The following is a 113,652-nucleotide window of genomic DNA, read 5'->3' as shown; positions in this document are numbered from 1 at the left end:
CCTGAGTATTCATTGCCGTCTCTTATTAACTCACAAGATGAAGAATTTGCTTACCACGTGCTTTTGTGACTTTTCTGAACTACACGCGTGCACGTTCCGTTGGGCGGCTTTGGCGAGACAGACAGACACACACACACACACACACACACACACACACACACACACACACACACACACACACACACACACACACACACATTGAGACCTGGAAAGACTTATTACCTCCACCACCAAGTGTGGATGGAGGTTATGGTTTCACCCTGTCTGTCTGTCTGTCTGTGAACAAAATATCTCAAAACGTTGTGGACGGATTCAAACGAAATTTCGCAGAGATGTGGTGTATGTGACAAGGACGAAATGATTAGATTTGGTGAAGATCCGGATTCGGATCCGGCTACTAGAATTTTTATTGGGAGATCGGGCCAAAAACGATACACAGCAGGATATCTCAAAAGGTTATGGACGGATTTGGACGAAATTTGGTGGACCGGGTGGGTGTCTGACAAGGACGAATCAATTCGATTTTGGTGAAGATCTGAATATGGATACGAGATTTATTTAATTCTAAAGTGATTCTTCACCATTGAGAGATCGGGCGAAAAGCGATGTATAACATGATATTTAAACGACCGAAAGTCTAACAGCAGCGTAGCCGAGCTTGTAAAATATTACAAACAGAACACACATGATTCGCTTTTTTAACAGTCGCTAATGCTGTTTATAACATTAAACAAATAAATTTAGAGGAATCCAGACATCCTGAGGTAAGTTTTACTTGCAGAACTGAGGGAAGATCTACAAGCATTATTTAATTTTATTAATTAAGTAATCTATATTATACCCCACAATGGTTGGGTACGTACCGTTTTGTTGGAAGAGACGTAACGCCGATGCTTTCGATATTTGATGGTCATTTTAACAATCGGCTTGTTTGTGTTTCACACTGAATGAAAGACGTAAAGGTAGAGCATGGCGATTGTGATATATGACAGGTTCGACGATAAGTCCAGCATGAACGGCATATAAATCAAAATGGCGGAGTGTGGAGAGTCAGCCGCCGTACCACCGTAATGACATCAGACGTAATGACATCACCCTGTCATGTGACCAGATCCTCAGCTCTGATTGGTATATGTTTGAGTGGACATATAAACATACATACATACATACATACATACATGCATACATACAGACGGACAAACACTGTTCTCGACGGCTTTGCCCTATGGGCTATGCCGTAAAAAGTTGTGCATGAGTTATGACTAAACTTGGTGGACAAGTTGGTTTGGTGACGAGAACAAGCCGATTACATGTTGGTTCAGGTCCGAATCCAGATCCAGCCTATCATTGGGATACAAATCATAAACTGTTCAGCCTGGTGGGGTACGCGCTCTACCGAGTGACGTTCTAGTTTAAATTTGTCACATTCCCGGGGGTGAACACCCCTGGGGACGGATAGCCGAGCAGGCTTAACACTCCAAGGAGTTCAATTCAACTATTGCGGAGTTAATACGCGCGGGGGAATGAGGCAGTGAAGGGTAACGAAGCTCTTACCTTCACGGACCCCACTGGATGATTTTGCACCTGGATAATCAACTCAAACCCGACACAGAATTAAAATGTACAAATAAACAGGTTTAATAAAAATAATGCCAGGGAAGAAAGAATGCACAGTAAAATATTCCTACGTTGAGGATCCTCCAACGGACTCAAATACACACAAGGGGAAAATAAATGAAAGTAATTGTTGTGTCTGTGTGGTGCGTTTGCCTGCACTCCGTGGGCTCATCTAGTGGTTCCCACACCCTGGCGGCCATCGACGGCGAAACGAACAAGCCCGCGCTCCTTCCTGCTTGGCCGCACTGAGCCCTGTCATCCGCTTAGTCCACACACGGCACCAGTGTGACCGCCATGAGCAAACACCAACAAGGAGAGAGTTCGTCTGCCTTTTTTCCAGCCCGGAACACCAGGACCCGAGAAAGCACGATTTTGACCGCTAACGATGATTGTCTGAACCAAGCGAGCTGCAAGGATGTCGATCGCTGGTGTTCAATCTCGGGACCAATAACACGAACTGCAACCACACGCGATGAAAGCCAGGGTCAAGAGGAAGATGCGCCTGCTTCTCAATGAATGTCCCAGGTGTAAGAGATAAAACTGCGTCTGCTCGCTATGATTGTCCCAGGTGTATGAGAACAAAATGTCGGGAACACAGTCTTTTGGTTTTCAGAGCTCTTATGTCACCCGACGATGTCCGTCCAATCAACGGCCACCACCACATCACTCTATCGCCATCCTGACCAATTGTTATTTTGGGCGTGGCCTCATCAGCACTTGCCGGCCTTTGTGATGGCTCGGCTGGCAGAACCCACGGTAAATTTCAATGTACTGCTTCCGGTTGTTTTATTTGGTGTTATTAATCATGGTGTCGGTTGCTTGGCTTGGCTATGGTGTGTAGTGCGATGTCATAAGGAACACAGGAAAAGCTACAGAGGCAATTACATACAGGGGATTAATTACCCTAAATCCCTCATGAATTAATTTAACCCCACTCCTCGTCATGGGGACAAAGATGCACTCTCACATGACATCTGGTCTAAACGGATCCCAACTAATGGCACATGGGGGTTCTTCTTCTTCACGACAGTCAAAGCAAACTACCTATACAATTCTACCTGGAATAGGTATTGCATTGCCTACCCCCCATAAACGTTACAAATTGTAATCCTCAAAACATAGTTTCCCTCCCTTAAGTATAAACCTTAACCTGTAAGCAATTGACAAGTTTCCCGACCACACAGATCATCAGCTGGGCACCGTTCTTTCTCGAGGTTTTGATCCTTTCAACCCAGGACCTCTCCAAACGGCAGATCCACAACCTCAGCCATGGATCCACATCAGTAGATTATCTACATCGGTAGATCCCCAACCTCCATCATGGATTCACATCAGTAAATTACATACATCAGTAGATTCCCAACCTCGGTCATGGATCCACATCAGTAGATTACCCACATCAGTCAATCCACAACCAAGGTCATGGAACCACATCAGTAGGTTACCGACATCAGTGGATCCCCAACCTCGGTCATGGATCCACATCAGTAGGTTACCGACATCAATAGATCCCCAACTTCAGTCATTAATCCACATCAGTAGATTACCCACATCAGTCGATCCACAACCTCGGTCATGGATCCACATCAGTAGGTTACCGACATCAGTGGATCCCCAACCTCGGTCATGGATCCACATAAGTAGACTATCTACATCAGTACATCCACATCAGTCGATTACCTACACCAGTAGATTACCTACATCAGTAGATTACCTAAATCAGTAGATTACCTAAATCAGTAGATTACCTAAATGAGCAGATTACCTAAATCAGTAGATTACCGACATCAGTAGATCCATAACCTCGGTCATGGAACCACATCAGTAGATTACCTACATTGCTAGATTACCTACATCGGTAGATTACCTACATCGGGAGGTTACCTACATCGGGAGATTACCTACATCGGGAGATTACCTATATCGGGAGATTGCCTACATCGGGAGATTACGTACATCAGTAGATTACCTACATCAGTACATTATCTACATCAGTACATTACCCACATCAGTAGATTACATACTCCAAACCAACGCAACCGCCAAGCGAACACATCCGCCAAGCCAACACATCCGCCAAGCCAACACATGCGCCAAACCAACTCATGCACCAAACCAACGCATGCGCCAAACCAACGCATGCGCCAAACCAACGCATGCGCCAAACCAACGCATGCGCCAAACCAACGCATGCGCCAAAACAACGCATGCGCCAAACCAACACATCCGACAAACCAACACATGCGACAAACCAACACATGCACCAAACCAACTCATCCGCCAAGCCAACACATCCGCCAAGCCAAAACATCCACCAAGCCAACGCATCCGCCAAGCCGACGCATCCACCAAGCCGACGCATCCGCCAAGCCGACGCATCCGCCAAGCCGACGCATCCGCCAAGCCGACGCATCCGCCAAGCCGACGCATCCGCCAAGCCGACGCATCCGCCAAGCCGACGCATCCGCCAAGCCGACGCATCCGCCAAGCCGACGCATCCGCCAAGCCGACGCATCCGCCAAGCCGACGCATGCGCCAAACCGACGCATGCGCCAAACCGACGCATGCGCCAAACCGACGCATGCGCCAAACCGACGCATGCGCCAAACCGACGCATGCGCCAAACCGACGCATGCGCCAAACCGACGCATGCGCCAAACCGACGCATGCGCCAAGCCGACGCATGCGCCAAGCCGACGCATGCGCCAAGCCGACGCATGCGCCAAGCCGACGCATGCGCCAAGCCGACGCATGCGCCAAGCCGACGCATGCGCCAAGCCGACGCACGCGCCAAGCCGACACACGCGCCAAACCGACACACGCGCCAAACCGACACACGCGCCAAACCGACACACGCGCCAAACCGACACACGCGCCAAACCGACACACGCGCCAAACCGACACACGCGCCAAACCGACACACGCGCCAAACCGACACACGCGCCAAACCGACACACGCGCCAAACCGACACACGCGCCAAACCGACACACGCGCCAAACAGACACACGCGCCAAACCGACACACGCGCCAAACCGACACACGCGCCAAACCGACACACGCGCCAAACCGACACACGCGCCAAACCGACACACGCGCCAAACCGACACACGCGCCAAACCGACACACGCGCCAAACCGACACACGCGCCAAACCGACACACGCGCCAAACCGACACACGCGCCAAACCGACACACGCGCCAAGCCGACACACCCGCCAAGCCGACACATCCGCCAAGCCGACACATCCGCCAAGCCGACACATCCGCCAAGCCGACACATCCGCCAAGCCGACACATCCGCCAAGCCGACACATCCGCCAAGCCGACACATGCGCCAAACCAACACATGCGCCACATCAGTTGATTACTTACATCAGTAGATCCACAACCTCGGTCATGGGTCCACAACAGTAGATTACCTCCATCAGTACATCCACAATCTCATTCATGGATCCACATCAGTAGGTTACCGACATCGGTAGATCAACCGCCTCGGTCACGGATCCACATCAGTAGATTACCTACATCAGTAGACCCACAACCTCGGTCATGGACCCACACCAGTCGATTCCCTGCATCAGTAGATCCACAACCTCAGTGCCGTACAGACAGTTAATCAACCCATCAATGCAACATCACTAATCAAACTTTACCCGCTGGAGGATTTAGTGTATTATGACCTTAACTCCCATTACACATTGCATTATATGATAACACATTAGATCATGCACATCTTACCTTAAATATCACATGTCCACCAACCAGCACAACCACCCCACTTACCATTACATGAAACTTATTGAAATATGCAAACAGGTAGTTATAAACAGCTTTTTTACATGCTGCCTTGACCTTGTCTCCTAGCAACCATTGAAAATGGTTTTAAAATTTCAACAAAGTAATTGAATAAATATCTTGTTAAGAATATTTTTATATTCATATTGTATTTCATCACCGTAATTATATTTGGTGTCGTTTTATGATCTTAAAAGAAAACTTGTTTCAATCTGCTAACTGTAGCAAACACTCGCACTCACACACCATTTCAATATTTCAAGAAAACTATGGGGACTGACCAACTCCTGTTGCTGGTGAAAGCTAATGTGTATCTGCATTGGCAGACAGGTAGAATAATGGATGAAATCGACAGGAATTTGACTGATGTATGTATATGTTAACTGCTATGGTTAGCATCATACCTCCATTTGCTTTCCACAACGGTTAACACACCTCAATCAACTTCCTCTTGATTTCATCTATTATGGATAAAGCCACCTTCATGACGAGTCGTTTTGATTTCCAGCAGAGATTCCCCAACTACACCTTTGAGCTTCCGTTCCTTAGTCAATCTCGACTCTTTTTGGTGATTCCAGCATCTTTCTAAATGAAAAAATGTTCTTGATCAAAAATTGTATTCCTCTTTTTTTAAATCGGAAACACCCACCTTTATTCGTGTTCCTTCAATGTAGATATTGAAAAGCAAAATTCTCAACCGTGACAGTTTTTTATATTTTTTTTGTTTAGAATATCAAGGCTTGTGTAAGAGCTAACATTGATCACAAAAAGACAAACTGTCACATAAAACATAAAACATATGATAAAGGGAGTGGGTGAACAAGATGGAAAGCAGGGAGATCTGTGGGAGGGAGAGGTCTTGGGAGGAGGAGGCATGGGAAGGGGGGGGGGAGGAGGGGGAGAGGTGGGGGACGTAAAAAAAAAACACATGGACATTGCTAGGACTTTCAGGAAAGAAGTTGGTATTTCAAAAAAGTGGATCTGGGGTGAATTAACAGGGGTAGAAAAGATCACGGTTTTGCATGGGGAAAGATAAGAGATGGTGGTGAACAGCTGTTTTAAAGATCTGGAGGGAGGAGTGGGATTGAAGAGAGTGGGGGAGTTTGTTCCAGAGGCGGGAGAAAAGAGGAATGAAAGAGTGAAGGTGAGCAGAGAGTCTTGATTTTGGCAGTTTAAACATCAGAGGGTTGCTGGCAGATCTTGTGCGACTGTAGGAATATTTGGGGGACAGAGCCCAGAGAGAGCTGGGGGTGCAAGGCTGGAGCGGAGTCGGTAGAAGACAGAAAGACCACCAACCTGCCTGTGGTGAGTGAGTGAAAGGCCCTCAGAGTTAGCTTCATCGCGGGAGATTCCAATGATTCTGAAAGCTTTGGTTTCAACAGCGTGAAGCCGAGCTAGGTGTGAGGCAGGAGCACCAGCCCATAGGGGAGAACAGTATTCCATTGAGCTGCGGATGAAAGCTTTGTATGTGGTGAGGAGCTCAGGTGTGCCAAGGAAGGACTTCGCACGACGGAGGATGCCCAGTCGGCGACTGGCTTTGGAGGCCAGCTTGGAAATGTGGTTTTCCTCGTTTCTCGACTTAATGTTGAAAACGCTTGTCTGTGAGGTATCATTGTTATGGGAGTAGATGTATCCCAGCTCAAAGCAGTAAAAGACAAAATTGTTTTTATCAGAACTATTATTGGGTTGTCTATTACTGGTAAATTCTTGTTTCATTCAAAAAATAAGTTAGTTTTCTCTTAATCTCTTTGTGTATTTTTTTAATTCCGACACTGCTTCTACAAATGGGAAAAAATCTGATATTTTTGAAGTATTTAGTAAGATTTGTTTCGATAAAGATTCTAACAATATTGAGCCTGCCCACTTTAACACATCTCCTGGATTAGCCTGGAGTTCTTCTCTGAAGAGGACAGGAGTGAATTTAGAACTTTACTAATAGACACAGATACAGTATATTGTTGATGTTTCAGTCTCCTAAAAGAGGAGGATTGTCTCAAATCTGTTCGAAGAATTATAATTACTAGGACGTGCCCGTACGTGGGTGCCCGTTCCTTGCCAAAAAAAAAAAAAAAAATGTCTTCGCCCATGCATGCATGGGCATGCCCATGGGCCCATGGGCGTGCCCGTAAGTGCGTGATGTGACCGTACAATGAATGTATCGTCCCGGCGCCGCAGCTCGGATGGCGCTGCAGTTAATCGGGCCTGTATCGGCAGAGTTATTATAAACGTGTACTACAATCGATCGTACCTTACAACAATCAACACAGATTGCAACGTCAAATAAATGAATACGCTCTCAAATGTGCCGTCCGAGGCAGCGTCTGCTCGCCACGTTCAGCATCAGTACGTCGTCACTATGACTATCCGTAAGTCCGGAAGTGACGTCCGGAAGGTCGCATATCGCAGTTACGATGAATCGCAAATTAGTTTTAATTAGTTTTAAAACATAGTTTAACGCCAACATAGCGCCAACATAGTTTGCCAACGTGAAATAAATGAATACGCTCTCAAATGTGCCGTCCGAGGCAGAGTCTGTTCGCCACGTTCGGCACACGTGATAGCTCGCTGCTCTCTGATTGGTTGAATCGTTTTTTGGACATAGCTCGGTAACTACTTCTCCGATTAATATGAAACCTTGAAAAGGCACATCCTCAGGTCCCCAGCAATATACCTGGCAAGTTTCAAGTATATCGGACCCGTGGTTGTCGAGAAACAGCGGTCACAGACACACAGACATACACACAGAGATTACTGGAATTATAGATAGATGCAAAAGCAAATAATAACTATAACGCCACTCAGTAGAGCGCATACTCCCGCCGTGGGTCAAGTTGGAATAGTATGATTTCACAAAAGTTTGAGGGAGTAGTTCAGTGACAACACAAGACAACACAAGACAGACACTGCACAGATATATATTTAGAATATATAAAAAATAATGTTAAAAACAAACAAGGCAATTTCACTTACATTTTCGGATTCAGTGTTCAATTCTATATGAGTGAGTGTATTTTGAGGCATGTGTGACTTCAAATAAAATTGTAAGCCAGGAAAAACGTTCGTTTCATTCCTTAGGGATACAACATGTAAAACTGGCCCAAACGTCAAAACAAAACTCGCTCATTTTAAGTCGTACAAGCTAATGCGACCACTCATTCTTCTGGGAAGAATCCCGTGCACATGCTTGTCACACTTATAACTCACCTAAGTCTTTATAAGTTCATCAAATACTGACACTGCGATTGACATTCCCTGAGGTAAATGTTGTTGTCTATTCTGAGGTAAAAAAAAAAAAGAAGAAGAAAAAAAGAACGTTTTAAAGCATTATACGTATCAAACGATACATTTTATGAAACAGGGAAACCTAATACACACTTTGGTGGTTTTAAAATGACAGAATATGTCTTTATTAGAAAATAAAGAACCTTGAAGACGACGCTGCTAACAAAATACACCGCTCTAACGTATAATCACGAATTTAAACTACATTTACAACAAATATGAAAACTATTTTCATATCACAATGTTAAATATAGAATATATAGAAGATAATGTTAAAAAAAAAATGAGCCCTATCTTCCAATGGTAAACAATCCTTCAAAAAATTCCTGGATCCGGAATAATATCCTGAGCTTCACCAAAAACTAATCAATTCTTCCTTATCACAAGGGCAATCATCCCACCAACTTTCATCCAAATCCGTTCAGAACTTTTCCAGATATCTTGTTCACAAACACACAAACACACACACACACACACGGACACGAACGAATGCATTACTCCCTGGCGGGAGTAAATATCTTTTCAAACATTATGATAAAAATAAAGAATCCACTTGTTTAATATTGTAACTAGAACGGGCACTCGGTAGAGCGCATACCTTCGCCGCAGCTACTGTTCTGTACTTGGCATGGGAGTGTAGGGAACAGAACAGTGAACATTTGACCTTTTCGTGACCTTGACCTTGACCTTTGACCCGATTGCTCCCAAAATCTAATCAAATGTGTCCCGTATAATAACCAATCATCCCACCAAATTTCATGCAATTCGGTTGAATACTTTTTGAGTTATGCGAATAACATACACACACACACACACACACACACACACAGACATACAAATAAATACACAGCGATCAAAACATAACCTTCCGCTTTTGCGAAGGTAATGAAACGAGTCTTGCACCGGGGGACCAGAAGCGGTGTCACTGGAGATTAAAATCCAGGATGAGGAAGGGATGAGGAAGGGGGAGAGAAGGGGGAGTTGAGGGGAGACGGAGGGGAAAGATATACTACATATGTTGTGAAATTCAATCAAGTCCACAACTTTGTCCCATAGGTAGGTTTGATAACAATCAGATCTCTGGCATCATCCTGTAAAATACAATCATGCAATATATGTATCAGGATCTTGGCATCATATAGAAAGGATCGATATCAGTCAATGCAAGCAAGCCTAGAATATGAGCGGGTACGCACCATCCAAGTCTACATGTCATAGTATAATGTCGCAGGAGTGGCCCAGAGTCGCGGACGTCCGAGGTCTTATAGACGCCTCTCAGCGGTTTAAGTGAGCATCACACCTGGGTTCAACTTTGATACATTTTCACTACATTCTCCCCGCCGTTAGAACTACACTGCCGCTAGGCAGGAATCAAGCGTGCGTCAGCATTAATTGATTGGGGATGTCATTCCATGTCAGTCGGTCCATCCGTAGCGGTCAGGGTGGCGAATTACCCTGCCAGCACGGGTCCGGAAACTACCGGGTACGACATCCCCAAGCCCGGAGTCCCCTGCATCGGAGTAGCCGCTGGAGGCAGGTGTCGGAGGGGCACCTCAGTGCCTTCAGGTATGGGTGTATCCGGCGAAGGGAGGGACGGCAGATGCTCCATAGGGGAAGCTTCGGGAGAGTCCATCGACTCATAGATCGGTTCGTCGATATCCCTATAAGGGTCGATGACCCCACAAGGGGCGAGATGGCGTACAGAGACAGTGGACTCACGTCCATCTGCCGTCATCACACAAGCATGCTCGGGATTAGCCTGGAGTACCTGCACCTTATCCACTAAGGGATCGTACTTGCTTGTGCGAACCGCACGTTTGAGATAGGCCGTCCCCGGCTCAGCGAGCCAACTGGGTAAAGATCGGATACTACCCGAGCTTCTAGGGTGGTGGAACAGTCTTTCGTGAGGAGTCTGGTTGGTGGCCGTACATAGTAGAGCCCTGATCGAGTTCAGCGCCGTAGGTAGCGACCAAGCCCATTTATCTAGGCCCCGGCCGAGGGTCCTGAGGCTTAGCATGATGGCCCTCCATATAATCCCATTGAAGCGTTCGACCTGCCCATTCGCCTGGGGTCTGTACGGAGTGGTGTAACTCGAAGCGACATTATTTTGGAGCAAGAAACACCTCACTTCCTGGTACAGGAACACCGCACCCCGATCGGTATGCACGTAGGCCGGATACCCAAACATAGAAAACAAATTCTGCAGGCACCGTATGACTGTGGCAGCCGTCATATCCGCGCACGTATAAGTGAAAGGGAATCGCGAGTACTCATCAACGACAGTGAGCAGATAACGAGAGTTACTCGACACCGGCAGCGGTCCTTTGAAATCCACCGCCAATCTCTCCCACCCTAACCAGCGTCCCCATGGGAGGGTTGTAAAAACGCGGTTTGAGTTCCGCGCATACAGCGCAGTCGCGGCAGACCCGGCGGATGTCCTCAACCGAGTACGGCAGATTACCACAACACACAAAATGAGCGAAACGCGTCACCCCAGGATGACACATAGTGTCGTGCAAAGCGCGCAGACCCTCCAAAGTTATGATACCCGCGCACGTAGCCGGCCTCGATAAGGCGTCGGCGACCAGGTTATCCTTCCCTGGGCGATATTTGATGGTGTAGCAGAAGTTGGCGAGTTTGATACGCCAGCGAGTGATTTTCTCATTCTTAATGTGTTGAGCATGTAAGGTGTCGAACATGAACGCCACGCTTTGTTGGTCCGTGATGATTTGGAAGCATCGCCCGAGCAAGTACGGTCGCCATCGCCGAATCGACTCGACGATCGCGTACGCTTCCTTTTCGACAGACGAATGCCTCCGCTCAGCGGAGGTGAGAGTCCGCAAAAAGAAAGCCACAGGGCGCCCCCCCTGGGAGAGAGTCGCCGCTATCGCATGATCCGAGGCATCACTTTCTAAGACTAAAGATTTGCTCTCGTCGATCGTCACCACAGCGGCGCCAGCGATGTCGGACTTAAGGCCGCAAAAGGCAGCCAAGGCGGCTGGGCTCATGGGGAATGTGTCGCAGGCCACAAGGGGGCGGAGCTTCACGGAGAAATTTTGCACCCACTTAGAATAATGGGCGAACAGCCCGAGAGCACGCTTCAGCGAAGCTCGATCGCAGGGCGGAGCCATATCGAGCAAAGGTCGCAGACGCTCCTTATCTGGATCAACAGAGCCGTGGGTCACGGTGTACCCCAGAAGATCTATCGTGCGCAGGAAGTAACGACACTTAGCCTCATTCATGGTTAGGCGATACCTCTGCGCGACCTCGAGGAAGCGCTTCAGATTAGCATCATGATGCCCCTGGTCATGCCCACAAACCGTAAGATTGTCCAGATATACAAAGACATCTGTCAAGTTCTCCTTAGTAATGAGGTCGTCCATAGCCCTCTGAAAACAGGCGACCCCGTTCGTCACCCCAAAAGGTAGTCGGGTGAACTGGTATAACCTTTGACCGGATTCAAAGGCGGTATAGATGTGATCGGCCCTAGAGATGGGGATCTGATGATACGCACTATGCAGATCGAGAGTGCTATAGACTGAGTACTGGGCCACCTGTCGAACCAGTGCGTCCATCCCCGGTAGGGGATAGGCATCCAGCTGTGTAAAGCGATTAATCGTCTGTGAATAGTCGATTATCATGCGTCTGCGATGCACTTCACTTCGCACCACTAAGACCTGGGCCCGCCACGGCGACCGGCTAGGTTCTAGGATACCTTCCTTTAAGAGCTGGGCCGTTTCCTCCGCAATGAATTGCGCGTCTGCTCGTGAGTAGCGCCGTGATTTTACCGCTACAGGTGTGCAGTCAGTGGTCATGTTGGGGAACAGCGAAAGAGGCTCAATTTCCATTCCTGCGCGTGCACACACAGCAAGCGTGTCAGTCCCACCAAATTCCATTTCCAAATGTCCATGTCGCTTAAGAAAATCATGTCCTAACAGAATGTCAGCACATAAAGCAGGTAAGACCATGAGATGTACATCTGGAAACATGCGTCCCTTTATCACAAGCTTCAATCGACATTCCCCTTTTGTGCTGAGCCTAAGCCCTTGGGAGGTCATAAAGATCCGTCGTGTTGTCCCAAGGACCGGCCATCCTTGTTTTCGCACCAGTCGATGATCAATAAAACTATCCGTGGACCCCGTATCGATTAAAGCCCACGCAAAAATGCCTTCGATCATAAGTGGAATAATGGCCTGAGCAAGGCCGGGAGGTCCGGCAGGTATTGAGCCATCCGAGCAAGATGATCGCGCCTCGCGTGTAGATCCAACGCCGGCTACAGTTTTCCGGTCGTTCGAGCAGCCTCCGGAGGGCGCTCGTGTCAAGCGCATAGTTTGCCGTGCCAAAGCAGGAGCTTGTAGTTCATACGAGCAGCCAGCGGATGGCGCTCGTGTCACGCGAGAAGGGTCAAAGCCAACTGTAGTTTCACGTGCTGAAGCAAGAGCTTGTAGTTCGTACGAGCAGCCTTCGGATGGCGTTCGTGTCACGCGGTTAGTCTCAAAGCCATCATGAGACGTTCGGATACCAGTCAAGGACGGTCGCTCCGCGTTCGGTCGTGTTAGCGCCACTTGTTTTGGTGGCCCGATGTATCTCACCAAGGTCGAGCGCGCAGCCAGGGGCCCACGAGGAGGAGCGCCGCTCATCAAAGCCGGGTGAGGCGCCCCGCTCTGTGCTCGGCCCGTTGGCTCGGCGATAAGCCCATTCAAGGTTGTGCGAGTTCGTGTGCCCCGCGCAGTCTTTCGGCAAACTTTTGCAAAATGTCCTTTTGTCAAACACAAATGGCATATCGCTTCCCGAGCCGGACATGCAGACCTGGGATGTTGTCGATTCCCGCAGAAGTAACACGTAGCGTTTCGTACAGGCTTTGGTCTAGCCGCCGCAGCTGCCGCCAAGCCTGAATCCAGGTCCTCCTCGGGAGCGGCTGGGGGTTTCGCTAGTGTGGTCGAGTCCGCTGCCGTATCCTCGGCGGTAGCTCTCTCCGGGCGCGCGTGTTGAGAAGTCCTCGCAACGACCCGTGTGTGGTCATAGGCGTTAGATTGCTCCCGGGCCTCAGCGTATACGTGTGCCAGCCGTAGAGCTTCCGTGAACGTCAGGTCCGCTGTCTCCAAAAGTCTTAGTCTGAGAGTCGAAGAGCTGATCCCAGAGACAAAAGAATCTCGGACAAGATCATCTTGGACTTGCTCATGCATGCATACCTCTTGAGTACTGTCTGCAAGTAGACGTCGCAGCTCTTGGGCGAAGTGATTCATCGACTCAGTGGGCTGTTGACACCGCGTTGCGAGCAGATGCCTGGAATACACCACACTCCGTTTCTTAATGTAAATTCGTTTTAGCTCTGTCACAGCGGCATTGTACGTCGTACACTGTTCGATGCTCCTGTAGACGTTATGGTGTACTTTAGTCTGCAGCACATCCAGTTTCATTTCATCAGTGACAACGGCATCCTGGGCTTCTTTTTTTTTTCTTTTTTTTTTCTTTTTTGTATACAGAGTCGAGGTTCGTGAAAGAGCTAACATTTATCAAACAAACAAATCAAACAAACAAGCAAATGAAGTATATAAAAAGGGGAGCGGTCGACAAGATGGGGAGAGAAGGGGAGGAAACACACAAACACAACATTTGAGAGCAGGGACATGAGATGTTTTTGGAGGGAGAGGGCCTGGGGGGAGGCAGGATAGGTATAAAACGCAAGGACACCAAGGACTTCCAGGAAAGAAGTCAAAAGTCACCTCAAAAAAGTGGATTTGGGGTGAAAATTAGCGGGGGTAGAAAAGATCAAGGTTTTGGATTGGGGAAGATAAGAGATGGTGGTGAACAGCCGTTTTAAAGACCTGGAGGGAGGAGTGGGATTGAAGAGAGTGAGGGAGTTTGTTCCAGAGGTGGGAGAAAAGAGGAATGAAGGAGTGAAGGTGAACAGAGAGTCTTGATTTTGGCAGTTTAACCATAAGAAGGTTGCAGGCAGATCTTGTGCGACCTGCAGGAATATTTGGGGGACAGAGCCCAGAGAGAGCTGGGGGACCAAGGCCGGAGAGGAGTCGGTAGAAGACGGAAAGACCACCAACCTGCCTGCGGTGATTAAGTGAAAGGCCCTCGGAGATAGCGTCATCGCGGGAGATTCCAATGATTCTGAACGCTTTGGTTTCAACAGCGTGAAGACGAGCTAGGTGTGAGGCAGGAGCACCAGCCCAGAGGGGAGAGCAGTACTCCATTGAGCTGCGGATGAAAGCCTTCTATGTGGTGAGGAGCTCAGGTGTGCCAAGGAAGGACTTCGCACGACGGAGGATGCCCAGTCGGCGACTGGCTTTGGAGGCCAGCTGGAGGCCTTGGAGGCCACTGGAGGCCACTTTGAACTTTTGTGGCTTTGGAGGCCACTTTGAACTGATTATCCAGTGTCTTGAGCCAATGAGTTAGCTCCGAGCCCGAATCCACTGCTTGTGGGTCGGCGCCGAATGTCGGTACCTGGATCATCTTGTGTCCCGCCATTTCCGCCTCTTGTCCTCGAGTGGACGGCAAGATTGATTGTTATTAAGTGTTGTGAAATTCAATCAAGTCCACAACTTTGTCCCATAGGTAGGTTTAATAACAATCAGATCTCTGGCATCATCCTGTAAAATACAATCATGCAATATATGTATCAGGATCTTGGCATCATATAGAAAGGATCGATATCAGTCAATGCAAGCAAGCCTAGAATATGAGCGGGTACGTACCATCCAAGTCTACATGTCATAGTATAATGTCGCAGGAGTGGCCCAGAGTCGCGGACGTCCGAGGTCTTATAGACGCCTCTCAGCGGTTTAAGTGAGCATCACACCTGGGTTCAACTTTGATACATTTTCACTACAACATATACATCTTTTTGAGGGGAGGAAGGGGAGGAAGGGAGGGAGGAAACATTGACCCGTGCAGTCTTGTAGTGTGGATGCTTGCCAAAATTTTGGTGCTCTTATTCCTCAAAAGGTTATTCCATTAGACTGAACTCGATCACGACTCAAAATCCACAGTTGTTGTTTCGTATGCAGCCTATGGCTGCTCGTTGCATAATTTCTCTGGAAGCGGCTTTGTGCCGCTGATGAAGTGTCCCAATTACCAGTGAGGTGGTACTCAATTTACCAACCTCGGAAAGATAACCGGCTGAATCAACCCCCCTGGTGTTAATTCAACGATTGACCAGGATTTGAACTCAGGATTGTAGGATCCCAAGCCTGCACCCTAACCGCTAAGCCAACACTAGGCTCAAAATCCACAGTGACTTGAATTTATAAAAAGACCAATAAGGATTTATTGACAGGTTAATACGAGTTGGAGATATACTTTCGTCTGTTGAACAAGTTGATGTAAAATTACCAAAAAGATGTAATGGATGTATATGTCATTCTTCTAAATAAATGATTCAAGTTAATTATTTTTTAAAGATTTGTAAAGAATACAACATCTAATAGAGAACTTGATTAAAGAAAGGCCAATTCTAAAGCTTTCAAAATGCAGATATCTTGTGTTGTTCATTTACTTCCTGGGTGAAAATCTTATCTCCCCACAGACCAGAGGTAGAGTTTGTTTTATTCACCTGCGTGTGCTGCCACTGGCCCAGACTTATCTGCACGGCAGCTGGTGGGCATGATCCGCCCTGACAAGCAAAGCCACTGCTGCTGTGCTCTGCTTTTAGCACGATGTCTTGTCTACCGTTGCACAAAATTTACCGTCGTACTTGTAAAATCACGATCAAATCATGGTTTGTTGTTGTGCTGTTGATTGGAAGAATGGTAGCTATATTCTGGCAAGGAATTTTATCGTTTCCCGGAAGACAAAGATCTTCGACAGGAGTGGGTAGCTCGCGTTGAACACGAATTATCGAGTCCAAGTCAGGTAAGGATCCTAGAGTATACAAGATGTTGGCCTAGGCCTCCACTGAAATATCTCCACATGTTGAATCTGTTCTCTTGGCATGATTTTTGACGTTATTGCCAAACCTTTTGCACCGACTCCTGAAAAAAGCCAGAAGCCTCAGGCAATTGAATGTTCTGCATCAGCAATCTTTGTAGGTGGAAATAAAGCACATCTCTGCAACCCTCAGCTCAAAATAAGAGTGTGCATCTCTCCATGAGCCCACACATACATCTTGAAGACATATTATTGAGTGCTGCTCTGAAAATACGAGCTCTCAGTATTTTCAGAGCGGCATTCTGCACTGTCCTCATTTCTGAATTTTACACGGTCTTTGTTCCTGATTTTGCTGAAAACTACATCTTCCCTTTGGCTGGGTATATGCTTTGGCACGGTCTACTGATGAGTGGAAGGTGCGTACTTTTTTTAATTTCCTGGTGGAGCAGACGTTGTTTTGACAACTTCGCAGAGGATGCATACAAAGTGACTCCTTTAGTCATAGTCGGGTCCGTCTCTTGACTGTCACGAGTAACATGTAACCCAATACAGTTCCCCTACAGATGTCCCTTGTTGGAACTTAACCCATCAGAGACCTGACAGTTCCCCTACAGATGTCCCTTGTTGGAACTTAACCCATCAGAGACCTGACAGTTCCCCTACAGATGTCCCTTGTTGGAACTTAACCCATCAGAGACCTGACAGTTCCCCTACAGATGTCCCTTGTTGGAACTTAACCCATCAGAGACATGACTATGGAGCTGCATTCATGAGTATCCTTTGTTTACATTGTCGTAATTTCTCAGGTGATGTTTGTTCCTCTCACAGACCATGAGTCGTTTACTTGGAGTTCCAACTGCAGTTGAGGATGAGAAGGAATCAATTTGTGTTTCAACTTTTGTGTGAAAGTTTTGAATAGCCTAACTAATACCATGCAGGCCTTCTTCAGACAAAACTCATGGTGACGATTTACAACAAAATGCTAAATGACAATCAAATGAATTTTACACAAGAATCATTTTATTCCTCCTTCATCTTGAAGCACGTGCTCCCCATGCAACATATAACGAGTCATTTAAAATCGCGTGTTCTTGCTTTTGGACGCCTCTTCCTACATCTAATCTGATTGGTCGCCTGGCATAGCAACAGCTCCTAATAGTCCGGCAGCTAAGCTAAATATAGCATAACAATTGTGCATTTTGTGAGGAAAGCACCAAATTTGGCACACTAGTAGACTATCATATTATGAAACGATCTGGATATTGGGCCATCTCAGATTCAGAGATTTGATTTTTGCAAGATTTGCAGATTTTGCAGATTTGCAAGCTGAGATTGCAACGCCAGGGACGGCCGACTCCTTCCTGCGAGCTGCCCACGTCACCCGCACAAGAAGAGCTCATGAAATCACTGCAGCGGCACTGCACATCCTGCAACACCGTGCGTATGAACGCCACTGTATGACATATGCTGATGATGCAGAAGACCTGCCTGAGTTAGAAGACTGGTGTCACCAGAGAGGAGAAGACATTCCCAACTTTCAGTACTGGGCAACTGTGCTGGAACTAGAGATGTTGGTACTGGTCTACGTGCGTTCTCTGCGGCAGGCTTCATTCACGATGTACCTTGATGCCCTGACGGAACTGGTCCCATGGTTCCATGCCTTAGACCACACACACTATGCCAGGTGGGTCCCTGTTCACCTGAGGGACATGGTTGCACTCCCAATGAAGCACCCAGATGTAGCCAGAGAATTCAGGGCTGGCAACTTCACTGTACAGAAGACGAAGAAGGTGTTCTCTTCGATCCCAATCGACCAGGCGCATGAACAGAATAACGCCTGCATCAAAGGAGATGGTGGAGCAGTCGGCCTCACTGACAACCCAAGTGCCCTGTGGCGTTGGATGATTGCTGGGCCAGAAGTTGCCAGGGCCATAGAAGAGTTCCAAGATGGCCATCAACACTGGGGGAGGCGAGAGGACACACGTCATCACGACCAGACACCAAGTGTGCAGACCTCTTTCGCCAAGGATGTCCGCGCCCTTGTCAGCATCATAGAAGAGCTTGGCAACCCCTTTGAGGAAGAGAGCATGGATCTGGTTGTCCTTGACACAAAGGAAATTGCAGGTCCTGCTGCAGTTGAGACTGTCAGGAATGTGAAGAAGATTGGCCAAGAGCAGTTCCAGGCTTTCACCAGAGAATGCCTGGTGGAAAGGACCAAGCCAATTGATGATGCAATTCGTCGGAATAAGCTGAAGGTGTCATTTTGGAAAATGGCTGCCACAGCCATCAGGGGCTGAATTTGAGATGGCCCAATATCCAAATCTGTTCATAATAGGATAGTCTACTAGTGTGCCAAATTTGGTGCTTGCCTCACAAAATGCACAATTGTTATGCTAAGTTGCCCCACTATAAGGATTTCCTCAACCAAAAGGAAATCCTTACTTGAGGATTTCCTTCGGGTTGTTTATGCAACAGCCCTTAATGAAATCCTTAGCTAAGGAATCACAGTGGCTGAAGCTAAATCTTCCCTTAAGGATAAGGGAATTTTATGCAACCGGGCCTTGCAGTTGAGAACTTGGGGCTGGGAGGGTGGGGGTGGTTGGAGGACTTGAAGAAGAAAGGGGTTGAGGACTCGAAGTCACATTTTACATTATGTGGAATTTCCACAGATCCCTGCCATTATTCTGTCAAAAGACATTCTGAGCAAACGCAAATATTCCACACTCTATTGGGAACACATTCCCTTACAATAGTCATGTGGACCTGGGTTATCTGCTCGTTTGTAATAATAATAAAGATAAATATTATTTTGACAAGTTTTCCACCACCTGTTGAAGTTGTGATATTTTTAAAGAATGAGAATTATCAGACTTTCAAGGTGCAAGACTTCAATTCCATATGTTGTGGACAATTATGATCAAATGTATGATTTCATCTTAACAATTACGAGGATTTTTACAACGTCGTTTTAAAATCCTATTTAAATACAAAATGACTTGTTGGAAAGAATGGTTCTACCTAGGTCCCTTAAAGGCATATCTTGAAAGCTGTATATTGATTTGTCAAATATTATTACAAGAAAGCTGAGACAAACTGAATGAATGAATGATCGTTTTGAGGCCATTTTCCCCGCTAGAGTGGGGTTAGCCTTGCGGGCCCCATGACAATCATGGTTTCCTGTTTGAGGCAACGTTTTTATGGCCGGATGCCCTTCCTGACGCCAACCCTTAGTCGCCTCTTACGATGTGCAGGGATACAGTGTACCTATTCTAAACCGGGGTACACACCAGGATCATTCATCCCAGCAAGCTGGTACTCAATTTGCCGACCTCGGAAGGATGACAGGCTGAGTCAACCCCCCTGGTGTTAATTCAGCGATCGACCGGGATTCGAACCCAGGATCCTGGGATCCCAAGCCGGCACCCTAACCGCTAAGCCAACACCAGGCTTAAAAAAGTTGATGAAAACCTTAAGAAAGCTGAGACAGACTAATGGAAATATATAATATAGCACAATATATTGATATGAAAAGTGTTTATAAACCGGTATATTGTTACATTTATGGTTTATGGTAAGAGAATACCGTAGGAAAGGTAGGATTGAATTGGAAATAGTATGGACTGTAGTGTGGCATGTAGGAGCATTTCGATGTACTAAGTAGGGGAAAATGTAGCTTCAGGTTGTGTTTAAATGTCATCATACGAGGGCTGATGACATGTTAATTAGTAGTAGGGTTTAAGACTAGTTTCCCCTGTTTGCGTGATACCCTCTGTAACCATCCCTAACATTTATAACAACAGCCGGTCAAGTATGACATCACCGGCCAAGTTATGCATGCTCCATGGATACGCCGCAGCAAATACCCGCCCAGGAGAGGCGGAGTAACATGGTGCGGTGGGCGGGGGACAGGACCGGCAGGCCATGCCCCTCGAGTGATGTGTGTGGATGACGTAGGGGCGAAGAGGAGAAGGTGGTTGGTTCTTGCTGAGGAAGAAGCTTGGCCATTTTGTGTGCTTTTGAGGAGAGCGTTTTTCTGCAGCGATCGTGAGGGAGCTTGGACTGCTGAGCTCTTCAAAGAGCTGGAGGCCGCGCTGTCCTTCCCAAACGGAGGAGTTGCATCGACAAGAAAAGGAGAGTAAACCTTGAGGGACCGGTAAGAAAGAGGGCTGTCTTTACGATTCGCCTTACGCCAGTGGCGCCTTCGACCCGCGGCGTTGCAGCCATTTTTGCCAGATTTCCCGCCTGGTTGCTGAGGGTTTAGAACAGCCACCGACCTTACTCAAAGGGCCCATGTTTGGCCGCAGCTTAGTGCCGGCCAGTGAATTATTATTTTCTTACTTTTCCCTGTGTGCGTGGTTTGTGTCTGAGTGGAGGATCCACTCAGACACAAAACAGGCCTTAGACCAGCGTCATCATCAGAAAGTCGTAGACTCCGGTTCTCACACTATTCTATACAGTGTCCAGAAGTAGTTCGGATTCGCTGCCTCTTGCACCTTTCTGCCTTTCTCCTCCTTCCAGCACCTCTTCTCTCCTAAAACTAATTTTCATGGCTTTGTCCAATTGTCTGTTGGAGAGGAGGATAAGGAACAAAGTGAAGATTGACGAAATGCAGTTTGGATTTATGCCAGGAAGAGGAACGACAGACGCGCTTTTTATTGTGAGGCAGTTGCAGGAGAAGTACATGGAGAAGAGGAAGAAGTTGTTTCTTGGGTTTGTTGATCTGGAGAAAGCATTCAATAGGGTTCCACGCAAAGTATTGACATGGGCAATGAGGAAGTTAGGAGTGGAGGAATGGTTGATCAGAGTAGTGATGGCAATGTACAAAAGAGCGCGCACAGCTGTAAGGACGAAGGACCGGAACAGTGGTGAGTTTGAGGTGAAGGTGGGAGTGCATCAGGGGTCAGTACTAAGTCCACTACTATTTGTAGCTGTGATGGAGGTGCTAGTTCAGAACGTAAAGGAGGGTTTACCGTGGGAGTTGTTGTATGCAGATGATCTGGTGTTGATTGCGGAAAGTATGGATGGACTGAAGGAAAAGATGAACAAGTGGAAGGAATGTATGGAGACAAAAGGTCTTAAGGTGAATATCGGAAAGACGAAGGTGATGGCAAGTGGTAAAGCATGTGGTGAGGTGGAAAGAACTGAGAAGTGGCCCTGTGCTGTGTGCAGGAAGGGTGTCGGAGTGAACTCCATTCAATGTACAATGTGCGCTGAGTGGGTTCATCAAAAATGTAGTGGTCTGAGAGGGTCATTAACCAGTGTGGCAGCGACATTCAAATGTAAGGTGTGCACAGAGGGAGCTGCACATGGAGGAAATGTTGAGTTGGATCAAGGAGACGGAGCTGGAAGGTGTGAAAACATTTTGCTACCTCGGAGACATGCTGAATGGAGAAGGTGGATCAGACTCGGCAATGGTTGCTAGAGTGAGATGTGCATGGAAGAAGTTTCGGGAACTGAGTGGCGTGCTGATGAGGAGGGGAGTGTCGTTGAAGCTGAAGGGAAAGGTGTATGCTGCATGTGTGAGAAATGTGCTGCTCTCAAATGTTGTGTTTGTGTCCTTCCCCCTCTCTCCCCATCTTGTCTACCGCTCCCGATGTTATTTGTTTTATGTGTCTGTTTGTCTTTCTGTGTGATTAATTTTCGCTCTTTCACGAGCCTCGATCTTGTATACAAACAAACAAAACAAAACAAAACAAAACAAAACAAAAAAAAAAAAAACAAACAAAAAAAAAAAAAAAAAAAAAAAAAAAAAAAAAAAAAAAAAAAAAAAAAAAAAAAAAAAAGTGTTATGATTTATGGGAGCGAGACATGGGTAATGAATGTAGAGCAGCAATGAAGGTTGGAAAGGGTAGAAATGCGAATGGTTCGATGGATGTGCGGAGTATCGTTGAGAGAGAGGAAGACAAATGATGAATTGCGAAAAATGATGGGAATAGAGCCTGTGATTGATGCTGTGAAGAGGAACAGGTTGAGCTGGTTTGGTCATGTGTTGAGGAAGGATGAAAGTGACTGGTTGAGAAGAGTGATGGAAATGAATGTAGAAGGCAGTAGAGGACGGGGCAGACCGAGAAAGACTTGGCTAAAGATGGTGGAAGAAGAAATGCGGGCAAGGGGGTTAACAAGGGGAGATGCAGAAAATAGGGCAAAATGGAGAACATTGTCATGGGGACCACAAGGCTAACCCCCGCTCTAGCAGGGAAAATGGCCTTAAAATGCATGTTGTTGTTGTTGTTGTTGTCCAATTGTCTGTATTCTTCATCTGCTTTCTATCTCCAGAAGGAAGGTCATGTGATTGTGTACTTAATGGTTTATGTGGTCAAATATATTATTACGGTGGTCAACAGGCTAAGTGGTCCTGAACTCTCATTTTCATACTAATCACTCCGTTGTACCCAAACTTTGTCGTGATACTAGTTTTGTTAATCCCCTGTAAATGTGTCCGCTTGTTACCCTCGTAGGAGGAGAGGGTATTGCATTTGGGTCCGTTTGTCTGTTTGTCTGTCTGTTTGTCCGCACAGAATAAACATGATTTTCTCGGCAAACGTTGGTCCGATTGACAGGAAATTTCCACCATAGGTGCAACTCCACCAGTATAATTTTTTTATGATAATTATAACGTCATAGTGGTTCGGCCGCCATCGTGGTTCGGCCGCCATCTTGGGCAAATCGAAAAGTGCCTCCATAAGTGCCTCCATTATGACGTCATAATTCGACAAGTACAACCCTTCATCCGATCAAGATGAAATTTCTTGAGTGACATCTATGGATAAATTGTTGGAGAAAAAAATAATAATGATGATGTAATTGGTCATGTGGTTTGGCCGCCATATTTATTTTAACCCAAAAGCTTTAAAACCCACTAAAAACACATCCTGGCGGGGGTCTGGAATCTCTGATTGCTCTTTCGTGGTTTTGTTGTTGTTTTTGATTCATGCAGAAATATCCCATCTCATAAACACATCAACATGCCTGCTGTTGGCATCCTTTGCTTTTTTGTTAAAGAAATGTTCCAAGTGTGGAATCATACTGATGATATATCGTTTGATTTTGAGATTATTCTAATCAAATGTCTCGCACTCACTGTCACCCTTACAGCGTGCCTGTGAAGGTCTCAATTCAAAAAATGCCATTGATCCGCAGCATGGCTATGCTATCTCCCTGGAAAATGTCTGGGAAGGCATCTACGTGCACAACAACAGTCCTCCGCAGCCCAGCTGCAACAAAGGAAACTTCTTCCGTGATGGCAGAATCAAGATAGGTAGATCTTCATCATAAATGTTCACTGGCATGTTGTTGAGTATCGATGTATGTTTAATATGTTCAGTCAAATGTTAAAGGTATGCCCCAGGTTATATATTTGATAGTACCTTTGCATATTTCCATGACGACTTCAGCCATTATCATTGTTGAAAGAATTGAGATAAATGCACCTTACTCTGCTAGCACCTCACCCAAGCAATGGCCATTTACGGCAATTACCCTGCCGTCTTTTTCCGAAAAGTACAAGAAAATAAACTTTTTAAAAAAATCTGCCACATTCTCAAAGTTCCAAAACCCCAAAACACAGGATTACATTTAGTGGAGTATCATGGCCACGTCTGTTGCCACTAGCTTCCCTCCTCTCTTCGTGTTTGCTCATTCCATTGTTCTGTCTACGTATTGTTCCACGTTCATTCCACGTATTGTGTATTGTTAATACGTCACCTTCTACTTTTTCTCACCGCCCTCTACCATAAGGTTAAACTTTGTATACAAAAGAGGCCTTGGTCATTCAGGTTGTGTTCATCCACTCTCACTCACTGCACCATTTAGGATCGTTGTGAATATGCACAGGCGATTAGAATACGTGACTTTCGAAAAGACGCATGAATGCTAAATGAGGCCTTTTGTGCATTTTCAGTGACTCGGTCCTGCTCGCCAGGCACTTTTACCCTGCCGTTTCTGGAGCGAAATCTGTAATTCAGTCTTTTTAATGTAATTTTCAGGATTTAGACGAAAGAGTGGCAATTTCGAGATGGTTAACCATAATTGTTCTGTTCCTGAAAGCAAATCGGATTTACGGAAATAAAAGAAATACGAGAAATATCTGTGGATGAGAGGTATTGAGTTCCTGTCATTGCCTGTTAATACAAGCTGGCGGTGGCAGTGAATATAACACACACACTCATGAAAAGTCACTTCTCCTTTTACCAATAGATGGAAAATCTACTATTTCCTATGTGTAGTATAATTTTTCAAAAACAGCCCCTACCTCTCTACCCCACCACACTGATCCCAAAATGGTTAATATCAACATTTTAAACATACTCTGAGCATTGACAGTGTGTTAAGTGACAGTAACACCCATATGTGTTAAGAAGCTAACACACCAGATACGGTGTCTCCCACTGGGAGGTCTATCTGAATGTTAGTAATGACAGCATAAGCTTTCCTATTGAAGACATGCATTTAATAGCCTGCCATGCTCACACGAGGTAATCCCGCGAGGGCTCAAAGTCCACTCACTGGCAGCGATGGTCGGAAGTTTGCATAGAATGCGGCCGTCGACTTATCTTCGGGCCTTGAACCGATTTACTTGGGAGTTTGCAGTACAATGAGCTGCAAGCTATCAGATTTTTCAGCGAGTTCAGAAAGTTCTCCAACTCTTTTGTTATGCAGAGGCACACCCCTTTCTCGCCGGTACGTTTTCAAGTATTCTTGTCTTCTTTTAGAAGCTTTGTGAGCCATTTTAGGTAACAATCATTATCTGGCCTGCACGATATACAGAGCAGCTTCTTTACTGTGATCTCTTGAAAGTCATCCTTCAAGCTAATGTTTTGTCCGAGCGAATACACCGCCAAAGGTCCGCCGACCATCTCTGGGCCTCGATCACTTATCAAGTTAGTTCTTTAACAATTCCTTGTCCCTCTCTTTCCTTTTGATGTCTTGGATTGGAACCTCCACGTTCCTATCATTTCACCCTCTTTATGATGTATGCGGCCATCCGAGGACAATTGTATTCAGTGATCTTCCGGTTACAAGTGACTTGTTACATAAATAAATCGGAGCTTTCTATAATATATAAACTTATTTGCTTTCAAATTTATATTTTTCTATCTTATTACACTTTGTCATATCACAAAGGGAAAAAAGTGAAGAAGGGTCTTGACAAAAGGGTAAATGTGGTGAGAGGCCTCAGAGTATGTTTGGCTGGCAGGATTTCCTGGAGGTACACACACTCGCCCCTCAGCTGTCTAGCCTGGGTTTGAATCCCGACCCAGCAACATCCAAACTGTCATCCAAGTGTTTCACAGTCAGGGTGAGTCATCAATGTGTGTCGTACCTCAGATGGATTTAAACTGGGTGTCCTGTCTGCCAACATTATTTGGTGGACATTAAATATCCCATGATGTTCTTCAGAAAGAGTAGGGGAGCTTAACTTTGCTGCTGAACCCGCTGGGGGAGCTTTAGGCTCTTTTATATGCCCCCCACCCCTCCCAATAGAAATTCCTGACTATGACAGTGCCTGTGGGGCGCCAGTGTTGACTTTTGGCCCTGCGCACAACAAGCCCTAACTACGCCACTGCGTGGTGGTGTGACGCTGCGAGCATTCACTGAATGCCCCAAACACCACCGTTTCCCTGGGTTTCTGCGCATGTGCGCCGAGCATTCTGGGGCGGATTATATCATTTTGAAAGGCACGTATTGCACGATCTGTTAGGGACCATTTAAAGTATGGGCTTGGTCATTTTCAAAATTTGTCTCCCATGATGATGCACATTTTGACAAAAGTACCCTTTATTACAGTGGTTCAAAATTACAGCATCACATTTTCTTTTATTTCCTCTTACTAGCACACCGTTCCCTATGGAAGTGGCAAGAAGAAGTCATGTTTTTGTCCTTATTATTGAATGAATGAATGAATGAATGATCGTTTTAAGGCCATTTTCCCCGCTAGAGCGGGGGTTAGCCTTGCGGGCCCCATGACAATCATGGTTCCCTGTTTGTGGCCATGTTTTTTATGGCCGGATGCCCTTCCTGACGCCAACCCTTGGTCATGCTCTTACGATGCGCAGGGATAGTGTACCTATTCTAAATCGGGGTACACACCGTGATCATTCATCCCAGCAAGCTGGTACTCAATTTGCCAACCTCAGAAGGATGGTCAGGCTGAGTCAACCCCCCTGGCGTTAATTCAGCGATCGACCGGGATTCGAACCCAGGATCCTTGGATCCCAAGCCGGCACCCTAACCGCTAAGCCAACACCAGGCTTATTATTATTGCCAATTATTACGACCATCACTTATGTTAGATCAGGTCATTGAAAAGATCAGACCATGCCTCACTATTCTAAATGCTTGATAATAAAATTTACTTCTGTGAGGATGTCGGGGTGGGGGATAATGCAAGTTACAAAACCCCTTCAGGAGGGGCATGTTGTTTTTAACATTAATATTATGCTATTATCATAAATGTTATTACTTACTTTTGTTATTAGAAGCGGCCTTGGAAAAGCGTCACGAAAAATGCCACGTTAGCGGCAGGAAGGGTCATCTTATCAACCCTTGTGGAGTATATAGATTGCAGTAGATCTTCGCTCAGTTCCATCAGTAAAATGTACCTCACAGATGTCGGGATTCCTCCTAATTTCTTTTAGTTTTGTGTTAATCAGCATTAGCGACTGTTTCAAAAGGCAATGAAACGTGTTTGTGGTTTATAATATTTTTACCGCTGGTGGAGGTGCACCCACGAAAATGGCAAGATAAGTCGATAAGCTGTATATACACGTTAACACAGCATTTGTTCAAGGAGGAAAAAACCCCACGGGGAGGGGGAGACATTATTAGTATTCATTTTGTTTTTAATAACATTAATATTATGCTTTTGTTATTAGAAACGGCCTTGGAAAAACGCCACGATAAAGCTATCTTAACGCAGATATACACCTCAACACGCAACCCCATTGGCAGAGAAAAGCCCCTTGGGGAGGGTGACAAATGAATTTGCTGCAACCTTCATTGTGTGTCCCTCAGTCCTCCTGTCAAGTTTGGTTAAGATTGGATAAGTAACAAATGAATATATCGCGGTCAAAACTCATCAGACAAACAGCAAATTGCATAGGGTATTTTAGGATGATTTTTTTTGAAATTCCAAGAAGATTGTTATCCAGATTGGACAATGAAATCAGTTGTGGGGATTTTTCACAGTTTTATTTGACCTTCAACCCAACCCTTTGCCCTGTGGATAGTGTGTAGTTCGCAGGCTGGTGATAGAGGATGGTGAAGGAGTGTTGTTTGCAGAGCAAAGCAACAGCTCCATACCAGTCACTGCAATCTTTTTCACAAGTGTCGAACAGAAACAGAGGGGACAAGGGGTCAACAGACAAAGTGGGAGGAAGGGAAAACAGGTGGATGAGTACACATGGATGCACCACAGCATGAAGTGAGGAGTTTCAGGAGAAAGGGGCACAACGTGTCGATGGGAATAGAAAAACTGAGGGAAACATGGCAGATAAGTAAAGGCCTTGAAAGAAGAGCATTGGAAAACAGACTCGGAAGGACAGTTGAACAATTTTTATGTATGAAAGTTTATCTAAACACTAACGGCTTGCAGATGTGCTTCACCAGAATGGGGGTTGCTGGTGTATCACATGCACCCCACAGAAACCTGGGCGTAGGGGGAAGCTGGGGCCAAAGCATGCAAAGAGAAGAGGGTGCAAGACCAGCAAAGAGGTGGTAGAAGGCAGAGACACCACCAAACTGTCTGTGAAGGGAAAGTCATAGATCCATAGACCCAGCTTCATCATCGGAAATTGCATTGATCGTGAAGACCTTGGTTTCCATGGTGGCAAATTGAGCAATATGTGAGGCAGGAGCACCAGCCCAGAGGGGAAAGCAGTTTTACATAAAACTGTGGATGAAGGTATTGTAGGTGGATAAGAGTTAGGTTGTGCCAAGGAAGGACTTCATATAACGAAGAATGTCAGGATGAGGGATGTCATGGCAGAGGGTGGAATCATCAGCAAAGAGATGAAGAGGATTTCCCAGAAAGTCAGAGAGATTGTCGATGAGGATTAGGAATAGGATTGGGACAAGAACACTGCCTTGGGGGCACTTTAGCCTTGACACTACAGCTTACTTAATGACGTCATCTATTTTATAGGACCGAGGTTTGAGTCTCCTTCTTTTTCCCCATAAAAATGCTTTTGCAATTTCGAGTCAAGCTGGGCACATTGTTTGTCTAATACAGGTCACTCAATGAAAATCGGCCTAAGTCATGTAGTGCACCTGCATGGAAAATTTGATTTTGAGGCATACAGGAAATGAAATGGGAAATGTTTGATAGGAAGTCAATATCCGCAGATTTCAGATAATGGGCGATTGCTGCACGAATGAAATAGTCTGCCCTGCTGCGTTGTCTGAAACGTTAACGCATTTTTATTTTAAAATGAACTTCACCAATCGTGTTTGTCCATACAAGCTGTCCACTTGCTATGTTGTTGAATTGGTGTCAAATGGTGTGCTTCTTCACCCCCATGCCTTGCACAGACTTTGTGTTGGTATGGGAAGTGAAGGTGTCGGATCGTCGGCGTCGGCGAAGCGGCAAGCGCTACCAGGACATGGACCGAGAGGACATTGAAGCGCCATTGGAAGGAGGTGATGAAAAACAAGACAGATGGAGGAAGAAGTTTGTGCTGAACCTTCAGAAGGCTGGCCTTCTGATGGAAGAGGTGATGCGTGAAAAAATTCACTCCCACTATGTACTTCATAACGCAAACCCATTAATTTTATACCGTTTCTGCAGCACCTGTAATATGTCAATCTTGGGCACAGTGGATCTGCGTTGGTGAGAATGTAGTGGGAGGAAGTTATGTGGGCGAAGCGCAACTTTGTCAGTAACAGCAGCGGCAGTTTATTATCCTTCTGTTAACTCAACTCATTCCACCCGTTGGATTAAAACCTTCACTTACATTATGTTTTGTGATGTCATGCTACTTCCCATGTTCTCCAATGCTTCGGTGGTGACAAATGTCATCCACTGGTTATAGTTGGTGGCAGCAGGAAGTTGTGTTGGTGCAATAGTAGTTGCATTAACGTATTGTAACAGTAACGGTCTTGCTACCCCGATACCCCCGGAGATAAACTCTGCAGGCCAGCTTAGCGGTAGGGAGGTCTTTGATTGAGTTGAGACTGATTTTATTTTGCTGAGACGAAGCAAATTTTGTTTGTGCACGTTCATTCCAAGTGCGCACTTATTCAATTTATATACGTACGTGGGACGGTTGAGTTCAAGAATAAAAAGCAAGCATGCATCAATTATAAAACAGGCATTTCTTGTTTAATGAATGATGGATAAGGATCGTGAAATCAATAGCAGGAAATGAGGGGAAATGACTGCATGGTGACACACACTTGACTAAAAAAAAAAATTCCCTTTTTTAAGGGCATTTTCCCTGCCAGAGCGGGGGTTAGGCAATGTTTTTATGGTCGGATGCCCTTCCTGACACCAACCCTTTAGTCACCTCTTCCGACACGCAGGGATACGGTGTACCTATTCTAAACCAGGGCATACACCGGCACATTCATCCCAGCAAGCTGGTACTCAATTTGCCGACCTCGGAAGGATGACAAGCTGAGTCAACCCCCCCCCCCGCCCCCCCCTGAGTTAATTCAGCAATCGACCGGGATTCAGAACCCAGGATCATAGGATCCCAAGCCGGCACCCTAACCGCTAAGCCAACACCAGGCTTGACACATGCTTGACTCCAAAACACAAATGGACTCCGAACTTAAAACGAAGCCTTGGTCACACAGACACACATGGAAGGATAGAACGATGGTGGGAGGAAATATAGAAGGGTAACGGTGCACTGAATTAATTGAACTTCCCACAGTACAGCACAGCTCGCAATGTCCCCATGTCCCCATGTCCCCATTGCAGTGACAGGATTGAGTTCTCCTTTGTGGTGATGCGCTCGCTGCAGTAACTAGGATGAACTCTCTCTCGTGGTGGTGCTTCCCACATTTGTTGTAGCACGGAGGGAATGATCCTTTCGCTCTCCCCGTGGTGCCGGTCTGCTCCCTTCTCTCTGAGTTCGCCGACCACTTATCTTCTCTCATCCCGAGCAACAATTTATTCACACTCCCTCCAATAGCACGAACCTCATTGGTCCGGACACGTGCGAGCTAACCAATTGGTGCACAGCCAGCCGAGTGATCCATCCATGAGAAAACTGCTGTTCATTGGATTTTCAGAGAAACCTCGAAGTTTTAATCCAAATGACTACAATGCGCGACCGGCCACGTGACTTCTCTCACATATCATCAGGTGGAACAAGTCCGATCAAACACAACCCTGTACCAGAAGGATGCTCCAAAGGGGAGCAAAAGAGGAAAGCATAGCAAATGAATAGTAAAACATCACAGAGGGATTAAAGGATGATGAGGTATTATCTAAACACTCGGTCTCTGGTGACGCTAATAGAGGTAATTGAATGGATAGCTAATTTTAACACATACACAAGGAGATGGCTAACTAATCTAATCAATTGTCCCTTCTCCAAAGCCATTTTCGTTACGTTGCCTCATCCTTCTTCTCAGACTCGTCCCAAGTCTAACTCGCAAAGAGGAGAAAAGGAACAAAACAAAAATGCCTCCTTTGTAAAAGACAAAATCTAGTCTATGCTAAACCAGAGATGAAAGAAGTTTGGAATGCATTGATTAATTGACATGTGAGGGAAAATTACATGCCCAGACCGGGAATTGAACCCAGGTCCTCTGGTGAACCGTACTCAGGTCCTCTGGTGAACCGTACTCAGGTCCTCTGGTGAACCGTACTCAGGTCCTCTGGTGAACCGTACTCAGGTCCTCTGGTGAACCGTACTCAGGTCCTCTGGTGAACCGTGCCCAGGTCCTCTGGTGAACCGTACTCAGGTCCTCTGGTGAACCGTACCCAGGTCCTCTGGTGAACCGTACCCAGGTCCTCTGGTGAACCGTACCCAGGTCCTCTGGTGAACCGTACCCAGGTCCTCTGGTGAACCGTACCCAGGTCCTCTGGTGAACCGTACCCAGGTCCTCTGGTGAACCGTACTCAGGTCCTCTGGTGAACCGTACCCAGGTCCTCTGGTGAACCATACCCATGTCCTCTGGTGAACCATACCCATGTCCTCTGGTGAACCTTACCTAGGTCTTCTGGTGAACTGTACCAGTGCTCTGCCATCTGAGTTATCTGGGCAACCCTGACCAAGCATGCAATTTTCCCACACATTTTTCCACATATGTCAATTAATTATTTATATTCCTGTTCATTTATATAATTGTGTTACTACGCCCCCAGTGGTGTTTATAATAGAGGACATGGATTTGTCCCCCCATTGGAGGAAGACTCTCTCGTGAGCAGGCCATTGGTGCTCCTATGGTTGACAGTGAGTGCTCCGGAAGCATTGGTGGAAAAAGAGTGGCAATTCCATGTGTTTTCTGTGATTCTTTGGCAATATTCCCCACGGATCCTCTCCATGGGCACCTGTATCTTCAAAATTTACAAAACCCTTCCCCGAGACCATTTTCGTTGCAATATATTATTTAGAAAGGCGCATGATAAGTATTGTAATAATCTTTACAATGTTGCAACGTAATGTGAAGATTTCAGTTTATTTAGATTAGCTTTGATTTATTTTGTCTCAACATCTGAATCCAATTGTGACCTTGCCACCAGCTTGGCCCACTGTGTGGTGCATTGGTAGCAAGTGGTAGTGATTGTAATGTTAATCATAACCTTTTATTGCTATGGAAACAGGAAGTCATGAGGAGTGAGAAGAAACACATCCATTACCTGAAGTTGAGTGCTCCATGGGATGTGCTTGTCTACTATGCAGAGGAGCTGTGTATGCGTGCACCGTTGCAGGTAAAGGGACCCTACTTTGTCCTCAATCATGATTCCTCTTGCAGTAGTCGAAGCAAAGATCTATAAACAGGTAGACGGATCAGCCTAGTTTACACTTGACTAATCAGAAGGTAATTCACCAAAATCAAAAGCTATTTTTAGTGCCTCTATGTCATAATGGCTTTGGGAGAAATGTATACTTAGTTCTCGTTTTTATTGACATTCATGGTTATAAAGTTTGTTAGAACTTGATTCTACATGATCTCGTATGATCTTCCATTAGAATCTCTCACTCGAGCGTCACAACAGCTATAGATGTGAAAGGGTCTAATTCATATGTTGAGGTTTGATTGTTTTTCCAAGGTACTTGTACAAACGCCTACTCCTTTCAATGGGACCATGGTGTCTATCTATACCTCTTAGATTTCAGACAAAAAGACAGCTAAATATTTTATATATATATTATATACTGAAGTGTGGTGCCCGCCACAATACGAGCATGGATCGGCTCGATCGCTGCACTCGGCTCACCACGCGTGGCTCCAAAGGAACGGGCTTGTTTTCATTGAGGATAATGACTGTACGTGAGTTGCTGTATTGTCATAATGATATTAAATACCTGACCTCACCACCACGTTGTTAAAAACACCTCACGACTATGTTATTAAAAACACCTCAACACCACGTTGTTAAAAACACCTCACTACTATGTTATTAAAAACACCTCAACACCACGTTATTAAAAACACCTCACGACTATGTTATTAAAAACACCTCACCACCACGTTATTAAAAACACCTCACGACTATGTTATTAAAAACACCTCACCACCACGTTATTAAAAACACCTCACGACGATGTTATTAAAAACAACTCAACACCACGTTATTAAAAACACCTCACGACTATGTTATTAAAAACACCTCAACACCACGTTATTAAAAACACCTCACTACTATGTTATTAAAAACACCTCACTACTATGTTATTAAAAACACCTCAACACCACGTTATTAAAAACACCTCACCACCACGTTATTAAAAACACCTCACCACCACGTTGTTAAAAACACCTCACGACTATGTTATTAAAAACACCTCAACACCACGTTATTAAAAACACCTCAACACCACGTTATTAAAAACACCTCAACACCACGTTATTAAAAACACCTCAACACCACGTTATTAAAAACACCTCAACACCACGTTATTAAAAACACCTCAACACCACGTTATTAAAAACACCTCACTACTATGTTATTAAAAACACCTCAACACCACGTTATTAAAAACACCTCACTACTATGTTATTAAAAACACCTCAACACCACGTTATTAAAAACACCTCATTACTATGTTATTAAAAACACCTCACTACTATGTTATGAAAGACACCTCACAGCCACGTTATTAAAAACACCTCACTACCACCTAAAGGAGTATATATATATATATATATATATATATATATATATATATATATATATATATATATATATATATATATATATATATATACATATATATATACAGACTTGGCATTTAATATGGAATATTTTTTTTGTGGGGGTGAACTTACTTTTCAAGATGACTTAGAACCAAAAGTTCATTGGAATTATGTTGAAATTATTCTAGATTTTGTTAATGTGACCTTTAAAAGAAACAAAAACCACATTTGACATTTCGAAGCAAATAAATTGATCCTTGAAAGTGATGTAAACTGATATCGAACTCAATTCAAGGACAGTACTGTATTAAACTTCTGTACGTTTTCCAGAAGTATCTTTTTATTTATTTTGCACATTAGCCAAAAAAAAATTCAACAAAAACAAAAGCTAAATTATGACTGGGATTACGGACAGTAAAATTACAGTTCAGTACTTCGTGTAACCCCCACGAGCATTCAGGAGAGCACGTACATGTCGAGGCATGCTGTTCACGAGATTTGCCAAGGTTTGGACAGGAATTGCTTGCCATGCAGTAACAATAGCCTGCTGCAATTCACGCACAGAGGTAAGCTGCTGGTCCAAGTGGTCGATTTGACGTGTTAATTCTACCCACAAGTTCTCTATCGGATTCATATCCGGGGACATGGCAGGCCACTCCATATGCTCTACACCATGGTCAGCAAGAAAGTGTTGGATCATGCGAGCACGATGAGGCCGTGCATTGGCATCTTGGAAGACAAAGTTTCCTCGAAAGACTGCACGAGCAAATGGAAGCAATGTTTCTTCCAGAATGGCCCTGTACTTGAACTGGTTCAGGTTTCCATTCAGAACAATCAGGTCAGATTTGCCCCCTGCATGAAAAGCAGCCTAAACGGTCACCCCACCACCTCCAGCTAGGACTCTTGGCACTATACAATCTTTGTTGTAGGCTTCATGCACTTGTCTGCGCACTCGGACATGGCCATCTTGACGATAGACCAGAAATCTAGACTCGTCACTGAAGATCATATGATTCCAGTGTCCTGGCTGCCATTGACGGTGCTCTCTGGCCCACTGCAATCGGCGCTGGCGGTGTTGTCTGGTCAGGCGTGGCTTTCTCAGAGGACGCCTGGCACAATAGCCTGCTGGAACCAGTCGTTGGTTGACTAGCTTTCTGGATGCAGGCACATTTGTCAGTTGCTGCCACTCAGCCCTAAGCCGATTAGCTGACTTGGTACGGCCATTGCGGACTAACCGGTTCAGCTGGCGATCATCCCTCCTTGTGGTTTTGCGGGGACGTCCTGGCCTCGGGATTGGAGTAGGGACACCCCTCTGAGCATTTCGTTTCAGGATATTTGACACCTGACCTTGAGTGATGCCATACTGCCGAGCAATAGCACGCTGTTTCATGCCGTAATTTCGTAAAGCTACCACTCCATGACAAACAGCATTGTCGAGTTGACGGACCATCTCCAGAGGAAGCGGCAATAACTTTTGGAGACGTGCAGCAGTTGTTTTCCACTAATACAGAACGCAACAACCCTTGTATACCCGACTGTGAAGCCAATCATCAAATGCACCTGTCCGTACATTTTGCCACGCCACCTGTGATATAATCCTGTTGTTGACTTCTTGCTGCGACAGACAATCAGCGACATGGTTCTTTTAACAAATAAATCACCAAAGTGTAAAAGAAACTCACCAGATTGATATACTGAGTTAAGAAAGTAAACCCAAGTCAAGAAAAAAAAAATATTCCATATTAAATGCCAAGTCTGTATATATATATATATACAGTATTTCAAATTACATGAAATATGCCTTTGTAGTTTGATGCTGGGAATATTGTGCATTAGATTTGAGGATACCCTTGATAGCTGGTTCAGAAAAAAATATTCCAACATTATCTAAGAATCTTAAAAACAATGCGTCTTCCAACATTAAGTGGGTCTTTGCCTGATTACGAACCGAAAGAGTCCTAACACATCAGTGTAGCAGATTTATTGACTGTAATCAAATGGAAAGCCATTACATTACTCAGATATTATGCCTCTATCCACTGAGATTACAAGTAGTGATTTGTCATATTTGTGTGTCCCAGGCACGACCTGTAACGATAGAAAATTGGTCTGAGAGGTTGTTGGGCCGGCTCAACATCCCAAACATCCTCCACCAAGACGTGCCCAACAAACCTCTCAGTTACTACACTTGCCTCTTCCGCAAGTCAAAGATTAGTAGGTGAGGCTTTTTATTTGTTTTTCTCTAAAATCTCGTTTTCATAATCACTTAAGGTGTTTAAAAAGCATTCAAGATGAATTAATGCATTTATAACTAGAACGGCACTCGGTAGAGAGCATACCTCAGCCAGGCTGAACAGTTTGTGTTTTGTATCCCACTGATAGGCCGGATCTGGATCAAGACCTGAACCAAAATCTAATCGGCTTGTTCTTGTCACCCAAGTTTAGTCATAACTAGTCTATAACTTTTTTAATACCATGTTACATATTTCTTTTTGCCCGATCTCTCAATGGTGAAGAATCACTTGTAAATCAAATAATTATCGTATCCGAATCCATATTCTTCACCAAAATCGAATCGATTCGGCCTCGTCTCACACACAACCGGTCCACAAAGTTTCGTCCAAATCCGTCCATAACTTTTTGAGATATCCTGCTATATGTCGGTTTTGGTCCAATGGTGAAGAATGACTTTTAAATTTTTACTAGCCGGATCCGAATGACTAAAAAAATTCCGGATCTTCACCAAAATCTAATAATTTCGTCCTTGTCACATACACTACCTCTCTGCCAAATTTCGTCCGAATCTGTCCACTACTTTTTGAGATATATTGTTCACAGACAGACAAACAAACAGACAGAGGTAAAAACATAACATCCATCCACCTTCGGTGGTGAAGGTAACTAGAACGCCACTCGGTAGAGCGCACACCTCTGCCAGGCTGAACAGTTTATGCTTTGTGTTGTAGCTTATTGATTGGCCGGTTTTGCATCCAGACTATTCGTCCTTGTCACATACCAAAAATCTTATTGACTTGTTCTTGTCACATACCTAACTCTCCCACCAAGGTTTGTTGTAACCCATTCATAACTTTTTGAGATATGGTGCTGTATCACCGTATGTTGGCCCTATGTGTGGCCCTTCGATACGGTCTGGCACCCCGCTCTGCTCACCAAACTCTCCTCTTTTGGTATCCATGGAAATCTCCACGCATGGCTGGCGGACTTCCTCTCTAGTCGTAGTCAACGTGTGGCCCTGAATGGGTTTCTCTCATCTCCTCTTCCTGTTCAGGCTGGAGTTCCACAAGGCAGTGTTCTGGGCCCTGTGCTTTTTCTGGTCTTCATCAATGATCTCTCTGACTCTCTTGAAAATCCTCTGTATCTCTTTGCTGATGACTCTACTCTCTGTCGCTCCATTCATCATCCCTCAGATCGGCAGTCTGCAGCCTCCTCACTCTCTGCAGACCTGGACAAAATCACAGACTGGGCAATCAAGTGGAACATGTCTTTCAATCCTGACAAATCTCACACTCTTACGATGTCTCTCCGAAAAGACCGACTGGACAACCCTCCCATCCACTTTCTGAATAATCCTCTCCAAGAAGTTCTGTCACTCAAGCTTTTGGGTCCCACTATCTGCCATGATCTTTCCTGGGAAAACCACATTTCAAATCTGGCCTCCAAAGCCAGTCGCCGACTGGGCATCCTCCGTCGTGCGAAGTCCTTCCTTGGCACACCTGAGCTCCTCACCACATACAAGGCTTTCATCCGCAGCTCAATGGAATACTGCTCTCCCCTCTGGGCTGGTGCTCCTGCCTCACACCAAGCTCGACTTCACGCTGTTGAAACCAAAGCATTCAGAATCATTGGAATCTCCCGCGATGAAGCTAACTCCAAGGGCCTCTCACTCACTCACCGCAGGCAGGTTGGTGGTCTTTCCGTCTTCTACCGACTCCTCTCTGGCCTTGCCCCCCCAGCTCTCTCTGGGCTCTGTCCCGCACATATTCCTACAGGTCGCACAAGATCTGCCTGCAACCCTCTTATGGTTAAACTGCCAAAATCAAGACTCTCTGCTCACCTTCACTCCTTCATTCCTCTTTTCTCCCACCTCTGGAACAAACTCCCTCACTCTCTTCAATCCCACTCCACACTCCAGGTCTTTAAAACAGCTGTTCACCACCATCTCTTATCTTCCCCCATCCAAAACCGTGATCTTTTCTACCCCCGCTAATTTCCCCCCAATTCCACTTTTTTGAAATACCAACTTCTGTCCTGGAAGTCCTTGGTGTCCTTGTGTTTTATACTTCTCCCTCCCCCTCCCCCCTTCCCACGCCTCCGCCCCCCAAGCCCTCTCCCTTCCACACATCTCCCTGCTCTCAAATGTTGTGTTTGTGTGCTTCCCCCTCTCTCACAATCTTGTTTTTCCGCTCCCTCTTTTTATATATTTTGTTTGTCTGGTTGATTTGTTTGTGAAGTAAATGTTAGCTCTTTCACGAGCCTCGATTCAGTATACAAAAAAAAAAAAAAAAAAAAAAGAATGGTGAAGAATTACTTTATAATTGTAGTATCCGAACTCGGATCTGGATCTTCACCAAAATCTAATCAATTCCAGCTTGTCTCACACACCCAACCTATCCACCAAGATTCTTCCGAATCCGTCCACACCATTTCGGAATATCCTGCTCACAAACAGAAAGACAGACATACAAACAAACGGGTCAAAACATAGCCTCTGTCCACCTTCAGTGATGGAGGTAATTACTGCTTTAAACACTTTCAAAACATTTAAAAGGCCCGTGAGGATAGTTCATAGGTAGCATACTTGCCTTTGAAATGTATGGTCTGGGTTTGAATGTTTGATTCCCTGCCCAGCACTCGATTGTCATCCTGGAGCTTTACAGGCAGCATTTTGTGTCCTTCAGTCCACAGCCCTTCAGTTGTATGTTAACCCCAATGATTGAACCTGGGCAGATTCTGTGGAGGGGAGATGGATCACTAATATTTCATTATGTGACAGTACCTTCACCAAATTCAAAACCATCCAGTGTATTCATTACCTAGCGACTGCTTTGAACGCACCGACACACATTGGAACAGAGACACTGAAAAACTGTAAAGGACGAATGGACAACTAAGTTGTATGATAAACGTGTAATGCAGCTCTTACCTTTTGGACAAAACAACGAACACTGAAAAAGAAAAAGAACCACCTTTAGAGGCCATTTTTGCTCACAGAGCAGGAGTTGGGCTTTTTTGGGCACCGTGGTCCCCTTTTTGAAGCAATGTTTTATGGCCGGATGCCCTTCCTGCCGCCAACCCTGTTAGTCGCCTCTTGCGACACACAGGGAATTACCAGTGAACTGGTACTCAATTTGCCGACCCCGGAAGGATGACAGGCTGAGTCAACCCCTTGGTGTTAATTCAGCGATCGACAGGGATCCAAACCCAGGATCCTCGGATCCCAAGCCGGCACCCTAACCACTAAGCCAACACCAGGCTTTAAAACAACGAACACTGGTTGAAAGTAAACATGGACATCAACTGACAGTGTCAGCAAAGTCATGGATTATTGGCCACTGATTAATTTTTAATTTACCCTTCCACCCTCTTTCTTTCCCAGGTTCCTAGGGAGTGGGAATCAGGACACGTACTTCAGCACGACTCAACGACAAAGGATTGTGAGTCGTTTCAATATAGCATTTTGCACTACGTAGACGAGTCTTTTTAGGCCGCAGAGGTCAGGAGAGAGGGATTCAGGCTGATGTCTAACTTAAAGCTTGACTTTATTTCCTTTAACAATTATTAAGCGCGGCCTTTGTTCAGTTTGCAAATTAATCAACACGCTCAATTGATAACATGTAAGGACTTGAAAGCTTAGCAGGTTACCAACGACTTATAAAACTGATCAGCTATGGAGTTACTGCATTTTTATGGCTCTTGCAGTTAATCGAGATGTATAAATAACTTTTGGGAAAGTCTCCTCATAAATGCCATCTCTTTCTTGTCAGGTGTACGAAATTCTTGCCCAGACAGTTTATGGGAAGAGGAAGCGAGCAGAGATTGGCATTGATCGCCTGATGAATGAAGGAGTTTACTCGGCTGCCTTTCCTCTGCATGAGGTGAACTTGTACTTTCCATTCCTTAATTTTCTTTTCTATGCAGGAACAAGGATTTTGGAAGAGCAAGGTATAACTGACACTAGGACAAACATCAAGGAAATGTGATTGATCAAGAAAATCCTAAAGGAATGACCCGACCAAACTGAAAATAGCAAGTAAAATGGTTGAGCTCAGAAAAGTGAATGGGGGTAATATAGATCATGGGGCAGTATTGGGGATGACTAGAGATGGCAGTGCACTGCTTCCTGAAGTCCTGGAAGGAAGAGTGAGATGGAACCCAGGATAAAATAAACTGTATGAGGCACGTGTCTTTGAAGTTTCCTTTCATTATTTCCTGTGGAGTATAAAATCCCTGGCCTGATATGTTTTGATTGAGAAGCTGGTCCGTTCCTAGCTTATACGGCAGCTCTCCCATGTACATGTATGTATCCCCGGTACCTTTAATAAATTCTCCTGTAACTGTCTGAGTTTGGTCAAATTATCAACCCAGGGGGAGTGCTGGGGGGTAAATCCCTGACATCAGTCTTGAGACAATGCGACATGCTTTCCAGCTGAGGCTAACTCAGATACAATAATACATACCAAAAATGTATCAAGAAGATGATAAAAGTTAGGAATAAAAAAGGAATTGGTAAAGTAAATTTTGCATGTGTTTACAAGACAATCAACAACACAGGAATGAAACGACAAAAGAAAAGCAGGATATATCCGGTATGGAATTCTTAGCTTTGCGGAGCTTCAACGAAGGAGGTAGCAGCCAGTTTTTTATCAAACTCAGACCCTGTGTTGATGAGAAAATTGGGTCTGAGTTTGATGTCTCCTTCAAAATGTGGAATAAAACAATCCTAACATTTGATGATTGTTTTCAGGCACACTTTACAAGACTACGCTAAATGTAACCTTAGTTTGGAAGTCATTCTCGGCACTACCCAAAGTTACCATCTGGATTAGTAGTGTGCACCTGTCTTGACTTTGTCTTTCTGTCCTCAGGGCCCATATGATGGTCAAACCTCTTCATTACTTCCAGAGAAGCTCAATGCCAGACAGGTGCTGTACTCGTACTGGGCACATTGGGGCTGCTGGTTCCGTTACCAGCCCCTTGACCATATCCGCGAGTACTTTGGGGAGAAGATCGCCATATACTTCGCGTGGCTGGGTGCTGTTTTCTTCTTAAGATTCTCTCTATAGTTCTCAAAAAGCCTTTTTTGTTCAGTGAAAATGTTCTTCTTTGTCTCGTTGCCCATTTACTCCCCTCTCCCCAACCCACCTACCCCCACCCTTTGACCACCATATTTTGTGCAGGTTTCTACACTGGCTGGCTTCTTCCTTCTGCCCTTGTGGGAACCCTGGTGTTCCTGTCAGGTCTTAAATCGATGAGCAGCAATATACCAGCGTGAGTTCTTTTGTAAGACACCCTTGGTGTTTTGGGGGGTGTTTGTTACATTTGTTTTGGGTGTCAGAATTCGACCTTTCTTTTGTATATTTTAATTTTTCTATAACTCTGCATTGCTGTATACATTTTTTCTATTTGAATCTGATGTCATTACCTCCGCCACCGAAGGTGGATGGAGGTTATGGTTCCATCTCTGTCTGTCTATTTGTTTGTGAACAGGTTGTCTCAAAATATTGTGGACAGATTCGGCCGAAATTTGGTGGAGAGGTTGGGCTATGTGACTAGGACGAAATGATTAGTTTTTGGTGAAGATCCGGATGTGGGAATTTTTAAGTGTTTCTTCACTATTGAGTAATAGTGCCAAAAACGATATATTGATAGATAGCATGATATTTCAAAAATTTGTGGACCTATTAAGACAAAACTCGATGGATGAGTTGGGAAAGTGACAAGAACAAGCAAGTTGGGAAAGTGACCAAAATTACATTTTGCTTCAGGTCCAGATCCAGATATCAGCTATCAGTGGGATACAAAACTTAAACTGTTTAGCCTTTACCCTACCCCCTCCACCTTTTCCTTCATGTGTCTCTCTTCCCAATCAGTCTATTTCTATTTTAAAATAAAATTCAGAACAAAGATAAACAATTCATACTTGTCACACACCCAACTTGTCAACCAAGTTTCATCCAAATTCAAAACTTTTTTGAGATATCGTGCCTTATATCGTTTTTATTATTAGCCTGGTGTTGGCTTAGCGGTTAGGGTGCTGGATTGGGATCCTGGGTTCGAATCCCGGTCGATCGTTGAATTAACGCCAGGGGGGTTGACACCCTGTCATCCTTCTGAGGTCAGCAAATTGAGTACCAGCTTGCTGGGATGAATGTGCCAGTGTGTGCCCCACTTTAGAATAGGTACACCGTATCCCTGCGTGTCGTTAGAGGTGACTAAAGGGTTGGCGTCAGGAAGGGCATCCGGCCATAAAAACATTGCCTCAAAAAAATGGAATCGTGATGATTGCCATGGGGCCCACAAGGCTAACCCCTGTTCTAGCAGGGAAAATGGCCTTAAAAAGAGGAAAAAAGAGAATATCGTTTTTAGCCCTATCACTACAATGGTGAAGAATCACCTTAAAATTCTCGTTTGCGGATCCATATCCAGATCGTCACCAAAATCTAATTCATTCATCCTTGTCACACACCAAACCTGCCCCCCAAGTTTTGTCCAAATCTGTCCATAGTTTTTTGAGATATCATGCTAACAGACAGGCAGACAGGCAAACAGGGGTGAAACCATAACTTCCGTGCACCTTGTGTAGCGGAAGTAACCACCAAAAACGTAAATAAATGTTGAGATGGTGACACACAGGTAGATGCAATATTGATAGGTATAATTGCATTTGTTGGCATCTCCTTATCCTTGTTTTAAAATAAAACAAATTCAGTGTATTTTCCCTCCTGTCTCCTTTCAAATGTTTCTTTCTTTGCCTTATTGTCTCTACTTCCCCATCCAAAACTTCCCAGGAAGGAGATTTGCAATAGCACCCACAACTACCTCATGTGTCCCCTCTGTGATGCCTGCACTGTCTGGAATCTTTCTGACATCTGCTTCATGGCCAAGGTACCTGTCAGTATTTACCTGACAATCGAACAAGGGGCTCTTATCTCATGTGAACTACAACTCCCATGCTCTACTCTAAACTCGTTCCCACATTTAGCGAGGAAAAGGTGGAAAGTGAAATGGTGATTGGACAACAAGTTTTGAATTTTCATGAAGGGATGTTGTGCTCTTGTGCTGTTCTCGGTAGATGGGGTCACTGTTTGATCATCCAGGTACGGTGTTCTTCAGCATCTTCATGTCCTTCTGGGCAGTTACCTTCCTGGAATACTGGAAAAGGAAGAATGCCACTCTAGCACACCTTTGGGACTGTATGGACTTTCAGGAGGAAGAAGTAAGTGGAGTATATTATATTCAAGACACCTCTTTTAGGTCCAAACTTCATGTGCTCATAATTTATCCTGTTGATCAGCATTGCTGGTACCTAAATGTGTACCAGGTGTGGATCCATTCGAGCGAGTTGACCATTTTTTGTGGGAGTCTCTTTTTGTCATTAATTCTAAAAACTATTCTAAATATAGACAACGAACGCTCTATAAATACACTTGGAAAATAAGTATTTTGTATGTATACTATATATGTATACTATATATTTGTATACTATCTATATTATAATAGCCGTAGATGATTCTGTCTGTCTGTCTGTCTATCTGTTGGGTGTCTGTCCGGGGTGTGGCTTACTCGGTTTGCAGAGTAGCTCCACCCATAGCTCCACCCATTCTGGGAGTGGCTATAAACAAATATCCACCATTTTATTAACTCGCATAGCTTTGAGTCCTGTTTTGTAGGCCCGTGGTGTCTTGCTCTCCCCCAGTTTTATTTCAAATCAAATTCGATAAATCATTTCATTTTTCACAGTCGCTAACATAGTTTTAGACTCGGTTGAAAAAAAACGGGAAGAAAATCCGATGAAAGTTGCCGTTTATAGAACGAAATGAATTCTCAAAGGCCTGTAACTTCAAGGCCATTGAGTCTCTCTCACGCCTTTATCTCCAATCTAACTCACCATATGATTTCATTTTTATCGATGGTTTTACTTTTAGACTCGGTGTCAGCAATAATTGAGAACAATCCACACACGCGGGAAAATGCAGAGATATATTTTTTTAAATCGCGTCATGGTGTATCATACACCGCCCAACATGACACCGCCGGCAATGTGTCGATATATATTAAAAATTCGCTTTTGCTTTTCCGTTATGATATATTACTATTTCGTTTGATGATAGTCGTCACAAAAACGTCAACAATGATGCCGACATATATTTCTTCGTTTTTATTTCATTCAACATATTAGCCGGAAGTAAAATATGTTTCAGGAAATTACCGAGAGATATTTCTTCGTTTTTTTTATTAGTTATGTGCGCATACACTTTAAATAGGTTTATTTGAAATCTTTAATTTTCCACAAACATTCCACACACGCGGGAAAATGCAGAGATATATTTTTTAAAATCGCGTCATGGTGTATCATACACCGCCCAACATGACACCGACGGCAATGTGTCGATATCTATTTTAAATTCGATATATCATTTCATTTTTCACAGTCGCTAACATAGTTTTAGACTCGGTTGAAAAAAAACGAGAAGAAAATCCGATGAAAGTTGCCGTTTATAGAACGAAATGAATTCTCAAATGCCTGTAACTTCAAGGCCATTGAGTCTCTCTCACGCCTTTATCTCCAATCTAACTCACCATATGATTTCATTTTTATCGATGGTTTTAGAGTCGGTGTCAGCAATAATTGAGAACATTCCACACACGCGGGAAAATGCAGATATATTTTTTTAAATCGCGTCATGGTGTATCATACACCGCCTAACATGACACCGACGGCAACGTGTCGATACATATTAAAAATTCGATATATCATTTCATTTTTCACAGTCGCTAACATAGTTTTCGACTCGGTTGAAAAAAAACGGGAAGGAAATCCAATGAAAGTTGCCGTTTATAGAACGAAATGAATTCTCAAACGCCTGTAACTTCAACTTCAAGGCCATTGAGTCTCTCTCACGCCTTTATCTCCAATCTAACTCACCATATGATTTCATTTTTATCGATGGTTTTGGACTCGGTGTCAGCAATAATTGAGAACATTCCACACACGCGGGAAAATGCAGAGATATATTTTTAAAAATCGCGTCATGGTGTATCATACACCGCCCAACATGACACCGACGGCAACGTGTCGATATATATTAAAAATTCGCTTTTGCTTTTCCGTTAAGATATATTTCTTTTTCGTTTGATGACAGTCGTCACAAAAACGTCAACAATGATGCCGACATATATTTCTTCGTTTTTATTTAATTCAACATTATTAGCCGGAAGTAAAATATGTTTCAGGAAATTACCGAGAGATATTTCTTCGTTTTTTAAAATTAGTTATGTGCGAATACACTTTAAATAGGTTTATTTGAAATCTTTAATTTTCCACAATATAATTTACTTGCCATTTATCATTTGATGATTACGAGACAAATTCCTCTTGAGGATCGTGACAATTCATGCGCTGCGTGGAAACTTCTATTTCCAAAATGAATGAGACGATCGATGAAGAACGCAGACTTGAACAGGATGCAGCAAGAAAACGAATGAGACGGGCGAACGAGTCCATCGACGAACGTCAATGCAAACTTGCGGGGTCACCTGTGGGAATCCCACGGGTGACCCCGCTAGTATATTATACTGTATATTTTGTATACTATATATTTGTATGTATACTATATTTTGTATTTGTATTTGTATATGTATACTATATAATACATATGTATATATGTATTATAAAATAAGTATTATATGTATACACTTGGAAAATAACATGTCAAACCTTCATAAATAAGTATTATGCTCAAAACTCAATATTTATTTTAATTATTATCTCATCTTAAAAATCCAATTGAATGAAAATCAGACATTACATATAATGAAACAAATGACATAATGATCAAAACAAATCAATGTCTGATGTATTGAACAAGGTTTGACATGGAAGTGACATTCGATCAGAATTACGGTTTTCCCATCAGTTGAACATTCACCTTCATCATTCCGACAAGGTGAATCACTTATAGCAAAACTTTATTCTCCAACACATTTAATGCACATTGCACACCCTGGAGAATTTCCCACAGTTAAAAATCATGCTCTTCAGTATGGAAAACACAGACTGAGTGCCGAATTCAAACATAATGATATAAACTCTGGATTTTCTGATATTTGGGATACCATTCCACTTCTTGGTTCATGAATTTGTTAGGAGAAAAGAAGCATCTCCGAAGACAAATCAATGGTTCCGGGAATTCGTTGATCATCAAGTGTACACCATGGGAGCAAACTCAATGGTACAAATCAGTTCCACGTTGAACACTGAGGTCAACATCAGCCATGGTGTGATGAATATCTTGTGATCCCACATTCCGAGACCACATCTTGGGTTATATACACGTTAATACCTATGAAAAAAAAAAATGATCGCTCTTGATGGGAGAGGAGGGCTTTAGAGGGGGCGCGCGCCAAGTGCCCTTCTCCGCTCTCCTCTTCTCCCCTCCATCCAACTCCGATCCGCCCCTGTGTACCATATTGTTTGTTCCTATTTACCTGTAGTTGCAATGTTAAAAGCATCAATTGAAACTGAATTTGCCACACTTTAGTTGAGACTCAATTCTGTATTGATTCGTTCACATACAGACATCCTCATTAGTTGTTTGATGCCTTGGGAATAAACTTTTATTCAATCAGTTTCCGTACTTCAACCAAGAGAGACCGCTGTGTGTATTTCAGGAGAGACCAAGACCAGAGTTTGTGGCAATGGCTCCAGCCATGGAGAAGAACCCAATTACGGGTGTGAAGGAGCCGTACTTTCCAGGGAAGGATCGTCTGTCTCGCATAATTACTGGCTCCATGGTCATCATTTTGATGGTGAGCGAACCTTTGCAATTTGATAGTCTGGTTTAGGCATCCAAAGTCGACATGTTTTATTATTGTGCCTCCCTGGTTCACATGAGATACATTCCAACAATGATTCTGAAGGTCATTAAAATAAATTATTCACCTCCTAACTTTGAGGTCTCTATATTGTGACCATGGTGGCGTGTCGATGGAAAGGCCAATGATTGTGCATGGATGGTTAGGAAAAGACGCGTTTACCTTGTATCTGATGAATAGATAGGTCGGTCTTCTGTGATAAAAATGCATTGGGATATCTGATGCCATATCCCAGAGTGCCCCTTTAAAACCATGGCTTTTTATTTATATTACAAACCTTAAGTTTGTGTAAGAGTGAAATGGCAGGGTAAAAATGCAACGGAGTAACGTTGGGGTCATCGGACCACAAATGGATACAAGGTGAAGGGAATTAACAAACAGGGAACGAGGAGAGAGAGGATGGGAGGAAATCCAGCAACCTTTAATAAAAACAATGAGGTTAGGTGGGGTTAATGGGAATAAAAAATAACGTGGATAGAGGTAGGGAATGCTATGACATGAGAGGGTCAAGCACTGCTTGATTAAAATCCTGGAAAAAGGAGTTGTGCTTTATCCATTTCACCATTGAGTGATGGGGCCAACAACAATATATAGCAAGATATTTCAAAAAGTTGTGGACGGAATATGACAAAACTTGGTGAATGAGTTGGTTAGGCTACAAGAACAAACCGATTCGATTTTGGTTCAGGTCCAAATCCAGATCCGGCCTATCAGTGGGATACAAAAGGTAAACTGTTCAGCCTGGCGGAGGTATGCTCTCTACCAAGTGTCGTTCTAGTTTCTTAAAGGGATATGGTGCACCTCATTATCTTGTCATTTTGCCATGTCTATAGTGTGGGTTAATTAATTACCCTTGGAGGATTAAATTCATTACCATCCAGAGTGGTAACTGTTGTGTTAGAAAATGCACATAATATGATGAACATTCAACTACTCGGATGTCGATTCGTGGAAATTATAGATCGCTCAATAATTGCTCCGAGTACGGTATCGGGGTATGGGATATCGGGGTATCGGGTGGTTGCTATCCATGCAACAATACTGTATGGGTTTTTTGTTGGTGTTAACTGTCATTCCTCTGCTTGTATTTTTAGCTATCGGTGGTGATGATATTTCTTGTCACCGTCATCATGTATCGTGGAATCGTATCTGTTGTCATGTACAAAACGGGAAATGCAGTCCTAATGACTCAGGTATGCATTGTATAAATGAGCACAAAATAGATAGTTTCTAATGACTCGCATGGTTCTTTGTCATTTTTGGCAAACATCCTTTTGTGTGTGATTTAGATGTGATTCTCATTTATCTGATTTGTGGTCATTGTATTTATGTGGCAGTGCCTGGTTAAGGTATTTATCTGCTTTTTGATATCACGAAAATAACTTTGTTACATTGGGTTATTAAAAAAATGTTTTGTAATGATGTATAATTAGCTTCCATACATGGTATTGCTGGAAGCTTATTGTTCTTGCTGGAGTGGTTATTATTACCATCAAATGGCGACAGCCTGGTTGGGGCTTATTTTGTCCGTCCATCAATCCACAGCCTCTACTTGAAAATGAATGGACATGTTTTAATGAATAATATTTAGACGTGAAGTATTTCAAATTATTTTGGGATCAGGGGCAATTTGAAATTTTCATTATTGAAAAAAAATTTTTGCACGAAAAAATTGTTCAGGATTATATATGATTTATGATTATACACATATAGTCAGGTTCACTATGTCAATAAATTATATTTCCTTCAAAATCATGGTAGATTAGCAAACCTATACATTTTTGGAAAGGTTATAGCATAAGGAAACTAAAAATTAATGTTTACATTTAGAGAGATACCTGTATGGCGGCCATTTTGGATTTTCAAAATGGCCACTGTAAAATACATATTTTGTTCTATTTCTGCCTCTAATTACCCTAAAAAAAATTCAAATATACTAAACCTATATTTTCAGGGACAAGGAATCCAATGAAAGTATCAAATTAGTGCTATGGGGAATGGTAAGACACGAATCAAAGGTTTTGAATTGCAAAATACTGTCTTTATATTCGCGATAAGTTGCATAATCAAATACATGTTATCATTTTGTACAGGCAGTTAATAACATCAAAATGTGTCACAATAATTCATATCACCAAACATACACAGGCAGTCAGCAAAATCATATATACACATGCAGTCAGCATAACTTCACATCTACACAGGCAGTCAATGACAAAATATACACAGGCAGTCAATGGCATCAAACATACACGATTACAGAATATGCCATTTAGAGTTCGTCATCACTGTCCTGTGTGTCGTATCCGACAATATAGTCCGCATCGTTTTCACAGTCCGTTCCACACAAGCAAAGGTCGGTCAAATAATTGATTGGCAAATCGAATTGGTCGAATGGTCGATCGAATCGAATTCGATGTATCGAATCGAATCGAATCGATCAAATTGGTCGAATGGTCGATCGAAGCGATTGGTCGAATGGTCGAATGGTCGAATTGGTCGAATGGAATTGGTCGATTGGTCGAATCGAATTGGTCGGAATTGGCAAATGTAAACATTGATTTTCAGATTTTCCATGTAATAACGTTTCCAAAAATGTATAGGTTTGCTAATCTACCATGATTTTGAACGAAACAACATAGTGAACCTGACTAATACACAGAAATGCTCCTCGGAGACAGTAAGTTATTTAAAAGTTGTTTCAAATAAATCCACACCAATGGGATCATATAATTAACTTATTAAGGTTGCTTCTACTTAATCCAAATATACGTGGAAAATTGAAATACAGCCTCAATTTAGCTCTTTCAACCAGCGCAAGAATAAAAGGCTTCCTTTTATTTATATTTTTCTATCATGGTATTTTTACCATGGGCTTCAGGCTAGTTTATTTATACATACGTTACCATTTCCACTACTTATTTGTTAATTTAAATGTAAAATCTGCAGGTTAAGATGTGGTTGTGGGCTGTGTCCACAATGGAGGACTTGCATTCTTATTGTTATTGTATTGTTATTATCATTATTATCCCCACGCTTTTTGAAAAGAACGTGGGGATATTATAATCACCTCCACCTGTCCGTCCATCTCGCTATCTCCTCATAAACGGTTGTGCAGAAATTCACCAAACTTGGTAGTTATGAATATGGCACGGAGGTTCAAGATCTGAGTCATTTTTGGCCCTGCCTGCTGGGGTGGAGTCAAAAGGCCAAATGCCAACAATGCCAACAATACAGGCACATTTAAAAGGAAACTTTGTATATGAAATCAACATGGGGGTGAGGGGCATGAAATAAGTAATTATTTTTTGGATTTTACCCCTGGTTAATTGTTCACAGAAGTATATATATATATATATCGGGGCCACCTTTCGGGGCCATTTTTCCCTGCAGGGCGGGGGTTGGCCTTTTTTGGGCACCGTGGTCCCCTTTTTGAAGCAATGTTTTATGGCCGGATGCCCTTCCTGCCACCAACCCTGTTGGTCGCCCCTTGTGACACACAGGGAATTACCAGTGAACTGGTACTCAATTTGCCGACCTTAGAAGGATGACAGGCTGAGTCAACCCCCCTAACGTTAATTCAGCGATCGACCAGGATTTGAACCCAGGATCCTAGGATCCCAAGCCTGCACCCTAACTGCTTAGACAACGCCAGGCTTTTTAATTGTTCACAGGATTCAAAGGTTAAAATTTATATTTGGTTATTCCTGGTGGAACTTTCTGCCATCTTTCAGCTTTGCTTTAGGTGGGAATCATGGGGATTTGCGATGACACGCCATCGACTTCTCTCGACTTATTTTTGTTATTGTTATTGTGATTATTTATTACTAGCAGATTACCTGCCCTACGGGCAATCTTATTCCAAACGTGCAACGCGTTCTTTTGACACAATCCCTTTATTTGGGTGGTGTATAAGCAACGGACTGCTGCCTCAAATGTCAAGCCTGGCCAACCAGTTCGCAAAAGGCTTGGACCAAAAACGTTCTCTGGCCAACCCCGCAAGAACGTGGGAATAATTTTGGCTGTTGAAGGAAAAAGAAGAATATTGTTGTTATTATTATTTCTTACATCTTTGAATGTGCAGATTTAAAATGTACAAAGCAAGTCAAATAAACGTTTCTTCCATGGGAAAGTTGTGTCAAGAGCTTGGTCGTTTGAGACCCGCATTACTGTAAACGGTATGGTGTTTTAGCCAAACAGCAGAGCATCGTGAGTCTGAATTTGGACTTGTCTTTCATGTATAGTCTTTATTTTTTAAATGTTTCTAATGGTTTTTTGGATTTAAATGAAAATTTTGGATGCACATACTTTCCGTCCTAATTCTTATACAAGCCTGATATGCTGAGCGTGCAGGCAGCAAACATCGCTAACATCAGCAGCTCCATGGTGAACCTCATACTTATCCTGGTCATGGGCCAAGTGTACACATCATTAGCGGAGCAGCTCACTAAGTGGGGTATGTATAGCTGACTGGTTGTGGAGATCTGGTTCTTGGTTTCAAGGAAGTGATTTTTGTTGTGTTTTTCTAATTTAGTGATACTTTTTCCAGGCAGTATTTCAGTGCCCATCCTGCATTTCTATTGCATTTAATAACATGCAGTATGGACTATACACCACATATTGATCAGACCAAACGAAGTAAGCAGATACCCCTTCCCTAAAGGTCCTCAGTGAGCCATACTTTTATCCCCAAGATAAAAAACGGGGATATTGTAATCAGCTCTTTCTGACTGACGTTTCCTCCTAAACGGTTGGGCAGAAATTAATCAAACTTGTTATGATCACCACATGGCAAGAAGGTGCAAGAGCATTGCCATTTTTGGCCTCGCTTTCTGAGGTGTGGTCAATAGGTCAAGTACCGAAAAAAGGAATTATTGGCACATTTTCAAACGTTTTAAAATGACTCTTTGTAGTTTTAATCGGTATTGAGAGACACATGAAATATGTAACAATGCTTTGTATTTGACCCCCGGTTCATGCCCCCAGTGGGTGTGAACTTCGGCCCAGAGGAGTCAAATCGGGGAAAGACTTTTTTTTTTGATATTGGGTCATTCCTGGTGGAACTTTTTGCCATCTTTCAACTCTGCTTTAGGTGTGAAGCGTGGGGATTTGCGATGGCGTGCCATCGACTTCCCTCTAGTTTACGTGTGTGTGTGTGTGTGTGTGTGTGTGCGTGCACGTGTGTGTGTGCACGTGTGTGTGTCAGTCAATGGTCTGAGTACAACATGGTGATTCTACTGAAACTAGATTAGGTTTCAGAAGCTTGGAATGCAATTATCTTTTATTTTGCAATGTTTTTAGCAGGACCATTACATGTGTGTGTGTGTGTGTGTATATATATATATATATATATATATATATATATATATATATATATATATATATATATATATATAAATGAATTACATACAGTAATATATATATATATATGTATATATATATATATATATATATGTCGGATTGAGACTTAGGACTTGGGACTCAGAAGAACTCAGAAGAAAGGAGCAACGGATATATTTATTGGAACTCGAGTACTCAAGCTTGAGGACAGCAAAGTTGCATTGAAACTCACAAGGAATGACCAACAGTACAACAAGATGCTCTGAAATAATTCAATTAACATTGCTTTATATAAAGGAAAGTCAGGGGTGGAGTTAGCTCACAAGACACAGAGACAGAATGGGCTCATTGGGTCCCCCACCATAGTCCCATCCTGTTGTTCAGTTAATTAAAGGAAGTTCATCCAAGGCCAGTCATGGGTTAGCTTCTGATAAGGAGATGGTCAGCATTATGTGACAACATGTTTACAACTTTCTGTATAGCAGCTGGCCTGGGAAAGTACAAAGGGGAGTGGTCACTCGTAAAACTGTCAACTTGCAAGATAATGGCAAAAAACAGGAAACAGGCAAAGAGAGATAAGGGTTGCCTTCAAGGCCTGGAAAGGGGAACTAGAGGTTGCGCCCACGCAGGCCAGAGCACAAAGGCAGAGAACTCCTTATTAGGATATCACACATCCTCAATGCAGTAGAAAGAACTCAGTATCATGAGAGAGTACAGTAGCAAGTCAAAACAAAACATATAATTGGTTATACTTGGTAATTGGTAAAGCAGCAAGGATATACAAAGGGGGAGGGGCATTACAGCTCCCTACATACCGCCCTTTTGGATCTAAGATACAAAGTTATCTACGAGCCAATCAAAGGCCTTTATTTCAAACAAAAACAGAAAAATCATTCAACATATCACGCGAAGGCAGCCCCGTAAGAATGTCCCGTACCAAAGCACCACACAAACTCAGTAGGATGATTCGCGTCTGTATGTGAGTATGCAATGTAAGGCCGTAAAAGCAGAGTGATCAAATGGCACACAAAATCCACCAGAAGAGGTGGGAGAGAGAGAGAGTGTAACTAAACGTAACGTACCACACGAATACAGCCCAGTGAGCATGTCCCGTACCCAGTACCGCACAACGAACCCAGCAGGCTGATCCGCGGGTGTGTGGGTGCAAGTGGGTGTAAGTGGATGTATGATGTAAATCGGGTGTAGATGGGTGTATGAGGTGAGACCGTAGAGACATGAAGATCGAATAGCGCGCCAAATCCACAACGAAGACCTCTGGTTCCACCGGGGTCCACACCCAGGAAGATCTCCGACCCACCCTTGGTCCACAGAGGTGCAGCCGGACTCCTCCCCAACTGGAGCTCGCCCAGGCTTCCCCAAGTGAAATCCTTGTCGATCTTCAGCGCTCAATCGATATTCATGTTCATGAGGTCTCTTACGTGCTGGTGATCTGGGGAAGACACAACATCGTCAGTATCAGGTGGCTCAAACCTATGGCCATGAAATAAAGCATAACGATCCAAAGGTGGGAGAGAAACTTCCTTTGGGTCAAAGTCGAGATCGTCCGAGGCGATGCTGCTTGCTTCGCTGTTATTCAAGGGCGAATCTCCAAAACAATCAGACTCGGAACTCAGAGTATTTTCACGATCGAGTTCCTCTCCATCCGGGCTTGGGTTCACAGCTGGGTCCAAATCCCGAACTGGGTCAGTGGCGTTTAACTCACTGTGGGCTTGTGAGACATAAAGGTGAGCTCGTGAAACATGGAGAGGCAGAGCCTGCATTGAAACATAAACATCAGCCGGGGACCCTCGCAAGTGGCCCACATCATCATTGGTAACATCATCAGTAACATTATTTCCAGGTGGCGTAGGCCTGCGGAGTGGACGGCCCATAGTCATAGCCACGGCATGGCATATCGTGAAGAAACGAGAGGAATCCTTCAGGAAATCGTCGATTTCTTCTTCCGACGTGTCGGGGCCCAGTTTAAACGGCCTTCTGGTAGCCTGAAATGCTTCGAGGTCCGCATAAGTGTACTCGACATCATTATCGGTAATATCAGCAATGGAAGAACAATCTTCGGAAGCGAAGATCTCATTGTCGCGGCCCAGGGACTCGTTCAGGTCGTCGTTCCAGGATCCGCGACTGGCAGTTGAGTTGACAGCTGGTGTGTCATCCGGACCCGCGATCCGCTGGTCGATCATCACCATGGCCTTTTCCGGTGTCGTCTTCAGTGTCCATCCTGTGGAAAACTTCCTCACACACGCAAGGACTAAAGCCTTGATTATCACACAACTAACCACGATTCCAAGGACTATTGCCAAAGCGGTTAGTACCCACTTTACAATTGTGCCTGTCCACCCTTTGAACCAGTCGGTAAGCCACTGGTGGGAGGCTTCCCGATCCAAGCGATCCCTTGTCAATGAGTGAGCGCTTTCCCTTAACGTTATAATAGCAGCACTGACACCCTGTGAGGGGTCAGGAATAAAAGTGCAACATTTACCCTCAATTATCCCACATACCCCTCCTCGTTCTGCCAATAGCATATCTAATGCAACCCTATTTTGCATAACCATTGTACGCAGATGGACAACTGTGTCCAACATTTCGTCGTGTGCTGTAGCGGTGGCGTTGGCCACAGTTTCTAAGATTAACGCAATTTTGTCAATGCGGTAACTGTTCATGACCGTCCCAGCCCATGGGAAGAAGAAGCTAACGGCTTTCTCCCAATCAGCGCCGTGTAAAGTAGTGGTGTCGTCGTCGTGCCAATAAGTGCTTCGTTGTGTCCTTATGAGTGCGGTGGTATTATGCAAGTGCTGTCGCATTTCCATCTCTGGGAAAACTGATCCTAAATAGCAAATTCCTCCCCAATTATCAGGTAAATACGGGTAAGCTTTATTCCCGCATACAAACATGGTCCCGTGCGGGGCCACTAAATGGGTGGTCATGCAAGTGAGAAGACCTGGGATAGTGTTTGTCCCGTTTTCCCCTTTCCATGCCAACTGGAGGTGTGTGAGGTTATGCAAGGGCGAGCTTGTAACGTTCACTAGGAGCGTGTGTTTCCCTTTTCTCGGGTCCGCGGGAAGGGTATCTCTACACACGGATTTGCCTACCATTACTTGGCCCTTTCCTTCTAAGCAGAGGGCCCCCCATGCCGGCTTGACCCAAACCGGCGCCGGACGTTCCTCAAAGTGTCGGGACTGGATGGGGGGTGAATACTGGAAAACTCGTTTACACGCAGTTCCGTCAGAACCTTGGCTTGTCAGGGTTGTACTAATGCATTTGGTATCTAGTGGCTTCGAGCACAAATCATTGAGTGATAGGGGTAACACTACCATTGGTATGCCTGCTGTGCTGGTGCGGGGAAGGTGCATACACATCCAACACTGTGTCCTATTCTGTACTGTGGCCATATGCCGTGCGACCTTCCAGTATGTGTTCTCCTCTGGCTTCCTTCTTACTTCCTGGGCAGGAGGGGGTTTAATGACGTAGGCGGCACAACTAGGCCGGAATTGGTGTTGGGTATCTCCCCTCTTTTTGTTCCTTCTAATCAGCGTGCGCGGGGGCCATATTCCACATTCAAGTATTATCGTGGTGTGTGGGCCGACGAGGGCATGCGACAGTAGGAGAGTAGTATTGTCGATGCCCGTGCCCCATTGATATCCTGCGGCGGCGTGACTATTCACGGTCCCAGTAAACCTTCCATTTTCCACCTGTCTAACTTTAGTTAAGACTATGCGTGGGGTTGTCATGCGTGCCTGTGGTGTCCCATTGTGTACCACCATGGCTTCCATCCATCTTACAGATAACCACTTGAAATGTGTCTCCAACTCACAGCAATGTACTACTATCCCCTGTCCCCGGGGAGCCGTTATGTATTTGACGGAGTAAAGTTTAAATAACGTGTAGTTGTCGTGTCCTGGGTATTTGGGGAGATCCTCTCTCAGTGGGTTAAACTGCAGAAGCCTATCCTTGGCGGGGTTTGTTAGGCAGCTGCCCAGAATTCCCATCATCATGACCGTCATCGCCGCCCTTAGGAGACTGTGGTGCCCTAGACGGTGCATTGTCTTCAGCGGTGTGAGGTGTGGTGTCTGCAGCAATGTGAGGTGCGGTGTCTTGTGTGGCTTGTGGTGCGGGGATGGACAACTTACAATGGGTGGCGTGGATCCACGAAGGTTTACCCTCGCAGAAGACTGCCGTCGGTGTGACCAGTAGCACCTGGAATGGTCCCTTCCACCGTGGCTCCAAAGCAGCCTTGCGGGTGAAGTGCTTCACGAGCACCCAGTCGCCGGCCTGAAAGTTGTGGATGGCGTGGCCTATTGGTTCAGGCAGCGCCTCTCGTACTCGAGCATGGATGCTGCGTGCCACATTCGACAAGCCTATGCAAAATCTCAAAAGCATGTCATCCATTACTGGCAAAGCAAGGGTGGACATGTCTGTTGGTGCTGAAACGGGCAAGCTCATAGGTCGTCCCATTAATATTTCGTGGGGGGAAAGGCCCGTAGTGCGACCCGGGGTGGAACGAATGCTCATCAATGCAAGCGGAAGAGCCTCTGGCCACCTCAAGCCTGTGTCTGCGCAAAGTTTCGCTAGTTTATTCTTTAAAGTCTTGTTCGTTCGTTCCACAAGTCCTGAGGACTGTGGGTGGTAGACGCAATGGAAGGATTGTTTAACGCCCAACGCCTTCAGAATGCCCTTAACCACCTGCGCCGTGAAATGGCCTCCTTGATCTGACGAAATTATCTGGGGAATGCCAAATCTGCACATAAAATCCCGCACGAGGCGCTTCACTACTGTCGGAGCATCGGATTTGACGCATGGGTATGCTTCGACCCATTTGGTGAACGTATCTACGATTACCAACACATAGCGAAACGACATGCTTGGTTCCAATTCTGTAAAATCGAACTCGATAGTTGCGAACGGCCCACTAGGCGGGGGTCGTCCCCCATCATGTGCATGTCTCGGTGGCGCCCCTCTATTGTGTTGCTGGCAGACCACACACGATCGGCACACTTCGGATACAATCCGTGACAGTCCTGGCGCTGCCCAAGTGTAGTCTATCTGTCCCATCACCCCCCTCTGGCACACATGACCATTCTGATGAGCCATGCGTGCCAGCCAAGGCAGTAAAGCCTGGGGTGCTATAGGTTTTTCATCAAGGGTCCACATTTCCCCTGGCCCAGGGCGTATCGCTCCTCGTTTGAGCCAGACCTCGTGTTCGGCCGTCGGTGCAGCATTTTGCAAATTCATGATATCGTCCTTAGTTGGTGTGGCGGGTGGTCCCGCAGTCGGTATGTCAGCAATCTGTGCGGCTGTCTTCTGTGCTCGTGTCACCATCGGCATGTTGCGTTCTATCTGTTGGTTGGCGGCCTTTCCTGCCGCCTCGTCCGCCCTTGCGTTGCCCCGGGCAACGTCAGTGTCCGCCCTTTGGTGGCCACGACACTTAATTACCGCGATAGCGCGGGGAAGTAAAATGCTTCGGAGGAGCCCTTCTACCAACGCGCCATTCTTTATCACTGAACCGGCAGATGTGAGAAAACCTCTCATCTTCCAGATGGCTCCTTTATCGTGGACTACGCCGTGAGCGTAGGCCGAATCTGTGTAAATGTTGACGGCAAGACCTTCCGCCAAGCTGCACGCTCTGGTCAAGGCGCACAGCTCCGCCTGCTGTGCGGAAAATGTAGGTGGAAGACGCCCGCTCTCTACCGTTTCGCTATCCGAGCACACGGCGTACCCGGACAACAGAGACCCGTCCCATGCGCGCCTAGCTGATCCATCGACATAATATATACAGTCGGGGTATTCTAAGGGATTGTCCTTTAAATCCGATCGCACCGTGGAGACTAGCTGCACAACGTCGGAGCACACATGAGGTTCGCCCTCCTCAGGAGTGGGCATCAGTGAGGCTGGGTTGAGCGTCGTGCAACGTTCGATCGTGATGTTGGCTGCAGTGATCAGTGCGGATTCGTATTGCATTAATCTAGTGTTAGACAAATGCTGTGTGCTTCGCTGTGACAACAGCGAAGTGACGCAATGTGGTACCCGTAGCGTTACTGGGTGTCCCATAACAATGTCCGCTGTTCTTTCTACTGCGTACCTGGCCGCTGCCACGGCTTGCAAGCACACTGGAAACCCTTGTTCGACCGGGTCTAACTTTTTACTAAAGTAGGCCACCGGCCGCTCCTTATCCCCATGGGTCTGTGTCAAAACTGACTGGGCGAAACCTCCCACGGCGTGAGTGTAAAGGGTAAATGGTTTCGCATAATCCGGGAGTCCTAATGACGGTGCCGTAACCAGCGCCTGTTTCAGCCCGTCAAAACATCGCCTCAATTCATCCGTCCATATCAATAGGTCCGGGGCATTTGATTTGGTCGCCTCGTACAGTGGTTTAGCCAGCAGCGCAAAATCAAGTATCCAAGTGCGGCAATATCCCGTCATACCTAGGAAGCGCAGCATTTGTCGTTGCCAGCGAGGGCGAGGCAGCTCCATGATAGCGGTCACCCGTCCAGCATCCAATTCTCGTTTTCCATGCGAAATGGCGTGTCCCAAGTAAGTTACAACCTGCCGCACAAACTGAAGTTTTGGTCTGCCTACTTTGTGGCCTTTGGCCGCCAAGGCCTTTAATAGGGCCAAAGAATCCATTTCGCACGCCTCCTTTGAAGGGGAGCAAATCAACAAATCGTCAACGTATTGCAGCAACACTGACCCTCCCTTCAATTCCACATCCGCCAGGTCGCGGTGCAGCGCCCGGGAAAACAGAGTGGGGCTATCTGAAAACCCCTGAGGTAGTACTGTCCAAGTATACTGGCGCCCCCTATGGGTGAAAGCGAACAAGTATTGTGACTCAGGCGCGATGGGCACAGAGAAAAACGCAGAACAAAGGTCGATGACCGTGAAGTATGTTGCGTCCGGCGGAATTGACATCATGAGGGTTTCTCCGTTTGGAACTAGTGGGTGTATGCCCTGTATCACCTTGTTCACCTCCCTTAAATCCTGTACAAATCTCCATTTGTCCTTTGACGGCTTTTTAACTGGCAAAATTGGTGTATTACATGGGCTGTTAGTTTCTACGATAATCTTCTGTTCCACTAGGGATTGAATCACTGGTGCTATGCCTACGTCGGCCTCAGGTCGTAGCTTATACTGTTTTACGTTTGGCAAGCGCATCCCCGGCTGCACTGCTATCACTAGAGGTTTGGCGTCTCGCATCCGTCCAACCTCACCGTCGCTTTTGGGCCATAAATTGTCTGGCACCTCCGCTAGGAGGTAATCCGACTCACCCGGGTCCGTCAGCACTGCCCTCATGGCATAGGTGCCTTTGGGGGGCAACTCTGCCTCTTCGAACTTTCCGTCCCTCCGTTCTGCCTTAATGTCAATTGAGAACCCTTCACCGTTTTCGAGCTGTTTCAAAGTCCAGCGGCCCCTCTTACACCGATAACCATGTAAGGGAACTTCTCGTAACCTCCCTACCATCCAACCTACACTTTCCGGCGGCCACCCTTTGGCAGTAGTGAGGGTAACATGGGCGACCGCTCCTTCGGGGTATTGGGTCAGCGCATGCTGACTCGGGGTTAGGACTACCTCAATTCCTATTCCCTCACGCCCGATCCATACCCGTGACAAGTGTAGAGGCATCCATTCGCCCAGCTTTTCCTTAACCCTTTCCCGGTAGTTCTCGTCCTCACCCGTTGCATCATAGTACGCAGTGCAATGGGGTGGATTATCCTTTAAGTCCTTTATCGAAATTTGGTGCTGTTGCATCCAATCTCGCAGCACTGAACTGTCCAAACACACATTATCTATGATATATGTCCAAGCAGACAAAGCCCCTGGATCCAAGCGCCACCAATACGCGGTGGGGCCGGGACGAGCCAGTGCCGTCATCAACAAGTCGCGTTTAGACTCCGCGACGTCTACGAAAACTCCCTCCTCGGTACATGAGATTTGACAGCCCAAACGGCACAATAAATCCCGTCCCAGCAAATTCGTCGGGGCGGTAGTGGTCATCAAGAAAGCATGTTTAGCCTCCAGCGGGCCGCATGTTACTCGCACTTCCTCCGAAATAGGAAGCGCTTGGGGTAAACCCGAAACACCCAGTATTTGAACGTTCCTGGCCGTAGGGCGCAAAGAGGGCAATTGCCCCTTGTTAATTGTGCTGCGAGTCGCGCCCGTATCTACGAGAAATTCTAATTGTCTTCCCTCCACGTCCAACATCATGGTTGGTTCCTCTGCCGGTGTCATGGTCAAGAGAGGACACTCCTTGGGCGACTCGCCAGCGTCCCGTCAATAGGCCCCTCTATTGTATTGGGGCTGAAACCCCTTACGAGCCTTTGGGCAATCACGTATCCAGTGTCCCATCTGCTTGCAATAATGGCACGGTTCCTGCGGAACCGGTGGTGCGGAGGGCATAGGTCGTCCTTCTACGGCTCCCCTTCCGCCCTGCCTACGTTCTGGCGGCCCCCAAAGTGACTGGTTCACTGGTTGCCACTGCGGCGGACCCCGAGGCGGGGCCCAGTTCCCCCTTGGTCCGTTCTGCATCCCACTATTGGGGGGTGGTCCGGGGTTTTGGAGAAGGGGTCTTGGTGGATACCAATGTTGGGGAGGGGGCCCTTGCACATTCCAAGTTTGAGGGTTTTGAGGAGGAGGGGGGAGAGGGGGTGGTATTGTCCATTGTTGTTTTATTTCGTCCATATTAATTAGTCCAAAATCTTCCTCAGTACAACCGTCGCGGTTTTCATTTTCGCTGTGGATCCACTCTCCGTTGGGGAATTGGCCCTTATAGAAAAAAGGATAACAACTCCTCCTATGTTCCTCTGGACCTCGAACAGGTCCCCACTTCTGGCACTGTTCGTGTATGTAGTTCTGACTCTGATCCCCTTTTTTATTTTGGTTAAATTGAGCCCGTTTCTCCTGGACAAACATTTGCAATATTTCCTCCTTAATATCCTTCTTCTCCTCTAGGGAGGAGCCCGGGCATTGTTCCAGTTTGTCGCATAATTCGTTGGTTGTCATTCCCTTCCAGCCGAAGAGGACGGTCTGTACCTGTTTCTTTAACACCGGCCGAAGCCCCTCGATTAGATATTGATTTACCAATGGTTGGGGTAGCCCTCCCAGCTGCATCGGACCCAGTCCTCCCCAGCGCGCAATGGCCTTTTCCAACCTTTCTCGGTACTCTCCAATTGGTTCTCCTGCCTTTTGTTTTATGGCCCCGATCTTTCCCCAATCCGGACCTCCTGCTGGCAACAGCGCCTGCTCAATAGAATCTAGCAGCAGGACCTTTAGAGCATCCCATTGCGCTTGTGTTAACAGGGGGTTTGCACCAGCCCTTGGGTCTGCCACCGGCCAGTGTGCTCTTTGTCTAGCCCTTTCCCATACCTTGGGTGGGAGCACGGACACTCCCATATGGGTTATGTCTCGATAGTCGCACTCGCCATCCAAAACCCAATTCGACATGGTCGGCACTATCTGCCGTGGATCCTCAATAAGCAAATGTTGAATCCTTGCCCGCATTACAGTTAAAGAGGATTCTTTCCAAGGTACTCTTTCCCGAACCCCATGACCTGCTGCGTCAACCCCGATAACTTGTACAGGGCACAATGTTTTCCTTTCCTCTATTTCCTGACATTCCGATGGGGTAGTTTGTGAGGTCCTTTTCCCCTTACAACCTACCAGTGAGGGGTATAACCCATCCGGTCCTATCGGTGGCGGGAACCCTGCGATGTCGGTCCCGTCATCTATTCCGTTAGCCCCGAGTTGTGCAAACGGCCTTCCCTGGCTCGGGTGGTTCTGGGGTATCTGGGGCGCGATGGTAGCGGGGTTATAGGGAGGTGGTAGCGGGGGCGCAGAAAGGATAGGTGGTGCCTGAAACCCTGGGACAGAGCTTAGGACTGGGGCTGGGGAGGGTAGATTGGTCACTGCCTCCCCTCTCGCGGGGTCTGGTTTTTCAACGAGCGGCATCAGTCGCGCGTTGGCCTGCCTCTCTATTTCCTTAAGCGCTTCATCCTGCTCTTTATTCGCCTGTTTCCTCAGACCCTTGAGTTTTGTTACCTCACCGGCCAAGCTGGCCTGTTTCGACTTTGCGTGTCGCTTCATCGCTTCTTCCTTCCACCAGCCAAAGACTTTCCAATAGTCAGGCGGAAAGTGTTTCGTGGCCTGTTCGAACTTTTCTAATGTCTCATACAACACGTCCAATTTTTCCAGCGCAAAAGACCCTCCTTCGGGCCACGGTTCTCCTAAATCCTTCGTCAATGCAACCCATGACTTCCCTGGTCTCACAGCAGCATAGCCATACCTCTTAAACATAAAAAATGCTGGGGTATGTCTAAGCGGTTCACCTGCCTTTACTGTCTTATTACCCATACTGTTACCCATCCTAGGAAAATTTAGTTTACCGACGTAGCCTTGTACTCGTGAGGATCGCCCGCCTCGCGTTTACAGCCGTCTACCTAACTCTGAGAGGCTCGCAGCCTCGTACCCGTGAGGTTCGCCCGCCTCGCGTGGTACGGCCGCGCTACCTACTCTCCTGAGAGGCTCGCCCGCCTACACAGCCGTCTATCCTACCCTTACTGCACTTTCCTGGCGTCCTACGCCCGTATAATAGTTCTGATCTTACTTAAAATCCCAACGTCTCCCGGGTAGGCCTCGGATCGGGACGCCGCCCTTATCCTTACCCTCACAACCCAGAGATCTATTACCCCTTAACCTCAGGCGCCCAACGTGGGGCACTTCTCCTTACGTAACGTTACCCTAACGAGTCCATAAACAATCAGTTGCTCCAGGACCCAAGCGGTCCGTAATTAAATTTAGGTTCGTGGAACAGGTATGAGCAGGGAACGGAACGTACGGCGACCGAGCAAGAGAGAGTGGGTTACAATTTGGACTGACCCCCGGGCTAAAAAGGAAAAAACAAAAGAAAACCACAGCTCACCTGACCCGGATCAATTGCCAGCTGGTCTCTCACCACTCCCTTGCCTGGGACCGCGTCCCGGACTGCCCAGACTGATCCCACCGCTGCCACCAGTTGTCGGATTGAGACTTAGGACTTGGGACTCAGAAGAACTCAGAAGAAAGGAGCAACGGATATATTTATTGGAACTCGAGTACTCAAGCTTGAGGACAGCAAAGTTGCATTGAAACTCACAAGGAATGACCAACAGTACAACAAGATGCTCTGAAATAATTCAATTAACATTGCTTTATATAAAGGAAAGTCAGGGGTGGAGTTAGCTCACAAGACACAGAGACAGAATGGGCTCATTGGGTCCCCCACCATAGTCCCATCCTGTTGTTCAGTTAATTAAAGGAAGTTCATCCAAGGCCAGTCATGGGTTAGCTTCTGATAAGGAGATGGTCAGCATTATGTGACAACATGTTTACAACTTTCTGTATAGCAGCTGGCCTGGGAAAGTACAAAGGGGAGTGGTCACTCGTAAAACTGTCAACTTGCAAGATAATGGCAAAAAACAGGAAACAGGCAAAGAGAGATAAGGGTTGCCTTCAAGGCCTGGAAAGGGGAACTAGAGGTTGCGCCCACGCAGGCCAGAGCACAAAGGCAGAGAACTCCTTATTAGGATATCACACATCCTCAATGCAGTAGAAAGAACTCAGTATCATGAGAGAGTACAGTAGCAAGTCAAAACAAAACATATAATTGGTTATACTTGGTAATTGGTAAAGCAGCAAGGATATACAAAGGGGGAGGGGCATTACAGCTCCCTACATATATATATATATATATATATATATATGTATATATATATATATATATATATATATATATATATATATATATATATATATATATATGTATATATATATATATATATATATATATATATATATATATATATATATATATATATATATATGTACTTGATATTATTGGCGAAAGTCATGGGCAAAACGTAGCTGGACATTGTCGACTGTACACGAAACTTGTGGAGCAGATCGAAGTGACCAAGACCCATCTTAGGTTCATCATCTCTCAAACACACACAAACAGTTGCAACACAAGCTTGTCATGGGTCAATGGTCACGAGGTCTCGCAACACAGCTTTGTGATTGGTTGACAGAATAGGCCCACCACCTTCACCCAGATATATCTGGGAGGAGGTAAATAAATAAGACCAGTTCTCTTTGTTAATCCAGTTGGCGGTTTATTGCAACTTCAACAATGAACACGGTCTGAAAGACATAAGAACAAACATAATGATCAGTAATGATTAAGAATCCTCTAGTAAACAAGGGAATTACTCTTGATAAAGGCTAGTGGAAGTGCATGCTGGGTTGCTGGCCGAAACTTTGAGTTTTTAAGACAAAACTATGGGTTGGAGAACGGTAAAATGGACGTATTAGATATAATTCCCAACTGCCGTTCATCACTTGATATATATATATATTTTTATTTTATTTATTTATTTATTTATTATTATTAGTATTATTATTATTATACCGATTCCGTTATTAATCATGGTTATTATACTTTTCATCGATTTATAAAGAGCAAATATTTTGATGATAACTTACTTTCTTGTATTCTGTTTCAGAAATGCATCGCACACAAAGTCAATATGAAGATGCATTCACTTTCAAGGTTTTCATATTCCAGTTTGTCAACTTTTATTCCTCTCCATTCTATGTCGCGTTTTTTAAGGGCAGGTAATGATTCCCGAATTATAAGATTTCCTGTGTATTTGAATTTTTTAATAACTCTCACTTTGTCTTCATGCAGTAATCGCCATTGTTAATGGTGTCGTTTGTTTTCGGTTGCTGACATGGAACATTGTATGCAGATTTGTTGGGTATCCTGGACACTATAAGAAGCTGCTGGGTACAAGGAATGAAGATGTAAGTTTGAAGAACACAGCAGAATCATGTTATGAAGAATGTGCAACATTATACTTCCTCACCAGGGTTGTGCAACAGTGTTTACTCGCCAGCATTAACCTTTAGCCCATCGCTTTACTGACTTGGTAATGCTAAGGGGTTTTAAAGGAGTAAAGGGTAATTCTAAAGGGTTCTAAAGTGTAATTCTAATGAGTTTCGTAAGTTTATTGGTTTTTCCGATTTCATATTAAAAATTTTTTTTTTTTTTTTTTTTTTACTGCATAGCCCATAGGGCAAAGCCATCTACAACAGTGTTTGTCTGTCTGTATGTTTGTATGTTCCCTCAAACGTACACCAATCAGAGCTGAGGATCTGGTCACGTGACAGGGGTGATGTGATGTGATTACGTCTGCGAGGTCATTACGGCATACGCCGGCTCACTCCACACTCCGCCATTTTGATTTAAATGCCATTCATGCCGAACATATCGTCGAACCTGTCATGTATCACAATCTTCATGCTCTACCTTTACGTTTTTCATTCAGTGTGAAACACAAACAAACCGATTGTTAAAAAGACCGTCAAATATTGAAAGCATCGGCATTACGGGTCTTCCAACATACAGTACGTATGGGCCTTAGGCTTCATGCCTTCATGCTTCAGCTTCACGCCGCTTTGGACAAATTAGCTCAGGTTTCTTAATACAGTAACATCGTCTTCGTAATAATAATGATGTTAATAATAATAATAACTAGCCGAAACCCGTGGAACATCCACGGAAGGGAGGATGTGGTGTATGGATAGAGTGTACCATTATGGATGGCATAGGGGATTTGCTTGTCCGAGTAAGAGTTAGGAAGAAAGATGAGAATGAAGAGTGCGTATATGAACAACGATCGCCGACACCGGCACAAATGCATGCTCTGGATTGTCCACTCAGTGGACGGCTTGCTTTCACCTTCGCCTGTCCAATCAGCGGACGGCGTGCTTCACCTTCGCCCAGCAGACGCCAATACGATGGCGTCATAAGATGGCGTCGTATCGGCAGTTAATCGGATGCTTTTGGGCCCCAACTTCGGCTAATTCAGATTTTTCGAGTATGGCTGTACATGATAAACAAAGAGTTCGGTTCGTAGATCGTAAATGCATTAGTGCCGTGGGCATCGGGTCACTGGGTGCGGCGTAAAAGGGATAACAAAGTCGAGTCCTTAGGCTATTATTATATAGATAATATAGTAAATATAATCGCGACATTGCAATCCCTTTGTTGTGACTGCAAAGTTACTGGATTGAAGCGGTGTATGCTTGGTTCTTTGTTGACTTGACTCATATGGAATAAACCAGTGTCTCAATGCAATCTCTTCATTTCCATGGTGACAGGCAGTTTGGAGACTTACAGTACTTCAAAAAAATACTTACATTATTTTGCTTACTGGTATCCCCACCCACGTCATACTATCCTCTTCAACTAAAGTGTCAAAACCGGGTACGCCGCTGTTAGACTTTCGGTCTTGTTTTAACTACACAGAGTATTGAGAAAATTATCTGTTTCACTTGGTGCTGAATTTTGCCATAATGCGGTTTGATGCTTTCTTTGCATTTGTATGTCAATGTATATGTTTATGTATGACATGTATCCACAGCTCTAAACAATGTGTTTTGCAGTGTGGCCCTGGTGGTTGCCTTATTGAGCTGGCACAACAGCTTATTATCATTATGGTGGGAAAGCAAGTGATCAACAATATCCAGGAGTTTATATTTCCGTGAGGACGAGCGCATACACAAACACGCACGCCCTCGCAGAAACTAACACACAACCAAACACGCTGTTCCTGGAAATGAGGTGAAATCGTCACATACAAACCTTATTATGTTTTCTTCCATGCATCAATTTAAATGCGTTTATGAATGGCGTCATGGCTATGACATACATCGCTGCTATGTCTGTGGCAGCAAAATCAAGGCCTGGCTGCACAAACGGAAGCTTCCGACAGTCCATGCAGGCTCTCGCATGCAACCCCAGCGCCCCCCTTGGGAGGAGGATTACGAGCTCATTCCCTCTGAGGGTCTTTTTGAAGAATATCTTGAAATGGGTATGTTGCATCGAGCACTACATGAAATTAATATTCGACAACTTTTGCACTTGTTTATCTACTTTTCAACGAAGAGTAAACAGTTTAACCTCTGACCTTTTCTACCACTTCTTGTAGTCCTTCAGTTTGGGTTCATCACCATTTTTGTTGCGGCTTTCCCACTCGCTCCACTCTTCGCATTGCTCAACAACTGGGTCGAGCTGCGGTTGGATGCACAGAAGTTTGTGTGCGAGTACCGTCGTCCTGTGGCTGAACGAGCCCAGGATATAGGAGTTTGGTTCAACATTATGGATGCACTTGCTCAGATTTCGGTTATAATTAACGTACGAGTGATTTGCACGTTACTTCAAATGATACCTGTTTGCAATTTCCTACCTTTGCTTGTGAAGGTTCCTCACCTCCCAGGTTCCTTCTGCTAGTACTGCCCAAGACAATTCCATTCATACCTGAGGGCTCATGGGTTAGACTTTTTAGTAATGCCAAGTTATGCCAAGTCAAAGTCAAATGCCAAGTCAAAGAACCTGATCAAGTTTTTAGTAGCTTCCTTATATCATGTATTGGATATCATACTCCAGATGTTTCACAATGCCTCAGATCAAGTATTCAGATGAAGGTAGAAACGTAAAATTGAAACATGTCTAAATTGTAGCCATTACTGATCCACTTCAACATACAATTTTTCATTCACTGTACACCCTTGAGTGGACACAATATTGTGATATCCCAATTGTGTGTGTATCCCAGGCCTTCCTCATTGCCTTCACCTCAGATTTCCTCCCCAAACTCCTCTACCAACACACATGTGACAGAAACTTGAAGGGCTACATCAATTTCACTCTGTCTTACTCTCCGGATGACTATATCGTGCAGAACTACACCATGTGCAGGTCAGTCTGAACTCCACACTTGTACTGCACCACTTCTATACCTGGTGCATTTATAGATCGGAGCAGGCCATTGTGTGCTGACACACTGACCAAATTCCTATCACTGGTAGAGCTACAGAGAGACAGAGAGACAGAGAGACAGAGACTGGGCCGGATTTAGGAATGGGCAAGCTGGGCAGTTGCCCAGGGGCCTCCACAACCAGGGGGCCTCCACATATGGACGATCAGAAGAAGCTGCACTCTCACTGTCTGAAAATTTCGAGTTCAGAATTTTCTTCCAGTAATTGATCAGTTTCTGAGTTCATTGGAGCAACGATTGGAAGCCTATGAGAACACCTGTTCTCTTTTCGGTTTCTTGCGTAAACTGGAATCACTGGACTGCGATGAAATTGAAACAGCTGCAGCAACATTGGTTGCTGAGTACAAGGATGATCTAGATCAAACACTTGGTGTTGAACTTGTGCAGTTTGCAGCCTTCCTCACTCATTTACTGGAATACGAAGATGATAAGACAGGGAGAGAACATTTCCTTTACAAACTGTTGATGGACAAGAAAGTTGCGGATACATTTCCAAATGTCGAGATAATGCTACGGATGTACTTGGTGCTCATGGTCACAAACTGTTCTGGAGAACGTTCATTCAGTAAAATGAAGTTCATCAAGAACAGACTCCGTACTACAATGTGTCATGATAGGCTCAGTCACCTGGCCTTGATGAGTATTGAATGTGACATTCTCAGAGAGATTGACTTCGACAAATTGATCCAAGACTTTGCAAGGGTCAAGTCTCGTAAAGTGCCTGGTCTGTAAATATAGGTATTCGGTACTTTACTAGATTCTTAGGATTGATCATGATTGACCTGCTTGCTTATTCACAATTCAGATTCTTTATACTTGAAACAGGAACTTCGTAGATTCTTATAGATTGATCATGATGTTTAAAGATGTGCCTGCTTGCTTATTCAAATTCTTTATGCTTGAAACATCGGAACGAGATTCTTATATCGATTGATCATGACGTTTATAGATGTGCATTTTTATTCATATTCTTTGTACTTGAAAAATATACTTTATGGATGACTGTAACTATGTCTTGTCACATTTTTAGTATTCTAAGGTAGGGTGGGCCTCCATTACTGAAGGCTGCCCAGGGGCCTCCACATGTCTAAATCCGGCCCTGGACAGAGAGACACAGAGACACAGACACAGAGACAGAGAGACACAGAGACAGAGAGACACAGAGACAGAGACAGAGACAGAGAGACACAGAGACAGAGACAGAGAGACACAGAGACAGAGAGACACAGAGACACAGAGACAGAGAGACACAGAGACAGAGAGACAGAGAGACAGAGAGACACAGAGACAGAGAGACAGAGAGACACAGAGACAGAGAGACAGAGAGACACAGAGACAGAGAGACACAGAGACAGAGAGACACAGAGACACAGAGACACAGAGACGGAGAGACACAGAGACACAGAGACAGAGAGACAGAGAGACACAGAGACAGAGAGACAGACAGAGAGGCAGAGTGTGTTTTTTTGTTGTTGTTGTTGTTTTTTACTTACCATATGATAGTAAGGACCTGAGATATTTTATATATACCATATATACCGGTGTATAATACGCACCCGTGTATAGTACGCACCAACTCTGTCTCACCACAAGAGAGGGCAATACACGTCTACCCGTGTATAGTACGCACCCCCAACTTCCACCCTAAAAAAAAACAAAAAAAAACATTCATTTTCAGATTACAGTAGCGTGAATCTATGCATTTGTACACAAACTTTAAGTAGCACAAAATGAACATTTTGAAAGGAAAAAAAACCTCAAAATATTTAGCTATATGTAGTCAGTATTCTGTTACACACGCGTCAGTGTCCAGATGTGCATGCAATCGCGGGAGCTTCTTTGCTTCATAGAAGAAAGGAGAGAGTAGAGAGATTATTTAAACATTCTTTATTGTGGAGTTGTGGCCCTGCAGAGGGCCGTTTGGGTGTGTGATGGGCTTCTCAGCTAAAGCCAAGGAAATCCTCATCGTCGCTCTCCTCTTCGAAGACGGCATGCAAGTCCTCGTCTGGGTAGTACAGGTCACCATCGCTCTCGTTGTCACTGTCGCCGCCACTGGAAGCTCCCTCCTGCCAGATTATATCATCTTCGGTACCGTCCATGCTGTTAGAAATACAGCACTTGAGAAAGGCCCGTTTTATGATCGCTGGCGGCATCTCCTCCCACACCTTTACAATCCAGCCACAGATCGTCGGGAGGTCCACCTTCCTCATTCGCCAGCTCTTTGTGTAACTCTTGTCCCCCTCCAACATCCAATTCGCCCAGCCAAACGCTTTTTTTCGTAAATGTATTGGAAAATTGACTTGTTTTAAACCCGAGTTTTTTTCTATCCCCGTGTATAGTACGCACCCCCAACTTTTGACTTTTTTTTCCGATAAAAAAGTGCATCTTATACACCGGTATATACGGTATGTATATATATATATATATACTGTTACGGCCTGAAGCACACCAAGCCAAGCCATCGGGTGACACCGTCACAATTTCGGTCTTCGAGGCCGGCCGATAGGCACAGTGTGACCGGAAGGGACGAGGTTCTCCTGACCACGTGGCCCTTGACTTGGTTTGTCCGCACAATGTGGGCGCTTTCAGGATGAACTTTAGCCGGGGAGCGTTTGGGCGCCCCAGTCTGATACTGCCGCCCACGCGCAGAACAACTTGTGAGTGCACGTGGGTCCCGGCGGTCCCACTGGCCTAGCGCTACCATGTTTAGACAGCGAACTCCGTCCCCGGGCACCGGCACCTACTCCCGGAAGCAAGAGAGATCAGCAGTGCCGGGCACGGTAGGGCACCCGCAGAGCCCAGGCGGACCGGGGACGCGCGAGCCCACGCGTTAGCGGGCTACGGCGGAATCAATGGCTTCAGCCACGTCCGGGCCGATATTCGGCCCGGCCGCACCGGGAATGAACTGGTTCGACGCCCGCGCTAGAGAGGTCACGGGCGACTGAGCTGTGTTAACAAATTAATTAATTAATTTGAGATGTCCGATTCCTAGTGTTTGGAAATTTGGAAGAGCTTGACCCTAGCCTTTCCCTTGCGAGGGCAAGGAGGAACTTAACACTTGACACTTAAGCTTAGTTTGAAGTACACCCTGCCAGCGCCCACGGCGGGACGGCAGGGCAACCAGAAGGGACGAGGTTCTCCTGACCACGTGGCCCTCGATCTGGGAAGCGAGAGGCGTTCCATTAGTGGACGCGCCCCTCACGCCCGACTTTTGGGCGGCCCCGGCAGGCCGTTTGTTTTGACGTTCTGTGACAGGCCCCGCACCCCCACCTCAGGGCCGACCGGGCGACCGGAATGAATCCCGGTGTCCCGATCCGAGCCTTCAGAGCGGGCCGGCTGCACTTTCCGTCCCTGCGGTCCCAAATACCGGAACCACCCGAATACCACTTTATTCGACAAAATGAGGTGCAGCCTACAGCCTTAGAAAACTAATCCTATATCAGTCAATACCTCCAACGAGAGGGTGGTGGGAGGGTGATGGCAGGGTGATGGGAGGGTGATGGCAGGGTGATGGGAGGGTGATGGCAGGGTGATGGGAGGGTGATGGGAGGGTGATGGCAGGGTGATGGGGGAGGGTGATGGGGCAGGGTGATGGGGCAGGGTGATGGGAGGGTGATGGCAGGGTGATGGGAGGGTGATGGCAGCGTGATGGGAGGGTGATGGCAGGGTGATGGGGGAGGGTGATGGGGCAGGGTGATGGGAGGGTGATGGGATGGTGATGGGATGGGAGGGAGGAGTTTGTTTTGACGTTCCGTGACAGGCCCCGCACCCCCACCTCCGGGCCGACCGGGCGACCGGAATGAATCCCGGTGTCCCGATCCGAACCTTCAGAGCGGGCCGGCTGGGGAGTGCCAAGCACCCCGTACCTGCACTTTCCGTCCCTGCGGTCCCAAATACCGGAACCACCCGAATACCACTTTATTTGACAAAATGAGGTGCGGCCTACAGCCTTAGAAAACCAACCCTAAATAAGTCAATACCTCCAACGACACAGGCGCGCATTCGTGCCGCGTGACGTGGTGACGTCATCGCGCTTTCACCTTAAAAGATTTATTTGATATTTTGATATAAACCTTAGAAAACCACCCTACAGAAGTCAAATGGTCCAATAAAGGGTGATGGGAGGGTGATGGCAGGGTGATGGGAGGGTGGTGGGAGGGTGATGGCAGGGTGGTGGGAGGGTGATGGCAGGGTGATGGGAGGGTGATGGCAGGGTGATGGCAGGGTGATGGCAGGGTGATGGGAGGGTGATGGCAGGGTGATGGCAGGGTGATGGGAGGGTGATGGCAGGGTGATGGGAGGGTGATGGCAGGGTGATGGGGGAGGGTGATGGGGCCTCCCTATAGAAGTCAGTATCTCCAACGATACAGGCGCGCATTCGTGCCGCGTGACGTGGTGACATCATCACACTTTCCCCTCAAAAGACCCATTTGATATAAGTTAATATTCTGATATAAGCTTTAGAAAACCAACCCTATATAAGTCAATACCTCCAACGAAATATATTCCTAATGAAATATTCCTAATTCCTAATTCCTAACGAAATATATTCCGAATGAAAAAACCCCGGAGTTCCTAAATCCCAAATCCCATACCATCCGATGTCAATCCATATATCTATACCTCACTACGAACGTTCTGCATCTAATGATAAGCATTAAAACCATCAAAAAATATTTTGTGACCACTTTATTTAACAAAATGAGGTGCGGCCTAGCATCTAGTCGAGACCAAGTCACCCAGGCCGATCACCCATTCCGACCCCAAATTCCTCATCGACGATAACTAAACAATATATTATATGAATCGCACCGTACATACCTCCTTCTAGATCTTGTTCTTGTCTTGATATACTCACTCAGGCTCACTCTATCACGACTGAGTCCTCTCAGCTCTTCCAAATGGCGTCCGTTCCGCCTCGTGTCCAGTCCAGCTCCGAGCTCTTCTTCTTCGAAAGACTTTTGACCCTCATGGTGGGGGCGTGATGACGTCACTGCGCTTCAGTCTTAGAAAACTAAGGGCGTGATGACGTCACTGCGCTTCAGTCTTAGAAAACTAATTTTTATATAAGTTAATATTTTCAATAACTCCTAGAGGCGAAGTCTTAGAGAATTTCGCCATAAGAAATAGAGTCCTTCGGCGATGGAAATTTAACACAGTGTTTTCCTATGTAACTTTACCCTGAGGTAATTTTACCAAAAATCCCCGAAATTTCACGGGTCCAGCCCTATTGAGTGCCTGCGGCCTCTCAAGTCCCTTCACAGAGTCGGGCTAGAGTCAAGCTCAAAAGGGTTTTCTTTCCCCATTGATTCCGCCAAGCCCGTTCCCTTGGCTGTGGCTTCGCTGGATAGTAGATAGGGACAGTGAGGATCTCGTTCATCCATTCATGCGCGTCACTGTTTAGATGACGAAATGAATGAGTTCATTCATTTTCGCTGCATGATTTTTCGGGTGACACCGTCACAATTTCGGTCTTCGAGGCCGGCCGATAGGCACAGTGTGACCGGAATGGACGAGGTTCTCCTGACCACGTGGCCCTTGACTTGGTTTGTCCGCACAATGTGGGCGCTTTCAGGATGAACTTTAGCCGGGGAGCGTTTGGGTGCGTGGCGCCTTTGGGCGTCCCGGTCTGATACTGCCGCCCACGCGCAGAACACCTTGTGAGTGCACGTGGGTCCCGGCGGTCCCACTGGCCTAGCGCTACCATGTTTAGACAGCGAAATCCATCCCCGGGCACCGGCAAGCCAGGCACGGTAGGACACCCGCGGAGCCCCGGCGGACCAGGGGCGCGCGAGCCTACGCGTTAGCGTGCTACGGCGGAATCAACGGCTTCGGCCACGGCCGAGCCGATACTCGGCCCGGTCGCCCGGAAATGAACTGGTTCGACGCCCACGCTAGAGAGGTCGTGGGCGACTGAGATGTATTTACAAATTAGTTAATTAATTTGAGACGTCCGATTTCTAGTGTTTGGAAATTTGGAAGAGCTTGACCCTAGCCTTTCCCTTGCGAGGGCAAGGAGGAACTTAACACTTGACACTGAAGCTTAGTTTGAAGTACACCCTGCCAGTGCCCACGGCGGGACGGGTGACACCGTCACAATTTCCGTCGGTGACGCCTCCCTATTGACGGGTGACACCGTCACAATTTCGGTCTTCGAGGCCGGCCGATAGGCACAGTGTGACCGGAAGGGACGAGGTTCTCCTGACCACGTGGCCCTTGACTTGGTTTGTCCGCACAATGTGGGCGCTTTCAGGATGAACTTTAGCCGGGGAGCGTTTGGGTGCGTGGCGCCTTTGGGCGTCCCGGTCTGATACTGCCGCCCACGCGCAGAACACCTTGTGAGTGCACGTGGGTCCCGGCGGTCCCACTGGCCTAGCGCTACCATGTTTAGACAGCGAAATCCGTCCCGGGCACCGGCAAGCCAGGCACGGTAGGACACCCGCGGAGCCCCGGCGGACCAGGGGCGCGCGAGCCTATGCGTTAGCGTGCTACGGCGGAATCAACGGCTTCGGCCACGGCCGAGCCGATACTCGGCCCGGTCGCCCGGAAATGAACTGGTTCGACGCCCGCGCTAGAGAGGTCGCGGGCGACTGAGATGTATTTACAAATTAGTTAATTAATTTGAGACGTCCGATTTCTAGTGTTTGGAAATTTGGAAGAGCTTGACCCTAGCCTTTCCCTTGCGAGGGCAAGGAGGAACTTAACACTTGACACTTAAGCTTAGTTTGAAGTACACCCTGCCAGCGCTCCCGGTGGGACGGCAGGGCAACCAGAAGGGACGAGGTTCTCCTGACCACGTGGCCCTCGATCTGGGAAGCGAGAGGCGTTCCATTAGTGGACGCGCCCCTCACGCCCGACTTTTGGGCGGCCCCGGCAGGCCGTTTGTTTTGACGTTCCGTGACAGGCCCCGCACCCCCACCTCCGGGCCGACCGGGCGACCGGAATGAATCCCGGTGTCCCGATCCGAACCTTCAGAGCGGGCCGGCTGCACTTTCCATCCCTGCGGTCCCAAATACCGGAACCACCCGCATACCACTTTATTCGACAAAATGAGGTGCGGCCTACAGCCTTAGAAAACCAACCCTATATAAGTCAATACCTCCAACGACACAGGCGCGCATTCGTGCCGCGTGACGTGGTGACGTCATCGCGCTTTCACCTTAAAATATTTATTTGATATAAATTGATATTTTGATATAAGCCTTAGAAAACCAACCCTACAGAAGTCAAATGGTCCAATAAAGGGTGATGGGAGGGTGATGGGAGGGTGATGGGAGGGTGATGGCAGGGTGATGGCAGAGGGTGATGGCAGAGGGTGATGGGGGAGGGTGCTGGCAGGGTGATGGGAGGGTGATGGCAGGGTGATGGCAGGGTGATGGCAGGGTGATGGGAGGGTGATGGGAGGGTGATGGCAGGGTGATGGGGGAGGGTGATGGGGCAGGGTGATGGGAGGGTGATGGGATGGGAGGGTGGAGTTTGTTTTGACGTTCCGTGACAGGCCCCGCACCCCCACCTCCGGGCCGACCGGGCGACCGGAATGAATCCCGGTGTCCCGATCCGAACCTTCAGAGCGGGCCGGCTGGGGAGTGCCAAGCACCCCGTACCTGCACTTTCCGTCCCTGCGGTCCCAAATACCGGAACCACCCGAATACCACTTTATTTGACAAAATGAGGTGCGGCCTACAGCCTTAGAAAACCAACCCTAAATAAGTCAATACCTCCAACGACACAGGTGCGCATTCGTGCCGCGTGACGTGGTGACGTCATCGCGCTTTCACCTTAAAATATTTATTTGATATAAATTGATATTTTGATATAAGCCTTAGAAAACCAACCCTACAGAAGTCAAATGGTCCAATAAAGGGTGATGGGAGGGTGATGGCAGGGTGATGGGAGGGTGATGGGAGGGTGATGGGAGGGTGATGGCAGGGTGGTGGGAGTGTGATGGCAGGGTGATGGCAGGGTGATGGGAGGGTGATGGCAGGGTGATGGGAGGGTGATGGCAGGGTGATGGCAGGGTGATGGCAGGGTGATGGGAGGGTGATGGCAGAGTGATGGCAGGGTGATGGCAGGGTGATGGCAGGGTGATGGGGGAGGGTGATGGGGCCTCCCTATAGAAGTCAGTATCTCCAACGACACAGGCGCGCATTCGTGCCGCGTGACGTGGTGACGTCATCACACTTTCCCCTCAAAAGACCCATTTGATATAAGTTAATATTCTGATATAAGCTTTAGAAAACCAACCCTATATAAGTCAATACCTCCAACGATACAGGTGCGCAAAATACAAAATCACAAAAGATTTATTTGATATAAGTTAATATTTTGAATAACTCGGTCAATATCAATCCGAATTTCGCCAAATAAAGGTTCCCGTTATCCACAGATACCCCTGTATCCTCCTAGAGGCGAAGTCAGGATGAATTTCGCAAAAATTAAAGTCCTTCGGCAACGAAAATTTAGCATGGGGTTTTCCTATGTAAATTTACCCTGAAGTAATTTTACCGAAAATCCTGGAGATTTCACGGGGCCAGTTTCTGTCGAGTGTTAAGACGTACTGGCGACTGCGAAATCCGGAATCAGAATTAAAATCCGAGCCTCCGTTAGCTCGAAGGACCCCCCAAAACAAATCGCATATATTCCTAATGAAAAAGAACCCCGGAGTTCCTAAATCCCAAATCCCATGCCATCCGATGTCAATCCATATATCTATACCTCACTACGAACGTTCTGCATCTAATGATAAGCATTAAAACCAACAAAAAATATTTTGTGACCACTTTATTTAACAAAATGAGGTGCGGCCTAGCATCTAGTCGAGACCAAGTCACCCCGGCCGATCACCCATTCCGACCCCAAATTCCTCATCGACGATAACTAAACAATATATTATATGAATCGCACCGTACATACCTCCTTCTAGATCTTGTTCTTGTCTTGATATACTCACTCAGGCTCACTCTATCACGACTGAGTCCTCTCAGCTCTTCCAAATGGCGCCCGCTACGCCTCGTGTCCAGTCCACCTCCGAGCTCTTCTTCTTCAAAAGACCTTTGACACTTATGGCGGGGGCGTGATGACGTCACTGCGCTTCAGTCTTAGAAAACTAAGGGCGTGATGACGTCACTGTGCTTCAGTCTTAGAAAACTAATTTTTATATAAGTTAATATTTTCAATAACTCCTAGAGGCGAAGTCTTAGAGAATTTCGCAATAAGAAATAGAGTCCTTCGGCGACGGAAATTTAACACGGTGTTTTCCTATGTAACTTTATCCTGAGGTAATTTTACCAAAAATCCCCGAAATTTCATGGGTCCAGCCCTATTGAGTGCCTGCGGCCTCTCAAGTCCCTTCACAGAGTCGGGCTAGTGTCAAGCTCAAAAGGGGTTTTCTTTCCCGACTGATTCCGCCAAGCCCGTTCCCTTGGCTGTGGCTTCGCTGGATAGTAGATAGGGACAGTGAGGATCTCGTTCATCCCTTCATGCGCGTCACTGTTTAGATGACGAAATGAATGAGTTCATTCATTTTCGCTGCATGATTTCGGGTGACACCGTCACAATTTCGGTCTTCGAGGCCGGCCGATAGGCACAGTGTGACCGGAAGGGACGAGGTTCTCCTGACCACGTGGCCCTTGACTTGGTTTGTCCGCACAATGTGGGCGCTTTCAGGATGAACTTTAGCCGGGGAGCGTTTGGGCGCCCCAGTCTGATACTGCCGCCCACGCGCAGAACAACTTGTGAGTGCACGTGGGTCCCGGCGGTCCCACTGGCCTAGGGCTACCATGTTTAGACAGCGAACTCCGTCCCCGGGCACCGGCACCTACTCCCGGAAGCAAGAGAGATCAGCAGTGCCGGGCACGGTAGGGCACCCGCGGAGCCCAGGCGGACCGGGGACGCGCGAGCCTACGCGTTAGCGGGCTACGGCGGAATCAACGGCTTCAGCCACGTCCGGGCCGATATTCGACCCGGCCGCACCGGGAATGAACTGGTTCGACGCCCGCGCTAGAGAGGTCGCGGGCGACTGAGATGTGTTAACAAATTAATTAATTAATTTGAGATGTCCGATTCCTAGTGTTTGGAAATTTGGAAGAGCTTGACCCTAGCCTTTCCCTTGCGAGGGCAAGGAGGAACTTAACACTTGACACTTAAGCTTAGTTTGAAGTACACCCTGCCAGCGCTCCCGGTGGGACGGCAGGGCAACCAGAAGGGACGAGGTTCTCCTGACCACGTGGCCCTCGATCTGGGAAGCGAGAGGCGTTCCATTAGTGGACGCGCCCCTCACGCCCGACTTTTGGGCGGCCCCGGCAGGCCGTTTGTTTTGACGTTCCGTGACAGGCCCCGCACCCCCACCTCAGGGCCGACCGGGCGACCGGAATGAATCCCGGTGTCCCGATCCGAACCTTCAGAGCGGGCCGGCTGCACTTTCCGTCCCTGCGGTCCCAAATACCGGAACCACCCGCATACCACTTTATTCGACAAAATGAGGTGCGGCCTACAGCCTTAGAAAACCAACCCTATATAAGTCAATACCTCCAACGAGATTCTGCATTCAACATTCAACCCACAGCATTTAACCCCTGACTATCTCTTCTCCTTCTCCCTCCTTTTGCTTTAAATATTTCCCTATTGATTCTTGTCTTTTTGCAATTGTTGTTTTCATGTATTGTTATACATTATGTTTGCCACTCTGTCAAAGCGCCTTTGGGCTTCTGGAAAAGCGCTATACAAAATAAATGAATTATTATTATTATTATTATCACACCGGCTTTATTTATGGGTTATCAACCTCAAAATCTATTCCTACACATAAAACAAAGAAGGGAGAAGAGAGGGAGAAGAGAGGGAAAAACCAGAGTAGGCCAGCATGGGAGAGTAGGATTAGGCAGGTCCAAGAGTAGGTCCCAAGGCAGGCCCAGCAGTAGGCCCCAATGCAGGCACAGTAGGCCCCAGTGCAGGCCCAGCAGTAGGCCCCAGTGCAGGCCCCGCGGTAGCAAGCGTTTAATCCAAGCCAACCATCAGGTACAGAGGTGACCGCAGGGGTTGATCCGGCACAAGTCAACCTTCAGGTACCGTACCGAGGTTTCCACTGACAACTCTACAAACACACGAAAAGGCACTCCGCCATGAGGCCTCTTCCAAAATGGCCTCTCTCTCTCTCTCACTCTCTCACTCTCTCCCACTCTCCCACTCTCCCACTCTCTTTCTCTCTCTCTCTCTCTCTCACTCTCTCACTCTCTCTCTCTCTCTCTCTCTCACTCTCTCTCTCTCACTCTCTCCCACTCTCCCACTCTCCCACTCTCTTTCTCTCTCTCTCTCTCTCTCTCTCTCTCACTCTCTCACTCCCTCACTCTCTCACTCTCTCACTCTCTCCCTCTCTCCCTCCCACTCTCCCACTCTCCCTCTCTCCCTCCCACTCTCTCACTCTCTCACTCTCTCACTCTCTCACTCTCTCTCTCTCTCTCTCTCTCTCTCTCCCACTCTCCCACTCTCCCACTCTCTCTCTCTCTCTCTCTCTCCCACTCTCCCTCTCTCTCTCCCACTCTCCCTCTCTCTCTCCCACTCTCCCTCTCTCCCTCCCACTCTCTCTCTCTCTCCCACTCTCCCACTCTCTTTCTCTCTCTCTCTCTCTCTCTCTCTCTCTCTCTCTCTCTCCCACTCTCCCTCTCTCTCTCCCACTCTCTCTCTCCCTCCCACTCTCTCTCTCTCTCCCACTCTCTCTCTCTCTCCCACTCTCTCTAAAGGAGTGGGAGACAAGAGAAGGAAGCATAACAACAGTAGAGAACAGGGACATCAGGAGATCTGTGGAAAAGAGAGGGCTGGGGCGGAGTACACGGGATAAACAAGATGGACACTACAAAGTTAAAGAAATGATATGAGATGATGATGATGATGATGATGATGGTAAGGCTTAGACACATAGCCACTGAAGATGATGGCGATCATATCACCTCTGAAAGCATGTCTGAGGAGGGACCTTTCAGCCAATTATTTGATTTACTACAGGGATCTGGTGGTGATACGAGATGTACTTGATGCCTGACAAAATCTCTTGGAATTTATTTCTTCAGGTATAAAGACTATCGCGACCAGAATGGAAACTACACCCTGTTCTACTGGAAGCTACTTGCCATTCGTCTTGGCTTTATTATAGCTTTTGAGGTGAGATAATGACTCGGGTCATTTAAAAACGAAATCGGTTTACCAAGTGAGAAACCCATGTTACGGGGATGGATGGTAGTTGTAACAAGCAATTTCTAGTTTCCTGTATTTTTCACTGTGTACCTACCAGCACGTGGTGTTTTTCATCTCTCGTGTCATTGACTGGGTGGTACCTGATGTCCCGGAGTCACTGGAAATCAAGATCAAGAGAGAAACCTACCTCGCCAAGCAGGCTCTGGCTGATAATCAGGAGAAGCTACTTATGGTAAAGTCCCTTTTTTGTTATTTACAAGAGCAAGACTTGTGGAGGAGCATGGTAAAATTGACAGTGGGTTAGCAGGACAACAATTGAGCACATATGGGAGACTGGGAGTTTTATGAGGGAAAAGTAAGAGGTCGTCCAAAATTAGGCATTTTCTCGGTCGGTCGTGCAAAGAGTAGGAAGGGAAGGGGGGATTGGGGTTGCTAATCGTGTACGACTTTAAATGCTTTTTGAAAATGCCGATTTTAAATCTGCAATTGACTGAAGAAAAAACACTGAGATCAATAAAATGGAGAAAATAAACGAAAACATCCTTTGTCCAGCATGGGTACTTTGTGAAGAGTCACAGCTATCCCCGGCACAAAGGATAAATTTCCAAATTCCTGCCATAACCTTAGTGACAAGAAGATTTAGTTCCCAAAGCCAACCTCACAAGAACATGGGAATAATTGTTGCCATTAAACCAGAAGAAGGTCAAGCATCTAGCATTCACCATGTCACAATGACGCTGTGCAACCACATGCATTATACCGACATGGCACACCTTGCTTCGCCGCTGGCTACGCTGTGATTTAATGGCCAGCCAGTGCTAGTGGCACCCTGTATTAGTGTATTACTTTACACGTGTGTTCATGCATACTGTGTACGCATCACTTCGTGCATAGTGAGTTCAATGAGTGTGTGCACTCTTGACCTTTGACTTTACAGTTCCTAATAACTATGCCACGGCTGCTTCACCAACGTACGTAGGTAGGGTACAGGTTCTTCGTGGACAACGTGTGAAACATTGTGGTGCCCCACTCATTGTTGGGTGGTTTTGTGGAGATTATCAAATGTATTGCAAAATTACCCACAATCCTTCATAGAAGCCTCGTAAATCTCTACGAACATTTAGTAAGAGCGTGTGCGTGCATGTAATAATACATCGCGGTGCAACTTAATTGACAAAGGTTTAAAATTTGAAAACATTAAAGTGAAATGGTCCATTGGAGAATCAAAATATCACCCATAAATGCAAATAAGTGATTGCACAATACAAAATAGCCTGGTGTTGGCCTAGCGGTGAGGGTGCTGGCTTGGGATCCTAGGATCCTGAGTGGGAATCCCGGTCGATCGTTGAATTAACATTAGGGGGGTTGGCTCAGCCTATCGTCTTTCCGAGGTCGGCAAATTCTGTACCAGCTTGCTGGGATGAATGAGCCATTCGGGTATCCTGCGTCAGAGTGGCGACCCATCCAAGATTGTGCCCAATAGCCAAGGAAACTGCTTTGGCAGCCCTTTGCATCATTACTGTGCAAACAGGAATGGTCATCATCATCATCAATATAAATCAATATAAAATCTTTTTTTGATGAATAATAGAGTCTTAACAAGTAGAGCTACATTCAAAGTACACCGCATGCAAAATAAATGATAACATATCCTCCGGCACACAACATTGCCGGGGTGCTTTCGACGTCCGGCGATGCCACCTTGCAGAACATGGAGATGGAATTGAGAGGGAGTGTAGTGCAATAAATTATTGATAAATTGCGTAATTAAAATAAATAAATGATAATTGTAAAATAATTAATTTCTTAATCACTTGGCTAATATCATACCTAAACCACGACTGTTTCATCTGTAACTTTTTGAAATTGAAGTAATTAATCAAAAAAAATTAATTGATTAATTGATTAATCAATAAATCAAAAATACCCTTTACAGCCAAATCACTTGGTCATTGTCATGTCCAAATATCAGCTTCCTAGCTCAAAAGGTGTCTGAGATATTGCCCAGATGAGAAGGGAAATAATAAGGAATTAATAAATTGATAATAATTAAATAACTAAGCAATTAATTGATTAATCAAATAAAAATTAGCGTTTTTGCCAATACACTTGTTCACCATGGTGCCCAAATTTCAGCTTCCTTGCTCAAAGGATGGCTGAGATATCGCCTGGGCAAACAAACAAACAAACAAGAAAGAAAGAAAACAAATGTAGTGAAAACTGAGTATGCCCTTTTGGCGCGTCATCGCTGGTCCCTCTTTGGCACTGTTAGGGATATTTTCCTACAGTAGTATGTAATAGATGAACCAAAAATTCAATGTCCATAAACTTGTCAGAAGAGAGTCACAAATTTTAATTCCCGAGGAGGACAACACTTTCTGTCTTCAAAGAAATACACAGCAAGAAAACAATAACCTTTATCAACAAGAAGAGCACACTGCAATTCACGAAAGCACACAAGGAAGATTTACAACAAATCCTAGATCAAAGTCCTAAGTGAAAATCCTGGTACAGTAGGAATGCACAAAGAAATATCATACCAAACACCAGCATGCATAGAATACAGTTAACATACAGTATGAACATACAGAATCGACCAGCCAAGTGAAGTATCCTGGCTATTTGGACATCCGTTCTGATTTTTATACATTTTCAAGTGGGAGGAGCAAGTTGAGGGGGGAGGAGCGAAGAGAAGGGAGGAGAGCAGTAGGATTGGTTGGGCAAAGTTGGGTGGGAGGGAGCAAGTGGAGGGGGGAGGAGCGAAGAGAGGGGAGGAGAGCAATAGGATTGGTTGGGCAAAGTTTGGGTGGGAGGGAGCAAGGATCGGGGGATACAATGTGATTGGTCGAGTGAAATCTTGGGATGGGAGTGCCCCCCGCTGGGAGCAGATCTGCATTTACAAATCCTTTAATGAGAAGAATGTGCTGCTCCAGACTCTTCGGTACCAAGACACTATCAATCATAACGTTGTGTAAACGTTGCAGCGACGTTTTATAATGCCATTGCAGGGACATTTATGATTTAATATTGAGAAAATATACAATAAGAAAGTCCTTATTTAATCAAAAGGTCACTCAGTAGCTATGACAATCACATCCTTTTCCAATCTGCAAACTCATCTTTTCCTCATAAGTAAGAGGTATGAACCCATATAATACCAGAGAGCCAGAGAGAGCTAGCCTACATGGATTTTCTATAGGATTTTTATATTTTAAACTAACCTTCATCAAATACTAATAAGCTATTTGATTCAGTTTTTAATTATCGTTCTTTTGAAAGATTCCACTGAGAATGCTGACAATTCCATAAAACTATTTATTAAATAAACTATAAGTGAAAAAGAAAAAAGCGTGCGCTGAGCTTATCTTAACAACAGTCAGCGAAGAGCGATTTATCCACTCCCATTGTTCGACTCTGCAAAATAATTACCAAGTATTTGCATTCGTACTAAGTCGATTATTCACAGTCACAAAGAAAGCTTGTTTACCGAGCGCATTGGTAAGCAAGCCTCGATAAACCAGAAATTACTTCAGAGAGCCTGGTTAGACATTGTGGCATCAGTTGTATTATGTAATTATTTACCAAGAAAACAATATCTTTTCTCCAATTTGCTTATATAATTCAATAACACATACTCGATCCAACATTACATTATTTCCAAAAACCCTATTTGTAATAATATTACCCTCAGCCATTCATGACAATATGTGGTCCACCATTACCTCCACTAAGAATTTTTACTCTTCTCGAGCAACGATTTTGGTCAGTGCCGGAGATAACTTGCCAACTGTATGAGATCCCAAATTTTGCATGGAAACCACAAAAAACTTGCAGACTAGGAAAGCAGGTTTTTGGCTCATATAAATTACTCGCTTCATAAATTTACACTTCCACAGCGCCCAGCGATGATGTCATGTAGCATCTGGAGATTTAATAGGAAGGGGATGGAGTACATTTGCTACATGCTTTTTTTTTGCTTTGACTTAAAAGGTCTGAGACTCTTTGTAGTACAGTACGGCGAAAATGTTGATAATTTTGGATGGCCCCTAACTCATTTTCATTAACCTAGGATGGAGGGGTGTTGCTTTCCAACCGAGATATGTTTTCCACAGTATTGCTGAGCACATATGATATGGTCATTACAAACTTTGTACCTTATGGTGACACCATGCATTGGCTAACACTTGGCAATTCAACATGGTATGAGGAATCCCAGGAACATAAGCGATATGCTAAGATGGGAATGCAACAAAGGCCGCACATTGTCAATCTGTTAACGTGTATCTGCTGCATGACACATGAGTGAACACATCTGACAATTGGAGTTACTCAAATGGACACTTTTGTCATACTGCAAACAGTACGGGATCTATGCTCAATCTAAGGAAACCAGGCATCGCACCAGTTTGAACCACGGTGAAGCTCGTAGTCAAAACAAATAACACTAGTCAGACTTTAATAAGAATAAAAACGATTATAGTTCTGTGGCTGTCCTGTAGCCAAAATGGTGAAACCACCTTGGCTTTTCTCCAAAAGAGTAAGGCAACTGTATCCCCAGATGCAAACATGTGTAATAAATAATTGTGGTACAGGCCACAGCTCCCATCATGAGTGTGATGTTTGTCATTGTTTAAATGGAATTTCTAACCATATTGAGCTCACTTTATTATCAGTCTGTCTCCCATGCAGCGGGAGATGAGGGTGTGTGTGTGTGTGTGTGTGTGTGTGTGTGTGTGTGTGTGTGTGTGTGTGTGTGTGTGTGTGTGTGTGTGTATGCGCGTGCATGCACGTGCGTGTCTCTCCACACGCAAGCCAACTTTCGTATTGCGCTCCCCGAATGATTACCTTAATATTATGTCCCCAAGTGGCCTTAGGCACACAGTTCAACAAACTTGTCTCGTTGCTTATTTCCATAATGTGAATTTCAGAAGGTGGAACGAAGTCCTCCCAGATCTCTAAGTATCTGCCTCTGCTTCAGTAAGGGATCATGATTCATGGACCAAGCTGTGGTTTTTTTTATTATTCTCAAAGTTTTGTTCCAATAACTCTTCAAGTTCGTTCCTGATCACCGAATAGCTTCTAACTGGTTTGTTTGTAGTAATATTCCCAGGGATGGCTTTTAAAATCTCTGTAACATTCTTTTTTTATCATTCCCATTGCTCCAACTATCACTGGTACAATTTCGGCATTTTTCAACTTCCGGGATCTTTTCACTTCATTTTTGAGGTCTTGGTATTCAGTCACTTTGTTGATTTCTGTGTTTTTAGGCCAAAATTGCTGAGAACCAACACCTCGATTAGCAATGCCTTTTTTATCTTTTTTTATACCTCAGTACTATATCCTGTCGCAATGCTTTGTTTTCTATGTTCACGCTGGATGGAATCATCAGCTCGTACATGAGCGTTACTTCCTTGTTTTCAATGACAGCTTTTGGTTCGTGTTTCCATAAGTTTTCTGAAACTGGGATATTGAGACTTTTGCAGATGTGCCAGTGGATTACTCTACATACCTTACCTTATTGTGCCTTTGGGTGTACAGCTGCTCTGACATGAGTTTTTTACATCCCGATAAAGTTACATTGCAAAATTTACACCTATTGGTGGCAAAATTGACACCTATTACATACTATTGGCAAGTCCTGCCATCTTAAATCCATTGGGGTAGTGTCCTTTGTCTTATTAATAATGAATCGTTCTGCACCTCAATGGAGCTGAACTCTTCTTCGCCATTCTAATGAGCCTGATTTTATGCCCAATTTGTCTAACTTTTTTTTTTAAATACCTTCCTGCTCTTTTTTCATTCTCCCATTTGTCAGTGTATGAATGAATGAATGAATGATCGTTTTAAGGCCATGTTCCCCGCTGGAGCGGGGGTTAGCCTTGCGGGCCCCATGACAATCATGGTTCCCTGTTTGAGGCAATGTTTTTATGGCCGGATGCCCTTCCTGACGCCAACCCTTAGTCGCCTCTTACGATGCGCAGGGATACGGTGTACCTATTCTAAACCGGGGTACACACCGGGAGATATGTGTATATCCAATCATATTGCGTTGTATATTTGTCTTTCATATTTTTTGCAATCATTGGGGCTATATTCATTGCTGTTTTCAGGTTCATGTGTGACATCTGCTCGCACCTGTCTTTGGAATTGTTTTGTAATGTGGCTTAGGGATACCTCTTCTGGTGTGCTTGTGCTGTCTTTATGTTTGCTTACAAATTAAATTCTGTAGTCTTTTGAACTCTTCATGTACTCAGCCAAATCTACTTTTGTCATTCTGTGCACTTGGTTGAGCTCCATTAGGCTGCTACCTTCTTCTCGTCTCGGCAGGTACATTCACGGAATGCATTGATATTTGTGAAACATTTTGTGGATGGTGAGGAGTTTCCTTGTTTTGATGTCTAGTTTGTTGATTTGCGCTTGTGGCCAGTTTATTATTCCGCAGCTATGTATACTGGAATTGCTGGTTGGTTTATGGCTTTCGTTTTGTTTATTGGGAAGAGGTTTGTTTTCACGATCAGCATCGGTGGTGGTTTTCATGATTTTCAGAATAAGACTAATTTGGTGGCCCTCGTCTACTCTAAGGTATTTGTAAGATGCTTTGTTGTCTCGCTCATGTAGCCTATTGTTGTATCGAGGTCAATTTTTTATGTTGTCTGTTTCTATTGGTTTCTTGTATGAATGTGCACTTGGCACACTTATCTAGTCCAAATTCCGTTTAACCCTTTGAGTACGGATGACGTCCAGTGCCGCAACCCGTGAAAAAGTTTTGTGTACGGATGACGTTACTACACGTCTTCGACTATACCTATAAATAGATCGTCAGTATGTGGTTGCATTCCCGCACCAAAATGCCAAATTAATCCCGTACCGTGGGGTGTATTTTTTATCAAAAAAAAAATCCCGTACTCAAAGGGTTAAATGCCGTTGGAGTACTGTTTCACTCATTTCAGTTGTTCTTCCCATTTTTCATTGTTTGGTGCAGAGTTTTAAACCATGCATGTACAGTAGATGTGTCACCTTTCTTGTTTCTTTGGAATGCTCTCATATTGGACGTCAGGGTGTATCCATGTCCTTTCTCATTAATGGGGGTGCTCAGTGGGTTAATGACTAGGCAAAACAGGAGGGGTGAAAGGCTGTTACCCTGGAAGATCCCATATCGTATTTCCTTAGGAGTGCTGCAATATCAATGTGGTATTCCAAAGCTCCATTGATTTCTCTATCAGTTTGATTATTTGGGGGTTGATCTTGTATAATTGCATGTATTTTATCATCCATGAATGGGGGACACGATTTTTCAGGTTATTTTCAAACATGAGGTTTTGTGTTCTCGCTTTATTGACTTCGTTGTCGTTTTTCTGATCTTTCCTGCTAGTAGGGTCAATATACGACAAAAACCCACCTAACCCCAAAAAAATTTATACAAAAGGTTTTTCAATGGATTCTGGTACCATTGGGCATGCTAAATAACATACTAAAAATCTAGTAACATCTGACTTCCGGAAAGGGGTCATTTTCAAGATGGCGTCCAAGATGGCCGCCAGGAGCTTAAAATGGCCATATCTCAATTATTATTCAACCTAGAAAGGTGGTTTTGGTGTCTAACCCTAGGTTTTAGGGCTCAAGGAATCCAATTGAATCAACAAAATTACCATCAGTTAATTATTTATTGACAAGTCCAAGATGGCATCCCAAGGTGACATCCTGATCCACTAAAATGGCTCTGTCGAATAGTAGTCAACCTATGCATCCAACAGACTCATATTCATGCACATTCACACCTTCCTGAGCCACAAGACCAGAGACAATGTTCCTTAATGAAGAGTCTGGCGAGAAAGGTGAGCATCCTACAAGTTTTGAACTGATCTCCTCCAGGTCAGCAGCGTCCCTTTTCATCCTTGACTCCGTCAAATCCTTGTGCTGTTCAGATGTCGTGTATGACAGGTTGGTGAACTCCTGCATTGCGATATTCTACTCTGATGTTATGGGGCTTGACATGGTCCAAAGGGCTCTCTGCTCTTCAGACATTTACTTAGGCAGTTAAGACCGAAAAATAGGGCGTATCGTTCATTTTTTCAGGAAAGCACCAAATTTGGCACAGATGTAGTATGGACCTATACAATTGTTTTCCTGAGGGGCGCCCAAAATTCAGAACCCCTGGTGGCCGCCATATTGAATTTCAACATGACCGCCCTCTATGACCTATTTCCCTCAATAACTTCTATACTATGAGCGATAACACCACAGTTCCAGTGTCTTACCCCATGTTTTCATGGTCTCTGAATCCAATGGGATCAATTGCATAAAGATTGGCATCCGTCATCTTTAATTTCAAGATGGCCGCCATGGTGTTTCCATTTTCCTTGAATCTCTCATAGTATTTTAGGTAAAATTTCAATTCCAAGTGATACACATTGTTTTATTGGTCTCTGATAACAATGGAATGGTATTAATTAATCAAAGTTACACACAGTTGCAGTTTTAACTTAAAATATTGTGGGCACTTGAAAGGTGGAGGCTCTCGCACAGACGCGTAGTACTACAAGCACTGTCCATCGCAGTCACACAGTGATGTGCAGGGCAGATTTGCCCTGGAGCATTTACAGTTGCCTTTACAGGCCGACTTACAATGGCAGCTTGTAAGCTCTGAACATGCCTCCTGTATCAGTGGTATTGTGGTCCAAATTGGTGTCCAAGAAGTCCCTGTTTTCATCCAGCCCCAATCAGCTGGTGATGGAAGTTCTGGGTAGGGCACAAGTGCCTGACTCCATACGTGTCCAGCCTGAAAACATGCACGTTTTAGGTGTTGTTCGAAGGCGTCTGCTGTTGGGGGAATGTGATCAATTGTTCTTGCCTTCTTCGTGAACAAGTGTCGGCGCATGTCATTCACTGTCTTTATCTCGGTAGTCCGGTCAGAGGATGGCAACATATCTTTCGATGCTCTGTAGTTCCACAGTAATAGCGTCCACAGATGGCCTATAAGCGAGAGCATGAAAGGTCTGCGTGATGCTGGGGTATGCCTCCCAAGCCTTCCAGGCTGTCTTTTTCCCAATTTGGGCAAAAAATGACACTGTCGCAGCCAGTGAAGGCATGAAATAATGGCAAAGACTCGGACTTCCTGCGGCCAAGGCCGGTGGCAATTTTATGGATGGCAAGGTAGCGGTAGCTTTTACCAGTGCCAATGGCAATCCAGAGTTCTTCCACACCTGTGACTGGTAGATAAAGTAGTGTGCTATTGCCAATACCACAATACAAGACCAAGACCACTCATAGTATAGAAGTTATTGAGGGAAATAGGTCACAGAGGGCGGTCATGTTGAAATTCAATATGGCGGCCACCAGGGGTTCTGAATTTTTGGGCGCCCCTCAGGATTGTATAGGTCCATACTACATCTGTGCCAAATTTGGTGCTTTCCTGAAAAAATGAACGATGCTTCCTCTTAACTGCTCTGCTAATCCCGCTTCCGCGTGTCAGACCTCCAGTCGTCATTTCTTTTGGAAATGTCTAAAAAATATGGATTTTGTTTATGCATACATGTACCAAATAATATACTTATTCCTTTTTAGATGAAAATAAATTGTTTGTCAGATTTTTCAGCCCCCCCCCCCCCCCCCCTCTCCCCAATATAAAATAGTCTGTCCCTTGCCATAACCTCTCAAGCTTTGTACAAACCTTTGTCTGTAATGATCACTGAATACTGTGGACTGGAGTCGCAGGTGGCAGTGGTGTAGACACATTACACTCTTATCTCCAATCTGAAACACACACTTGGTTCATTAGCTGGTGAGTCGGAGGATGACGATGAATAGCGACTAACTGTATAAGACAACAAATGCCTAATGGGCTGGTAAACTTGGCTTACTGGATTACCTGATTACTTTGTGCTTATTTAAGTAATTTTGATGATTTCCTGGGTGCCTTAAACCTAGGTATACACACTGAAAATATCTCTCTAGGTTGACTACGATTCGACAGAGCCATTTTAGTGGATCAGGATGTCACCTTGGGATGCCATCTTGGACTTGTCAATAAATAATTAACTGATGGTAATTTTATTGATTCAATTGGATTCCTTGGGCCCTAAAACCTAAGGTTAGACACCAAAACCACCTTTCTAGGTTGAATAATAATTGAGATATGGCCATTTTAAGCTCCTGGCGGCCATCTTGGACGCCATCTTGAAAATGACCCCTTTCCGGAAGTCAGATGTTACTAGATTTTTAGTATGTTATTTAGCATGCCCAATGGTACCAGAATCCATTGAAAAACCTTTTGTATCAATTATTTTCGGGTTCAACCATATGTTGACCCCTCTATGCTATCATTTCTATTTTGAGTTTGCTCTAAGCAAACAATTACCTATAGGTGTTTATTTAAAATTTTGTATTTGTTTCTTATTCTTTGGATAATCCTCATTAGCTTTGTGCTTCGATTTCCCCTAATGAAGTGTGTGTGTGTGTGTGTGTGTGTGTGTGTGTGTGTGTGTGTGTATGTGTGTGTGTGTGTGTGTGTGTGTGTGTGTGTGTGTGTGTGTGTGTGTGTGTGTGTGTGTGTGTGTGTGTGTGTGTGTGTGTGTGTGTGTGTGTGTGTGTGTGTGTGTGTGTGTGTGTGTGTCTTCACAAGCAAACCAACTTTCATATTGCGCTCCCCGAATGATTTACCATAGTATGTCCCCAAGTGGCCTTAAGCACACAGTTCAACAAAGTTGTCTAATTTAAGCACAAGTTGTTTTTTATCTTTAATGTGGATTATATCGAATCAAACGGAAGACCAAGTACTAGTTTAGAGTCATCAGAAGGAACCCGAATAAGTATAGAGCAAAGGAACTTGGATGGGATTCGGGTTTCAGCTGCAACTCCTCTACCCTCAAACCCATCCAAGCACAGCTGAACTTTACAGAATTTTTTTGCAAGAATTCACTTTTCTCTAGACAGATATATAAAGAAAGATAAATAAAGAGTAAAAGGGATGAAAGAAAAAGCAAGAATTAGAATGAATAAAGAGAAATGTGAAATGAACAGATGTCGGAAAGAACCCGGATAGATAGATTTCAGTTATCGGATAGATATAAAGTTATCTGCGCCCATTCCCGACTTTGTTTACCCATACCGTGACCTGATGTATGCTGCAATCAATACCTATGGGTTTGGCAAAGTTATCCAATTTAAACATAACATTTTAATCTCTAATTTCATCCCAAATCGATTCAGGACAGCTGTTCACCACCATCTCAGATCGTTCCCCATCCAAAACCATAATCATTTCTTCCCCCGTTAAATTTTGCATCGCACCCCACCTCAATTTTCCAATTTTTCCTTCCTGAGAGTTTGTGTATGTATCCATCTTATCCACCCACTGTACTGCATTCTTCCCTACCACTCATTCTTATTCGCACCCTTATTTGTCCAAGTTATATCTATTTTGTCCCTCGGCCCTACTGTTGGTGTTTCCTTTTTCTCTTTCTGCTGTTCCTTTTGCCCTGTTACTTCCTGATCCATTCTATGTTCCAGCTCTTCTACGTGCCTTGACTTTGTGGACAAACAAAAACAACCTTCAGGGTGCAAAATGTCCAAGTTAGAGATTATTAATATGCTGCTTTATAACATGTGTACTCTTCTTTTTTGTTTTGTTTTGGGGGTAATGGGGAACAGTTGGGCACAATAAAAGGGTTGGGTTAGGGAGGGTTAATGGGGATAATGAAGAGAATGTATTGGTCAAGATGAGGGATGGCATGAGGTAACGGTGCACTGCCTGCTTGAAACTCTGGAGGGAAGAGTGAGACAGAACAACCTCTGGAAGGCCATTCCCAGGACTGGAGAAGTGAGGAATAAAGGCGCTGAGATGTGCAGTCAGCCTGGATTTTGGAAGTATAACCAGGAGGTGTTTACTGGAAGAACAGATGCATCCTGGAGTTGCTGGGAAAGTCGGATGATTGAGAGAGCACTGGGAGTAATTTGGGAGAACGGAGAGTAGAAAACAGAGAGCTCACAGACTTCAGCCTCATCACAGGAGATTCCAATAATGGTGAGTTTTAAATTCTACAGAATCCAGGAGAGATAGATGTGATGCTGGAGCACCAGCCCATAGTGGATAACAGTACTCCACTGAGCTATAGACAAAGGTTTTGGAGACTGAGTAGCTCTGGTTTTCCAAGGAAAGACTTTGGTTAGAGACCGAGGACTTGCCGGAATGTACTTTTGGAAGATGCCCAGTCTGAAGCTAATTTTTGAGGCCAGCTTTGCTATATGGTTGGTCCAGGAAAGGTCGATTGTGAGGCCGAGAAATTCAAGAGGCTGAACCTCTTACCGTGGACGACCAAGGAAATAGATGGGGTTGGTTCAATTGATGATCATTTCAAAATTATAGGGTGAGAATGAGGTTTTGAGGATTGAAGGACATGTTCCATTTACTAGACCAGAGTCTAATCCTTTCTAGATGAACAGAAAGAGACGCAGCTGCTGTCTGCCTATCAGAGGGATGGGGGTGCTGTGCTACACAATGTGGATTCATCTGCAAAAAGGGAGAGAGGGTTTTCCAGAGCATTGGAGACCTCATTAATATAGAGGAGGAACAAGATGGCTAAAAACACTGCCTTTGGGAATTCTAGCCTCCAGCAGGAGAGGGTTCAATTTATGGCCACATATTCATTGTATGAGTGGAGTAAGTGTGAAACACAAGAATGAAGGTAGCCTTCGATGCCACAGGCAGACATCTTGGCAAGAAAAGCAGGATGCCGGACTGTTGAATGCCCAATATATGTCCAGGGAAACTATACTAACCTTTTGTTTGATATTTAGGGCCTCCAACCATTGCTAACAGAGCAGCAGAAGCATGTCCAGTTGAGTGACCGGGTTGGAATCCAAACTCTTCACCCTGTGTCTGTCTGTGTATCTGCAAGTTGTTGTCAAAGGCCATCTTTTATTATCTCGACTTCTTATAAATGGTTGCCTGTGTCACAGGTTTCCGACTCGTTCACATACAAATTAATAATGATTAGACAGGTATAACCATTGCTAATATGACATTACCATTTCCGACATCTTTTTCAGGTTATATACGGATGTGGGAATTTATTAGCATCGCACATTCACAAATTAACATGATAGGCTATTGTAACAGTGCTGTAAGTGAGTGTGCACTAGTTCTCAGATCTACTGTTATCTATATACACCCTGGGTTTGCTCTGAAATGTTAAATACTCTGTCTTGTTGGTTGTTTTCCAATTTCTGGCTCAAGTAAACTCGGAGGTGTCTGATGGGATACAAATTATAAACTAGGTTGAGACATAGTCGTGGACACAAATGATAGTTGAACTATTACTGTTTCCCTTTTCAATACAGTCTATGTGAGGAGTCACTTCAATTCAGGTCCAATTTATAGGACAGGAAGCCCTATGTGGTCCTACCAATGTTTAACCAAACTCTATTCACATCCATCTTGAAAGCGTCAACTGATGACGCTTGAATGGTCTCTTCTCATGTAGTCCATTCCAGGCATCTAGTCCATCCTCCTACGAGCCGCAGGCTTTGTCAGTTTCCAGAAATGACCACGAAGATGGACATCCCAGCTGAGACAAAGTGGTTCTTCAAGGAAAACATGAAGCAAAGTCGATAACTATTTTTTCTGCCACTGCAGTTCCAAATTGATCTCTCGCACGAACACATCTCAACACGAACAGCCCTTTGAAAAGTTCTCAGTTTGACATAGAAGCAGAAAAATAAAATAATTGTTAACTTTCAAGATTACACTGAACTTTTGTTTGCCCTACATCGGAGTTAAAATTTAAGGGTGAAATTTTTGTTTTTGTTTCTGGAAATCCATTGGCATATATGTGTTATGAAACAATCTATGTTGCATTCATTATACCAGCATAATTACAAAGATATAATCAGCATTTTTCTCCCTCCTGTTGAATGACTTCCAGCACATTCATGATTTTTCATCTCTTCAAGCAGAAGTGATGTAGCTCTAGTAAGTCAACCCACTGTTAAGTCTGTTAAGCAGCCACTTGCATACGCGTACACTATTGGCTGCCAAAATGGGAGATCATGCCTGGGATGCATGTGAAATGAGAATGGAGCATACGATGCATGCATAGATGTGAAAATCCAACAGGTGCAGTTTGCATGTGTGGAACAAAACAAAAAAAGAAGAGCAAACTTCACAACCCCAACACCATCTGCTTTTGAGCCATTATATTGTAACCATCGTCTCCCAACTCTTGTACGAGACAAAATGGTGCAAAAGTTGGTTCATAACTTCTTGCATGCTCCACTTCCTCCAATCCATTCATAGCCAAGGAGAAAGGGGTAATTCATAGTAATGGCAGATCAGGACCTGATCTCCATTGCTGCTATGAAATGGCACCATTGTATGGAATGTACAGGTTCATGGCTGCTAGAAATAAACCACAAGGTGTGTGTAAGGTGCACTCTTCCATGTTCTTACCTGTTGTCAACGGGCATTTATATTTGGCCTTTATCATAAGCAGCGTTTCCACTTAGCAGATTGAAACAATCCAAATTCACAATGGATTCATGTACAGCATAAGCTCACCAGTCTGTGAACAAATTGCGTAAACCTCTGGCTGAACCTCCAGAACATGGAAAAGGGATTTCATTTCGAGAGGTCTCCAGGCTGCTCAAGCGGTGAGTTTGCATGTGGCTGAACTACAAATCAAGGATTCCGCAAGTCAAGTTTTTATTGCATTTCTTTTTTTTACGAATCTCATCTGCGCTGAATGTTGACCGCTCGCTCGCCTTCAGAGAATTGCATGCTTAAGCTGTATTAGTCACGCAACATTATTCTGGAAAAGCTTCATTCGGCATGCTTCCAGAAACCTTCGGAAAAGCCGTCACCAAGTTGCAATTCCACGTAAGTTTTTAATTAAACTGATCATTGTTGGAAATATTATTAACAATGTGATAAAGATCAACTCTCAAAAGTGGCATTTTATGAAACACTGTTACGAGCTGGGTCTCCGCGTGGTTTATATTTGGTTTTCCTCGAGGTAAGGAATTGTGTGCTGTATTATTGGTGGTCCAAATGAGCTTCTGGCTGATTAGATCACAATGAATAGCTGAGAGACAAGGCCATGCAGTTGCCACTGGAGATTTATTTAATGCAAGTTCAACCGCTTACCAAGGTCATGCGCAGAATGAAGATGACACCTAAACAACTAGAACGAAACTCAGTAGAGCACATAGTCTCGCATTGTGCACTTATTATGAACAAAAATACAATTGTTAACTCAACACGCTACTATTATGGCCCATGCACCCTATCATGACACTTGCACTGCCATTATCCTTAGCTTTATTGATTGATTAATTAGGCTATTTAACGACCACTTTTGTGCACACTAATGCTAAATTGCATCATTGAAGACAAATATGAAAAAAATTCAAACTATATTCTCCATGGCTAGTCGGTCATGTGTATGAAGTTTCGCATCAATCTGTTAAGCTGTATCCTGTGTCGGAGTGGCAACCAGTCCAGGATTGTGCCCAATAGCCAAGGAAACTGCTTCGGCAGCCATATGTATCTGAAGATGCAAAAGGAGTGGTCTTCTTCTTCTGATAATCTTTTCTGGAGAAGTTTTTTTTTAACGTTTTTATTTTCAATTCAATATGGCCGTCATACCACGTGACTGATGACTTCATAGATTTAATTATTCACTCATATCGGATCGTAGATCAGATATACAGTGTTCTCCATAAGTATTGGAACATTGAAGTCAAATTTGGTATTATTGCTAAATACTCAAGAAATTTGGATTTGAGATCAAAAGATGAATAAGGCAAGAGTACAGAAGGTCAGCTTTTATTTCTTGGTATTTCTATGCCTTTTTTTTTTTTTTTTTTTTTTTTTACTATTGTAAAACAATTGTAGAACAATAGCACTTTTTATGTTCAGTCCCCCCATTTTAGGTAAGCATAAGTGTTGGAGCAAATGACTGACAGGTGTTTCTTGTTGCATTGATCATTCACACATGAAAGAGCTGTGAATGTCTAGTCTTGGTTTTAGCCTTTGCTTTTGCTTTGGGATTTTGCCTTTGGAGACGGTCGGCATAAACCAACATGAAGACTAGAGAACTGTCTATAAAAGAAAAGCAAGCAATTTGGAAGCTGAAAGAACAGAATAATTCAATTGGAACCAGAGCACAATATTGGGCAGAGCAAATACAACAATTTTGAATATCTTGAAAAAGAGAGAAACCACTTGTGTACTTAGAAATAGACAACGGCCAGGTCGGTAAAGGAAAACAACTGCAGTTGATGGAAAAATAATCAGAGCTGTGAAGAAAAACCCTGAAACAACTGTCAGTGACATCACCAACAACCTCCAGAGTCCAGAGTGCAGTGATGAGAGTATCAAATCTACCATTCGAAGACTTTGACAGCATTATTACAAAGGCTACACCGCAAGATGCAAACTTATCATCAGCACCAAAAACATAAATTCCAGATTAGAATTTGCCTTACAGAGGTGAGCCAGTAGAGTTCTGGAACAAAGTTTAATGGACAGATCAGACAAAGATAAACCTTCACCAAAGTGATCGAAAGGTGAAAGTGTGAAGAAAGAAAGGAACTGTATATGATCCAAAGCATAAGATAAGTTTGTATGCTTTGGATCATATACAGTTCCTTTCTCCCCTTTCTCCCCATATACAGTCCCCCCAATTTATCATGAACTTTTCATACAGCTTAAAGTCTAATTTCAATATTATAACTAGCCACCTTTTTACTCTAATAAACTTTGAGAATAGACATTTTAATTTTTCTATTATTTTTTCTTTTTTGTTGCATTTTCCTTTTCCTTTTCCTTATTTGTCTATTTTATTTTTAGTTTTTTCTTCTTTTTTTCTTGTCTTTTTTTTACATTATAGACAAACATTATAGAGTCATGTATAATAAAACAATTATCTCCATAGCAAATTATGAGTACACAAATGTTACCATCGCACTGAACCAATGCACTACCTAAGTCACTTGTGAAGAATTTGGGACAGTTTTCGAGCATTCTTCCACGACATCCATAGATCCCCAAATTGCATCCTGTATTGGGATGTCATTATATATTTGGATGGTCATAGAATGATCATGCTGCTACTAAATCAGTGGCATCTTTCTCCGTGGTTGCAAATGAGCCACATGCATCCATGGCTTCAACATAAAGTTTCATCCTCTGTAATCCATTTGGAACATGGTCAAGAAGCAGTCCCATGTGTTATTGCAATATTCAACAATGACTGCAACTCCCATGAATATTGATCTTTTAGTTTCTGCCTGGAAACGTTTGCAAAAGACTCCAGACAAGACAAAATAATGTTATAATCTCATACAGAAAACTGTTATAAAGTAAAATTAATGTCTCCGTACTATGTGCAAAATCAATACTTCAGATCATTCGTACATTATGGAACCCTGAATCCTGCCCAGCTCGTATCAATGCCATTTAAAAGACTTGCTGTGAATTTTTCGCACATCCCCTTTATTTTGTAAGTGGATTTCCAATGCGTTTGGAACAGATGGAAGTATTCTGTTCCAAATAACCGATTTGTAAACTTGACAAATCGTGCCAAAAGCAAAGCACGTTTCCATGTCATTCTCCTTAACCTCTGTCCTCTTTTCTTCCAGCATGCTGCACTTCCACCACCAACGTTGTGATGAGACCTTTGCAACAAAGAACAATCACGAAGAATGTGTACAAAATATTTGTAAAGAGTGTTTTTCCTCCTTTAGAGGTTTATACATGGAATCCTTATCATGGGTGTTCACCTTGCAGATTGATAAAAGTTGCCCAAAAAGCAATACACAGCTTGGGAATGTGCAGTTGATGCGACATGTGACTCCCTCCCCAAGTTCAATCCAATTGTATCGTTTGAAGCGTTCTGCGAAGGCCACCATGAGAGGCGATCTCCTTTGAGGTTTTGGAAAGTAAGCCAGCTTTTTACCTGGTTGTTGATGCAGATATGTACAGAAACATAATTTCCGAGTACACGTCTAATGATCGGATTAATTTAATTAATTGGAAAGGTGAATATTAAATTATTGACCTCCTGACAAATGCACGTTTGATTTATAATGTGATGCCCAAATAATACACCTTGAGACAATATGTGAATGTACTTTTATATTTTATTGGAAATTCTCAGTGAGGGTTGCTTTTGTATTATATATTATATGAATGAATCACAGTGTGGTTTGTTTGTCTTTCACATCGAGCTAAACAAAGCGTTTTTGCGTTACTAATAGTATTGCATTAACAGATACAACAAAGTGGGATTCCGTCAGACCCTCCTTGGTATATACATGCTACGGTGCTACTTCCTGTGTCAGAGTGACGACCCATCCAAGAGTTTGTAACCCTCGCCATATAAACTGCTTTGGCAGCGCTGATGCTCTGTATATAGCATGGTTCATAATCGGATCCAATCTTATGGTGCTATGAGTTATTTGCAGTATCAATGGTGAGCACCATTAGTGTCAGAAACTGGAAAGGTCTTGAGATGCGGGGAGGGGAAACTATGTATAGACATTTTCTCTCCCATTGTGCCAACAGCTTTGCTTTCTCAGTGGCTTCCTCAAACCTATTTAAATTAATTCAATGCTTTAAATACAATTTTCAGCAACAAGCGACTTTCAAAATGATGTATTCCACCCCAGAATGTTTGGTGCGTATGCGCAGACGACCCAAGAAACGGTGCTGTTCAGGGCATCATAACGTATATTGTGGAAGTGAGATAAGGATTTATTACCTAAAATGGCTCACAAAGCTTCTAAAATAAACTGAAAATACTTCAAAAAGTACCAGAGAGAAAGGGCTGTGCCTCTGCACAACAAATGACTTGAACACATTTCTCAGCTCGCCGAACAGGCACCTGCTCGTACTGCAAACTCCCGACCATGCGAGCCAGAGAAAGGACTGAGTGGATGGGCATGTGCTACACAAACTCCTAATGGATCACTACCACTGAATGGACTGTGTATCTGGATTAGATGCTTCAGAACACAAAGTGGGAGGACATATCTGTGGGCCTGTACATGTGTACAGGGTAAGGTTAAAATGATTTTTACTATGAATGATGTTGGTTGGGAGCTACAGGAGCTGTGAGTGCTGTTATGAATTTTGTTTGGTTCCGGGACCATGAGAAATGAATGAATGATCGTTTTAAGGCCATTTTCCCCGCTAGAGCGGGGGTTAGCCTTGCGGGCCCCATGACAATCATGGTTCCCTGTTTGAGGCAATGTTTTTATGGCCGGATGCCCTTCCTGACGCCAACGCTTGGTCACGCTCTTACAATGCGCAGGGATACAGTGTGCCTATTCTGAATCGGGGTACACACTGTGATCATTCATCCCAGCAAGCTGGTACTCAATTTGCCGACCTCGGAAGGATGACAGGCTGAGTCACCCCCCCTGGCGTTAATTCAGCGATCGACCAGGATTCGAACCCAGGATCCTAGGATCCCAAGCCGGCACCCTAACCGCTAAGCCAACGCCAGGCTAGGGACCATGAGAAATGATACTAGATTTTTGCCTCTATTGCTAAAAGGAAAAGTGTATGTGTGTTGTTGGTTGTTATCTCCAAATGCAGTTTTCAGAAGGTGGAAAAGAGCCCTCCAAGGTCTCAATGTATCTACCTTTGTGTGTGTGTGTGTGTGTGTGTGTGTGTGTGTGTGTGTATACATGCAAGTTGTTTTTGCCTGCTATCCCCACACATGGGTGGGCCTCAGCATTTGGAACGAAGATCTACCAGGCCTCAAAGTATCCACCTCTGTGTGTGTGTGTGTGTGTGTGTGTGTGTGTGTGTGTGTGTGTGTGTGTGTGTGTGTGTGTGTATGTGTGTGTGTGTGTGTGTATATAAAATGTGTCATGTATTGTTACAGCCACAGGTTTTGGGTCTACTACAAGGGGGATCCTCGGTTCTCCTCAAACTTACCGTGTCTGAGGCCACCGATATAATGAACAACCTCATACCATGGCGGGTTGCTGCCAATTGGTCTACCACGTGGTCCCAAGATCCTCCATCTGACCACCGTTTACCTGTGCCATTCCCATTGGAGGACGTGCCCTTGGCTATGCATCAATCTTGTCTTAACTGAATCTTAATTTGGGCTGCTGAGCTTACCGATGATGCATTCCAGACTGAATGAGCCAATCAATTGGGAAATTATAACCTCCCAGTCTAACCAATGTGTAAATAGCGCTGGATCAATAGGGAAATGACGAACGGACAGATTGAAAATGATGTTCAACACGAGGGAATTTATTATTTACAGAACAATGTAAGATGCAAAGATGTGAGCACTTTAATACACAAGCAAACAATCATGAAAAAGGGGGAATACAGTAAAAAAAAAAAAAAAAAAAGTACGAAAGAACAAAGGCCGTAAGCAATGAAGAGTGCCACGATATATACAGTAAAGAAAAATGGACGAGATGCAGATTTAATCCTATGCCTTACCTGCCAGCTATACACAACATGGTTACCCAATCAGACCATCCACGGGGAGGGATATGGAACAGAAAGAGGAGAAAAAGAACGAGGGTCATGATCTCTTGCTCACCAGCTTAAAGCAGTCCTGCTTCCAAAACCCAAATGGTAAAAGGGAGGGGTCGAGAGGAAAAATATTCGAGGTGTTTTAGGGTGGGTGACTAGCGAGTGTGGTGTGGTGCGTGAAATGTGGGTGGTGCAAGAGAAACTGTAAATACGTTTCCGCACTGGAATAGTGACTTGCAACCAAAAACGTGCACAACCAACTTTTCTGTCAAAATGCTTCTACTAAGCACACAAGCAGTTTTTTTTAATAACTAATAAGGTTTGTGTAATATGTGTTGTTTTTCTGTGAAGAAGCCCAAAACACACCATTTTATGAAACATACACATTTCTGCACGAGAATAGCGATTTGTAACAAAAACGTGCACACCAAGCTTTTGTGTCAAAAACTCTTCGAATCACTAGCGTGGATTGGCTCACCACGCTTGCCTCACGACAAGTTGCTACATTGGCTTTTTGAACATAGGATAATGAGCTGACTGAACTTGAATTGCTGTGTTGTCATGATTTATACCAATCATAATACAAACTTTTTTGTGATAATGTATTTGTAATATTGGTGTCATCGTTTATTTGTAATCTAAAAAGTTCCAAATGGTCTAGGGCTCCAAAGAGTCAACTGTCCAAGCTGGTCGAATGTGTCTAAAGCGTCTTATGGGTCTTTGAGGTCTTAAGGGTCATCATGGTCTTTGGGTTCCTCTCAGTCTATAAGGTATTTTTGGTCCTCTGGGGCTTTAAGGGTAAGGGTGTTTATGGTAATTTGGGTCTTCAGGGTATTTAAGGATATTCAGCGTCTTTTGGTTCCTCGGGGTCTTTGGGGTATTTTGCGTCTGAAGGGTTGCTTGGGTCTTTGAGGTCTTAAGAGTCTTTGGGGTCTTTAATGATCTTCAGGGTCTTTTGGTTCATCTGGGTCTTTTTGGTCTGTGAGTTACTTGGGGTGTGTGTTTACCTGAATGAGCATTTACCTGAATAAGCAATGAGCTTTACATTTACCATAACCAATTAACAGCTACAGCCTTATTACTTACAGATTGACATCTAATTAACCTCAACAAAATAAACCAGGAGGGGCTGTGGAAAGTGAGCCATAGCTAACTTACCTATTCTCCTTACCATACGATCCCCTTAGTTGCAAACAAAATTCAAAAATGTACACTTTTATGTTCAGTGGATGTCCCTCTCCGGTTTCCTCACTCCAAAGTCCTGGGAGCGCGGAGACAATGGCTTCAAAACAAACAAGTAGGCCTACCTTTATTGACAAATTACCATAACCAATTAACAATCCCAACTCATTGACCACGTCCCCGTTAGATGTCACCTGCTCCAGTTGTCAGCTGAGCCGAAATACCCAATTTAGAATCTACCTTTCCAATTTCACAGGCTACCTGCCCTCCATGGCACATTTCAAGTCGCATGGGATTGAGTGGAGGGAAGGGGCCTGTATTGCACAGGTACGGTGTGCTTGGGATTGCGCTAATTCTGAAGAGAATTGAAGTGTGTGCCCTGGTCGAGCCTGAGAGAGGGAGGAAATGTATCGTGCTCTGCCTGAGGAGAGTTTGGATTTTGCATTCTGAGGAGGGAAAGAAGCGTGCCCTCGGTGTCTCTCAGGACAGCTTTGGGAGATCGGCCTCGCGTGCCTGCCTTCGCCTTGTCCGTGTTCGTCGTCCTGCCCGTCTCCTCATCACCCCCTCCCACCTTTTTGCTGCTGTACAGCACCCCATCCTCCTCCATTATCAGAGAATGGAGTCTGGTGTGTGGCGCCATAGATCTGTAGTTCTTTTGTAATTATTTATTTAATTCATCTTCTGGTTTTCTTGTTCAGGAATAAATCCGCTTGTTTTAAAAGAAATAAGATTCTCGTGTCTCCTCGATTCCACATGAGCATAAGACCGCCATAAATTGAACAGAGTCCAAGGGAATTAAAGCCTTTTTGACCCATCCATTCAGCGGAGGTGTTAATCACCCTCAATCACCATGATACATTATATCATGCTTTGTAATATTGTTCGTGTAAAAGTCATTTATTTATGGCATTACGTTAATTTCTCTTTTCTAGCAACCTTGAAGTATAAAGGACGAGATGTAAGTGAGAGTGTGGCCGAGGTATTCAAGGGGGAAAGGGTGTAAAATTTTCCATCATATTTGCATACACAAGTAAACGCCCCTCAATTGAATTTGTTGGTGTTTTGTTGAATCCCAAACACATTCATTGCTGCTGCGCACTACCACTTGTGTTCGTATTTGTCTAATGGTTGCAAAGGAACTGAAAGCAGAGTGTGAGTTACGAAATCTAGGGTAAAGAGTTTTCATCGATGATCTCTGACTCTGGAAAATCCTCTATCTATTTACTGATGAGTCCATCATCTGCAGAGAAATCCTTCAGACGGGCAGGCTGCAGCCTCTTCCCTCTCTTCAGACCTTAATGAATCACAAGCTGGTCAAACTTCCAATTCACATCTGGTTAAATTAGTCAAAATAGTCAGAATAGCATCTGGTCAAAATCACAAGCTGGTCAAATTCCACTATCACTGCTCACTTCCACTCATTTGTTCCTATGTTTTCTGACCGGAGTAATCAACTTGAACATCCTCTTTGATCTCATTCTTCTCTCCAGGTCTTCAAGACAGCTATGCTCCACCATCTCAGAAAGTCGCCAATCCTAAACAATGATCGTTGCTGCCTTGGTCAACCCCAACCAAATCCCTCCTTCCAATTTTTACCAGCTTTCCCTCCTTGGAGTTTCCTTCTGTATCCATTTTGTCCACCTCATGCATGCGTGTTTTGCGCCATTTTTGTCTGTTACATCTTGATCCATTCACTGTACTAGCTCTTACATGAGCCTCGACTCGGTATACAAAACAAAATCGTTACGGATCGCAGGCAGGCCGGACATCCCCCTTGTGTTTCTTCCTCTGCTGTTTTACTATCAAAATGCTGCGAGCTCAGGTAAAAAACATGTGGGTTGCATGCAATGCATACGTACTGATGGGCTTTTCATGAAGCCCCATGCTCCACCAAAAAAGTCATTGCTTTCCATTTCTTTATAGCCGGCGAAGCCGGTGTTGTGAATGAACACGTACGTATTATGTTGAAAAACCAGATTTTGCTGGATCCTTTGAGAATTCCAAGCTTTGATGCACCAAATCACTCAATGGAGGCCGCCATCTTGTGGATGCGGAAGTATGCATAAAAAATTGCGAAAAAGTTCAATAGGAGTTTGTTTCACCCGTCTTTTTTTGATTCACAATCTTATGCACCTGTAATTTGTAATTAAAATACTTTAAGACCAACCTCGTTCCCCGGGCCCTGGTTGTCTTCAACAAAAATCTTCACCAAACACTGAAACCAATGAGATTCGAGCATTTGAAAAAATATTTAAAAAAAGCTTATTACCGCGTTTCAGAGAGAGTCAAATATTCTAAAATTGACGAAGAATTATTTTTTAGAAATCTCGCGCCGTAGGGGATAGTTTTTCACGGCCGGAAATATCTGAAGTTGAGACGGAATTCACCGAATTAATCAAGAAGGAAATTTTATAAATTTTAATCTCATCCAGAATGCAAATGGTGTCATTTTGAACTAGCTACGGTACCTACTACACCTACCTACTACCAAACCTACTGATGCCATAGTGATGGGTAAAATAGTGGCAAGAGGCTTTGGCTTTGCCGGCTCATTGCGGCTTTGTAGTCGGGTACGAGTAGAGAAATTATCAGGAACCTGTAGGAGATGTTCAATCTACTGGAGTAGCATTTCGTAATCGACGCTCAGCAGAGTTTCATGATGAGCGACGACTGAACCGGGATGCTCACCATTGACGCCTGAACCGGGATGTAGAAAAAGTTCCACGTGTGGCTACCAATATTCATTGTATTGTGTGCAGAGAGAAGTACCTTAGGGCTAAGCAAAGGAACTCTAGGGAAAGGATAGATTTACAGGGATAGAAAAACATTTTTACATGCAGAAAACCGAAATAAAACAAATTTCAACTTTTCAGTGATTTTCTCAAAAAAAAAGTCCAAGGAGTTCAAAAGGTTAAGGGGGCACAGCAGCAGTTATAGACGAAGAAAGCTCCAAATGAGACAAGGTGGTTACTCCTTCACTAATAACCACAGTACATTCAAACTTTTAACACTCACATTGCCTGATGTCCCTTCCGCAGCATGACATGCCCCATAAGTCAGTGCCTCAACGCCGAGAGTAAGCCTCCATTCAATGATCCACATTCATAAGAAAGCAAACTATAACAACCATTTTTTTTTCGTGAATGTGCAAACAGCATGAAAGGCAAATGAAGTCAAAATGGCCTCTGAGTGTGTGTGGATCTCAAAGACCACTTCAGTCCCACCAGAAGCTTACGGATATGCTGGGCTCAAGAGCACGAACAAAATGCCAATGTCCACGGGGTATGAACAAAGTCTGTCCCGGATTAAGCATGAGCTGTTGGGACGGGGCTTTGCAGAAGAGAGGGAATCGATCCAGGTCAGGCGACTCTATATCCACCTGCACAAACAAAGTGAAAAATCTGACTACGAGAGATTGCACCCACATAACTCGCAGTGTAAAGATAAAGTAGCTATAATTCGTCTTGACTTGTCATGTTTTGCACATGTAGAAAACAACTATGAGGACAGCCGCTTTCCAGCTCCACTTTTACCTTCACGTCTCTTTCGTGTGTCAAGTGTAAAGCAGTGGCTATTAATGTTAGCATTTAGAGTAAGCTTGAGCATGATAATATTTTGTCCCATTATAGACTTTTTAAAGTTTTGTTTGTTTGTTTTTTTTCTGCAATATTTAATGTTCATGGAAGAGCTGAAACACCACATACATTTACAGTGCGCTCTTAAAGTATTCACACCCCTTGACTTTTTTCACATTTTGTTGTGTTGCAGCCTGAATTTAAAATGGATTAGACAGATTTTTTTTTGGTACTGATGTACACATAATACCTCAAAATGTCAAAGTGGAATTCTTTTTGAGTAATTTTTACAAAAGAATTAAAATGAAATACACAAGTACCTCATTTAAATAAGTATTCAACCCCCTGAGTCAATACTTCGTAGAAGCACCTTTGGCAGTGATTACAGGTTCGAGTATTCTAGGGTATGTCTGTACCAGCTTTGCACATCTGGAATTGGGGAGTTTCTCCCATTCTTCCTTGCAGATTTGCTCAAGCTCTGTCAAGTTGGATGGAGTGCATCAGTGAACAGAAATCTTCAAGTCTTTCCACAGATTCTCAATGGGATTCAAGTCCGGGCTTTGGCTGGGCCACTCAAGGACTTTCGCGTTCTTGTTCTGAAGGCATTCCAGTGTTACTTTGGCTGTATGCTTGGGGTCATTGTCCTGGTGGAACGTAAATCTTTGCCGCAGTCTACGGTCTTTTGCAGTCTGAAGCAAGTTCTCCACAAGGATTCCATTCATCGTTTCCTCTATCCTTCAGTCTCTCAGTCCCAGCCACTGACGAGCATTCCCATAGCATGATGCTGCCACCACCATACTTCATGCCCTTTGGGACGATGGTGACACGTTTGGCGTGAATCGCGTACAAATTAGTGTCCTCAAACAGGCCAAAGAGGTAGGCCTTGGTCGCTCCCTGCAGCATCATCACAGGACCAGGCGCTGAAATCGCAAATCGGTCTTGTAATCCTGTGCAATTTCACAGACCAGGCACTGAAACTGCAGCTTGCGAATGAGCAGCTCCGTGGACTTTTGGTAGTGACGGATCTCGCACAGCGCCATAGTTCCTGGACGGCAACGATGCGGCTTTTTCATGCCACCGGTGGCTGGCATGCTTTGACGTGCCACCTTGGTCGCCAACCGCTTTCGTGGCACTTTTCCACCAGTTGATTTATGGGTGGTCTGCTTCGTACGAGCCATCGTGAAAGGCAAAGACCAAATCAAAACAAAACACCAGCGAATGAAATAAGATGAGAAACGTGCGGTCCGATTTTGTTCGCGCCGAGAGCCATAAAGCCTAGATTTGTGTAGTGTTGCAGAGACTGTTGTCCTTCTGGCAAGTTCTCCCACCACAGCCAAGAAACACTGTAGTTCTGTCAGAGTTGTCATTGGGTTCCTGGTCCCCTCCCTGACCAAGGTCCTTCTTGCCCAGTTGCTCAGTTTGGTCAGACGGCCAGCTCTAGGAAGAGGCTGGGTAGTTCCATATTCTTCCCATTTCCTAATGACAGAGCTCACTGTGCTCTTAGGAACGTTTAACCCTCTCAAAACTGTTTTACACCCTTTCCCAGATCTATGCCTCCTCACAAGTCTATTGCGGAGGTCTACGGACGGTTTCTTGGACTTCATGGGAGAGTTTCTGCTCTGACATGCGCTGTCAATTGTGGGACCTTATATAGAAAGGTGTTTCTTTCTAAATCATGTCCAATCAATTGAATTGGCCACATGTACACTCTAATCAAGTTGTAGAGACATCTCAAGGACGTTCAAAGAACACTGGATGCATCCGAGTTCAATTTGGAGTGTCATAGCAAAGGGGTTGAATACTTACTGACCCAAGACATTTCACCTTTTAATTTTTAATTAATATGTAAACAATTCTGAAGAAAAAAAATTCCACTTTGATATTATAGGGTATTATGTCCAGATCAGTGACAATACATCTCGATTTAATCCATTTTAAATTCAGGCTGTAACAACAAAATCTGAAAAAGTCAAGGGGTGTGAATACTTTCTGAAGGCCCTGTACCTTGGGGGGGGGAGTTGCTTTCCTGAACACAATGCATCCTGGCAGCACCATCTCGTAGTTGGACTTTTTGCAGCCAAAGGGGGCACTTTATTGAGAAATCTCCCTCCCAAAGCGATGCCAACCCACAGGATATGTCCGTGCTCTATCCTCCAAATGCTGAGCGTCAAGCGAGGAAGCAGCATTAAAAGCAGGAAGTAAAAGTCTTTCATACGACTCGGCCAAGGTTAGACTCAAACCGCTGACCTCCCGGAATCAGACTGGATGCTATAATCACAATGCCATAGAGTCTGGTAGTTCCAAATTAATCCATAATATTAGCTATTCCTCCGCTATCGTCCATGTAATAATAATAATAGAAAATACCAATCTTCTGTTGGACTGTTTCATTTCCATTTCATATTTAGACTCCCCTTTCATTCTCACTCTAGTTGTGCCCCTCTTTGCACTTTTTATAGATGCACATGACAATGTGTGTTGTCCATTACTGTGTACATCCATCCTCCTTCCTCTTTTACATCCTTTGTAGTAAAAAAAACGTGCAATTTGGCACATTCTACAAGTGCTTTGTTGAAAGTTCTTTCACAAGGATACCGGAAATAAAGATCAAAGTAATTTATGTTCACACGTGGTCACCGATTGGTTCATGCCAGTTGCCTTTGATGACGTCATGGCTGCGAGACACAGAATGAACTTGATAACCCCAGATTTGGGTGACCACGAACCAATCAGTGACCACGTGTGAGCAGAAATAGCTTCAATCTTTATTTCTGGTATCCTGACGATCGTCTTGACGAGTGCAAGGCAAAAACATTCGACATGACTCTTCTTCTCCCGGCAATTTTCAGATTTTGTGGTATCAAACGACTCTTTAAAAGGTTTTTCATGAACAATATGTAAGAGGTCAAAAAACAAGATTGAAATTGTGAAAAATGCAAACATGCTTTTCTGAGAAAATATGATCAAAAAGAAAAAACGGATGAGAATCAAGCAGGAGGTGGTGCTTGCAAAACTTCACCCACCTGACTCGTGTTGCTGAGGAGATGCGAAGGGTTGGGGTAAAGGTTGGATGAAAAATCTGGAGAGTACAGCCGTACGTATTTCCTACCCAGCACCTGCAGGTAGTATGCGTAGTGTCACGGTGAATACATATTGTGTCTACGTGTGTGTTATTGACATCATATACATTCCAGGTGACTTTGCAAGCTCAAGGTTTAGTTTTTAAAATACTCTTCCAGGCTGAGGATTCATTTACATTATGACACCTGTGCTAACTTTAGAATAAGGTGAACCCATGATTCATCAGCCAATAATATGTGAGGAATATACCATTAATGGTTTCTGAGCACAGCCAATCCCCCCACAAACTACACCCTCTACCCCAGCACCAACTACACCCTCTACCCCTACTGCCAACTACACCCTCTACCCCAGCACCAACTACACCCCTACTCCAACCACCAACTACACCCTCTACCCCCACTGCCAACTACACCCTCTACCCCAGCACCAACTACACCCTCTACCCCTACTGCCAACTACACCCTCTACCCCAGCACCAACTACACCCCTACTCCAACCACCAACTACACCCTCTACCCCCACTGCCAACTACACCCTCTACCCCAGCACCAACTACACCCTCTACCCCTACTGCCAACTACACCCTCTACCCCAGCACCAACTACACCCCTACTCCAACCACCAACTACACCCTCTACCCCCACTGCCAACTACACCCTCTACCCCAGCACCAACGACACCCATACTCCAACCACCAACTACACCCTCTACCCCCACTGCCAACTACACCCTCTACCCCAGCATCAACGACACCCATACTCCAACCACCAACTACACCCTCTACCCCCACTGCCAACTACACCCGCTACCCCAGCACCAACGACACCCCTACTCCAACCACCAACTACACCCTCTACCCCCACTGCCAACTACACCCTCTACCCCAGCACCAACTACACCCTCTACCCCTACTGCCAACTACACCCTCTACCCCAGCACCAACTACACCCCTACTCCAACCACCAACTACACCCTCTACCCCCACTGCCAACTACACCCTCTACCCCAGCACCAACGACACCCCTACTCCAACCACCAACGACACCCTCTACCCCCACTGCCAACTACACCCTCTACACCCCAGCACCAACTACACCCATACTCCAACCACCAACTACACCCTCTACCCCCACTTCCAACTACACCCTCTACCCCAGCACCAACGACACCCATACTCCAACCACCAACTACACCCTCTACCCCCACTGCCAACTACACCCCCTACCCCTCAACCTCATCAACAACACCAGTACACCCCAACAACACCGCCAACTACACCCCTTACCTCCAACTACACCCTCTACCCCCACTGCCAACTACACCCCCTACCCCTCAACCTTACCAACAACACCCCCTACTCCAATCACCAAGTACACCCCCTAACCCCCAGCACACCTTCTAACCCCCACCACCAACTACACCCTCTTCCCCACCACAATCAACTACACCCTCTTCCCCACCACCACTAACTACACCCTCTTCCCCACCACCACTAACTACACCCTCTTCCCCACCACCACCAACTAGACCCTCTTCCCCACCACCACCAACTACACCCTCTTCCCCACCACCACCAACTACACCCTCTTCCCCACCACCACCAACTACACCCCTACCCCCACTGCCAACTACACCCCCTACCCCTCAACCTTACCAACAACACCCCCTACTCCAATCACCAAGTACACTCCCTAACCCCCAGCACACCTTCTAACCCCCACCACCAACTACACCCTCTTCCCCACCACCACCAACTACACCCTCTTCCCCACCACCACCAACTACACCCTCTTCCCCACCACAATCAACTACACCCTCTTCCCCACCACCACTAACTACACCCTCTTCCCCACCACCACCAACTACACCCTCTTCCCCACCACCACCAACTACACCCTCTTCCCCACCACCACCAACTACACCCCTACCCCCACTGCCAACTACACCCCCTACCCCTCAACCTTACCAACAACACCCCCTACTCCAATCACCAAGTACACTCCCTAACCCCCAGCACACCCTCTAACCCCCACCACCAAACTACACCCTCTTCCCCACCACCACCAACTACACCCTCTTCCCCACCACCACCAATTACACCCTCTTCCCCACCACCACCAACTACACCCTCTTCCCCACCACCACCAACTACACCCTCTTCCCCACCACCACCAATTACACCCTCTTCCCCACCACCACCAACTACACCCTCTTCCCCACCACCACCAACTACACCCTCTTCCCCACCACCACCAACTACACCCTCTTCCCCACCACCACCAACTACACCCTCTTCCCCACCACCACCAATTACACCCTCTTCCCCACCACCACCAACTACACCCTCTTCCCCACCACCACCAACTACACCCCTACCCCACTGTTTTCAGTCTGTACTACAAAGCAGTACATTTGTATTTATTCCTGTAATATGCATTGCGAGTGTAAGCAACATGCATCATACTAAATTACATCATTCAATGCATGTATTATTTATCTGAACAAGTACAAAAAGTTTTAATTAAAACAAAAGCCGCGTCGATGTTACACAATGCCTAGATGCAGCTGTGCCTATAACGTCGATGTTATAGGCACAGGACATTCCTATTGATTCGATTACTTGATGTTATTTTTGTGCAAAGTGAAAATATATCTCGGCAATTTCCCGTGTGTGGCGACGAATTTTTAATATATCTCGGCATTTTCCCGTCTGTTATTTCAGGCGGTGTATGACTGACAATGCCGCGATTTAAAAAATATATATCTCGGCAATTTCCCGTGTGTGGCGACACGTGAACGAAGCTATGCTCCTCTCTCCACATTATTGTGACGACGTATAAATTAAATATTTCATCGTGACGATTGTCATCAAATGGACGAATTTTTAATATATCTCGGCATTTTCCCGTCTGTTATTTCAGGCGGTGTATGACTGACCATGCCGCGATTTAAAAAAAAAAATCTCGGCAATTTCCCGTATGTGGCGACACGTGAACGAAGCTATGCTCCTCTCTCCACATTATTGTGACGACGTATAAATTAAATATTTAATCGTGACGATTGTCATCAAATGGACGAATTTTTAATATATCTCGGCATTTTCCCGTCTGTTATTTCGGGCGGTGTATGACTGACCATGCCGCGATTTAAACAAAATATATATATCTCGGCATTTTCCCGTCTGTTATTTCGGGCGGTGTATGACTGACCATGCCGCGATTTAAAACATATATATCTCAATGGACTTGAAGTTACAGGCCTTTGAGAATTCATTTCGTTCTATAAAGGGCAACTTTCATCGGATTTTCTTCCAGTTTTTTTTCAACCGAGTCTAAAACTATGTTAGCGACTGTGAAAAATGAAATGATATATCGAATTTGATTTCAAATAAAACTGTGTGAGAGAGGAAGACACCACGGGCCTACAAAACAGGCCTCAAAGCTATGCGAGTTAATAAAATGGTGGATATTTGTTTATATGAAGCCTCTCCCACAATGGGTGGAGCTATGGTTCCCAGAATGGGTGGAGCTTTGAGGTTTTGTCTTCTCTGCAAGAACAAGAAGAAGAAGAAGAAGAACAACAACAACAGCAGAGGGCACTCTATGAGCAGCGTCTGCGACGTGGCTAAAAAGAGGTTTTGACGACAAATTTCTTCAAAACCAAGCAAACAGTGCCTTTGTAAAAGTGAAAAGCAAGCAGCAGTGAAATGTGACATTTAACAAGTTAATATGGGGCAGATCAGATCCAGCACCACGAGCCTTCACCTGCACCAACAGGTTCTGGTGCGGATCTTGGTGTAGCGGAGAGACCGTTCCCCCAGGGCCCAGCCAGGCATTGATAGTTACGTTATCACCGTCACCCTCCCCCAAGCAGCAGTAATCGGGGATACAAATATCTGCCATGAGCTCAGGGATCTGTTGGAGGGTACATGGAGGTGATGATCAATGAGGTCAAGAACGTGCTACATATGATCAATAAAACTACAAGCACAGAGACAAAAACTTCAAAACACTTGGAGATTTCATTTTTTGTGGAGGGGAGACACCTTTACTGCATGTAGGAAACAAAAGAGCAAGACACTTTCGAGATGCCAGCTGATGCAATGAGAAGACCATAACACACCTGGTCAAAGAGTTGATGTTGTGCCATGTATCCAACTGTCAACTGTTCATCCTGCAATGCACTTAGGTGTGAGTAAAGACCAAGGAATAACGTGCAGTTCATTCACATTTCAAAACCCATGGAACTACACATGCTTTTGTTCTTTACCATTCCCACAGTTCCCAACTTACTGCATGCACCACATGCTGGTCAATGAATTCGGACAGGGTCATGAGCCTTTGACCCCATGAGGTATCGGTGTAACGGGCCCCGACCTCGACTGGAACTGTGCGCAATCCGGAAATGCTCTCCAAGTACTCAAAGCTTGAAGTGCAAGGACAACCTCACAAATTACATTCCGTACCATTTTGATACGCGTGGCCAGAGGCAATCTTTCCAAAGTCTTACCTCCATCGTCTTGATGTCATGGCAGGCCAATGTCTCACTATACCCTCCAGGAGAGCAGGACGCTGAGGCTCAAACAGCTCTTTGTGGAACACGATCAGTGGTGGTTCAGTTAGAACTGGCAAAGGCTGAACTAAGGCATGGGGTGTGCTGAGCCATGAAAGACAAGGTGCAGGCATTGAGAGAGAACTCCCTTCATGTGGTAGTAATGCACGTTCCACTCGCTTCAGCTTCACAAGGTAGGACACAAGACATCAGGGAAGAGCATACTCGTATGCAATCATGAGCACAAGTTGTTTATTCCACATTAGTGTCCCATTATAACACTAGCTCATAATTGTGACGTCAAAAGGAAATTGTATCTCATCTCCAAGGTATGTATATATAT

The 113,652-nt window shown here is 44.9% G+C and overlaps 2 protein-coding genes across 2 annotated transcripts in view; one reads left to right on the top strand and one right to left on the bottom strand.

Moving 5' to 3' along the window:
• The first annotated feature begins 23,537 nt into the window (after positions 1-23,537).
• Positions 23,538-98,606, top strand: LOC137430368 (anoctamin-7). The gene is made up of 23 exons (XM_068121191.2): positions 23,538-23,585; positions 23,668-23,830; positions 29,101-29,282; positions 32,348-32,455; positions 35,967-36,103; positions 39,503-39,560; positions 39,891-40,001; positions 40,992-41,157; positions 41,304-41,394; positions 42,915-43,011; positions 43,199-43,342; positions 46,798-46,935; positions 48,096-48,194; positions 51,355-51,457; positions 64,887-64,998; positions 65,133-65,187; positions 66,832-66,929; positions 67,120-67,259; positions 67,377-67,582; positions 68,004-68,146; positions 80,291-80,381; positions 80,512-80,646; positions 98,052-98,606. Exons 1-23 carry the CDS (start codon positions 23,538-23,540, stop codon positions 98,079-98,081), a joined length of 2,655 nt encoding a protein of 884 aa, XP_067977292.2. The 3' UTR covers positions 98,082-98,606.
• A 5,896-nt stretch (positions 98,607-104,502) lies between these two features.
• Positions 104,503-113,652, bottom strand: part of KDM8 (lysine demethylase 8) — a 65,965-nt gene continuing 56,815 nt past the window's right edge. Inside the window, exons 4-10 of the mRNA XM_068121194.2 lie at positions 113,268-113,494; positions 113,051-113,183; positions 112,881-112,931; positions 112,523-112,672; positions 108,698-108,790; positions 105,335-105,478; positions 104,503-104,890 (exon numbers count right to left, since the gene is read on the bottom strand). Coding sequence (XP_067977295.2) covers positions 104,876-104,890; positions 105,335-105,478; positions 108,698-108,790; positions 112,523-112,672; positions 112,881-112,931; positions 113,051-113,183; positions 113,268-113,494 — 813 coding nt within the window. The 3' untranslated portion in view covers positions 104,503-104,875. The remainder of the gene's footprint in view (positions 104,891-105,334; positions 105,479-108,697; positions 108,791-112,522; positions 112,673-112,880; positions 112,932-113,050; positions 113,184-113,267; positions 113,495-113,652) is intronic.

Source organism: Myxine glutinosa, chromosome 6, assembly GCF_964187855.1.
Source record: "Myxine glutinosa chromosome 6, kmMyxGlut1.1, whole genome shotgun sequence".
Taxonomy (NCBI): domain Eukaryota; kingdom Metazoa; phylum Chordata; class Myxini; order Myxiniformes; family Myxinidae; genus Myxine; species Myxine glutinosa.
Note: the sequence above shows the minus strand (reverse complement) of the source record. Positions and strands in the feature narration are given on the sequence as shown.

Coding starts and splice junctions, on each gene's coding strand:
- LOC137430368 (XM_068121191.2), top strand. CDS start 23,538: ATGCCTGCTGTTGGCATCCTTTGCTTTTTTGTTAAAGAAATGTTCCAA. Junction 66,930..67,119: donor ATCCAGGAGTTTATATTTCC/GTGAGGACGAGC, acceptor TGTCTGTGGCAG/CAAAATCAAGGCCTGGCTGC. Junction 68,147..80,290: donor CAGAACTACACCATGTGCAG/GTCAGTCTGAAC, acceptor TTATTTCTTCAG/GTATAAAGACTATCGCGACC.